Genomic DNA, 144,179 nt, shown 5'->3' with positions numbered 1-144,179 from the left:
TAAGGGCTAAAATTCTAGCTAAACTGTCTAAAATATCTAATGAGTGGTCGCCAATCAATTACAAGCTTTAGCAAGAGTTAGACTTTTAAGCATTTATTAAGGAGAATAAGAATTTGGTAAAGAGAGAGAAAAAGGCCTAGATTCCTATCTATTAAAGGGAGAGCACATTTCTAGCTCCCTTCTCCGCCAGAGTCCAGAGGAAAGAGCGTGAGACCGAGCGCCCGTCTCTTCCTTCCTCCTCCCACTAGTCCGCGTCACTTCCTGAAGCCTGGTCTTGCCCTCAAAGACCTTTGCTTCATGGGCAGAACTCTTCTACAGTAAGTATCCAGCAGGTGGCGTCATTCCAATCGTTACAGTCCCCCCTGTTGTTCCTCAAGAAACAAAATGTTTCCTTGACGGAACAGTAAAAACAATATAATAACTATTGCTAACTAATAATATGTGAACAACAATATAGAAAAGGAAGAGAGGAAAGTTTTGTCCAGAGGGGCGATTTTTTTTTTTTTTGTCCTCATGAACCGACGCTTTGACATTGGTCTTGCAAAGGGAGGGCCTCTGCAGAGAATACATGTTACAGATGGTGTATATTATAACAGAAAGAGAAAAAACACAACAAAAACAACAAATCAAAACTGTTCATTTAAAGTCTCTGAAAGTCTTTTCTCAGATGTCCTCTAGGTGTAGTCGTAGAATGGAAGTCTCTTCAGGGGTTGATGTGTGGATGCTGGTAATCAGCCAGGAAAATTTCCTACAAAATTGAGCTTAACACAACTTTAAAATAGCTTTGTCAATAATCAAATCAAACAATGAAAGTTCTCAAAAACATGTCTAAGGGAATTCAGAATCTTAGTTGTTACACATGAAACATATAATAAAACAAAAATTGAACCATTCTTTAAAATTATAATATTACTATAGTCCCCCCTTATGGAGGGTATTTGAGAAGACAATTGCTGCGATATTAATTTTTAAAAATAATTTTTATCTTTGTTTCATCACTTTTTGCATCATCTGCCTAATTATCCTCATGCCATTATGAGAAATTAGAAAATCTAATATAATTAGTAACAGATGTCAAGGCCAAATTCAACACTGTTATTTATCATGACACCTGAGATAATTATGGGGGTTACCATAAAAGAACAGAGAAATGATGGGATATGAGCATTCCCACACTTGAGCAATATGTACTGCCCATACAGTATGCCAGGCTTAAAATAGGTGGATGGAATATACGTCCATGCCACCGAACATATTGGAGGAAACTGAGTCAGACTTAATCAGATGCATGGGATTGAGATGTCCATGGCATCAGGCATATAGGAGGGAGCATAGAAGCCAGGTGTAGAAGTGAGATGGGTGGGATGAATACTTCCAGCCATCTGTACAATATTGTGGGGAAAAATAAAATAAAATATTAAACCAAGAGAATCCAACCTCAACATTTGTCAAAAGCCGTTCTCTCGGCCATACCTTGACTTCATGCATGTCTCCCCTCATGTGACAGTTCAGTGTCTGCTCTTGCATGTATTCCTCTTGTGATTGGATGGCACCTTGGCCAACTGGCATCTGATAACTCAGAATAAAGGTAATTAGTGTCTTAAATGATAAGTTCCCATAATCCAAGTCTCATATGGATTTAAAAATTGAGGATAATAAATGATTGCAAAAAATGCGAATACATCTTGACTCAGAACACAATATATAATTATGCAACAATTTCAAATAATACCTTTTTTTTTACTTAGTATACAATTACTTTTGTGAAAAATCAGAACATATTTAAATACAAGTTAAAGCACAACAGAATCTCAAAGAAAACTTTTTTTTTAAAAAGAAAACTTTTACAAATGTTCCCCTCTTTTTTTTTTTTTTTTTGGAATATGCTTATCAAAAATAATACTTCTAGAATCAATTTACACTTGCCATGGCAACCAATTTGCCAGGGAAATGCTTTAAAGAGTTTGATCAAATAATCAGTTGAGGAAAAAAAAAATAACAAAAACAAACAACTCAGAATATGGGAGCACAATACTCCTAGAATTAACATTGTATTATGAAATCAAAACCATGTTTCAAAATTAGATAGATGAATGAATAGAAGAAAATACACGTGGAATAATAAAAGACAATGAAATTCAAACTAGGGAAATCTAAATGAATATGAATTTAATATTAATAAGAGTACTATAAAATATAAACTTGATCACATGACTATAAAAAGCTTTTACAAATACTCTCCTTGTTTTAAAAACTAAGTATAAGACACAATCTCAAAAGCATGAAAATCTCTATGAAAATAAACCCATACCATTAATTTCAAAATGTATATATAATAGCATAGAAATCCTATGTAACCTCTGAACTGACATTAATACTCTGAGTGAATTCAGAACACTTTTGATTCCGATATCTAAAATCCCCAACACTCATATCAATACCTTGCTGCTTACTTCTACATTTCTCTAAAATATATACCCTTCCATGGCAAAAGAAGCAGAGTCTTGAACTATGTTGATGGTTGTCATTCTTATTCAGCTTAAGTTTTTCTTCTTTAACCCCTCTATATTGTCTGTCAGTCTTTTCACCATACAAATGCTTTATAAGATTACTAATTAAAGACAAAAGCAGGTTAGCAAAATTATGAACAAAACGAGCATATCTGGAATTTAAAGGGCTTTCTAAGGTTGTCTCAGAAGCACAGCCAGGCTGGGGAAGGGCTGAGCCTGAAGCTGCAAATGTAGTTAGAGAAAGTTGAGCATGCGCATTAGATCTTTGGACTTCCCGGGCAGGGGAAGCAATGGGCTTGGCCATAGGAGGAGTAGAGGGTGGGGTCTGGAGAGGAGGGGAGGGACCAGAGCAATTTGAATCAGACTTGATTTTGAACTCAGGCCTGGATTCCTCTTCCCCCACTTTGCCTCCAGGTGCTAGGGGATTAAAAGCTTCTAGAGGGTGGGTCATTGCCTCCAGGCATGCAAAATTAGAGCAACAATTAGTGTTAGAACTGGGAAAAGCTGCGGGAATCTCTTCAGGTTTCTCTGAAAAAGCATGGTTGGGAGAGGGAGAGATATTTCCTTGTGTGAGTAAGTTGCTGGCTCTTTTAACAAAAATAAAAAGAAAAATAGAAAATCCACAAAAACAAAGCATTAACATGATCTTATCTCCCATTTGTCTGGTTAAACAGACCAAAATCAAAAATAGGATAATTAGGGAGTTTAAAAGGTCCATTCGAAAAAATTCAAAGGAAAAATACAGCCAGTACGCCAGTACTTAGCAGTTAAAGGGAGAGGGAGGGGAAATTTCTTACCCAACCAGAAGATCAGAAGAAGACTGAAGGCTAGCTTTCCTCTTCGTGGTCAGCCATCTGTTAAGGGCTAAAATTCTAGCTAAACTGTCTAAAATATCTAATGAGTGGTCGCCAATCAATTACAAGCTTTAGCAAGAGTTAGACTTTTAAGCATTTATTAAGGAGAATAAGAATTTGGTAAAGAGAGAGAAAAAGGCCTAGATTCCTATCTATTAAAGGGAGAGCACATTTCTAGCTCCCTTCTCCGCCAGAGTCCAGAGGAAAGAGCGTGAGACCGAGCGCCCGTCTCTTCCTTCCTCCTCCCACTAGTCCGCGTCACTTCCTGAAGCCTGGTCTTGCCCTCAAAGACCTTTGCTTCATGGGCAGAACTCTTCTACAGTAAGTATCCAGCAGGTGGCGTCATTCCAATCGTTACACAACCAACTGAGCAAACTTTCTGGGATAGGACCCAAACAATCAAGCAGTATTGGGGAAGGGAAGAAGGGAGGGGTGCATAAATGCTTGGGTGGAATTCTCCCATTGGTCAAATTTGATATTTAAATGTTACAAACAAAACAGCCCCAAGCTATGGATAATAAACATTGAGTACATCTCTAACCCCATTACTTTATCAACAACTTATTGTTGTTGTTCAGTCATTTTAGTTATGCCCAACTCTTCATAACCCCATTTTGGGAATTTTCTTGGCCAAGATACTGGAGTGGTTTGCCATTTCCTTTTCCAGTTCATTTTACAGATGATGAAGCTGAGGCAAACAGGGTTAAGTGACTTGTCTAGGGTCACCTGGCTAATAAGTATTTGAGGCTGGTTTTAAACTCAGGTATTCCTTACTCCAGGCCTGGAAGGCAGCTAGGTGACCCAGTGAATAAAGCACTGGCCCTTGAGTCAGGAGGACCTGAGTTCAAATCTCACCTCAGACACTTGTTAGCTGTGTGATCCTGGGCAAGTCACTTAACCCCAATTGCATTAAACATCCAAGGCCATCCTCAGTTGTCCCAATGAACATCTTGCCACTGGACCCAGATGGCTCTGGAGGAGAGATTGAGGTTGGTGACTTTGCACAGCCCTCCCTCACTTAAATACAATTCAGTGCAAGTCATGACCCCGAAGTCATGGTCCTCTTCAAGAACAAAGGACAAACAACAACTCCAGGCCTGGCACTCTACAAACTGCTCAACCTAGCTGTCTAAGAGTCTATTATCATGGGGCAGCTCTATCTGCATAGAGGTGATAATAAAAACCATAGAAATGGAAGAGATTGGGTAGAGCAGGCAGGGAATGGAGCTTTTTATCAAAACCCAGGAAAACACCCCCATTTAAGGCTGCAGGAACACAATGAAGACTGCCAGCAAAGAGGTCAGAGAAAGAGCAAGTGGAGAGGTAAGAGAAGAGACATTAGAATATCATGGTAGGGGACAGCTAGATGGCACAGTGGTAAAGCACCGACCCTGGATTCAGGAGTACCTGAGTTCAAATCTGGCCTCAGACACTTGACACTTACTAGCTGTGTGACCCTGGGCAAGTCACTTAACCCTCATTGCCCTGCAAAAAACAAAACAAAACAAAACAAAAAGAATATCATGGTATCAGGTATCATAGAGGCCAAGAGAGGGGAGGTTATTAAGAAAGAGACAGTGATAAAAAACCATAGAGAAGGGCAGCTAGGTGGCACTAGTAGATAAAGCACCAGCCCTGGATTCAGGAGGACCTGAGTTCAAATCAGGCCTCAGACACTTGGCTCTGTCATGGGGCGCAGAGCACCCCAGAATTTCTCTGGGGCACACCGAGGAATCTTCTCCTTGAGAAACTAAACCAGAGGACAGATAACGCCTAGAGGAACCAAATAGGACTGAGCTAGCTTGGGATTCCTACCCTTCATTCCGGTCTCCCTTATCCTGGGGAGATAAGTTTGGGTGTGGCTTCGGCCTTTGTGTCCTGAAGAGGGATCCATAGCCACCCCTCACCCAATTCCTTTAGTCACTACCAGTGGGGGATGGTCCTCCACTGCTCACCCAATTCCCCAGCTACCACCAGTGGGGGATGGTAGAGGGATCCATAGCCACCCCTCACCCAATTCCTTTAGTCACTACCAGTGGGGGATGGTCCTCCACTGCTCACCCAATTCCCCAGCTACCACCAGTGGGGGATGGTCCTCTCTCACTAAAGGAACTTTCCACAGGCAGATGGTCCACCCCCATCAGTCATCTATAAAAGTACCTTCCGGTCTCCTGTTCAAGGAGATTTGGTACCTCTGAGCCATGTGCCTTATGCCAAATCTCCCCATGAAAAGTCTAAGGATTTCTTTCATGGTTTCCCTCCCCCCACCCTTCCCTTCCCTTGCTCCTAAATAAACTATCACCTTGTTCTAACTAAGTTTTGTGTGCAAGAGGGTGTAATTCTTTAAAGAGGAATTCCCAAGAACCCCAACCCCAACCCATACCCCATTTCCCACTATATCATCTGGCGCCCAACGTGGGGCTGTGGGATTTTCCTCTTTCCTCTTAGCACATAAAACTGGGGGGTGGGAACCTCCCTTCTGGGTTTCCTTTCTCCCTCTCCCGCCTGACTCAACCTCCCATTTGAGTCACAGAGAGGTAGAGAGAGGGTCAGCTTTCGCACGCGACAGTGGAGGGCAGCCTGAGTCTCCCTCCCTCGCCAAAAGCTCAAACAGACGTCTGGACCACGCTTGGCACAGAACCTGGAGGTAAGACCCTACCTTCTGGGTTTCTCTTCTCCCTCTCCCACCGGACTCAACCCGTTTGAGTCACAGAGAGGTAGAGACGGTCGGCGTCTGCACGACAGCAGAGAGCAGCCTGGGACTCCTAGATGTCCGAACCACGCTCGGACTCTCAGACTACACGTTTCTGGGTAAGAACATTTATGCTTATGTGTCTATCCCTTACCAGCTCTCTGCTCTTGGTTCAGACTATTCTCCTTAGACAGTAGTTATGGGACAGAAAGGGAGTGTTCCGAAAAATTCACCTCTGGGGTGCATTCTAAGAGATTGGACTAGACTGGAACTTAAAAACCTGAGAAAGAGATGTATGATACATTTTTGTAACAATTTATGGCCACATTATCCTCTAGGAAGTGAAGGAAATTGGCCTGTACACGGCACCCTTAATTATAATACCATCTTGCAATTGGACAAGTTTTGCAAGCGTGAAGGGAGATGGACAGAAATTCCATACATATCGGCTTTTATGAGTTTGAGCCAGAAGTCAAAGGGAAAGGATGAGGTCCCCTTGCCGGTTGAGAATCACCAAAAGCCCAAGCAATTCGCTAACCCTTCGGGCACCTACTCTGAGACCTCAGCCTCCCCTCCTCCTCAAACTCATTCCCTACCTGTTTCTCGTTCCACTCCTTCTCCGCCTGCTTCCATACCTATGGGTCACAGTCATATCACTCTATGACTGAGACCTCTCCTTGCCCACCGGCTGATCTCAGAACCAATTCCCTGTGCCACACGGGGAGTGGATATCAGTCTCCTTCTATCCTGCTCTACCCCATTTACAATCGGGGGGAACTCCAATATGTTCCCATTTCTTCTGTTTTTTCCATTCAGCCGACCCCATCTGCTTTACCTAATCTGCAGTTACCTACGGCTATCTCCCTTTCCCCATCTCCACCCATGCTGCAGCCAAAGACTGTTTCCCCTCCCCCACCTACTCCACAGCCAAAGGCTGTCACCCCTCCCCCACTGGGCCCTGCGCCCAATCCTCTGTCTCCACCTGAGCTATCTCCTCAACCCAGGTCTTTACCAGTGTCTCCCACTACTTCCCTGCTTCCATTAAGGGAATTTCTCATTGGGAAGGGCACAACATTAAGGCGTGCCCCTTTTTCTATAAGCAGGTTATCTCAGATTAAAGAGAAATTGGGGAGCTACTCAGAGAACCCCACAAAGTTCATAGATGGCTTTAAGTCTGTGACACTGGAGTTTGACCTTTCCTGGACTGATTTGCAAATTATTCTTGCCAGCTGTTGTACCCCTGATGAGAAAAAACAGATTTGGGACCTGGCTGTACAAGTTGGGGATGAACACTCGCAGGTTGGAAATTGGGTTGGGGTCCCTGGTTTTACAGCTGTCCCGGTCATAGAACCGAGATGGAACTATGATAACAGGGAAGACAGAGCTCGTAGAAATCACATGATCACCTGCCTAGTTGAGGGAATGAGAAGGGGGGTTAAGAAACAAGTCAATTATGGAAAGGTGAGGGAGATAACACAGGGGTCTGACGAAAATCCTGCTGTCTTCATGAGCCGCTTAGTGGACTCTCTGAAGAAATATACCAACCTAGACCCCCAAAGAGATGTAGGAATTACTGTCCTCAATATTCATTTTATCAGCCAGTCTGCTCCTGACATTAGGAGAGAGCTCCAGAAGTTAGACTGGGGTCCCCAGATCCCATCCTCACAACTCCTTGACATTGCTTTTAAGATTTTTAATAACAGGGACCTTGCAGTAGCCAAAGAGAGAGAAAAGATGGCTCGTGCCCGCTCCATAGACCAAGCTTCTATAATAGCAGCCGCCATCACCACATCTGCTACCAGCAGAACTCCGGCTGGCCGAGATTCTGGCAGCTGCAGTAAACCGGGACACAGAAGTGGGGGACGCCGCACGAAGGTGAGGTCAGCTCTCCTACCTCTTTGTCCCCAGGGCAGCACCCAAGAGATCGGCTCTGCAGCTTGCTCTCCTGACCAGCATCGTGTCGGGCCTATGGCCAAGCTGGACATAGGAGGCAAGCCTAGGAATGGTTTTGGGGCGACCTCTGTCTTACTCTCTGGTTCAGGTCCTAGCATGCAATCAAGGCACAAAGTAGGGATGGGATAAAAGGGACCCTTAATGTAGACAGACACTGCCTATCACAGAATTAGGCTAGAACTCCCTCCTGTAAAGCAGGCCACACCCTGTCCTGCAAAAAGGTCCCACTTGACTCCTGATCTGATAAAGTCCCTTTTCCCTTTTGCTCTGGTCAGTTTTAATTTTTTTGTTTAAGTCTGTTCCATCTAGGCTCAAGGATTCGTGACACTGTGCCTATGTGTTGCCTCTGGACTCTCTGGGCCCCTCACAACTCCGAGCATTCCAGGCCTTCTCCACTTCTCTCCTCTCCCCCTCCCTTGCGCCGTGATTCTTCGACCCCCGGTCAGCAGGAAGCAGTTTCAGAAGAATCTTCGTCCCCTTTCCTTATATATAGAGAAGTGGGGAATGTCATGGGGCGCAGAGCACCCCAGAATTTCTCTGGGGCACACCAAGGAATCTTCTCCTTGAGAAACTAAACCAGAGAACAGATAACGCCTAAAGAGATAAGCTGAACCAAACCGGACTGAGCTAGCTTCGGATTCCTACCCTTCATTCTGGTCTCCCTTACTCTGGAGAGATAAGTTTGGGTGTGGCTTCGGCCTTTGTGTCCTGAAGAGGGATCCGTAGCCACCCCTCACCCAATTCCTTTAGTCACTACCAGTGGGGGATGGTTCTCCACTGCTCACCCAATTCCCCCAGCTACCACCAGTGGGGGATGGTCCTCTCTCACTAAAGGAACTTTTCACGGGCAGATGGTCCACCCCCATCAGTCCTCTATAAAAGTACCTTCCGGTCTCCTGTTCGAGGAGATTTGGTACCTCTGAGCCATGTGCTTTATGCCAAATCTCCCCATGAAAAGTCCAAGGATTTCTTTCATGGTTTCCCTCCCCCCACCCTTCCCTTCCCTTGCTCCTAAATAAACTATCACCTTGTTCTAACTAAGTTTTGTGTGCAAGAGGGTGTAATTCTTTAAAGAGGAATTCCCAAGAACCCCAACCCCAACCTGTACCCCATTTTCCCACTATATCAGCTCTTACTAGCTGTGTGACCTTGGGCAAGTCACTTAACCCTCGTTGCCCTGCAAAAAAAAAAAAAAAAGCAAATGTTTAAAAATTGTTTTAACATATATACATACATACACACACATGTGTGTATTGCTATGTATGTTCTCCGAGAACAGAAGGAAGGCAAACACTTTTATAGAGGATAGATGGGGTGACCACCTGAAAATGGAAAGTTCTGTTTTGGGGGTGGGGTAGGGAAAGCCTGGTTGCTTGTCCTGAGAGTTGAGAGGGATTTTTTTAAATGATGGTCCTGATCTTTGGGGTTATCTCTGTCTCCTAGCTCCAGTCAGGTAGCAGCCACACTTGATAGACTGACTTTCCTGCTATAGACTTTTATCTCCCCTTACTTATTAGGTGTGTCTGTCCTGATATCTAGTTGGTCAATTTAAACTTTAATTGTCCCTTGATTCCTTGATGTGTCTGTCCCATTATCTGGTTATCTTTGGTTTGCTTCTCACAGGAAAAGCTTCTGATTTATCCCAAGCCCCATGTCATTGTCCTCTACATTTTAACCAAATTGGACTAGGCTCCCATGGCCCCCTTTCTTGTCATGTCCTCACCCATTTCTACCATTTTGCTCATGCCCTATACCATATCCTGAATAGATTCCCCACCCCAATCTCTATCTATTGAAGTCCCTCATGTGTCTTTTCCAGAAAGTCTTCCAGAATCTTCCAGATGAAAGCTTGCTTGCTCTCTCCCTCCCTTCTCCCTACCTTCCTCCTTCTCTCTCTCTCTCTCTCTCTCTCTCTCTCTCTCTCTCTCTTCCTCATCCACATCATAGCTACTTGTATACATGTGATTTCCCTCCCATTACATGATAAAATCCTTCAGAGCAGAATCCATGCCCTAACCCTCTTCCTGGGCAAATAGCAGGTACCTTAATCAATGTTTGTTGAATTGAATAGAAATTACTTATCTGTTTCCTGCATGTAGGCACTGTCCTCCAACTATACCATAATATCCCAAAGAATAGGGGCCATGCCATATAGCCTCTGTATCCTCTGCAGTGCCCAGCACAAGACCAGTGTTCAATAAGACTTGCTGAATGACTATTGGAAAATGTACACAGCCTGCAAATAAATCTGCAGCAAAAGCTGTGTTCCCTGGCACTCACCCAACATGAAAGCTCTGGGAGTGGGCATTGCAGCTCTCCCCTACAAATCATTAAATACAATCATTGAAATTCATCCAGAGCACCAAAGGTTCCAAAAGAGGCCTGATAAAAATGCAAAAGTCAGGCTGGCTTGGCTGGCCCCAGCTAAGCAGAATAAGCCTAGAGGGAAAAACAAACCTTTCTCCCAAACTTCCCATAGGTAGAAAGCCAGAAGGTTTCAGAAGTCCAGGAGAAATGATGGAGTTGCTTTTAAGAAATGTATTTATTTTAGTTTAATTAGAATATGTAAGAAGCAATAGGTAGTTCTGAAAAAATAATGGGGCAATAGGGAAGCAGAGGTTAAAGTCACCAGGCTTAGTGAGGCCTGCGTAGAAATGCAAATCAGGATCACTTAGCTAAGTGGAATAAACCTAGAGGCTGAATCAATGTTTTTCCCTCAGATCAAAACTATCATTTTCTACAGGGTGAGAACAGAAAGTTAGAAAAGAGAAAGCTTCTCAAGTAAAAGGTAAATAGATGAAAAGTTCGTGTGTTTTTAACTCCTCCTTCCCTGGCCTCTTCCCAGGAGGGCTATTGTTCGACCTCCCCTCATCCTATCACTCCCACCCTGGGCTCAGCTTTGGCCTAGGGTCCTGGTGAGGATAACAGAGAATCATGATGTTGATGATGCTTCTGGTGACGGTAATGATGGGTGAGGCTGATGATGTATCATTTCCAGAATTTTTACTTTAGCTGCAAATGTCTGTCTGCACATACTCTCTGGAGTGATAACATGGATATTATTATTATTTTTTAAATTTTAACTTCATTTTTAAAATTCAAAACTTAAATTTTTCCTGCCCACAGCAAAATACAAAAAGAGGGCTGTGAAGCTGAGAATCTTCATTTAATACTATTTGTGGTTTTTGGTTTTTGGTTTTTTTTAACTTTGGGGGGCAGCTAGGTGGCGTAGTGGATAAAGCACCGGCCCTGGATTCAGGAGTACCTGAGTTCAAATCCGGCCTCAGACACTTGACACTTACTAGCTGTGTGACCCTGGGCAAGTCACTTAACCTCCTTTGCCCCGCAAAAAAAACAAAAAACAAAAAACAAAACAAAACAAAAAAACCTTTGTTTTGGGACAGCTAAGTGTGCAGTGGATAGAGAACTGGCCCTGGATTCAGGAGGACCTGAGTTCAAATCAGGCCTCAGACACTTGACACTTACTAGCTGTGTGACCCTGGACCCTCATTGTCCTGCAAAAAACCAAACAAACAAAAATACTTTGTTTTTTTAAAAATGTTTAATAAATTCCATGCTGTTTTCAAAATTGTCTTGCTTCTCTGCGCTTTCTGATGAACTTCCGTCTTTTCTTTCTGTGAATTTTTATAAGAATGTTTTCTTGGCCCTTTATTCTGATATCAGTACTACTAAACTTCCCCGCACTCCCAAATAAGAATGAAGAGAAGTGCCCCTTCACCACCACCTCACCCCCAGTTCCTTGTACCAAATAAGCATAGCCAAGGAAAAGGAATGCACCCAAGAAAGAGCTCTGCTCAGAATATCTTTTCATTTCCCACCTGGCTATACTGCTTTGGGATTTTTCTGACTTCTCCTCCATGTCCCTACATCCAGCACCTTCCTCCCCTGCCCTCCCCACTTTGCAGCTTCCTTTCATATGTTGTCTTCTCCCATTAGACCTTTAAGGGCAGGGAAAGTCTTTTTTGTTTGTGTATTTTTATCCTCAGCATTTAGCACAGTGCTTGGTGCATAGTAGGTGCTAATTAAATGGTTATTGACTGACCACTGACAATGGCCATGTATATCCCTTTCTGCCCCTTGAGTCACATCCTCAAAAGTCCCTTTCAAAATGCTTTTTTTTTTCTTTTACCTGAGCAGGTAACATATTAATCCTGTAGTACCTTACTGTTAGTCTATTGAAAGCAGAGACCTCAGAAGAGATACAAAACAGCAAGGAAAACTTAGAGTGATAGTCGTACCTTACAAGGTAAGACTGAGGGGGAAGTCCCCTCCCCCAGCCTTTGATTTCCTCATTAGATATTTATTCCTTTGGATCTCAAAAGTCTTTTGATCTTCCTAAGTCAATTCAATTCAACAAACATTTATTAAGCAGGACCTGCTATGTTCAAGACACTCTGTTAGGTGTGGAGACTTCAAAGATGAAAATACACTCCTGGGACTTAGACACTCTGCTAGGTGCCCAGGTTTCACAGATGAAGATCACAGACCTAGAATTTAAAGAGTTTTCAATTAATTTATTAAGGAAGATAAGTAGGGCAGGAAGGGGCTACAGTGGATAGAGCACCAGACCTGGAGTTAGGAAGGCCTGAGTTCAAATACAGCCTCAGGCATTTACTATCTGTGTAACCCTTGGCAAGTCACTTCACCCTGTTTGCCTCAGTTTCCTTATCTGTAAAATGAGCTGAAGAAAGGGGCAACTAGGTGGAGCAGTGGATAAAGCACCAGCCTTGGATTCAGGAGGACCTGAGTTCAAATATGACCTCAGACACTTGAAACTTACTAGCTGTGTGTCCCTGGGCAAGTCACTTAACCCTCATTGCCCAGCCCCCCTCCCCCCAAAAGAAGTAAATGGCAAACCACTCCAAGCATCTCAGTCAAGAAAACTCTAAATGGGGTCACAAAGAATTAGACGTGATTGAAACAACTGAACAACAGGAACAAAGTGTTGGGAGAGAGAGAAAAGATTCTCTAAGAGGGGATCGGGGACAGGGAGAGACCTTCAGAGATGTCTCTTGAGTAGAGCTTTGAAGAAAAAAGCAAGATTTTAACAGAGAAGAAAGGGGAGTACATTCTAGGGCTAGGGGAGGTTCTATATGAAATCGTGAAGTCAAGAGAGAGCAGGTCAACATCAGACACGAGTAGCAAATCAGTTTTCTTTTGAATAAGTGGTGTACAGTGAAGTATAAGCCAGATCTTGAAGGACCTTCAATACCAGTCTTACGTTTTTATTTTATCGCATAGACAATATAATGACATAAAGTTTTTTGTGCAGGGAAATGACATGGCAAAAACTGTGCCCTAAAAAGATGATTTTGGCAATTGTATTCGAAATGCATTGGAAAGAAAAGAGATTGGATACTGAGGCAAGGAGAGCAGTTAGGAGCTACATCACAAAGACCCAGACAAGAAGTGATAAAGGGCTGACGTAAGGCAGTGTCGATATGAGTTAGACAAGAGACAGATGCTGGTGATATGGTGGGAAAACCACAGGGCTTCTTCGGTAACTAATGGGATACAAGAAGTGAGGGAAAGGAAAGAGTAAAAAATTATTCCGATTTTGAGCCTAGATGACTGGGACATAGTAATACTACCAATAGAAATAGGGAAGTTGAGAAAGCAGGTAGGTTTAAGAGAAGAAATAATGAGTTAATTTGGGGCATAACAACTTAAAGGTGGCATAGTAGATAGAGAACTGACTTTGAAGCTGGAAAGACCTGGGTCCAAGTCCTATCTCTTATACAAATTAGACCCCGGACAAGCCACTTGAAGAGCCACCTCATGCCTTTCATGTTCTCTCTTATATACAATATGGCTTGTTGGGTCATTCTGTCCCCAGAGAAGAAGACAGCCATGCCTGGGGAAGACCTGAACCTAAACTTAGTTTAACCAATGATCCTGGAGAAAGGTCAGCATTCAAAAATAATAATAATAATAATTTTTTTTTAATTTTAAAAGAAAGAAAGGTCAGCATTCTACCCAAAGGGATGATGGAAGAATCATTGATATTGGCCTGATCACTAACATGTCAGTTATGACTGAAGAGGACAAGGATGTTAAGAGGAACTGAGCTCTTTCCTTCATTGATCCCTCACTGGCCTGAGTCAAGAAGCTCAAGTTAAGGGAATGAAAAACAATGCTCAAGCTATCCCTGCCATCTCCAGTGTGCTGGACTGATGGGCCTGCAGGTTGTCTGGGAAAATAAAGTGTTGCATGAGTGGTAGAATACAGCATATGTAGGATCTTACTGGCATACAGATTTTAAAAATTAGTAGTTGAGGGGGCAGCTAGATGGCGCAGTGGATAGAGCACCGGCCCTGGATTCAAGAGTTCAAATCCGGTCTCAGACACTTAACACTTACTAGCTGTGTGACCCTGGGCAAGTCACTTAACCCCAATTGCCTTACTAAAAAAAAAAAAATGAGTAGTTGCCTTTGTATGTCCTGGGTGGGGAAGCCTTTCAGTGACTCCAGGCAGCTAACATTATACATGATAAAGCAGGTTCTGATTTAGTTAGTACAACAATAATAGCTGGCATCTACACGGGACTTTAAGGTTTGCAAAGCACTTTTCAGATATCTTATTTTATACTCATAACAACTCTTGAGGTAGGTGCTATTATCCCTAGTTTGCAAAAGAGGAAGTCGAGGCAGATAGAGGTTAAGTTGTTTGAGTCTAGATTTTAATTCAGGTCCTCTTGATTACAGGCCCAGGTCTCTATCATAGATACATATATAGATACATACATACATACATACATAGATGCATAGATAGATAGAGACAGAAATAGAGATAGATAGGTAGATATATACATACATACATACATAGATTCATAGATAGATACAGAAATATAGATAGATAGATACATACATACATAGATTCATAGATAGATAGAGACAGAAATATAGATACATACATACATATATAGATTCATAGATAGAGACAGAAAGATAGATAGATAGATAGATAGATAGATAGATAGATAGATAGATAGATAGATAGATAGATAGATAGATAGATAGAGATAGAGACAGAGATAGAAATGGATGGAGATGGAGATGGAGATAGATCACCTTGCTGCCTTTGTAGAGGGAGTTCTGCATCTAGATGAACTTCCATGTCTGGTCAAAATGTTTTAAAAATTTGAGCTGCTGCGGCTACATGATGGTGGAAATGTCTAGCAGGCAGTTAGAGATGTAGGCTACATGTAAACATCTAGGAGTTATCCGCATAGACATGTTCATTAAACTCATGTGAGTAGATGAGAACATCAAATGAGATAATCCATAGAAGGACAAAAAGAAAGTCTAGGACAGAGTCTTAGGCGGGGTGTAAGGAGGACAACCATCATTGAAGGCAATCAATAAAGAATATTGATGTGCAAAGGAAAGAATGTGGTACACAGAAACCAAGGTAGGAGACACTGTTCAGGAGGAATGGGAATCAGCAGTAGCAAATGCTGCAGAAAGATTAAGAAAGAAAATGTCTAAGACTGAATTATTAGATTTATTAATTAGGATGTTATTGATAAACTTTAAGACAGAACTTTGAATACAGTGGTAGGGTCACAAACACAGTTTTAAAGGTTTAAGAAGATGACACTGAAAGTGAATTTGGAATGTTGTTCTCCCCCAAGACATAAGCTGTCAAAAATCCTGAGGACCAAGAAGGCAGTGTTCAGAGTGTCTACAGTTAAAATATAAGAAAACACAATAATCTTCCACCTTCCAGAAAGTCAACAGCTTGGTTTTAACAGTAGCCCAAGGAACCTTAGGAAAGAGAACCTGGGAGGAACTAAGGGGAACTAAAGAACTAGATTTAGAAAGTACTGTGCAGGTAAATGTTTAACAATGAGCTCTCTGAGGAAGAAATGTATGCACTACAGACTTTAAAACTTAATCCTCATTATTAGCATTCTCTCCATCACTTTAAGTCTAAACAATCAACCCTGGATTTGTAGTTTGCTGACTCCTGAGGTAAATGTTCATGCTGAAAAATTAATAATTGGGAGCTAGTATGAGCTGGTTCCAACACAGCCTTGCATTGAGGTGAAGAAAACGTTTTCTGATAAGCAAGAAGACATTGGAAATGACTCTGTGGATGAGATTCAGGGGCTGAATGCCACCGTGGATCAGGTCAGACTTAAGGGAGCTCAGAAGCACTTGTATAACGGCTAGCTCAGGTAGCCACTTGACCTTGCTCCCACTCCTGAGGGAATGGTATGGAAAGCTGCAAGCTTTCTGATAAAGTCGTCAAAAGTCTCAAGCACAAATTTGCTTCCTCTCTTGTATCCATCTCTTTGACAAATATATACACAGCAGCTGAGACAAGAAAAATTCCAATCTCTGCTTGTTTGAACTCCCATCTCTCTCTCTCTCTCTCTCCACAACAGCCCCCACCCCTGGATGTTAATACAATATTTATTAAGGCTTAAATAGTACCCTAAGTGCACATGTTGATTTAGAGTGATGAAGTGTCTCAAAGTAAAGAACACAAACTCAACCTTAAAGTAGAGACCCCCCTCCCCCCAAGGACAAATAGATACATCACTGGCTAAAGACCAAAGCTAGCTAATGTTTCCAGCAGGCAAGAACAATTTATTCATTAGGGTCCTTTTTACACATCTATTGTCAAGGCCTATTATTCATTTGTTTTAAGGGAGATATTCTAGTCCTTTAAATTCATCAGTGAACATGAGTTAATGAACATATTTTTAAATTTCTTCAACAATGTTTTCTTGTGAAGGGAACTTGTGATCTAGGCACTTAGTTATATAAGGAATTTTTAAAATGGAAATACAAATAAGCCCAAAGTTATGAATTTGCCCATTTTTTCTGTAGCTGTCTTTAGGTTGAGCACTTATATTAAATATGTAAAGGTACTACCAATCTTGTTCTTCATAGGTTTAAAAAGAGCACTTGTAGTGAAGGAATCGATATTTTTGTCACCTGTTTTTCTCATCTTATAGTAAAATGAGTTGAGATTGGGAATGGAAACCTAGGTTCTAGTCCTAACTTTATCACTAATGAATGAGCTCTGTGACCCTAAGTGAGACATACTCTTGTATGTCTTAATTTCTTTATTTAAAAATGGAAATAACATAGAATTGAGTTAATAAGATTATATTAAAGTAAAATTAGTAATTTAATAAATTAATAAAGACAATTTGAAGACAATAATAATAATAAATTTAAATGGGAATAATATTTCCTGGCTGACTTCATAAGGTTCTTAGGGAGATGAAATAGGATAATGTATATCACAAGTGTTTTGAAAATTAGAAAGCACCTAGTTGTCATAATATAGTGAGCCAGGAAAATTTAACTTCAGATTCTGCCTTAGATCTTTATTAACTATAACCCCTAGCAAATCATTTAACCTCACTCATCCTAATTTTTGTCATCTATAAAATGTTTATAGGTCATTGTGAGAATCAAATGACATAATGTATTTAAAATGTCTTAGAAATCATAAAGTGCTATCTTGATGTTTGTTGAATATTTTCAGTCATGTCTGACTTTTTATGAACCCCTTTCCTGACAAGAGTACTGAAGTAGTTTGCCATTTCCTTCTCCAGCCCATTTTACAAATGAGGAACTGAGGCAAACAGGGTCACACAGCTAGTAAGTGTCTGAGACCAAATTTTAACTCAGGAATATGAATCTTCCTAATTCTAAACCCAGTGTTCTATCCACTGCACCACCTAGCTGCCCCATCTTGATGATAGTTGTTGTTATTATTATTATTATTATTATTACTATTATATACATGCCAGATACTCTCAATACCTACAACTGCATTATAATCTTTAAAAAATAAGTAATATATAACTAGTTCCTGATTAGTGTGAATAATGAATCCCATGAATTGGCCACATTATTTGAATTCACACTGAAAATTTCCATTGGGCTGGAAGCAACGACCACATTCTACTACATAATTATAACTTTGAATGGTACAAATGTGAATATATGTGACTGCTTTGTGGGATTTGTTATTCTCACTAATGGGGACTTAGCTATACCTCCTGATCTCAATTATTTCAGTACCTGACACATAGCAGAAAATTAATATTTGTAGGTTTTTGAACAGAGAAGTAAGGCTGTTGGTTATAGCAGACAGTGAATTTGACAAAGGTCGAACATGAGACTAGAACCGGGGAGAACACAACTAAGAATTAGGTTGCTGCAGCAAGCCACAAGGTAGGTGGCAAGAGCTCGGACCAGAGTGATTACAGAGTAATGAAAAAAATGAAAGCCAACTGATAACTGCGGATAGAAAGTAAGAGAAACAAAAATGTCTGAAAGGACTAAAATTTCAAACCAGAGTTTTGGGGAGAATGGGGGTACCATTGACAAAACCCCAGAATTTGAGGTGAGAGAGAAGCCTGGGGTTAAGATGATGAGGTCAGTTTGGGACAGATTGGGTTTGCAATGAACGTAAAAAGTTGAAGTAAAAACATCTTACCCGTAGTTGATGACAACATCCACAACGTGTTTTATATCTCTTTCTCTCTACTCAAACAACTGCTGCTTCATTTCAGGCACTTATCACTTCTCACCTGGTCTTTTACAATAACTGCGTGATTGGTCACCCTTGTTCTAGGCTCTCCCATTCCCTATTTCACCCATTCTCCATATAGATGCCAAGGTGATTTTTTTAAAGCATAGGTCTGTGTCACTCCATAAGCTTCAGTGACTTTCTCTTACCCCTTAGAATCAAATAAACAATCCTGCCTGGCAAAGCCCTTTACAATCTGCTCCAACTTGCCTTTCCAGGCTCATCCTCATTATTTACTTTCATGTACCCTGTGGTGCATGCACACCTAGCTGCCCTAAACAACCCTATGGTCCAACCAAAGTGGCATTCTTGCAATTTGTCATATAGTACATTAAATGTCTTATGTCCATGCCTTTGCATTAGTTGTCCCCTATACCTAAAATATACTTCCTCCTCACCTTTACCTCTTAGCACAGTGGATAGAGCACCAGCCCTGGAGTCAGGAGGACCTGAGTTCAAATCCGGCCTCAGACACTTGACCCTTACTAGCTGTGTGACCCTGGGCAAGTCACTTAACCCTCATTGCCCTGCAAAACAAAAAAACAACAAAAACAAAAAACCTCAGTTTTTTTACCTCAGTTAAGTGACTTGCCCAGGGTCACATAGCTAGTAAGTGTCAAGTGTCTGAGGTCAGGTTTGAACTCAGGTCCTCTTGAATCCAAGGCCGGTGCTTTCTCCACTGTGCTGCCTAGCTGCCCCATTTTCAAGAAATTGTAAGACTTTTGACTAAGCAAGTTTTCCATGAAAGCAAAAACACTTCTTTCTAATACTAGTAAAGTGTTGCTATATAGTAGCAAGATATGAAATACAACTACCTCAGAAGAACTAAAAATGAGTATCATCAGAGGGCAAGAGAGCTACAGGAAATAGCTACTGAAGGCCTCTAAAAAAGAGGAATAGTATGATAGAAAGAGAAAGTGGGTAAGTTAGATGTCAAGAACTAGGGTTGACAGCCAGGGTGTTGCACTGGTACCCTTACAATGTAAGGAGAAGGGGCAGTTAGGTGGCCCAGTGGATAAAGCACCAACCCTGGATTCAGGAGGACCTGAGTTCAAACCTGACCTCAGAGACTTGACACTTACTAGCTGTGTGACCCTGGGCAAGTCACTTAACACTCATTGCCCCACAAAAAAAAAGGAAAAAAAGGAAAACACGTAAGGAGAAAGCAAGGAAGGCCTCTAGCACATTTCCATGGGACATATTTATGGGAGGATATGACCAAGAGTTGCATAAGACTGGTAGGCAGTGCTAAGCACTGGTGATACAAAAAGAGGGAAAAGCCAGCCCCTTGTCCTCAAGGAGCTTACAATCTAATAGGGGAGATAACATACAAACAAATATATAGAATGCAACTTATATATAGGATAAATAGGAGATAATTAAAAAAGGGAAAGCACTAGAATTAAGAAGGCTTCCTGGGGCAGCTAGGTGGTGCAGTGGATAGAGCACCAGCCCTGGAGTTGGGAGTACCTGAGTTCAAATCCAGCCTCAGACACTTAACACTTACTAGCTGTGTGACCCTGGGCAAGTCACTTAACCCCAATTGCCTCACTAAAAAACAAAAACAAAAACAACAAAAAAAGAAGGCTTCCTGTAGAAGGTGGGATTTTAGTTGAAATTTAAAGAAATCTAGGGAGGTCAGTAGTCAGAGTGGAAGAGGGAGAACATTTGAGGCATGGGGGGAGGGGCAGGGGGATGGGGGGGACAGCCAGAGAAATGCCCAGATCTGAAAGATGGATTGTCTTGTCCAAAAGGACAGTGTCACCAGATCAAAAAGTAAGTGTTTCACTTAACCCCAATTGCCTCACAAAAAAAAAAAGAAAAGAAAAAGTAAGTGTTGAGAAATAAGGTGTAAAAAGACTGGAAAGGTAGTAGGAGAGTAGATTATGAAGGACTATGGATAATAAGCAGATCATTTTGTATTTGATCCTGGAGATAATAGGAAGCCCCTGGAGTTTCTTGAGTAGAGGGTGATATGATTGGACCTGCCTTTGAGAAAAATCACTTTAGTGACTGAATGGAAAATGGATTATAGTTGGGAGAGACTTGAGGCAAGCAGACTTACCAGCAGGCTACTGCAGTAATCAAGGTGTGAAGCAATGAGGGTCTGCACCAGAGCGGTGGTAGTGTATGCGAGTGACATCAATGACAGGAGATCCCAAATCAATGAGATCATAAATACCTTTGAATATTGAGTAAATTTTATATATACCTATATGTGTGTGTGTGTGTGTGTGTGTGTGTGTTATTTCCCCCACAGAATATAGACTTCTCAAGGACAAGGGATATTTCATTTTTTGTCTTTGCCTTCCCTGGGTATAACTTAAGTTTAGTGCCTTGAACATAACAGTTGCTTAATAAATGCTTAGTGATTGATTTGATTGATTAACCAGAATTTAAGTGAGAGACTAGAAATGGTTCTATTAATTCAAAAATCCTAAGGAGAAAGCTGACATAAATATAGTGAGGAGAGTGGCAACAGTGTGAAGTCATTCATTCAACAAACATTTCAGCATTTATTCTGTTAGATGTATAGATATGCAATAAATATTTGTTAAATGAATTCATTATACTATTGTTTTACCTGCATTTATGTCATCCAGTAACAGACTAATCAAGATGGTCTATAAAATATATTCCAAATTCCTAACATTCAAGGCTTTCTACAACCTGACCCCATTCTACTACTTTTCTATTTTAACTAATCCCAAATGTTTTTGAAGATTTCTACTTTATATACTTTGAGGTATAGAAGGACTACTTCCCCTTTCATTTCTCCTTTTTAAAAAATTATTTCTCTTGATAATCTATATCTTTTTCCAAATGATTTTATCATTCTATCAAATTCTATAAATTATCTATTTGATAATTTGACTGACATAACACTAAAATGATCAATTAACTTTGGTAGTATTGTTGTTTTTATTATACTGAAACAGCCTAGCCATGAACACTGAAAGATATTTACAGTAAGGGTCAGCTAGGTGGCGCAGTAGATAAAGCACCAGCCCTGGATTCAAGAGGACCTGAGTTCAAATCCGACCTTGCACACTTGACACTTACTAGCTGTGTGACCCTGGGCAAGTCACTTAACCCCCATTGCCCTGGGGGGAAAAAAAGATATTTAAAGTATTCCTTATTTCTTTAAGGAGCACTTTGTAATCTAATTTATAAGTATTTTGTATGTTTTGGTATATTGATTCCCCCATTTTTTAATTTTGTAGTTATTTGGAATATAATTTCCCTTTCTATTGTTCTACTTGGATTTTGTTATTTTTATGTAGATATTCTATTGGTCTTTTAAAATATTTCTTTCTTTTTTTTTTTTTGCTACATTGAGTTCCAAACTGTTTTCCTCCCTCTTCCCAAACCCACACTAGAGAAAGCAAACATTTGACACAGATACAAATGTGAAACCATACAATACATACATAGTTCTATATATCAGTTCTTTTTCTGAAGGTGGATAAACTCTTCCTTCATAGATCCTTTGTAGTTGATTTGAGTCATTCACATTTACTCTTCTAACAATATTGCTGTTACTGTATACAATGTTCTCTTGGTTCTGCTCATTTCACTCATCATTATTTCATGCAAGTCTTTCCATGCTTTCCTAAAAACAACATCATTTCTTACAGCATAGTAGTATTTCATCACAATCATATGTCACAACTCATTCAACCATTCCCAATTGATGGGCATTCCTACAATTTCCAGTTCTCTGCTACTACAAAGAAAGCTGCTATAAATATTTTAAAACATAGAGTTTCTTATCCTTTTTCACTGATCACTTTGGGAAACAGACCTAACAGTAGTATTTTTAGGTCAAAGGATATACATAGTTTTATAACTCTTTTGAGCATAATTTCTGATTGTTCTCCAAAGTGGTTGGATCAGTTCACAGTTCCCCAAATGGTGTATTAGTGTCCTATTTTCCCACATCCCCTCCAACATTTGTCATTTTCCCCTTCTATCATTTAGCCAATGTAATAGATGTGAGATGGTATCTCAAAGCTGTTTTAATTTGCATTTCTCTAGTCAATAATGATTTAGAGCTTTTTTTTTTTTTTTAGTGAGGCAATTGGGGTTAAGTGACTTGCCCAGGGTCACACAGCCAGTAAGTGTTAAGTGTCTGAGGCTGGATTTGAACTCAGGTACTCCTGACTCCAGGTCTGGTGCTCTATCCACTGCGCCACCTAGCTGCCCCTAGAGCTTTTTTTATATGATTATATATAGCTTTAATTTCTTCCTCCAAAAACTGCTTGTTCATATCCTTTTATCATCTATCTGTTATGGGAGTATTATGGGCCCTGGTTACCCTAGAAGTTGTCTGGGGAGGTCATGGAACTTTTTCCTTGAAATCCCAGGAGTTTTCCATAGAGATCGAGGAACCTTCTCCTTGAGCTCAACCAAAGGACAGACACACCCAAAGAGATAAGCAGCACAGGATCTGAACTGAGTAAACTAGAGGACCACCACCCTGCATTCCAGTCCTCCTCACCACCTCAATGAGGTCATCCTGTTAGGCATGGCTGCATCAGAAGGGGACACAGAAACCAACCACCAGCAGACTGCTTGCAAATGACCAAGATAGAGTTAACACCCATCACCAGATTGCCCACAACCCATCATCAAACTACCCCAACCCACTGCCAGACGACTTCCAACCCATCACACAATAAGGGAAATTTTTTACCCACGCCATCTTAGACCTATAAAAGGGCGCTCCCCAGGCTAGTCAGGGAAGAAAGTGTTTTTAAACCTTCCTCCTGGACAGTTTCTTTTGTACCCCAATAAATCTGTTCTTTTATTCCTAAATAGGATGTTTGGGACAAAAATGCCTCAGTTTACCCCAAATAATTCGAGGAGACCACCAAGTCAAGCAGAGGCAGATTCATTCTCATGAGAATGGGCGACCCCATGCAAGGGATGAGGAGCACACTAATGGGCTCATGAGTTGGGTTTTTATGGAAGTTTTGAGGGGGGCATCCTCTCGTGCACAGGGTGAGCTCACAATCTAACATCTAATCCTGTCTTACCAAGTTTGCATGTTCAGCTCATGATCAGGGTATGGGTACATGTTCCAAAAGCAAGGGGAAAAGGGGAGGGGGAAAGGTCAAATCATGGGAGGAGGAAAGGGTGAAACCACTCCACCCATGTAAGGAGGGACAAGGGGAAAGAGGGGAGCAATGGTACCAGGAGCTGGTACCAGGAGGGGCTTAGGAATGCAAAAAAGGAGAGGCAGTTACTGGGTGGGGTCCATACTAGCAGGAAACATCTTTCCTGCCTGGTCATAGAACAAGGGGAGGAGTAAAAGGTGTGTTGTAGCAACAGCATAACTAACCCATAACAAGAACTGGGGGTTTGGAATGTAGGCAAGTGGGGGGAAATGGATGGTATCAGGGTACATCAGGTTCAGTAAGGCAAGATACATGATTTCTATTATAATCTATGGAATAAAACATGAACAGAATAATCTAACAATAACAGGGACTGGGGGCTGGGTACTTTCCAGACCCCATCCTCAGAATCTGAACTGACTCAAGTCCACCTATCCCACACATAGGACTTGCACAAGAGTGTAATTCTTTACAGAGGAATCCTAAGGACCCACATGCTTTCCCCCCATATCATATCAATTGAGGAATGACTATCCTTATACATTTGACAAAGTTCTCTATATATTTGAGATATAAAGCTTTTATCTGAGAAATTACCTATAACTCCTTGCCCCCAAAGGGCAAGGGAAGGAGTCTAATTAATGAAAGGGCCTGTCAAATATCTTAAAAGAAGAATGGAGAGGGAGGGGAAGAGGAATATATTTGAGGGAAATGAGAAAATTAAGTGTAGGGGAAATTATATAAAATAATCGGGATGTAAAATATAAGCAAAGTGCCTCCCTATTTCTCCTGGGACAAAACATAGAATCTTCTGCTTCAGATTTGTGAGAAAAATAACTCCTACTCAATAATTCTCTGGAACTCAGTAGCGATGTGACAAAGGCTTGTTTATTCTCATTCTCACGAGAATGGGCAGCCAAATGTGCAGTTGGTGGGTGCCAAAAATAGAGGCTCGAAGGTCTCCTTTTATCTCCTAGTTCCTAACAGGAATGGCCCCTCCCCTTTTTCATCAGTGCTCCGATTTCTCAAAGGTTACAATTTATGCACAAAAACTAGCTAATCAGAATGCAGTATTCCTAACCCTCTTCCTTCACTTTCCCAGGGGAAATTTCTCTATCTGAATTAACCCTCATCTGTGAATATTAGCATTAGAATATTTGCTCTACTTTCCCCAGGGAAGTTTCAATTAGCCTCTGAATTACTCCTCATTGAGAAGAGACAATTACCCATTCCTCACAAGTTTTAAACCCTTTCATAACTTGATCCCTTGCTACCTTTTGAGTCTTCCTATGCCTTTCTCCCCTTGACATAATGTAAGATCCAGTAACTTTGGCCTCCTTGCTATTCATTGAACATAACAGTCCATCTCCTGACCCTAAGCATATTCACTGGCTGACCCCAAACACCTGACACATTCTCTCCTCTCATCTCCACCTCTTCCTAGCTTCTCTGACTTCCTTCAAGGCTTAACTAAAGACCCACCTTCTTCAAGAAACCTTCCCAGTCCTTAATCTTGTAACGATTGGAATAATGCCACCTGCTGGATACTTACTGTAGAAGAGTTCTGCCCATGAAGGGAAGGTCTTTGAGGGCAAGACCAGGAGTCTTTTCTTCAGGATTCAGGAAGTGACGCGGACTAGTGGGAGGAGGAAGGAAGAGACTGGCGCTCAGTCTGGGGCTCTTTCCTCTGGACTCGGGTGGAGAGCGGAGCTAGAAATGTGCTCTCCCTTTAATAGATAGGAATCTAGGCCTTTCTCTCTCTTTACTAAATTCTTATTCTCCTTAATAAATGCTTAAAAGTCTAACTCTTGCTAAAGCTTATAATTTATTGGCGACCACTCATTAGATATTTTAGACAGTTTAGCTAGAATTTTAACCCTTAACAGATGGCTGACCACGAAGAGGAAAGCTGAACCTCACTTCTGATCTTCCGGTTGGGTAAGAAATTTTCCCTACCCTAACCCTTTAAATCTTAAGTACTGCTGAATTGCCTGGTGTTTTCCCTTTAAATTTTTTCAAATGGACCTTTTAAACTCCCTAATTATCCTATTTTTGATTTTAGTCTGTTTAACCAGACAAATGGGAGATAAGATCATGTTAATGCTTTGTTTTTGTGGATTTTCTATTTTTCTTTTTATTTTTGTTAGAAGAGCCAGCAACTTACTCACACAAGGAAATATCTCTCCCTCTCCCAACCATGCTTTTTCAGAGAAACCTGAAGAGATTCCTGCAGCTTTTCCCAGTTCTAACAGTAATTGTTGCTCTAATTTTGCATGCCTGGAGGCAATGACCCACCCTCTAGAAGCTTTTAATCCCCTAGCACCTGGAGGCAAAGTGGGGGAAGAGGAATCCAGGCCTGAGTTCAAAATCAAGTCTGATTCAAATTGCTCTGGTCCCTCCCCTCCTCTCCAGACCCCACCCTCTACTCCTCCTATGGCCAAGCCCATTGCTTCCCCTGCCTGGGAAGTCCAGAGATCTGATGCGCATGCTCAACTTTTTCTACCTGCATTTGCAGCTTCAGGCTCAGCCCTTCCCCGGCCTGGCTGTGCTTTTGAGACAATCTTAGAAAACTCTTTAAATTCCAGATATGCTTGTTTTGTTCATAATTTTGCTAACCTGCTTTTGTCTTTAATTAGTAATCTTATAAAGCATTTGTATGGTGAAAAGACTGACAGACAATATAAAGGGGTTAAAGAAGAAAAACTTAAGCTGAATAAGAATGACAACCATCAACATAGTTCAAGACTCTGCTTCTTTTGCCATGGAAGGGTATATATTTTAGAGAAATGTAAAAGTAAGGGGCAAGGTATTGATATGAGTGTTGGGGATTTTAGATATCGGAATCAAAAGTGTTCTAAATTCACTCAGATTATTAATAGTATCAGTTCAGAGGTTACATAGGATTTCTATGCTATTACATATACATTTTGAAATTAATGGTATGGGTTTATTTTCATAGAGATTTTAATGCTTTTGAGATTGTGTCTTATACTTAGTTTCTAAAACAAGGAGAATATTTGTAAAAGCTTTTTATAGACATGTGATCAAGTTTATATTTTATAATACTCTTATTGATATTAAGTTCATATTCATTTAGATTTCCTTAGTTTGAATTTCACTGTATTTTATTGTTCCATGTGTATTTTCTTCTATTCATTTGTCTATCTAATTTTGAAACATTGCAAGATGGTTTTGATTTTATTATACAATGTTAATTCTAGGAGTATTGTGCTCCCATATTCTGAGTTGTTTGTTTTTGTTATTTTTTCTCAACTGATTATTTGATCAAACTCTTTAAAGCATTTCCCTGGCAAATTGTTTGCCATGGCAAGTGTAAATTGATTCTAGAAGTATTATTTTTGATAAGCATATTCCAAAAAAAAAAAAAAGAGGGGAACATTTGTAAAAGTTTTCTTTTCAAAAAAAAAAGTTTTCTTTGAGATTCTGTTGTGCTTTAACTTGTATTTAAATATGTTCAGATTTTTCACAAAAGTAATTGTATACTAAGTAAAAAAAAATGGGTATTATTTGAAATTGTTGCGTAATTATATATTGTGTTCTGAGTCAAGATGTATTCACATTTTTTGCAATCATTTATTATCCTCAATTTTAAATCCATATGAGACTTGGATTATGGGAACTTATCATTTAAGACATTAATTGCCTTTATTCTGAGTTATCAGATGCCAGTTGGCCAAGATGCCATCCAATCACAAGAGGAATACATGCAAGAGCAGACACTGAACTGTCACATGAGGGGAGACATGCATGAAGTCAAGGTATGGCCGAGGGAACGGCTTTTGACTAATGTTGAGGTTGGATTCTCTTGGTTTAATATTTTATTTTATTTTTCCCCACAATATTGTACAGATGGCTGGAAGTATTGATCTCACCCATCTCACTTCTACACCTGGCTTCTATGCTCCCTCCTATATGCCTGATGCCATGGACATCTCAATCCCATGCATCTGATTAAGTTTGACTCAGTTTCCTCCAATATGTTCGGTGGCATGGACATATATTCCATCCATCTATTTTAAGCCTGGCATACTGTATGGGCAGTACATATTGCTCAAGTGTGGGAATGCTCATATCCCATCATTTCTCTGTTCTTTTATGGTAACCCCCATAATTATCTCAGGTGTCATGATAAATAACAGTGTTGAATTTGGCCTTGACATCTGTTACTAATTATATTAGATTTTAAAATTTCTCATAATGGCATGAGGATAATTAGGCAGATGATGCAAAAAGTGATGAAACAAAGATAAAAATTACTTTTAATAATTAATATTGCAGCAATTGTCTTCTCAATTACCCTCCATAAGGGGGACTATAGTAATATTATAATTTTAAAGAATGTTTCAATTTTTGTTTTATTATATGTTTCATGTGTAACAACCAAGATTCTGAATTCCCTTAGACATGTTTTTGAGAACTTTCATTGTTTGATTTGATTATTGACAAAGCTATTTTAAAGTTGTGTTAAGCTCAATTTTGTAGGAAATTTTCCTGGCTGATTACCAGCATCCACACATCAACCCCTGAAAAGACTTCCATTCCAGGACTACACCTAGAGGACATCTGAGAAAAGACTTTCAGAGACTTTAAATGAACAGTTTTGATTTGTTGTTTTTGTTGTTTTTTTTTTCTCTTTCTGTTATAATATACACCATCTGTAACATGTATTCTCTGCAGAGGCCCTCCCTTTGCAAGACTAATGTCAAAGCGTCGGTTCATGAGGACAAAAAAAAAAAAAATCGCCCCTCTGAACAAAACTTTCCTCTCTTCCTTTTCTATATTGTTGTTCACATATTATTAGTTAGCAATAGTTATTATATTCTTTTTACTGTTCCGTCAAGGAAACATTTTGTTTCTTGAGGAACAACAGGGGGGACTGTAACGATTGGAATAATGCCACCTGCTGGATACTTACTGTAGAAGAGTTCTGCCCATGAAGGGAAGGTCTTTGAGGGCAAGACCAGGAGTCTTTTCTTCAGGATTCAGGAAGTGACGCGGACTAGTGGGAGGAGGAAGGAAGAGACTGGCGCTCAGTCTGGGGCTCTTTCCTCTGGACTCGGGTGGAGAGCGGAGCTAGAAATGTGCTCTCCCTTTAATAGATAGGAATCTAGGCCTTTCTCTCTCTTTACTAAATTCTTATTCTCCTTAATAAATGCTTAAAAGTCTAACTCTTGCTAAAGCTTATAATTTATTGGCGACCACTCATTAGATATTTTAGACAGTTTAGCTAGAATTTTAACCCTTAACAATCTTATCACCTTACCTCTGATACTTCTCCCAGGTGTACTGTGTACACATCTGGTTTGTAACTAGTTGTTTGCATATTGTCTCCCACATTAGACTGTGAGCTCCTGGTGATTAGAGACTATTTTTTCCCTCCTTTCTTTGTATCCCCAGTATTTAGCACAGTGCTGGGCACATGTAGGTCCTTAATTAATACTAGCTGATTGACTGACTCCACAACCTAAAGTCTTAGATAATTGCTTGGGGGCCTTGAAAATTTAAGTGACTTGCTCAGGGTCATAGAACCAGTATTGTTTGAATCAGGACTTGAACCCAGGTCTCCAAGACAAGTTATCTCTTTCTTACATCATGCTGTCTCTCTTGGTAGGGTAAGTCATGTTCAAAATGTTATCGGGGAAAATGGGGTACAGGGTTTGGGTTAGGAGTTCTTAGGAATTCCTCTTTAAATAATTACACCCTCTTGCACACAAAAGCAGTTAGAATAAGATGGTAGTTTATTTAGGGGCAAGGGAAGGGAAGGGAAGGGAAACCAAGAGAAATCCTTGGACTTCTCTTGGGGAGAAAGGCACAAAGCACGTGGCTCTGAGGTACCAATCTCCTCAAGTAGGAGACTGGCAGGTACTTTTATAGAGGACTGATGGGGGAAGGGGTGACCATTTGACTGTGGAAAGTTCCTTTAGTGAGGGAGGACCATCCCCCACTGGTAGTGACTAGAGGAATTGGGTGAGGGATGGCTATGGATCTCTCAAGCCATCTCTCTCTTCAGGACTCAAAGGCCGCAGCCACACCCAAAGTTATCTCCCCATGGGTAAGGGAGATCAGAATGAAAGGTGGAGGTCCCAAAGCTAGCTCAGTCCGATTTGGTTCCACTTATCTCTCTAGGTGTGCCTATCCTCTGGTTTAGTTTCTCAAGGAGAAAATTCCTCAATGTGCCCCAGAGAACGTCTGGGGAACTTTGGGCCCACAACAAAAAGGAGAGCAGCATTTATTAAGTGCTTACCATGTAGGAGGCACTGTGCTAGGTGCTTTACAAATATTATCTCATTTTGATGTAGGAGGCAAAAAAGGGTTAATAGAAAAACCCAAGACCCAAGCTCTAATACAGATATTACCTCTAAAAGGAAGTCAGATCCCAGTTAATGGGTAACTTATGTTAGGTTCTCATACTCATAGTGATCAACATCCATAACGGACCAAAACGGGTCAGGTCAAAATAACAATAAAGGAAAAAAACAGCCTACAGAAATTCTAATGAAAAATGATTATATTTTGAAACTAGCCATGGGAATCAGAAGGAGACATGCACAGAAAAGGCCAAATTTGTCCCCAGATTCACCTTATGACGTGTAAACCCCCAAAACACACCTCCACTGAAAAAGGTACCCACCTCGGGGGTTGGCTTAGGACCCCCAAGAAGGACAGTTCCTCCCCTGTACCTCCCCAAGGTGGAAATTATTATAATGAGACTGATAATCAATTTATCCATACTATAAATATAACTGTCTTTCCTTTCCTTATTTGAGAGATACCTTTCCAATATTCTGGTTCTCTCCTTGTGGTCACCCACAGTATTGCGATAAAACTTAGGAAACTGAATCACTGAGTCTTGTAATTCTTTTGGGATGACTCACGATCAATTTGACCCCAAATTCCATCCCATATCAATTTGATCCTTACAATAACCCTAAGGAGTAGGTGCTATTATTATCCCTGGGGTATGTAGGGTGTTCAGGGAGGACTAGCACCTTTGGTGTGAGGGCTGCTGAGCCCTTTTCAGGGCTGTTCATCCACCTTTGGTGTCCACCTTTACCCAACTCTGACCTGTGGCTCCAAGAAGCTACAGCATTCACAGCAGCCACACCCAATGAGCTGGACCAGGTCGAGGGTAACTAAGGAACTTAGAACCCATTGGTGAATTAGGGAGATGTTTATCCCAAGCATGTGAAGACTTTCCCTGATAGAATGGGTTGCAGAGAACAATTTGTTCCAATGGCCATGAAGGCAGCTGACATAGGCCCTATGAAGGGATTAGAGCTTGGCAGGCCCATCATCAGTCATCTTGATTTTTGCCCTGTCACTGGACTTCAATGATTCAGGAAGAGAGAGCAAGGCTAGGGGCAGCTAGGTGGCACAGTGGATAAAGCACCAGCCCTGGATTCAGGAGGACCTGAGTTCAAATCCAGCCTCAAACACTTAACACTAGCTGTGTGACCCTGGGCAAGTCACTTAACCCTCATTGCCCTGGAAAAAAAAAAGAGAGAGAGAGAGAGCAAGGCTGACTGCTTTGTGAAACTCTGCCTCTCTTAAATCTAATTCACATGCAAATCAAGACATCACCCCATGATGTCAACTGATCCTCTTCTGAAGGAAGGACAACTAACAACCACTCTATCTCGGGTTCCTCCTATGTAAAATGAGGGTAATAATAGCAGTTACCTTACAATGTTGTTATGATGATCAAACGAGATAACACAAGGAAAGTGATTCACAAACCTTAAAGCCCTAAATACATGGTAGCTATTATTAGTAAATTTTCATGTTAAGCTTTGCCTCAGTGAGTTGGCTATGGCAAACACCTAGTTGTATGAAGAAGTAATCCAAATCTTGTGTAACCTCCTGCCTCATGCACCAGTAGCTTCTGGAGTAACTTCTGGAGTGGCTTCAGGATTTTGTTCCCATAGACCTACAGTGGTGCATGTTGGATGATGGTCAATCACAGCCAGAATGTATAGAGAGGATGAAAAGAAAGGGCTAGGGAGAGGTCATAGGCAAAGGAATGAGTGACAGAGCTGGAAGGAACTTAAAGATCATGGAGGCCAGGAGTCCTGGAGTCCTATGTACTTTTTTCTTTTCTCTTCTTTTTTTTTTTTTTTTGGTGGGGCAATGGGGGTTAAGTGACTTGCCCAGGGTCACACAGCTAGTAAGTTTCAAGTGTCTGAGGCCGGGTTTGAACTCAGGTACTCCTGAATCCAGGACCGGTGCTTTATCCACTGTGCCACCTAGCAGCCCTTTTTTTTTCTATGTACTTTTTTTTTTAGTGAGGCAATTGGGGTTAAGTGACTTGCCCAGGGTCACACGGCTAGTAAGTGTCAAGTGTCTGAGGTCGGATTTGAACTCAGGTACTCCTGACTCCAGGGCTGGTGCTCTATCCACTGTGCCACCTAGCTGCCCTCTATGTACTTTTAAAAACATTTTGGTTTGAAAACTTTATTTCAATATAATTGGTCCTTGGTAAGCCTGTTTATTTGAAGCATTTAAAAAAGCATTATTCCTCCATACACTTCACCAGACGGCCAAAAAAGTCCATACATCACACACACACACACACACACACACACACACACACACACACACACACACAGGATTAAGAACCTAACCTAGATCAACCCTTCATTTTACAAATGAGGAAAATGAGGCTCAGAGGGGAGAAAAGGCATACCTAAGATCGCAGTGCAATTCCCTGGTAGAGCCAGGACTATAGTTTTATTGGCTCCTGGACAGTTTTCTTTCTGTCTTCCGATCTGTCTTCGCATGAGGGTTGGTTTGAGTGACCGGTCTTAGTAATCAGGTGAAGGGAGAAGTTGTTTTTGGAGAAATGGGGGAGTGGTCACCCCTCAGCACTTTTAAATAGCACCTTAGGGAGATCAAACAAACAAAAACAATTATAAACTACTGCCAAAATAGCCCAAGGGTATTGGTGACCTAGTGTGCATGTAGCGGGCACTAGCTATGAATTATGTTGCCAGAGACCTTACTAGTAAATTAGTCCAGTCCCCAGTCTATAGGCAGGGTACCGTTAAACCCTCCTGCATATTTTGCCCTCCTTCATCACTGAACATTCAGTAGAGATTCCCCACTCTAGACCTAGTGTTTATTTTTTGTTTTGTTTTGTTTGGGTTTGGGTGAGGCAATTGGGGTTAAATGACTTGCCCAGGGTCACACAGCTAGTAAGTGTTAAGTGTCTGAGCTAGATTTGAACTCAGGTCCTCCTGACTCCAGGGCTGGTGCTCTATCCACTGCGCCACCTAGCTGCCCCCCTAGTGTTTATTTTAACAAGGAAGGGCTATACTCCATGTGACAACTTTCTCAGCATCCAGGGTCCTATCTTGTCCCAGCACCAAATTCCCTGGAAGAAATTTGCCCACCCTTATAACCAAAGGCCCAAAGTGTCCTGGCCGTTCCTCTCCTGCAGCTTTCTCCAAAGACTCTAGGGCCCAACTGAGAGAAGTGTGATGTCAGGAAGCCATAATATATTAAAACAGTAAATTAAAACAAACAAGAGCATTTTGGATCAGATTACATATCATTTTCCTAGTGTCTGACAACAGGAAAAAAAAAGCAAAGGCGATAAAAGACAATCGTAGACCATAATGGCTTAATAATTTGGTGATAAAAGTACTTGTGGGAGTAGCCAGGTCCTAGCCTAGCCCAGCATGCAGGATACAAAGCTCTTCTTAAAATCTGCAGTGGCATACTCAGGAGCATTACTGCTTAAGTGCTAGTTTAATACTTCCTCTAAAATGCAGCATGCTCACTGGAGAATCATAATTAGGCCTCAATTGTGGGTGATGTTCACACATTGTGGATCATCCTTAAAGATGACAGGGGAAAAAATTAGCCAGGGCTGGGGCAGCTAGATGGCGAAGTGGATAGAGCACTGGCCCTGGAGTCAGGAGTACCTGAGTTCAAATCCGGCCTCAAACACTTAACACTTACTAGCTGTGTGACCCTGGGCAAGTCACTTAACCCCAATTGCCTCACTAAAAAAAAAAAAAAAATTAGCCAGGGCTGTGCAGTGGATATATGCTGGGGTGGCCGGTGAGGTGTAGCAGGTGAGAGAGGAAGGAGGTGGCAGGAGAAGATTTCTGCTTAATAATATCAGAGCACAGAATTTTGTTGTATTCTTCCCTTTGTTTGGAAAAAGAGAGGGAATAGCATTTGGATTTCCAGACCACAGCTTAAAATTGAGGAATGAATGACAGGTTCCTGAGCAGTGATAGAATACAGATAACAGAGGCTCTTATCTTGCAAATAAAATAAAAAGGACTTTCAATTAAAAGGACAGTCATCTCACCATCAAGCTAGATTCTGAGAGCAGACCTACTATGTAGGAAAGAGAATAGTTTAAATAACTAGAAGGTCAAGGGAAATAAAATCTAGGAACAGAGCAAGGTGGAAAATCAAATGCATTATTTAAATTGTCTATATATAAATGCACAAAGTTTGGTCAAGTGATATGGACTAGACATCCTAATTTCAGGAGGAAAAGCTGACCTCATAGGTCAAATCTCGCCCATAAATGTCTTTGTATTTATTTTGTATGTGTAATAGATCTATATCTATATACATAGATATATTTGTGTATAAACACATATATATCTATACATGTATATGTATAGATGTGTGTATATATACACGTATATGTACATGCGTGTGTCACACATACTTATTTGTGCATATGTTGTTCCTGTTGTCTCCCCTAATTAAATGCAAGCTTTTTGAAACAGGGATGGATGACTTCGCTTTTTCTTTGTATCTACAGGAACTAGCATGGCACATAGTAGGCATTTATTAGTAAGACTGATGGGATGACACTCATGACTAGAACAAGGTTCACTGGATGGGTACACTGCATTCAAAAGAAATAGGCCAGGGGCAGCTAGGTGGCGCAGTGATAGAGCACTGGCCCTGGATTCAGGAAGACCTGAGTTCAAATCTATCCTCAGACACTTGGCACTTACTAGCTGTGTGATCCTGGGCAAGTCACTTAACCCCAATTGCTCACAGAACAAAACAAAACAAAACAAAACAAAAGAAATAGGCCAGGGAAAAGGATAAGAGAGAATAGCAATGCACCTTAAGAAAGTAAATTTGTCAGCCCTGGAGTCAGGAGTACCTGAGTTCAAATCTGGCCTCAGACACTTAACATTTACTAGCTGTGTGACCCTGGGCAAGTCACTTAACCCCAATTACCTCACTAAAAAACAAAAAAAGAAAAAAAAAGAAAGTAAATTTGTGTGAGGAAATACAGAAAAAAAAATAGGTGGGTTACATGATGAAGAATATGTGGATGAAGATAAATGGAGGAAAAAATAAACAATTTTGTCATCAGAATATACTAAGGACCACCTGAACAGAAAGAAGAAAAATCTGTACCATTTAAGAAACAGATCACAAGTAAATCACACAAACATCATATACTAGTAATCAGGGGCTTTGATATCCAGACAACTACTGATGCTCTCTCTCCTTCCAAAAGAATATCTAATAAATTCCTGATGTGCCTAATTTTATCTTTCAAAAGATGGAGGAAATTCTACAGTGGATCTGATCCCTACAAACAGGAAGAAACTGGTTGCTGGGAATAGAAATCAAGGAAATCTTTGAGGAAAGGATTATTGCCTAGAGTTTGTGAAAGAAGAGAGAAAAACTTGGCATAGACTGGCCCAAACCCTCAATTTGAGTACAGAAGATTTCAAAGGGATGAGAGGAAGCATAGGTAAGTCCTGTACACTAAAATTTGACAGTGAAGGATGAGAATTAGAAATCCTCAAGAGGGGCAGCTAGGTGGCACAGTGGATAAACCACTGGCTCTGGATTCAGGAGGACCTAAGTTCAAATCAGACCTCAGACACTTGACACTTACTAGCTGTGTGACTCTGGGCAAGTCACTTAACCATCATTGCCCCGTGGGAAAAAAAAAGAAATCCTCAAGAGAAGGAAGTATGGGAAGCTCCAGATAATGAAATTGTAAAAACACAAAGAAAAACAATTCTGAGAAAAAGGAAAAATTAGATTCTTTTCTGAAAAGGTTGACGCTGAAACTCAAAGAATTCACCAGCCACCTTAAATTTTTATAAAGTTCACAGAAGATGATAGCAAGGGTAGCTAATGGGATGAATACAAAAGTCTGGCACCATCCTGTAAGAATACCTCAAAGAAGAGATAAGGCTATGGCTCAAAGTGCCTGGGATGATGACTTACAACAAAGAAATGGCAGGGCTGCTTAATTATTACTTTGCTTTTGTTTTCTCTCTAGGAGAATTAGCTTTGGACAGAACAAAAGTTTGATATACAGTATAAATAAGGAAATAGCAAGAGAGCATCTTAATGGCCTTGAGGAATTCAGCTGTCCTGACCCAGATGAACCACATCCTCAGATACCGGACAAGAAAAGAAAAGAAAAAACAACCTGGTCAGATGTTATTGTTGAGCCAATGCCAATGATATTTGAAAGTCTGGATAATGGGAGAGGTACCACAGGGTTGGAGAATGGCAAATATTGTTCTGATTTTCACAACTGGGAAAAGAATAGAGCCTACCACCTAGAGGCCAATGAGTTTGATGAGTTCCAGGAAGAATTCTAGTAGATACTATTAGAGAGATTGTCAGGGGAAATGCTTGTCACAAAGAGCTAGCATGACTTTGTTGATGAGAGATGTGGCAAACTAATCTTAGTTTTCTTATTGCACAAGCTTACTAACCTGGTGGGCTAAACTGGTGATAGGTCTCTGGGCCTGGAATCAGAAAGACTTGAGTTCAAATATAGACACAGACACTTAGCTAACTGTGTGACCCTGGGCAAGTTACTTAACCCTGTTTGCCTCAATTTTCTCTTCTGTAAAATAAGCTGGAAAAGGAAATGGCAAACCACTCCAATATCTCGGCCAAGAAAACCCCAAGAGGGGTTGTGAAGAGTTGAATACAACTGAAATGACTCAACAACAGTGACACTAAACTGGTAGATTCAAGGAATGCTCTAGACTGTGTTCACCTAGGTTTGATGAAGTAATGCTATTCTTAAGGAGGACTGATAAATTAAACATACATTTAAAAGTTAGGAAGGCAACAAAAATTTTTAAAAGCAAAAAATAGAAGATATTAAAAATTAGAGGAGAAATAGATAAATTGGAAATAGAAAAAACTATAGAAATTATAAATCAAACTAAAAGCTGGTTCTTTGCTGGATCTGATTACAAAGAAGGCAGAAAATTAAACGAACAAAATCACAAACAAAGTAAAATCACAATAAAACTAGAAGAAATAAAAAGAATAATTACACCCTTCTATGGGCAGTTATATGCCCATAGAGAAGCCAAAAGAAGTAGAGAAATATATATATATATATATACACATACATACATATATATATATATATATATATATATATATATATATAGAGAGAGAGAGAGAGAGAGAGAGAGAGAGAGAGAGAGAGAGAGAGAGAGAGAACTATAGTCCTAATACCTAAACCAGGGAATTATAAAGCATGGAAGAAAAGCTATAGATGAATATCATTAATGAATATCAATTTTAAAATGTTAAACAAAATCTTATCAAATAATACAGTGATTCATCCAAGAAATAATTTATCATGACCAAGATGGATTTAAAACAGGATGAAAGGATAGTTCAACATTAGAAAAGCAATCAACAAAATTAACAAATTAATATCAACAATAATTAATCAATAAATTAATAATCAACAAAATTAATAAATATCCAACAATCACTTGGTTGTCTCAATAGTTTATTGAACAATGGGTTATTGAGTTCCATTATTTCTGATTCTCCCTTATTTCATTGACCTATCTATTTTTTAAATCAATATCAGATGGTTTGGATGACTGTTGCTTTAGAATATAATTTGAGGTCTAGCAGTCCTATTACTCCTCTCTTCTCCCAACCTGTTTTCATTATTTCCCCTGTTATTCTAGATTTTTTATTTTTCCAAATGAATTTTATTATTTTATTGAGTTTTGTAGAGTATCTAGTCATTCAACAAGCATTTATTAAGTACTTTCTGTGTGCCGCTCACTGAGCCAAGCACTAGAAACACAAATACAAGCAAAAAGAAAAACTGTTCTTACCCTCAATGAGCCTACATTCTAGTGAGGGAAGACAACTCATTTAAAAAAAAAAGTATAGGGTAGAGAGTAGAGAGGAATATTTACCTCCAGGGGCATAATGGAAGAGTCAGAATTGTAACCTCATTAGAGATGAAGAGATAGCTAGATTACTGTATGTATGTATGTATGTATGTATGTATGTATGTATGTATTTATGTATATATGTATATATGTGTGTGTGTACACATATATCTATATGTATAGATTATATGTGTATATGTGTGTGTTGTTCAGTCATTTTTCACTTATGTCCAACTCTTTGTGATCTCATTTGAGGTTTTCTTGGCAGAGATACTAGAGTGGTTTGCCATTTCCTTCTCCAGCTCATTTTACAGATAAGGAAACTGAGGCAAACAAGGTTAAGAGACATGCCCAGGGTGAGACAACTAATAAGTATCTGAGGTTGTATTTGAACCCAGGTCTTCCTGACTCTAGGCCAAACACTCTATCCACTTCACTACCTAGCTAACAACATACACACATCTGATTGTTGTGTGCAAACTATTAAAAACCATATGAAAAAATGTTCCAAATCACTAATAAGATAAATGCAAATCAAAACAACCCTGAGAAAAAATAAAATTTTAAAAACCCCTGAGGTTTAATATCACATCCTAAAAATTGGCAAAAATGACAAAATATGGAAATAATCAATGTTGGAGGGATTGCAGGGGTTGAGACACACTAGTTCTTTTTTGGTAGAATTATGACTCAGTTTAACCATTTTGCAAAGCAATGTGGAATAGTGTAAGTAACAGAACTAAAACATCCATACTCTTTGACCCAGAGATTCGCTTACTAAATATACACCAAGAAAGCCATTGGTAAAAGTAAAGTTCACATAGACATCAGAATATTTATGGCAGCATGTTTTGTGATAGCAAAGAATTGGAAACAAAGTAAATGCCCATTGACTGGGGAATAGCTAATCAAATTGAGGCACATGAATATAGTAGAATATTATTGTGATGGATACAAAAACTCATGGAAAGATCTACATGAATTAATGTAGAGTGAAGTTAAAAAAAAGAGTCAAGAAACAATATCCCCAATGACAATAAGAATCTAAATGGAAAGAACAACCATGGGGGGGGGGGCGGGATTAAGTCAATGTTTCAAAATTATTAAGAACAATCACAGTTTGAAGGAAGAAATAGGAGAAGGCACAACTTCCTGCACCTTTTGCAGAGGTGGAAGGTCCACAAATATTGAACACTGCATATATTTTCAGACTTTTTCAATGTATTCATCAGTTCTGCTGATTTTTTTTCTTTTCTTTTTCTTTTTTTTTCTTAATATGGGATGGTTCCCTGGGAGATGCAGGGGGTAGAAGATCTGGGAGACATTATGGCAATATTAAAAAAGACAGCAACAAAAACTTTTTTTTGAAAATTTTTAAAAGAGGCCATTGACTTTTTTTTTTGGAGGGGGGGGGGGTCTGGGCAATGAGGGTTAAGTGACTTGCCCAGGGTCACACAGCTAGTAAGTGTCAAGTGCCTGAGGTCATATTTGAACTCAGGTCCTCCTGAATCAAGGGCTGGTGCTTTATCCACTGTGCCACCTAGCTGCCCCAGCCATTGTCTTTTAAGATAAGAGCCTGAACTAGAGTCTAGATATGTGAGGGAAGAAAAGGGCACACATGCAGGAGACATTGTAGAGGGAGAAATGGCAAGACTGGATATGTGGGGTGAGGGAGAATGAGGAGTTGAAGTAGGTGCTGAGATTGGAACCTGGGTCACTAGAAGGACAGTGGTACCCTCAACAGCAACAAAAAAACTCAGAAGAGAAGTGGATTGGGGAGGATAGATAATGTCATCGCCTCTGAGATGCAGATTACAACCTATTCTTGCCTACCTATCCTGTGTTACTCACTTTTTCCCATCACAAAACAAAAATTGTGTGGACTGGTCTTACCAGCCTAGAGTGTAGCACCTGCCCTTTGAGGAGCCCCTGCAGCAGCCACACGGGAAGGTAGATGAAAGCTTGGGGTGGAGTGGAATTTTGCCTGTTTAGCTGCTTCATATGCTTGGATCTTGATTAGGTTATTACTGTCATGGAGGAAAGAGGTGGTAGGGGTCCTTAGGTATTCCTCTGTAAATAATTACACTCTCACACACAGTCCAATTAGAATTAAAATGGTCTTTTGTTTGGGCACTAGAGAAAGTGACCAAGAGGGAAATTGAAAACTTAGCATTGAGGGGAGGATAGATGGGGTGACCACCTGAAAATGGAAAGTTCCTCTTGGGGGTGGAGTGGGAAAAGATTTCTGAGAGTCGGGGATTTTTTTTTGTTGTTTTTTGGAATGATAGTCCTGACCCCTGGAATTATGTCTGTCTCCTAGCTCAGGTAGTAGCCACACGTAATTGATTTTCCTGCTATAGAATTTTATCTCCCCTTACTTCTTAGGTGCATCTGTCCTGATATTTAGTTGGCCAAAATAAACTTCAATAGTCCCTTAATTTCTTGACATGTCTGTCCTATTATCTGGTCACCTTTGGTTTTGCTTCTCACAGCAAACTTCTTCTGACCTATCCTAAGCCCATGTCATTACCATCTTGAAGAGCTCATGTCCAGCCAGCCAGGAAGTGGGTGGAATGAGTGAGTATTGAACTATAATTGGATGAAGGAGCTGATATAATTGTAGGAGAGACAAGACCATGACTGGGTACTGCAAGGAGGATAGATTATAATCTATCTTCCCCAATCTTCAATTGGTTGAACAACATACCCCTTAAGGGAGGCCAGGTTTTCATTTTTGAGACCACTCAGCTAGAAGATAGCACAATTAGATCTATTTGGATCTGGCTGAATGACCATTCTCAAAAAAGTCAAGAAGAACGGGGTTTCCCCTTGTTGTAGATCTTCAAGCAGACACTGGATGACCAATTGTCCATATGTTGTAGTGGATATTATTGTGTGAATATGAGTTAGACCAGATAGCTACTGAGATTCCCCCCCCCCCTCTGAAATCCTGTGATTCTGTTACTCTTTTCAGGTTAGGGGAGAAAGGCAGCATATCTTTATGTATTTATTTTCTCCATTTTTAAGCACTAAGACCAGTTTGGAACAGCTAGGTAGCACAGTAGATAGAACACCAGCCCTAGAATCAGGAAAACCTGAGTTCAAATCCAGCCTCAGACACTGACAAGCTATGTAACCTTGGGCAAATCACTTAACCCTGTTTGCCTCAGTTTCCTCATCAGTAAAATGAGCTGGAGAAGGAAATGGCAAACCACTCTAGGAACTTTACCAAGAAAACCCCAAATGGGCTCACCAAGAGTCGAACATGACTGAACAAAAAACTAGTTTGCACATTTCTACAACTTAATCATATATGACCTTGATTGTTTCCTAATTGTTTCATAGATAAATGTCTGAGTCAATGTTTTAGGCATCTTCTTTTTGTCGTTGTTGTCCTCTAGCACAATGTGGTCTAATGGTCCTGGTTTCAGATTCAAAGTCTGTCATTTATTAGCCATGTGACCTTAGTCAAGTATATTCTGTGTTTCCACTTTCTGTGTATAAAATGAGAGGGCTGAACTAAAATGCTTCTATGAATTGAATACAATGACCTCTCAGCTCTCTGTGGAAATGGGAGGCCACAGACAACAGCCTGAGTAATGGGAATCCACCAGGAATTCCTATACCTCATTTTAGCTGATAATTTCAACCGGTTCTATTATCTAATCTCTGTAAAAGCTAAGAGGGGCAGCTAGATGGCGCAGTGGATAGAGCACCGGCCCTGGAGTCAGGAGTACCTGAGTTCAAATCCGGCCTCAGACACTTAACACTTACTAGCTGTGTGACTCTGGGCAAGTCACTTAACCCCAATTGCCTCACTAAAAAAAAAAAAAAAAAAAAAAAAAAAAAGCTAAGAACAAATTGCCTGATTTTGTGCTTTACCTTTCTCTTTCTCTAGTATAAATAAGGCAGGAAATAAAAAAGGAAAGGAAAAACAAAGAGCCTGAACAATATACAGCATTAAGAGGTTATTTTTAAAAAACATACATAGGGGCGGCTAGGTGGCGCAGTGGATAGAGCACCAGCCCTGGATTCAGGAGTACCTGAGTTCAAATCTGGCCTCAGACACTTAACACTTACTAGCTATGTGACCCTGGGCAAGTCACTTAACCCCAATTGCCTCACACACACACAAAAAGACATACATGTATGCATTCATATAAATACATGTGTTGGATATTGCTATAGTATATATTATAAATACATATTCTATATATACACTATACAAACACATACTATAATATATAGCATATATTCATCTAATATATACAGCTGCATATAGACATGTGTGTTTGTATGTATGTGTATATACTTACATATAGACACACATATAATACATATATTGAATATATGCTATAGTACATATAAATACATATTCTATAAATACACTATACATTCATATACTACAACACATCATTTTTCATCCACATATGTGTGTGTCTATTTGACACTGGGATTCCCTATCTTAGTGTGGTAAAAATTATTTGTGGTAAAGATATAGAGAATCTAGCTTATTGGAAGTTTTAGCTGAATCATTTGAGAGATTGCACATGCTACTGAAGAGGCTTTTGAAGGACCTCCTTTTTTGGGGAGGAGAACACGAGGAACTTCTGGTACATGGACTTAAAAGTGAGGGCAGGAACAGAAGTTGGCGTTCTCTGGCTGTTAAATTTAGCCATGGTGGTGAGAGGATTTCAGAAACATGTGGTTGGTGTTCGGCTTTGGGTGTGCTGGTTCTAGGCCTGGCGGGTAGTTTGGGATTTGGTGAATTTTATAAAGGAAAATAGACTAAGTTTAGATCTAAGGTCATTTATCTGTATTTCTACTTCCCTATTTCCCTAATTGGTATCACCTTTTGTTGTCTAATTAATTCCCAAGCAATAAAAACTAATCCCTCACAGATTAAAACTCAGAGGCTTCTTTTTCTTAGTGGTTTGGGATATATATGTATATATATATAATTTTTAATTAAAATTATTATATATAATTATATATTCTATAATAGATATAATATATAATAATTAATAAAAATTATATATAAATATATATATAAAAATTAAAAGGGAGAGTTTAATGTTCCGTATATCCAATTTAGAATCTCACATTAGCCAGACTGGAAGTGCAGTCAGTAGTCACTCCTGGGTCTAATCACACTACTCAGTGTTATGAAAGCTTTGATCTGTTCCATTTCCAGCGTAGGCTAGTTCACACCTCCTGGCTCTATACTCCTAGGGGCTTGCCATATTGGTGCTGTACTAAGTGAAGCCACCCAATGCATTTGAGCCTGACTTTAGCTCAAGAGATCCACTAATCTCAATCTCCAGCTCCTCTTCCAGATAATCTAGCAGTGGCTTGTGTATGATCACCATTTGTAAAGTACTTTAAGGCTCCACAATGAACTTTGCTCATGACAACCCTGTGATGTAGGTAATGCAGATATTATTTCTTTATATATTCATTGGTCTAAAGCCATGATTTCACTTACTACCTGTATGATGTTAGGTTAATCACTTATGCCGCTTGGGCCTCAGCTTCCTCATTTGTAAAATGAGGGGATTGGACTAGATCATCTCTAGGATCTGTCTGCCTATAAATCTTTAGGCCTGTGATTGGAAACTCTCTCTACCAGGCAACTTTGCCATTTCTCTGTAATTTAGAGCCTCAGAGAATTTTCTGGGGCAATGGGAGGTTGAATGCCTGGTATAGAGGACTCGTCATAGAGTCAGGAGTTCAAATGCTATTATTGCCTTTATACATATATGAACACAGGCTGGCAAAAGGGAAAGTAACTGGTTTTAAGATCACATAGCAGGGGCAGCTAGGTGGCCCAGTGGATAGAGCGCCAGCCCTGGAGTCAGGAGTACCTGAGTTCAAATCCGGCCTCAGACATTTGACACTTACTAGCTGTGTTACCCTGGGCAAGTCACTTAACCCCAATTGCCGCACTTAAAAAAAAAAAAAAGATCACATAGCTTTTAACTGGTAGATTTGAGCCTTGAATCCAGGTCTCCTGAGGCCAAGTTCAGCTTTCTAGTGATTTACACTGAAGTATGAATAGTAGGCTTATCCATCCTATAGGGTAGTTGTTTTTTGTTTTGTTTTGTTTTTGTTTTTGTTTGGCGGGGCAATGAGGGTTAAGTGATTTGCCCAGGGTCACACAGCTAGTAAGTGCCAAGTGTCTGAGGCCATATTTGATCTCAGGTCCTCCTCACTCCAGGGCTGGTGCTCTATCCACTGCTGCCCCAGGGTAGTTATTTGTTGTTATCGTTGTTGTTGTTGTTGTTTTTGCAGGGCAATGAGGGTTAAGTGACTTGCCCAGGGTCACACAGCTAGTAAGGGTAGTTTGTTTTTTTTTTTGAGGGGCAATTGGGGTTAAGTGACTTGCCCAGGGTCACACAGCTAGTAAGTGTCAAGTGTCTGAGGCCGGATTTGAACTCAGGTACTCCTGGATCCAGGGCCGGTGCTTGATCCACTGCGCCACCTAGCTGCCCCGGGTAGTTATTTTTTAAAAGAGGGTTTGGCTCACCCAAATGCATCTCCAACTAGGGGCATGTATGTGGGAAATTTTCTTGAGTGGCGTCCCTTCCTGTTACCCTTGGCAATTCCACTCCTCTGCCTTCCCCACCCCCAGCACACATATACACACACACATACAAAAACAACAAAAAATAGGGGTCAGCAGTTTAGCATCTACCACTGAAAGGCTGCCAACGCCATTTCAAAATGAACTAAGTCCTGGGTCTTTTTTTCATGTCTCAGGCCAATTGACATAACCCTGTTCATCTCCACAGATTGTCAAATTTTCTTGCCTGGCCTTCTCTGGTGACCTTTATTTTTGCTTGGGTCATGGCTGAAAACAGTGGCTGAACTGGATCGATTAAAATTTTACCCCTGTCTTGTCTTTAATTCAGGAACTGAACTAAGCATTTAAATGAATCCTTCACAATACTGTTCTTTCTGGGTTTTGAAATCTAGTTAGCCTTTTTCCCTCAGCAGCATTAGGCCTTATTATTACTGGTCTGTCACCTGGTCAGCTTCCGGGGATGGGTGATACACACAATCTGTTAAAAATGGCATCCTTAGTGCTTGTGAGAGTAGATTAATGTTCACTTAGATCCATCCATCCATCACTGGAGATCTGAGCTTCATTAATTGTGCCCCAGTCAACATTTCCCTCCTTTCCCCACAATTCATTGGCAGGTTCTAATGAACTTGAGCAAAGTTTGTCAGGTTCCCCTGGTTACCACTGTGGGGGGATCGCTGCTCTCCAGTCAAGCATCTAGCTGCAGGGAAGGGGGCTGGGAGGGGGTACGGGAATGACACATGAACCCCACGAGGGAGAGGCTCCCACCTTCCGCAGAAGGAAGATTGTGTTTGTGCATTCTCTTCAGGGACCCAGATCTATTTTTCAAGGAGTCACCTGACATGTCCTTTCTATTATTCCACTGTAATTGCAAGGTGTCCACCTTATACTAGATGAGGGAACGTGCAGGAAGACGACTGGGCATTCATCACATGGGGTTGGATGGCTGGGGCAGACTCTGCCTGAATCATGGGCTTATTTATATCCCAGGGGCCTCAGCAGCATCCCAAGAGGGCCTCCTTCAGACTAGGCTGAGAAATAGTCTGAGCTTACTTTGCTCCTGGATTCTTTTGCTTTCTAGTCCAAACTACTGAAATTTGTACAAGGTTCTAAAACCTTCTCTGTAGTGATTGGTCAGCCCCTTGGCAGAACTGAAAAGGAGGAAAAATATGTCTCTAGCACAATCCTACACAACACACAACCATGTTTCTTCCCTCCCCGGTAGGAGGTCCACTCATCTCTCTGAAAGTTCTCCCTACCCTCATTTCTTGATGAGACAAATGATCTACCTCTATGTCAACATCAGCATAAATACATTAGGATTTTAGAGGACTGATAAGGGTTTGATATCCAAGATATATAAACAATCAATAAATATATATACATAAGAGTAATATCCATTTCCCAAGAGATAAATGGTCAAAGAACATAAACAATTCTCAAAAAGAACTGCAAATTATTTACAATCACATGGAGAAATGCTCCAGGTGGCAGCTAGGTGGCAGAGTGGATAAAGCACCAGCCCTGGATTCAAGAGTTTAAATCCAGCCGAAGGCACTTGACCCTTATTAACTGTGTGACCCTGGGCAAATCACTTAACCCTCATTGCCCCACCCCCACTCCCCCAAATGTTCCAAATCACTAATAATAAGAAAAAGGCAAATCAATAACTCCAAGTTTTCACCCCATACCCTGCAAATTGGCAAAAAATGAACAAAAATTGGCAATATTCAATGTTGGAGGAGCTGCAGAAAGATAAGTATACTTTCAATGTTGGAGGAGCTATAAAATGGTGCAACCATTTTGGAAAGCAATTTAGAATTATGTAAATAAAGTGACTAAAATGTCCATATGCTTTGAACCAGGGATTTCATTCGTAATGAGATTATGCCCCAAGGACACAATTGATAAGAAAAAAGTCCCCATACACTCCAAAAATATTTGTAGCTGAACTTTTTTATGATAGCTAAGAATTAGAAACAAAGTGGATGCCATCAATTGAGGAATGGATAAACAAATCATGATACATTATTGTAATGGAATATTACTATGCTGTAAGAAATTACATGCATGATGAATACAGAGAAGCATGGGAAAAATCTATATCAGCTGACATAGATTGTAGTAAGCAGAGCCAAGAAAACAACATACACAGAAACTACAATGTAAATGGAAAGAAAAATGACACACCAAAAAAAGCAAAAGTAAATCTAACAAAATTATAAAGATCAATAGAACTCAAATAAAGAGATATAAGAAGATATCCCCGACCTTCCCCTTTGTGGAGATGGGAGGTCCACAGATGTCACACACCTGTAATAATCAGTAGTGCTAACTTTTTTTCCTCTCTTAAAAAATTCTATTTGTCATATTTCCTATTTAACCTATATATAGTTTGTACATCTTTGTATGCTTGTTGTCTCTCCCATTAGATTGTGAGCTCCTTATGATAGATTGGTTTTTGCCTTTCTTTGTATCCCCAAAACTTAGTACAATGTCTGCCACTTAGTAGACACTTGATCAAAGCTCAATGACCCACTGACTGTCTGCCACAAGTATTAGAAAGCTCAGTAACCTTTGGGGGATTTTTTTGTTTTGTTTTGTTTTTTTTGCGGGGCAATGAGGGTTAAGTGACTTGCCCAGGGTCACACAGCTAGTAAGTGTTAAGTGTCTGAGGCCGGATTTGAACTCGGGTCCTCCTGAATCCAGGGCCGGTGCTTTAACCACTGCGCCACCTAGCTGCCCCCAGTAACCTTTGATTTGGTTTATTTGAGAGAGAGAGAGAGAGAGAGAGAGGGAGGGAGGGAGAATATTCATCAAGTGTTTACCATGTGTTAGGCATGGTATTAAGTATTAGGGATAGAAATACAAGCAAACCAGATGGTCTCAAGTCTCAAGGAACTTACATGATGAGGACTTCCAGGGTGGAGCCAAGATGGCGGAGGAAAGGCAGTGAGCTCTCGAACTCATGACAGGATCACTCCAAAAAACATCCAAATAAAGCCATAGGACAATTCCTGGAACAGCAAAATCCATAGAAGAATGTGCTGAAATCATCTTCCAACCAAGGACGGCTTGGAAGGTCAGAAGGAGGGAGCTGCTGTGCTGAGACAGGAGTAGAGTCCAACCCAACAGTCACCTGACAGAGATCCAGTCCCAGGAAGGCCTCACCAGAGAAAGAGACGCCCCCCCCCCCCCAGAGGCTCTGAATCAGCTGCAGCGCCAGTGTCATCTGGAACTAAGATCACAGTCTGGTGAGAGAGCTGAGCCCTGGGCAGGGGGGAGATTGCAGGGGCCTCTGCTGGTGCTAAGGCAGAACTTGGGTTTTTCACCCCTTCTGGGAACCAGGAGGTAGGCTTGAGTAGCAGTGGCCCAGGTGGGGGAGGGGTACAGGCTCATCGGAGCTGACAACCACAACACACAAAGCTTGCTGATTAGCAAGTTGGTCTGGGGTCATCTACTGACCAGGAAACAGGCCAGGTGAGTGGAGAACCTTCTCCTCCTTAAATCATACCACCTGGGACCTTCTGAAGCTTGGGATAGTACAGCCTGGAAACAGTGCCCCACTTTAAGGAGCTAAAAGTAAAGTAAAAGAAAGGCAAGATGAGCAGACAGAGAAAGATGAGGACCATAGAAAGTTTCTTTAGTGACAAGGAAGATGGAGGTGCACCCTCAGAGGAAGATGTCAAATCCAGGGCCCCTATATCTAAAGCTTCCAAGAAAAATATGAATTGGTCTCAGGCCATAGAGGTGCTCAAAAAGGACTTTGAAGATAAAGTTAGAGAGGTAGAGAAAAAAAGGAAAGGAACTTATATGGTAATAGAGGAAGACAAACATTTTAATTTCAATTTTTAAAAAAGAGCTGGAAAGGGGGAAGGGAAGCACAATGAGGGAGGCTAAAAATGGAGTGAGCAGTTATAGCTGGGGTTTCTCAAGAAACAGTGATCCTGGGGGCAGCTAGGTAGTGCAGTGGATAAAGCACCAGCCCTGGATTCAGAAGTATCTGAGTTCAAATCCAGCCTCAGACACTTGACACTTACTAGCTGTGTGACCCTGGGCAAGTCACTTAACCCTCATTGCCCTGCAAAAAAAAAAAAAAAAGAAAGAAAGAAACAGTGATCCTGGGTAAGGATTCATCTGCAAAATGTGAAGGCTGGACCAGGCCTTCAAGGTCCTGTGCTGCCCAAGGCTACCATGAGCAAAGAGAGATTCCAGAATGAGCAAGCCCTGTTGAGGGAATAGAAGAACAGTGTGGCCTGCGCATACACCACAGAAAGGAACCATTCCCTTCCCTGATCTCATTCTCAGCTCTGAGTGACCCCCCACCTCTCCTACCCGCCCTGAGTAACAGGCCTCGAATGCTATACTAAATTGTCTTCTCATTACCCTTAGTGAAGCCTCAGGTCTTGCTTTACCCCTAGGGCCAGTGTGGCTTCAATCCCTTTGGGAATGGAAGGGGGAAGATGAGGGAAGGTTGCGGGGGGAGGTAGAGAGAACTGAACCAGAGAAATTCTGAGGCTTAAATTACAATTCAAAGGCAGCTTAAGGACTCAGGTGGAGCCCTCTGACCCCCACTGGACAGAAATGACAGGGAGGCTGTCAGGGAGAAAAGGAGGGTGATTAGAGGAGCAGGAAGAGCTCTCACCCCAGGGCAGATCCTCCCTTTCCAAAGGCACACATTAAAAGGGTCAAAACTGGTCCAAGAAATCATCCTGTAGCAGTTTAATTCACATTAAAACCCTCGACTTTTAACTGTTCCGGGGTCTCCACCATCAAAGTAACACTTGGAGAACTTGAAAACAGACAAAAGCTTCCCTGCAGCTGCTCAGATCTCCTCAGTGCCTAATCCCCGAGAAGCCAAGGGCTGAAGCAGTTCTAAAAGCTGTAATATCTCTCCGGGAAAAAAAAAAATGCCTCTCAGTTTCTGGTTCTGTACTTTGCAAATCCCCTTCTCTGCCCCACATTTGGGAAAGCAGCACCTCCCCTGGACCATCTCCAGGTTACATTCACTCAGAGGTCCAGCCTTCCTCCTTCCTTCCTTTCCCCCCCTCCCCCCATCCCTAACCACCCACTCATCTAAGATGCAGCCTTCTTGCTTCCCAGTATGCCCGGTGATTCTCTCAAGGATCTGCCTGCACTTTCTCGTGCCTTCAAACCCACAAGCCCCTCTTCTGTTTCCAGTTCGGTTCTCTGTCCTTTCCTTGCCCTTAGGCAAAGGGCTCAGATTACCACTCTTCATTTGTCCTTCAAAAGGAGAGTTTGGCTTCTAAGTTTGAGTCTGGCTGCTGGAGCAAAGATCTCCCACCAGCTTATCCCTCCAAGTGCCTTCAGAGTACTCCTCTGAGAACACAATTTGGGGACAGATGTCTCCAAATTGTGTCCCTTCTCTGGGCCTCAGTCTTCCCCTCTCTAAAATGAAAGGGTAGGACTAGATGAACCCCAAGGTCCCTTTCAGCTCTGGATTCCTATCATTCTATTTATGGGGCTTTTTTCAGAGGCAGGATCTATTTGTGGCTATTTGCTCTCAGCCCTACTCTGTTTCTATTTTCCTTTTCTGTGGCTCTGGAACATTTTCCATACCACCAGGGAGTGTAAATGCCTCCTCCCATGCATTTTTGAAAGACCTTGCAGACCTTTGCATAAATCAGGAGAAGTTCATTTATGATTTTAGAATATTCTGGATAATTTATTTTGTGTCAAGATTCAGTGCCAGAGTCCCCTTTCCAAGGGCTGGCATTACAAGAGCCTGCCTGCCTATGAACTCTCTCTGTCTCTGTCTCTCTTTCTTTGTGTGTCTCTCTGTCTGTGTGTGTGTCTCTCTCTCTATCTGTCTCTCTGTCTTTTTGTCTCTATCTCTCTGTCTTTCTGTCTTTGTTTCTCTCTCTCTCTCTCTCTGTGTCTCTCTATCTCTGTCTTTCTCTCTCTGTCTCTGTCTCTGTCTTTCTGTCTCTGTCTCTCTCTGTCTCTGTGTGTCTCTCTCTCTGTCTTTCTCTGGCTCCGTGTCTCTGTCTCTCTCTCCTCTCTCTCTCTCTCTCTCTCTCTCTCTCTCTCTCTCTCTCTCTCTCTCTCTCTCTCTCTCTCTCTCTCTTCTCTCTCTCTCTCTCTCTCTCTCTCTCTCTCTCACACACACACACACACACACACACACTTTTTACCTTTTGTGTTTATGTTGCCCTGCCCTGTAATACTAGCCAGCCACAAGAAGACCTTTGTCATTATTCCAAATAGATTTTTCTCCTTCCTAATGACATACTATTTGGAGGTTTGAATCCAGGCCAGAGCTTCTTCCACTTTAAAAACAAAACAAAGCCCAACAACTGATAGAATGCTCCCCCCGCCCCCTCCCGCCAAGGGGAAGCTCCCTTACCTCTCCAGCTTCAGTGTTTCCTTTCCTTGTCCTTCACTAGAGAGTGCTGCTATGAGGGCATCTCTCCTCCTTGGGATACTTCCCCTCTTGTGATGCTGACTTAGGGAGAGGCAGCCTGCAGGAAGAGGGTCCTGCCTTCTTATACCACTGTGAAAAGTTGTACCAAATCATCCTTTGCTGTCTGTCATTCAGGCAAGTTGGTGAATTCTATTTGGGAGAATGGTCCTAGGGGAAAGGAGAGTGCTGGGGGTGAGGGGGTTGTGGTCATGCCCGGGACCACTACAGAAAAAGAGAGCTATCATTTTTAGTGGTTTGGACAGCGCCAACACCCAGAAGGTATTGTGCACACTATTCAAATTTTCTGTGTGTAATTTGGACATGGCAGCTTCCTGAGCCTTCTCGTTTCCACTCCCAGCATTACCTCTTTGGTGACTCATGTGATCAAGCCTTAAACTCCTGTCCTCTGAGAATAATAAGAGTGACACCTTTAGTGTTTTTGCCTTATTTTATGGCCTGCTGATCCCCTGGCCTTGGAGTTCAAATGTCACATCAGGCAGCAGGCAGGGAGGTTTTTGATGTAACCTCTGAACTCTGGAGGACAAAAGGGTATGAGGCCCAGAGAGACAATCCATCTCAAGATGTTCAAAGAAGGAATGTCAGTCAATCAAGCAAACATGCAAATCACCTGCCACTTTCACAGGGTTCCCTGCTAAATCGAAAGAGAGGGGAAAGAAGGAAGAACTCTCTCTGCTCCTATCCCAGTACTTAAATGAAACCTCCTAGTGCAACAAGCGAAGGAGGGAGGTAGAATCTGGGGAGAAGGGAAGGACTTGCAAGCCATGATTTATAAATTGGTCACTCTGTTCAATTCAACAAATATTTATTAAGCACTTACACATCACTAAATGTTTATTGAGTCAAATTACATTTAAGGCTATGCCATCATTTGAAAATCAGGGCTTTCCAAAGGTTGAATAATTGCCAGGTCCATGATGGGCAGGTGCCCCTCATCAACCAAGGGCAGAGATGCCTTTCTGCTTGGGCAGGAATATCCTCTCTATGAGCAGGAGATGCTTCTGATTCTCTGAGCTGACTGGGGTGGGGGGAGGTTGGAAGGGTGGGGGGATTGGCAGGGACAAAAGGAGTGGGGAGATTGCATATGTAGGCAGAAACCAAAATATTTATGATTCAGTTCATTATCTGGGTTTCACACACACACACACACACACACACACACACAGTGGAAATGCCCTTCTGAACATACATCCCTTCCAAAATTACTAAGATTATTCCTCAAAAGACATCATTACCAGGAACACATGGTGTGCCTAGGGCAAAGTTCAGACTAATTTCTTAATTGACTGGAATACTCATGACTCTTGAAACTTCTTGTTTTGTTTTTGTTTTTTTCTTCTAATTTTTTTTTTTGGGTGAGGCAGTTGGGGTTAAGTGACTTGCCCAGGGTCACACAGCTGGTAAGTGTCAAGGGTCTGAGGCCGGATTTCAACTCAGGTCCTCCTGAATCCAGGGCTGGTGCTCTATCCACTGCGCCACCTAGCTGCCCCTCTTCTAAATTTTTAAGGTGAATGTGCCCATCTTTACTTACATGCTGATGCTGGGAAATATTTGCTTGTATGTGGATCCTGGCACTAGCAATTGGTGGGGCATCAGGAAAGGTTTTATGTAAAAAATGGTGCTTGAGAATCATCTTAAAGGAAAGGAATGCTTCTATGAGGCTAAGCTGAGGAGAGAGTGGATTCCGAGCATGAGGGACAGCTCATGTAAAGGGAAAGAGACAACATGCAGAGGGCTATGGGAGGAGTATGGAGAAGGCCAGTTTAGCTGAACCATAGAGTTCAGAAAGGGGAAGAATGAATCCGACTTAAAACCCAAAGAGAGGAATTTGTATTTTATCCCAGAAACAATAGGGAGCCACTGGAGTTTGTCACATAGATGTGCACTTGAAGAAAATCACTTTGGCTGCAGTGTGAAGCATAGATTAAGAAGGGACTGGAGGCAGGGAGACCAAATAATAAGCTATTGCAATAGTTTTGGACAGAAGTGTGGAGGGCCTGAACTAGGCATAGGGAGTTTAAATGGCTTTCCCAAAGCTAGTATTAAGGTCAATATTGTTGTTCATTTGTTTCAGTCCTGTCTGACTCTTCATGACCCTATTTGGAGTTTTTTTTTTGGCAGATTGGCCATTTCCTTCTCCAGCTCATTTTACAGATGAGGACACTGAGGCAAAGGGTGACTTGCTCAGTGCCACACAGCTAGTAAGTGTCTGAAGGCTGGATTTGAACTCAGATCTTCCTGCACTCCAGGCCCTGTGCCACCTAGCTTCCCTTATTGTAACTATGACCCCAAAGTAATTAAACTTTTTAAAAATTAAGCCTTTTGCCACAGGAATTTAATTATGAAGCCTACATCTCACAGAGATCACAGAGAAAAAGGACCCATATATACTAAAATATTTATAGCAATTCTTTTTCTGGTAGCAAAGAACTGGAAACTGAGGGGATGCCTATAATTTGGAGAATGGCTAAACAAGTTACAGTATGTGAACACGAGAGAAACCTGGGAAGACTTGTATGAACTGATGCAGAGGGAAGTGAGAAGAAACAGAACAATTCGTTCAATAATGACAATGTTGTAAAGACAAACAAATTTAAAAGATTTAGGAACTCTGATCAATATAATGACCAGGATTCCAGAGAACTTATGATGAAACATGCTACCCACTTCCCAACAGACATAATATAATGAGTGTAAATTGAAATATATATAACCCTAAATATATATAACTGAAACAAATATACATATGACAGAAACAATGAAAGAATTTATCTTGACTCTATACATGTTGGTAACAATGGTTTTGTTTTATTCTTTCTTCAATGTGGGTGAGGTGTGGAAGGGAGATAAAGGCAATCTTCATTTGAAAAGCAATTTTAAAGAAGGTTAAGAAAATAATATGTAGACTATAATTTCTTTAACAGAAAACAGTATGAAATGGAGAATCAGGGTTTCATAAACAGTTCTCTTGTGTTCAGCATATATGGAAATGTTCTTTGGTTTCATTTATTTATTTGTTTACTTGGTGTTTAAGTTCAGAATAAAAAATAATTTCCTAAAAATCACTTTTTTAAAATTAAAGAAACTCTTTCTGGGTGTATTTCTTATTACAGGATTCAAGAAACAAGAGAATTCCATCATGGTTCTCTTTCCATGTAGAAACTTGTTTTCATGTGTCCACCAACCTCTTGCCTTTCAACTACAAGCACATATGCCCATGTACGCCTGTAAATACACACACACACACACACACACACACACACACACACACTGCACCAAGAAAAGTAGGGAGAAAAAGAGATCAGTAATGAGAGAGCCCACTAATGGATTGGCTCAAGTATAGAACAACATCCCATCACTGTTCTCCAAACTAATCAATCATGCACTTAATTTTAAACATAAAAGTAAGCTGCCAGGAGACTGTTAATAGATAACCAAATAAATTAACAGTTGTAGGTGGGATTTGAAACCAGGTCAAATTTCTCTCTCTACTGAGCTTAGAGCCTGGAGAGTATAAAGGGCTTCTTCAGGTGGGCACTTGATTTCACACTGTCTCAAAGTGGGAAATCTCCTTTCAGCCAATATCACTTCTCAGCAGGATCATCACTTCAGGGAATTGTCCTTTGTTCATCGTCCATAAATTTTATACCATTGCTACTTTAAAATATTGATAGGAAACTTGGCCTTGGCCCAGGTTCTCGATCGGTTAGAGTGGACATGAGCAAGAGAAACAGAAAGGAGCTCATCCCCTGCTGACCCCTCCTTAAAGGAATAATTGTATATAGCTACAGCAAGTACTTAAGCTGGAGGCTACCCCAGCTTTGATAGAGAGAGTTCTGTGCCATCAGGAGGGACTGACCACCAGGGTATTATTCAAGACAGTAAGGCATATAGATGATGACCATATATGTGCAGTCAACTCTCAGTCACCCACAGTAACATAACCTGCAGGGGCAGCAGGGATAAGTAGAACCCACTGATCATCCCCAAACCCACTTAAATCTATAATCTCAACCCTGATACAATCACAACCTCTTACCAAATTTACTTGTAAGTAGAGGATAATCTATCTGAGCCTGTTTCCTCACACTTTACCTGTTCATCCTCTGTCAAGGTAGTAATTAGCCTTCTACATTGCAGGCCCTTAATAAATGTTTGGTGAATTAAAAGAGACAGTAAAGAGAAAAAGGGAAGGTAAAATAAAAGGCCTGGGTGAATCACAAACTGAATCACCAGACCACAAACCACAAAACTCTCATCATTAATTTCCTAGAAACCTAATTTGATATAGAGAGTGTTCTATGAGCTTTCTCTGAGCCTTCAGATTCATTCAGTGATCTGTGTAGACTCCCTGAGGGCAGGAACTGCCTTGCTTTTGTATTTTTATCCCCAGTAGCCTGGCACTTGCCTGGCACATATTAGGAGCTGAATAAAGCTTCTTAATAGATCACCTCCAATATTTAACCAATTTCTCCCAGTCTATAATAAGAACTTCCTAGGATGTAGTCAATTCTTCCAAGGACTGCTTGGGGGAAGGGAAAAAGAGAAGGGGAAAGGGATAGGGGTAAGGTAAAAGGGAAGGGGAAAGGGAAGAGAGAAGGGAAGGGGAAGGGAAGGAAAAAGGGGGAAGGGAAGAGGGAAGGGAAGAAGTAAAGGGATGGGGGAAGGGAAGGAAGAATTGGGAATGGAAGGAGAAGGGAGGGGGAAGGGAAGGAAAGGAAAAGGAAGGGGGAAGTGAAGGAATAAGGGGGAAGGGAAGAGGGAAGGGAGAATGGAAGGGGGAAGGGAGAGGGGGAGGGAAAGGGGAAGGGAAGGGAAAATGCTTTTTTTCCTCAATATTACAGGTCCCCATCTTGCTCAGGCTGGAAGTACAGGGGTTACTCTTGGGTCATTTCCAAGCTGGATAGGCTTGTCCTTCCCATGACAACCCAGCAGCCCTCTGCTTCCAGAGGCCCACCATATTGCTGCCATATTTATTGTCTATAAGGAGAGATAACATGCAAATAAGTCTGTACAAACCAAACAGATATAGGATAAATTGGAGAGAACCTCAGGGGAAAGTCATCAGCATCAGGACAATTAGGAAAGGCTTTCTGCAGAAGGTGGGATCTTAACTTAGACTTGAAGGAAGCTAAGAGATGGAGATGAGGAGGGAGAGTGCTGGTCATGGGGGACAGACAATGAAAATACCCAGAACTGGGACATGGAATGTTAAGTGCATGGGACAGCAAGGATGTTAGTGCCAATGGACACACCCTGCCTCCTCTCACTATACTGAATCTCTCCATGTAGAAAGCTGCACCATATTAGGCTTCAGGACCCTGATATTGCAGCTGTAGGCCACTGGCACAGAAAGAAATAGCACTGGTGCCTCTAAAGTCTCAGTCTACCAGCCATAACTTCTTCTTCTTCTTTTTTTGGTGAGGCAATTGGGGTTAAGTGACTTGCCCAGGGTCACACAGCTAGTGTCAAGTGTCTGAGGGCAGATTTAAACTCAGGTCCTTCTGAATCCAAGGCCGTGCTCTATCCACTGAGCCACCTAGCTGCCCCCAGCCATAACTTCTTTAGATGTTCTTGGAAATACGCCAGACTTTCCAAGTCTTGATTGTCTTGCTTTATTTAAATATGGAGAAGAAAAAGTATGAATATGAGAGTGAAGCTCCTGGGTTCTGGGCTCTCTGTTGGATATGCTTCTTGCAGATGTTCAGAGTCTTGTACACACAAGCACCTCAATAGTCACTGATTACACAAGAGTAACAACATGGTGAGAAATGTGAGAATAGAGATTGGAGACTGCAAATTCCAAAGTAGTGCCTATTAAGAAGATTCTTAAGCATTGGATTTGAGCCTCTGGGAAGTGAGAGGAAGGGGGAAGAAATATGATAGGATTATAGATTTATAGTTGGAAAAGGACCTTAGAGATCATCAAGCCTAACCTCATTATTTACAGATGAGGAAACTGAGGTAGAGATATTTTTTAAGTGACTTGCCCTGGGTCACACACCTAGTGTCTGAGGCAGAATTTGAATTAAGATCATTCTGATCCCAAGTCCAGCGGTCTGTTCTTTATGCCACCATCCACTTCTGCCATAAACACCTATAGGGCAGCACCTACCTCTCTTGAAATCCAAGCAAGAAGTCTGGTAAGAGGTTGAGATTGTATCAAGGAAGAGGTTGAAATTATAGATTTAAGTGAGTTCAGGGATGATCAGTGGATTCTACTTATCCCTGCTGCCTCTGCAGGTTATGTTACTATGGGTGACTGAGAGTTGACTGCACATATATGGTCACCATCTATATGCCTTACTGTCCTGAATAATACCCTGGTGGTCAGTCCCTCCCAATGGCACAGAACTCTCTCTACAAAATCTGGGGTATCCTCACTTCTCACATGAAGATAAGACCAGTTGGGGCAAAATAAGCTACATTCTGAGACCCATTCTTTGTTGAGCAATCTGAAGCTTCACTGTGAACACATTGGCAATACAGGGCACATGCTTCTCAGGAGGAAGGTCTGCCCTGGCTATGCAACAGACATTTATCCCAAGACCTTTATTTCCATGGTTGAAGAGATGTAGCTCCAACTAATCACTCTGCTGACTAAATCTGAGAAGTAACTTGCCTCATTTCTTTTTTAGCTTTTTCTCCGTAACAGTAACTTGTTTCCCTTGCATAATACACTTCCCAGGTCAGGAAAAGAAGTGAACTCTCCCCATACTGTAAGGTAGAGAATCAGTTTTAATAATACCCCTTAAAGTCAATCTGTCCAACACCCTGTCTCAGGAATAATTACACCTATACAACTTAAGATGGGTTATCCATCCTGGTTTGTATGTTTGTTTGCTTTTTCAATAATCTACAGGAAACTAAAACCCCACCGCATACCACAGAAACTTGATCCAGTTTTTATGAGTCCTTTTAATATCATTAAGATGTAAAATTGGATCGACTTTTTTTTAAAAAGGTCAACTTGTTCCCAATACACATTATTACCATTTGAACATAATTCCTCTTTCTCCGTAGTCTTAAAAGATCAAAATTATTCTCAATACTTTTGCTTTAAAGAAACAAATTCAGTGGCTACAAATACAAAAAAGAATGGAGATCATACATTCCAGTCCCTTGAACCCCCCAAACTTTTTACTTTGGTAAATCCAGTAACTCAGGTGTTTTAGTCACCTCAGGTGCTAGTAGCCCTGTCAGATGCCCTGGAACAATTTCCTCTCCTAAAGCATAATTCACTAATGTGAACCTCTATCTAAGAGTCTCTTTGCCACCGAAGTCATGAGGCCTCCTCCACAGGATTGCTGTTATCTCCTTGAGCCTAATCTCTGCTTCTTACTGCATTGATGGCAAACCAGTCAGCTGTCTGTGAAACCTGATCTAGGAATAATTTGGTCCAGATGGTGCTAATGCAGACAGAAATTACAGTTAGAAGCCTTCAAATGAGCATATCCTTAGAGTGGGGCATCCATTTATTTTTTTTTAAACAATGCGGCAGTAACCAAGCTTTCGTATAGCTTTGAGATGCTACAGTGTATGCTACACAGGTTCAACAAGATGTCTTTGATGCTCCCAAAGAGACAGCCTGCTCTAAAGTATGTAATGTTGGTCTAGCCCCTTTTATTGGATACCACCATGGCTCAACCTGGTACTTGCCCTTTAGGGGATATAGAAAGGATCATGCTTAAAGCCCTAAAGATATTTGTAGCTCCTGAGGATCAAGGGATTGTAGCAAAGGATAATGCTGTGACTTTGGAACAAAGGAAAAAGCTATAGAAACACTGACTCGAATAGAGGAATAATATGGAAAACAGAAAGGGATCTTGGGGTCTAAAAGGAGTTGGAAGTAGCTGCAAAAGTGTTTCTGTATTTTGATGAATATACAACATGGGGAATGAAGCTGGGGTATGTGCTGGAAATATATCTAAACCTGTTTTAGGCAAGAACTTCCTTTTCCACCATCCAACTGACATGAAAGAGGCACCAATAAAAGAGAATGTTTATCTCTATGGACAGCAGCCTTGAGGGAAAAAAAATTGCTTTGCTTCAGGAAAAACAGAAACCATGAAATGGGAGACCATGGGGTATGATGGAGCCAATGGGGTGTGATGAAACCATTCTGATGAGAAAGGAGCTGTGATAGGACAATGAGCTGTATTCAGGAATGAGCTGAAGTTCTGTAGCCCTGGATAGTTCTGGGCCTCCCTTCCCCTTGCAATCATATCAAATCACAAGATTTGCCTTTGCCAACGTTGTCTCTGTGGAAGTGGCACCAATAAGGGGGTATGGAGAGTGGTACTTTGTGGGTTTGGGGGAGAAGAGGGCCACCTCCAAAGGGACTTATACGGTGATATCCTCCCATGTTAAAATTCCCAAAGTGAGAGAGAGAAAGGGGAAGGGACTCCTATTTTCCAGGCCCTGCCTGCAAACAAAATGTAGTGGGAGATAGTGGTGAGATTTTCTTTTCAGGGATTCCTAACAGATTTAAGTGGTACTCAAGTTAAGACTTTATGTATTTGGGCAGCTAGGTGGCACAGTGGATAAAGCACCAGCGCTGGATTCAGGAGTACCTGAGTTCAAATCCGGCCTCAGACACTTGACACTTGCTAGCTGTGGGACCCTGGGCAAGTCACTTAACCCCCATCGCCCCACCAAAAAAAAAAAAAAAAGACTTTATGTATTACTAAATGCTTTGGGGTAAGGGGTGAAACAAATGACCGTATGGTGCTTGTCTTCCAGCTTGTATTCTAACCGGGACAATGAGACATCTAGACTTATTCTATATATCTTACTCTTCAAAGAGATATCATTTAAATGTACATATATAAATGTATATATAATTTCATTGATGTGTGTGCCCCCTCTACCAATATAGGCCACAATCCCTCCATATTTCAGTATATGGTCTTGTGAGTTGCTATCCCTCTCTGCCTCACCCCACTCCAATAACCATATGGCGGCCAATCCTCTGATGATGAGCCTCTCCAAACTGGGCTGGGCTGGGCTGGGCTGGGCTGGCCTCAGCCTCAGCCTCAGCCCATACATACAGACCATTTCTAGGTCTGTACTAAGTGCTTCCCTTTTGGCAAGACCTATCACAGCTATTCACCAGCACCAAGAGATTCCAAGAACCCAGAGCAACCTCTCCATTGCAATGGGTCACTAAGGGAAGTACTTTGAAAATATATAGGGGGCAGCTAGGTGGCGCAGTGGATAAAGCACCAGCCCTGGATTCAGGAGTACCTGGGTTCAAATCCAGCCTCAGACACTTGACACTTACTAGCTGTGTAACCCTGGGCAAGTCACTTAACCCCCATTGCCCGAAAAAAAAAGAAAATATATATACTTCTGAAAATTAAACAAGATAATATGAAATCAAGAGGTAGATTGTGTAAACACACACTGATCATCAGGACTACAGGAATCCTTAAAATATCTGATTGATTGAACCCAAGGAAAGGAGAGGTAAAACCTTGGAACATTTCACAAGTCTAGTCCTTCTAGACTTGAATGTCATGAAAGTAGAGCTCCTTTCCCCACACATCACTTGAATGTCTAGGATAGGGAGGATTCTATGTAAGATTCTTTGTCCTCAGATCATAAAGTACTCTGGGTCAGGTTCTGTGTATTTGGAAAAGAAAACCTCAAATGGCAACTGGATGCAGCCTCCCTATACAAGATTTAAAAAAAAAAACAACAAAAAACAAATGTCTCAGACCAGACATGAGTTTATTTGTTTTTCCCCCAAAAAATGTTTTTAATTCCAACATCCATCTCAGTGGCAACTGATATAATTCATTTAGCCAACATTACATCAAAATGGAGACCAATGATTCTAGATAAAAACAATCACAATATTTTCAAAGACATCTTAAGAAAAGCAACATTTAAAGCAATCAAATAGGAAACAAATTGTTATAGTACATATGCTTTTACATGTACATATGCCAGAGGAACCTAACAAATATTTTTTTTTAAAAGCTGTTGGGAGGGGCAGCTAGGTGGCGCAGTGGATAGAGCACCGGCCCTGGATTCAGGAGGACCTGAGTTCAATTCCGGCCTCAGACACTTAACACTTACTAGCTGTGTGACCCTGGGCAAGTCACTTAACCCCAATTGCCTCACCAAAAAAAAAAAGGAAAAGCTGTTGGGAGAGGGCAGCTAGATGCTGCAGTGGTAAAGCACCAGCCCTGGATTCAGGAGTACCTCAGTTCAAATCTAGCCTCAGACACTTGACACTTACTAGCTGTGTGACCCTGGGCAAGTCACTTAACCCTCATTGCCCTGCAAAAAAACCCCAAAACAACAACAACAACAAAAAGCTGTTGGGGGGCAGCTAGGTGGCACAGCGGATAAAGCACCAACCCTGGATTCAGGAGGACCTGGGTTCAAATCTGACCTCAAACTCTTGACACCTAATAGCTGTGTGACCCTGGGCAAGTCACTTAACCCTCATTGTCCCGAGGGGAGAAAAAAAAAAGCTGTTGGGTACAATTGTTTCATTTAACTAGCAATACTCAATAATAACATTAAAGTTCAACATTAATAATACAATATTAATTAGGTTTTAGATCCTATTTATTTTTTTAAAAGATTAATGGCATTGGCTAAAGCAGAACTCTGGCTCATGGCAAAATCTGTCTCCTTAAACTTATTTTATGAAATAAAATTGAAATATGTACACAGAACCTCACTTAGAACACTATTTCCTAGACTGGAATTTTGGAATAGTGGGAAAAGCACTAGAGTAGAAGACAGGAGAACTCTACTCTAGGGTCTAATTCTGGTTCTGCTACTAATTTGTCACATAACCTCAGGCAAGTCACTTAATTTCTATGGGCCTTGGTTTAAACATATAAAGTTGGGGACAGCTAGGTGGTGGAGTGGATAAAGCACTGGCCCTGGATTCAGGAGTACCTGAGTTCAAATCTGGCCTCAGACACTTGGCACTTACTGGCTGTGTGACCCTGGGCAAGTCACTTAACCCTCATTGCCCCCCCCCCAAAAAAATATATATATATAGTCAAGTGCTTGATGATCACTAAAGTTTTTTCACCTACAGTAAAGTTCTAGAGTTGTGTTTTCAAAGAGTCCTAAAGCAGATAGTGTGTTTAAAATTATCTTTTAAATTTGCAGGTGTCATATGAATAAATAACAGAAAATAAACTATTGTTTAATAGTTCAAAATGTCCTCAAGAGTCCATGTCTTTCTGATGAGAACCAAGAAATTAATTTCCATTGAGGGGTCTGAATCCAGCACTAAATCTAAATTCTGTTTCCAGACTCTTAAAATCAGTTGAATTATTTTCCCCAATCACCATCATGCATCTTTAGGGTCGGACCTTTTCAGGAAACACTTTTAAAGAAAAATTAGTTGAATACAAGAACCAGTGAAACAATGATGTCAAATTGATCCTGTCTTTGAATGCTTCCAACAATCTACTAAGGGATGAGGATGAAGGCTCTTGGAGGATTCTCCTGACATGAACATGCATGTGCACACACATACAGATATTTTGATTGTTAAGACTACCAGATGTCCTCAATTTTAAGGTACAGCTCCTAATTTTTCCCTGTCCCCAGCTGCAGCTTATCCCTAGCAATCTGGCTTTCTGCCAAAGCAACTACCCTTGGGAGGAGAGAGGATCGCAACTCTGGGGTGGGTGAGGGTCTTACCCTGCCCCTACTCACTGGTATTCATTCTGATCTTACTACCCTCTTGGTTGAATAATTCCTCACACTTTAAAAAATGTGTCAGGTCCTAAATATCTGATCTGAATACATCTGCAGCTAGGTGCACAAACCATCTAACTTACCTATTTCAATTATGGCTTCTTCAATAATGCAAATTCGTAAAACATCTCTGTCTATCTGTGTGTATGTGTGTGTATCAGAGTGACCCCATATTGCCTAGACCATGGTTCTCAAACTTTTTGGTCTCAAGACCACTTTACAGTCTTAAAAATGATTGAGCACCCTCACCCCCAAAGAACTTTTGCTTTAGGTAGGTTATATCTATTGATATTTACCATATTAGAAACTAAAATTTAGCACGATAATGAAAATAGTTTTGACTTTGGGTTCCTGCACCACACTTTGAAAATCACTGGTCTAGCTCTGCCCCTTCCTCCTCAAAAAAAAAAAATGGTAGCCTTGTTCTATATGACTTATCTCACATTAAACAAGAAAATTTCTTCAGAAAAAGAAGAGAAGGAAAATCTGTATTTGGGAGCCAAATGAAAACCTACATGAACCACTATCTCCTCCTTTTCATTATGTATCAATGACTTCTATGGATAACAAAAGAAAATATGGTTATTGGGGTGCTTTATGCACCTGGTGTCTGCTCTGAGCCAAAGCTCTGGCAACATGGTACCAAACATTCTATTTTTTCCTTGTACTTTCACCATTACAATCACACAGTTAAGAACCACTGTACAGGGGCAGCTAGGTGGCACAGTGGATAGAGCACTGGCCCTGGAGTCAGGAGTACCTGAGTTCAAATCCGGCATCAGACACATAACACTTACAAGCTGTGTGACCTTGGCCAAGTCACTTAACCCCAACTGCCTCATTAAAAAAAAAACACCACTGTATAGAAGACATATGGAAAAGGGACAGAGCACAATGTGATTCTGAGAATGAGTAAAGTTTCTAGCTCGATTTAATGCTATACACTAGTAACAGGTTGAGGAAGAGTTGTACCACCAAGAAATTTATTGTTATTAATTAACTACTTAATGAACCCCAACAGTGTGCTAGAGGGCAGCTGGATTTAGCAAACTCTTTGGCAAAGTAAAAAGCATAAAAGGTTTTCAAAGCTGAGTTTCTCTCAAATGTTACAAAGTGAGTTTACTTTCAATACAAGAACTAATAAACAGGTCAATGGTGGCAGTGAAACTGTATAATCTTTAAATGGTTACATCCCTAAGGGATTGTATTTAAGGAGGTTCTGTCCCTTACACTAATCTTGGCAAGCCAAATTACCTAATAATCACAGCTCTTTCAAACCTTATAAGAAGTTGCTTCATCAATTTCAAGTCAGTACTACACAGGAACTCAGTTTGGGGAGAGCTGGTGATATTTTAGCACTAATTACGCAGAGTAGACATTTGTAATCCTGAAGTTGACAAGTAAGCAAACACTCTTCTCAAAGACTACCTAATAGTCCAAAATAGATCTATCAATAATTTGGTCCTACCAAACACTAGACCTATCAAGCAGTAATTAAATAGCAGTCAAGGTTAACATGTAAAAGTACCCGATACCATGGGCAAAGATCCAAATAAATGTCACCTCAATGCCTTAATACTGGAAGCTGGCCTGCTTCTAAATCAGCACCAAGACTCTTGATCCAGACTAATTTCCAAGGTTCCTTGATCAACTGACTAGGTGTGGGATAAAAGGGAGGCAGGGTGGCAGAGCACAGACCGGTCTTTTCTGCAGGGATTTTAAGGATGTGGCTCTGCTTCAATCCTGAGGGTCTGAAGTGCTACTAACCTGGATTGCCTCAATCATTCTTTAAATTTTCTAACCAAGGATATCTAAGAGCTAGGCAACACTAATAGACTAAAAAAAGAGTTGGACTATAGTTTCTTGCAGTAAATGAGTGAAATACTACTCATTCTTTATGATATGAAACTCAAATCAAAGCTCAAGAAGTTGTTCTAAGCCAGCAATAATCAGTTCTGTATGAATGACATCCTACAATTAGGGCCTAACCACGTGCTTTTTACTCAGAACCAAGTTAAGCTACAGAAAAGTCCATTTCTTTTCTTTTTCACCAAATGATTGATATTCAGCTGTTCCTTTTATTCTGTCTTTCTTTCTTTTTCCCGTATCACATAGGACTCTAAGTTGTGGAGAGGACAACTACGGGGACAACAAAAGTGGGAGGCAATTTTTCATGTGCCTTGAGGTACATTAATTTCCTTCTATTAAATCATTTTGATTTTAGACAACATGAATTAAATTGGTTCAGTATCATCTATGTATCTCCAAAGAAACCTTACTCATGTCATAATATTTATTAACACAGCAAATCCTAAATACAGAAGAGCTATAAATCCTCTGATGATTACTACTTTCTAAACTTTTTTAAAAAAATATCAAACAGAGAAAATCTCTTTTGAAGAACATGAAGTGTTGGGTTTGGAAAAAGAAGGAAAATAGTGATCATTATAAATTCTACTGTGTATGTGGCTGATGATGAATTTTAATCCATTTAAGTCAGAACATAGGAGATCTGATTATCTGGCATCATTGCTGCATGAGGGGGTAAGAGCTCATAATTAGGAGGCAGCTAGGTGGTGCAGTAGATAAAGTATTCAGGAGGACCTGAGTTCAAATCTGACCCTAGACACTTGACACTTACTAGCTATGTGACCCTAGGCAAGTCACTTAACCCTCATTGCCCCGCCAAAAAAAAAGAAGAAGAAGAGCACTTGATTATAAAACATATTTGCCATTCAAAAAATAATTTTCAAAATAGACCTATGCAGAATAAAAAACCTCATCTCAGAAGAAAATTTGCATGGAGGTGCTCCCTGGGATTCTGGGAGAAAAATTAAAAATCAAGGCATCATCAAAATTTCTCAGTAACATCATCCTCAAGAAAATAAATTTACCTCCAGAGGCCAGAAGGAAAGACCATGAGCCATGGTCTTATAATAATGTAAATCTCCATAAAGTTATGCATGATAGACAATATATTTTTAGGCTGAGAGCAACCCTGAGGCTTTATCCAAAGGGATCTCAGAATCTCAGGAGATTTAAAAATCAACACATTTCACTATTACCAATGAAAACAGTAATATGCAAAGACAACCAGCTTCACTGGCAAACTTCTGGTAAATCATTGGTGAACTTGGGCATCCCAATGACACACTGCTACTGCTAGGACACAGAAAGAACACAGAGTAGTCTTCTTTTCAAGTTAGGTTTTTCAGAGATACATTTTTTGATGAATCAGAAAGGAAAACAGATGAAGGAAATGTAAACAAGTCTCAATCATCCCTATAGTCCAATGGGATAGCTACATCTGTAAAATGTCTTTGGTGATGAAACCAAAATCTATTATTTAAAATGTGTCTCGGGGCAGCTAGGTGGCGCAGTGGATAGAGCACCGGCTCTGGAGTCAGGAGGACCTGAGTTCAAATGCAGCCTCAGACACTTGACACATACTAGCTGTGTGATCCTGGGCAAGTCACTTAACCCCAATTGCCACACACACACACCCAAAATAAAATAAAATAAAATAAAATGTGTCTCCAGAATCCAAAAAGACCAAAAAGTCTTTAAAATACATCTGTTTATTATTTAAATGAAACAGCCAACTGGCCATTATGCTACCACTACTTAAAGAATGCCAGTATATTTAAAAGAATAAAATGTGAATGCTCACAATATATTAAGTACATAAAAATAGAATTCCTTCTACAGGGATCTTAAGAATCACTACCTACATAATATCAAGCAAAACGTACCAAAGGATTTGTCAACATTGAAATGTAATTTCATTCCTTTACTTCTAAACATTTTCCCCCCAAATGAGTGGTCTTTGGGATGTTTGTGGGGTCACCCCAGGAAGTTCTTCTCCTGACTAATCCAACTGGCTTCGCAGACCATGTGTCACAGCTGTTGATTAGTGAAGAAGGATTTTGTCTCCCTGCAGACAGGATTTACACAGAGTGGGCAGCTTAGAGTTAACTGCTTGGAGCACATTTCATTTGATTTGATATGTGAATGAACCAAATCAGCCAGTGCCTGAAAAACAGATGATAAGAAACAAAGATTAGCTAGAACTAAAAAAAGTGTATTTCATACTCAGTTTATTTTTCCTTTTGTGTTTGCCCTCAACATCACCACAGTGCTTTTGGTTTGGGGTTTTCTTTTAAAGTTCATTCATAAATCCTATCAACTAAAGACTACAAAGCTTTTTTTTTCCTGGGAAACCTCAGCTCAAAGAAGGTTAAGACAAGGGTTTTTGGAAATTAATTACTCTCACCAATGCCCCAAAATAATTGTTTTTTGAAAAGCAGATTTTACATTAATCTTAACTGCACAGAGACACAAATAGGAAAATTGGGGATAAAGGGGAAAAAAATTAAGTATAGGGAATTCGATTTTTATTTTTTGTAATTAATTGGAACTCAAAATGTTTTAATATGTGAGAAAACCAATATTCTGTTCGAGTTTCTCAGAGGACTGCTCTACTATATGTTCTACTAAGACAGCAGCAGCATTGTGGATACCTTGGAGAACAATGGATTTCCATTAAGAGATTCTGCTCTTCTGATGTTTTCAACTCCACACTGAATCAAATGAGAAGGGGGAAAAACACACAAACACATTTTTATTTCTTATAGTTCTTTTTTTAAATCTGCTACAACCAAAACCAAGCAAACAAAACAAAACCGCAACCCACGGAATTGGTTCAAAAGTGTCTACAGGCATCTGTTAATTGAAAATATTGGACCTAGGCTATAAGGTAATGTTCATCTCTGTTATTTAAATGCTTCTTCAATTTCTAAGTGCTATTCTTATTCCTCCCAAGCATTTTATGTTTCTAATCCATTTTAAAGTTATCCTTAGAATATAACTCTTTCTTCATTTAAATCTGTGCTTCATTCTTTTTCCTCCAGAAAACAACAAATCAGACATAGATTCTAACACACAATTTCAATAGCATCTCACTAGTAGCATGTCATTCTTTATGTCTATCTTCATCCCCTTCATGAAATCCACATTCAGTACCACAGTTCTTGTTAAAATATTCATTTAATTCTCAAACAATGATAATGGTTTGGGGGTCTACTTCATTTCTAAATATTTATAAAAATAACTAATGCAGCTCTTGCCAACTTGTAGATGAGTTTAAATCCCCCCCCTTAACAAGAGATAAAATAATCAAGTGTATAAAGATTATATCATGAGTGATAGGGGATAAGAAAAGGACTTGAGATTTCAGTGGCATAGGAAATTCCATGTTTAGAATATCCAGGTTAATGCCTTCTCTAAAATTTAAAGTCTTGGAGAGTTGCATAAAGCAATGAGAGGTTAAGTGACTTGCCCAGAGTTAATATATGTCAATGGTAAGACTTAAACCCAGGGGCAGCTAGGTGGTGCAGTGGATAGAGCACTGGCCCTGGAGTCAGGAGTACCTGAGTTCAAATCCAACCTCAAACACTTAACACTTACTAGCTATGTGACCCTGGGCAAGTCACTTAACCCCAACTGCCTCACTTTGAAAAAAAAAAAAAAAGACTTAAACCCAGGCCTTCTTGGTTTTGAAGCTGGCTGTCTAGTCACTATATTTTACTGCCTCAAGTCCTGTAAGAGGCCTGTAAGCCAATCATTTTTTCCCCTGGGATAGGTATGAAAGGATATACTACAATTGAAAAAGAAGAAACATTACCAAAAGAATAGAAAGAATTCTGAAAATATTTACAAGTCAGAAAAAAGGAACTTATTGCAGTTTCCATTTTGGTTTCCAATGTCAACTAACCTGCTTCCCTTTTCCAAAAAAGGCAAGCATCATACTGTGATATTCAGCAGCACCCAGAAAAGTGAATTCTCATAGCAAATATAAAGTATAATTTTCAGTAATGATAGGCTATGGTTCCCAAGCTGTGTCTCTTTCATATTAATCTCTTTCATATTAATTCCAGATTGCCCATTTCTGACTCACAGTCATAACAAACAGAACCACCAAGTAAGTTCTTTTGACTAAAAGTAATTATAAATGTCATAAAACTGAGTATCACCAATTTAGACTGAAGTGTTTTTTTCTCTAAAATATAAGAATGAAAAAGCAAATTTACTAATTAAATAGTGAGCATTTTTCTAGAACTAGATCTAACACAATTCAGAGTTGAGTTCTGTGTACATATTCTTGTGTAATGAAGGTACCTATATAATATTTGACAAATTTGGTTGATTTACCATAAGAACAACAGTACAGTGACTGCTGTTTATTTGGAAGTTAATTATCCAATTTATAAAAGATCTAGGCCACCTGAATCTCTTTCTCCCTTTGGTTACCTACCTTTCTATCACCATTAATTAAGTCTAGTATCAGTAAGTTGGAAGGGTGTGGGGGGTGCTTTTTTTTTGGGGGGGGGGGATTTGCTAAAAGTCAAATCAGTTAATGCTACAGATAGTCCTTAATTTAGAGAGAGGTTATGTTCTTAAAAATTCATTTTTCAGTTGCCTGAAGCTGATAACACATATGACCATATAAACAATGTTATAAATGGTTATGAGATGGTTTCTTTGTTCCCTTTTATGTATTGATTTAATTAGCCATTTGCCAGTGATGTGATCAATCTGATTGTTGAAATAACAAATACCAATGTAAGATGGATGTGAAATATCACTCAATATGGAAAAAAAAATCCCTAACAAATTACTGCATCAGTAACAATGGGATAGGGATGGTATAATTTTCTACAAACCTCATTTTATCTAATTACAACTTTTTGGGAGAGCTAGGTGGTGCAGTGGATAAAGCACTGGCCTTGGATTCAGGAGGACCTGAGTTCAAATTCGGCCTCAGACACTTGACACATATTAGCTGTGTGACCCTGGGCAAATCACTTAACTCTCATTGCCCTGCCCCCCCCCCAAATAAAAATAACAACAACAAAACCTAATTACAACCTTTGTATTTAGCCATCTAACATAGCTACTAACAAACTATCCTAGAACTCTTCATCATATGACTATTCTGTACAGATTAGTAGTTGTCCCACAACACAATACCAGGAACTGGCTTCCCATGTGAAATTCCTCGAGTGGAGTAAGAAGGATTCTCTGAACCACTGTGTTCCCCTCTCACTATGCAATGAATGCCTAATGGCCAGTGGCAGGAGGCCTATGTATTTCCATCATTATATTCCCCTCTCTCCATAAATGCAGAATGCATTTTCCCATAGGCTAAATGTTATAAATGGTGGTTAGGTTTCTCCAACTAGCCCACAAAAGATTATTTAACCCATAACATAGCTGAACTATAGTTTTTCTCCACAGTGAATGACAATTCACATCCATCTTACATTACAAGATGCTAACGATGGTATTTGTTATTTCAATAATCAGATTGATCACAACACAGCGGCAAACACCTAATTAAGTCAGTACATAAAAGAAGTCAAGAAAATTACTAAGGACATGATTCTGTATTTATTGCCATACTTGTAACACATAATAGAAAAATAATTTTTTTATACAAGTCCCAAATTAAATGGCAGTATCAAGGAAGAAAAGGAATTATAGTACAATAAAACCAGACTTATTCAGATTAATGGAAAGATGCCTGACAGGATTAATGAAAAGTTTGAAGTACTGACTTTTTAAAAACAGTGCAGTTTTCATATAGTATATAGATTATTCAAACTAAGTTAAAAAGTATTGTCTAGGGGCAGCTAGGTGGCACAGTGGATAGAGCACTGGCCCTGGAGTCAGGAGGACCTGAATTCAAATACGACCTCAGACACTTAACACTTACTAGCTGTGTGACCCTGTGCAAGTCACTTAACCCCAATTGCCTCATCAAAAAAAAAAAGTATTATCTAAGAGTTATCATTAGGCCACTTGCTTTAATGAATGTTTTCCATTTGCTAATATGATTCCAAATTATACTTTAAAATATTCTTAATTATTTGGGGGAGGGGATGGGGCAATGAGGGTTAAGCGATGTGCCCAGGGTCTCACAGATAGTAAGTGTCAAGTGTGAGGCCGGGTTTGAACTCAGGTCCTCCTGAATCCAGGGTCAATGCTTTATCTACTGCACCTCCTAGATGCCCCCCCCTTTTTTTTAGAAACCATCTAGTTTAGCCCTCTCTCTTTCTTTTTTTTTTTTTGGCAAGACAATTGGGGTTAAGTGACTTGCCCAGGGTCACACAGCTAGTATGTGTTAAGTGTCTGAGGCCAGATTTGAACTCAGGTCCTCCTGACTCCAGGGCCAGTGCTCTATCCACTGCACCACCTAGCTGCTCCTTTCTTAATTATTTTAAAGCATTTCAATATTTTTATACTATTAAATTACTACATAAAGAAAGGACTTTGTGAAGAACATCAACTTCATGAAGATACCGACTCAATCCCAGTCAAAATCACTATAAATTCTGAATTAGTGGGATTCAGATAGTATCATGGCATCTTAGACTTAGAAGGAGTCTCCAGAGGTCATTGGAGGTCATCCAGTTTGACAATCTCTAACTGAATCATGAGTAATTTCTGTGGGCTAGTTTTGGGGCAACTAGGTGGTACAATGGTTAGAATACAGGACCTGGAGTCAGGAATATTCCCATCTTTGTGAGTTCAAATCTGCCCTCAAAGACTTACTAGCAGTGTGACCCTGGGCACACTCTGTTAGAGGTAACTCTGCCTCCATTTCTTCATTTCTAAAATGAGCTAGAGAAGGAAATGGCAAACTACTCCAGAATCTCTGCCAAGAAAACTCCAAATGAGTCACAACAAGTTGGACAAGACAGAAACAACAACAACATACTAAATCATGGATTCCCTCTAAAACCTCTCTAACAAGAGGTCACAGCACTTCTGCTTGAATACCTTCCATAAAGGGGAACTCACTCTCTATTAAGACAGCTCATTTAATTTTTTCTTTTTGTTTTTTTTTTTAGTGAGGCAATTGGGGTTAAGTGACTTGCCCAGGGTCACACAGCTAGTAAGTGTTAAGTGTCTGAGGTCAGATTTGAACTCAGGTACTCCTGACTTCAGAGCCGGTGCTCTATCCTCTGTGCCACCTAGCTGCCCCTCATTTAATTTTTTAACCCCTAAGTCATTTTTTCCTCCCAGTAGATTCTAGTTCTGCTTTCTGGGAATCAAGAAAAACAAGTTCACTCTAACTTTTACATAAAAATCATAGAAGTCCCTGAAGATGGTGATCTTTTTTATATGAACTAATGCATAATCACACTTAGAAAATCAGAAATAGAGATACACAAAGCAACATTCCTTAGTCATAAAAGTTAAAAGGAAACTTACCTCATTTGCTAATTTTTGAGAGTACTCGATATCTAGTTCATACAAGGTTTCGATATGATCACTGGTAAATGCTATAGGTACTAAAAGGATATTCTTTCTGCCCCTCTCACAAAGTCCTTTGATAGTTTTATCTGTATGTGGCCCCAACCATGGCATTGGACCAACCTATGAAAAGGAAATATTAGTGACAACATAAACACACTCTGATGTGACTTACACAGAACTGATCATTTTGAAATCTGAATATTCACCATGGAGACACCAAGGGAAAGGAGGAAGTGAAAACAAGGAACTAATGAACTAAAAAACAGTCATTTAAGGATTTGTTTTTCTTTTATATGAAAATCCAATTCAACAAGCCTTTATTAAGTACCATTAATTAGACCTCATAATATTCAAAGGACTATGTTAAATGATAAGAAGAAAAAATAAGAAGAAAATAGTAATAGAACTTGTAATTAGGTATGTTACAGCCCAGCTGAACTACCAACTATTGCCTAAACTTCATATGCCACCTCTCACCTCCATATATTCAAAAAAGCTCTCTCTGCCCCTCCCCCAATGCTGAATGATCTCCCTCCTCATCTCCACCTCTCAAAATCCTTATCTTCCTTCAAGATTCAGCTCAATGACAACCTCATTCCTGGAAACATTCACCTAGTACAGTGAAAAGAGCACTTGGGTTCAAATTCCACATCTGATACTTACTACTTGTGTGAATCAAAAAAGGGAAGGCAACAAGCATTTATTAAGTATTTACTACATTCAAGGTACTGTGCTACAAAGAGATTTAAAAGTATTTCTTCTGATCCTCACAAAAACTCTGCGAAGTAGATGCTATCACTGTTTCCATTTTATAGAAGTAGAGAGAAAGGTTAGGTGACTTACCCAAGGTCACACAGCTAGTATGTGTCTGAGGCCAAATCTGAACCCTCATCTCCTGACTCTTGGCCCAGTGCTCTGTGCACTCTAGTGCCACGAGCTGCCTCGGTTTTCTACTCAATAAGATTAGACTCAATGGCCTCTGAGGCCCCATTTCAGCTCTAAGTCTAGGATCCTATGCTCCCACCATGTCTTCATGCTCTTCCTCCTACATGTGTTATCTCCTCCCCATCAGAACATAAATTTCTTGAGAGCAGGCACTGTCTTACTATTTGTATCTGCAGCACTTAGATTAGTGTTTGGCATATATAGTAAGTGCTTAACAAATGCCTTTCCATTTACTCATTCATTCATTTTTTCCTCAAATTCTATTTACTTCCTGCATACATCCTCTTCGGCCAAAAAATATAAGATCACTGAGGGCAGAGACCATTTTTTCCCTAAGAATCCTTGCATAGTACCTTTCCTATAATAGGTATTTAGTACGTGTTTGTTGAATCAAATTTTTGTCACAATAACAAATCCCTATAAATCCACAACCATGTTATTTTTAGATCACTCTCTTTTCTCCTCCCTCTTACTTGCTTCCAGTTATTTGTGTTTCCATGGTGAGTATCCAGATTTCAAAATGCTCAAGCCTATGTAAGTGCTGATATATGTGTCGTGATCAATAATTTTAGCACTTAATTAGTGCATTGACTGTCTCTAAAGGTTGATGAACTAAAAAGGTAAAAGAAATTACAGAAGATTACACTACTAAGTTATTAGATTCTGACACATACCTTAGACTGCCAGACAAGTCTATAAGGGTTGGAGTATCCCAGCTTCTCCATTACTTTTTGGACTGTAGCTCCTACCTCTTGAGGATAAGGATCACCTCGATTGACTACCTGTGGTTAAGAAAGATTATGCTTTCAGGCTCAAATCATACATAAAGAACAGTCAAGCAAGATGCTCGTGGGTGGCCTCCAAAGTACAATTAAGGAAAGACTGGATCTGGTCTCTTTCCTCTAAAATTACAAAAATGTCCTAATAATCAAGATTCTACTATTATCAGAATTATTATGAAATGCATTTGTTGTCCATGCAAAAAATAGTATATTGTATAGAAAAGAATGATGGAAAGGGTCCATCTGGTGTAGAAGTGCATGAATGTCCATCAAATATCTTTTAGAACCATATGATGCAAAAAAAAAAAAAAAAAAGAATCCTATGATGCAAGAAGGGGCTTGGAAGAAGAGAGGTAGATTATTAAATGAGAATGAAAGTCCTAATTTATTTATGGTGGTACAGAAAATGCCTTAGAGCTGATAGGGACAAGGTGAATAAAAGATGATGCAATACAAAAACATTACAAACATTTTTAGATTATAACTTAAGAACAAGGACTATCTTATAATTGTGTTTTAAACATTTACATGGAGCTGTTCACAAAATATGTCTGGCTGACAAAGTAGTTCAGAAATGTTGAATTCAGGTTTTCTTTTTAACTGCTTCAGTGATGGTCTCATACCAATAATCCATTCTGTAAAATTCAGAAATCTCAAAGCTACCCAGAGAGTCACAGGAAGTAGGTAAATAAGGGATCACTAGGCCAACAACTTTCATCTTCACTCTCTTTCCTTCTCCTTAAGGTTGTTGCATCCAGTGACTCCACTGTCCTTTCTCTACTACTACACCAGGTTTTCAGGTTTCACTTCCATTAACTTGTTTTCCCCACAGGCAACAATCCTCTCCGACCCCAACTTGCTCAACCCCTTAGGGAAACAGAAGGAAATGAAGTTTGAGGGTTAGAAGAGGGAAGACCTAACATTATTCAGTTTAAAAAAAAAAATCTGAATTGAAGACCTAGCATACAGATGGGGGGAAAAGTGAGCTGAGAACCTGTGTCCCTATGGCAGAATAAGTTTGGGGCTCTTACGTACTGTCCTCACCCCTCTGCTTCCAAAAAAAACATAATGAGCTCCTAACCCTGTGGTTAATTACTGAGGAAACAGACTTTCACATGAGGAGCTTCTCTCCAGGGCCCACTTGCCCTACCTGATCATCAGAACAAGGAAGCAGGACAGGGTTCCTTGCTGATGACCAGCAGGTGGCAGTAAAGACCCACAAAAAGTCACCCCAGGTTCCCAGTGCCCAGTCCCCCTCTCCCCCACTACCATATCAAATCTGACAACTTAAACAACAGCAAAACCACCACAGGGTGGAGGAGTTTATTATGCTTTTGAGAAGAAAAATATGCCATTTTTTAAGCTTCACTGTTCATACTTTTAGGACAGAATGCTCAATTCTGAGCTAGTAAAATGGACTGAAATGCTTTCTATGCATAGTCTTCTTTACATTTAAGTAGTTTTATTCTTTTTGAATCCGTTATATCATATTTTCTGTAATGCCATATGAACCATACTACCAACAAGTCAAGCCAGGGGAAATGCCTCTTCTGCTTCCAGTGGCTACTGCATAGGACTGTTCATCCAAAACCACTTAAAAAATGAAATGCAGGCAATTTTTCTTTTAAGAATGAAATATTTAAAAAAAAAAAAAAAGAAGAATGAAATATGGGGCGGCTAGGTGGCACAGTGGATAGAGCACCAGCCCTGGATTCAGGAGGACCTGAGTTCAAATCCGGCCTCAGACACTTGACACTTACTAGCTGTGTGACCCTGGGCAAGTCACTTAACCCCAACTGCCTCACTAAAAAAAAAAAAAAAGAATGAAATATAACAATTTACTAAGAAGTAAAAAAGGTATTGAGGGGCAGCTAGATGGCGCAGTGGTTAAAGCACTGGCCCTGGATTCAGGAGTACCTGAGTTCAAACCCAGCCTCAGACACTTGACACTTACTAGCTGTGGGACCCTGGGCAAGTCACTTAACCCCTATTGCCTGCAAAAAAAAAAAAAAAAAAAAAAAAAAAAAGAAAGAAAAAGGTATTGAAAGGGTAGCTTGATGGCGCAGTGGTTAAAGCACTGGCCCTGGATTCAGGAGTACCTGAGTTCAAATCCAGCCTCAGACACTTGACACTTACTAGCTGTGGGACCCTGGGCAAGTCACTTAACCCCCATTGCCCTGCCAAAAAAAAAGGTACTGAAAAAAAGACCTTTAGTGCATATCAACAGATTTTTTTAAATCCATCATCTTAATAAAATCCTTGTCAGACCATAAAAATATATTCCAGCTGTTCCCTCTTACCAAACTGATGGCAATGATTCTTTCCAGAGCTAGAAGCATCTAAGACTCATAGAAACAGGAGTGACCTTAGAGAACATCTAATCTAACCCCTTTGTTCTACAAAAGAGGAAACGGAGTCTTAGAAAAATGAAGTGACTTGTTCACGGTCATACATCTAGTTAATGGCAGAGAACATGAGGCTTCTAACTCCCAATCTACTGTTTTTTCTACTGTGCCTCCATCAGTCACTGCTTCAAGAAAAATGACATGACACCAAGGATCAGGACTCTATCTTTACATAGGAGAAATTGAGACAACAAAGAGTTCGGGGAGCACTGGGTTGGGAGTCAGAAAGCCTAGATTCAAATGCTGACTCTGCCATCTAGTACCTGTGTGACATTGGACAAGTGCCCTTGGCCTCCATTTCCACAACTGAAAAATAAGGAGATGATTGGGTGAGATGGCCTCTGAGGTCCCTTCTAGCTCTAAACCTACATTTACCTGCTAATAATTAATTCTAATTAAAAGATCTTGCTTACTTTGGCTCTTGCCTGTTTATTATCATTTTTTTTTAATCAACCTAACTTCCTCAAGGTCAGAGGTCATGTTGATTTGCACGTGTGCTTTAAAGGTTTGGGTTGCTGTGGGGTTTTTTTTCTCCTCTTAGGGAAAAACTATTAGATGTGACATTCCCAGGTAAGAAGTATAGGAGAAAAATATAGAAGAGCACAGAGCAAACTGGTTATATCTTATCACCAGTCACACATGTGAGATAATAAAATTTGTGTTAACTAATCTCTGTGTCAGGTCTTCTTTCCAAAACTGTAGCTTTAACAGCATGAAATTTGCTTGTCATGGATATTTTTATATTGTTCAACTATCTTAATTATTCCATTTGACAAAGAGTTCAAAGTCCCACCCCGACTACATGAATATTGGAATCTTTGGAATCAGAAGGTTTTGCTTTTTAAACAAGAGAGATGTCCTGATAAGCAAATAATCAACTAGAGGACAGGTGTATGATGAAAAGTGTAAGAGAGAGGAAACTTTAAAAGGAAAAGGATGCTAATGACTTTGTGAATAACAAATAGCTCCTTAAGTAAATCTTCAGAGAATGAAGGAAGAGTAATCAAACGGCTTCATTTTTAGACCCCACCATTCAGTTCTGACAAAATCCAGCTGCTGACGGTCTCAGCGTTCTAACCTGAGCCTCAACTGCCTCTCAACAAAGGGTCAAAGGCAATGGAATCTGTTCCTTTTTTCCAGTCTCCTTGACCTATGCTTCTAATTTTCAAAGGATGGTGCTTTTATTATATATGAATACATATTAAGAATATACCTAGTCATGGATGACCAATCTGGTTACCGACAGTAAAAGAGAACTGAATTTAGTACCAACAGATAAGACTGTTTTGGAGATCATTCTCTGCCCATAAACATAGGGGCTATTAGGGATAAGTTGATTTTATAAGTTGATAAAATGGAGGTAATAATTACTGAGCACAAAAAGGAGACAATATGTATAAACTTTTCTTTGAGTTCACAAAATATATTTTTCTATGACTTACAGACATTGGCAGAGAGTGTGCAGAGAATAGAATAACCACCTCACCCCTCTTCTCTGGTGGAAACAGGTCCAGTTCTTTTTGTATGTGGTCTACAAAACACTGTGTGAATACAAAGAAGAAAAAAAGAAAAGGGTAAGAAAGCCAGGAGAAGTGAAGGAAACAAACTTTAGAAATAAATAAGTTATACCAAAATGTTCTCAGGATAACATTAAAACCAAATAAAAGATATTTTTTGACAGCTAAAGGTACAGTCTTTTCCTCCTTTAGTTCATCATCAAAACAGATAACAACAGTTTTAAGGGCCTGGGGAATTTGATGGGAAACTTCTAAAGCTCACTAATGGCTCACTGAAAATGTACGTTCTGTGTCTGCTTCCCCTCGGGAGGTACAGGGCACACTTCCAGATGGAGAGGAAACACATATGGGGAAGAGAAGTTGTTTTAAGATCTCTTTGCTCAGTTAGCAGGAAAACAGCTTACCAGGTCTTTCTAAAACTTCTTTCATTTGGCTTTCAGGCACATCACATTAAACTAAAATACATTAGAAGGAAATAAGAGTAGGAAAAATTAAGAAAACACTCTTCTATTTTTATGACATCTTTCTAGACCAGTCTCCTAATAAGTTAGTGTCAATTCCATCACAAACATCAGAGGAAAACAATGCAGAGAAATCTACTGACTTACCCAAAGTCATTCATTAATCAGTATCAGGACCAAAATATCTGCCTCCTGACTTCAAGTCCAAAGTTTTGTTCATCAATTCAATTTTCAACAAAAAATACAACTTTCTTATTCACTTTTATCATTTATTTGTCCCCTCTTTAAAGTTGAAAGGCCAATTGGCCAAGACCGTGTGCATTTTTGTAATCTATATACCTGTTCATGATTCAATGCTCCATGAATTAAACTCTTAAATACATACTGAGATTTGTGGCCCCCTTTCCAGAACTTCTGAGCATAGTTAGGTAAATTATAGCTTCAATGTGAAAAACAGAGCCCCAAAAGGCTAGAAGAGTTAATGCCCCCCCTTTCAATGCTCATTAATTACCTTCTTTAAAAAGTTTTATCACAAGGTAAGACCTGCCACAGGCAGTGAAACAGAAAACCCCTGCAGTGTTTAGAGATCAGGCAGCCCACATAAGCTGTCTGTGACCAGAAGGGTAAGAAGGGAGTTTTCTGCAAATTCTGTTTAGGAGCCTACAAGTAACATTGATATCACTCACTCCAACAGACTAAGCCATATTATTAGTGAACTTAATAGAATTATTATTTTATTTTGTTATTCCTGAGGTTAAAAAAAAATTAGGTACCTGCAAAACCAGAAAATGAGGTTTAATTTTTTCTGCTTATTGTTTTTTTTTTCTCTTCTGCTGAATGATCTTAACACTAAGAATGAAGTCTGCTATGAACTGGGATTTTAAAATCATCTCCTTTAAACCACTTATGAAATAGCAAGTGATAAATATCACTTTATCATCGTTTAAGATTACCTGTGCCATGCTCAAAATTAAAGAGTAACAGACAAATACAAGGGCTACTCAATCACCTAAAAAATTCCACTGGCAGCATTTTCTATATGCAATCCAACTGCACAAAGAAAGAAAAAAAGCTACTCAGTCTTTAATCACACAGTGGAGTAGGGCAGCTAAATGCCTCTGAAACTCCCTTTCATTTTATAAACAGAGACTTCCTCAGTCAAGAGACCTTTCCATCTTTCTACTTCCCTCCTTTTCAAAGAGCTGAATTTTAATGCAAATCTAATTACTCACTAGATGAGTACGGGCAGGCAGATGCTGTGCAGATCTCTCTTTCAGTAGTTACCACATGTCAGTCTTGACCTAAAACACCCCTACTTGCAGAATCACAAACCTCTCCAGAGCACAGGCAGAGGAGGCAGTCATTGTTGGGCTTCATGTTCAAGCTAAACACAACAGACCCCTCTGCACGTAGTCAAGAAATCAGATATACAAAATAGTCCCTTGTGGCTAAAATCAGTCCCATTCTTTTTACTTCACTTCTTAAAATGGTCATCAAGCCCTAGTTCCTAGATATGAAGTGTTGTTATGTTAACCTATTACATCACCTACAACATGACCTAGAGGGATATAATAGACTCTGTAAGGATCCTGACCCAAACTCACAATGATGCTGAGCACCATCTAGTGGTAATGGATTTTAAATAGGAAAGTCTTAAAACTATATATCTTAAATTGACATTCTTCCAAAAGCTAGTGAACTTTCTAAGAGGCAATAGCCTCCATTTATGGAACAAAGTAGAACGCATTTGTATGGTGTCTGGTAACCATTATCAACAGCAGCATACACAAATACAGTCCAGCAAACTATGCTAACACAAAGGATTCTAAGACACTGGCTTCAATAAGTCTCACTACTGTCAGGTGCATAATCTGTAACACAGAATGAAAACTAGTAAATATTTCTCTGCTACTGAATCACCATCACATATATGCTTTATCATGGTATGTCCTTTAGAAGCAAAATCACTATAATATAATTTTCTAAAGATTCTGTATAAGGGCCTAATGATTTCACATACTTTTTTTTGACCATGGTACTCAGAGATGTTGAAGATCCACACTAAAGAAAATATAGGTGGATCACTGAACAAATTAGTTAATGAACACTTATTTACTAAGCACCTACTATGTGCCCAGTACTATGCTAAGCAACAAAGGCAAAAGAGAGTCCCTGCCCTAAAGGAGCTCACAATCTAGTAAATAAATGAATTTATTTGCAACTTAATTAAGTTTTTAAGATAAAAGTCTAAAGATTTCATTATTTCTATACATTTCCCCAAATAGTAAAACAAAAAACTAAACAAATGGGCAAAAAGTCCAAAACATAATAAGCGGTACAATTAAAACTCAAAAGAGAAGCTTATACAAAGCAAGGAGAAATCAAAAACTTGATTAATATCAGCAACTAAAGCTGCAAACAATGTTAGCAATCTTCTCTTTTACCTCAATGAAAAGAGGATGGGTAGGCCATCTGTCAATAGTACTCCACTTCATCTTTGGTTTCTTCCCAACTTTATTATAATATCGATAAATAGCATTTAAACTACTACCTAAAACATATAGACAGGTAATTAGTAAATGTTTCATAATAAGAATAAATAAGAAGTTTGTAGGGTCAGTAATTATAAGCTCTATGCCAAATTAGCATCATTATAATCATTTAAAAACTTTAAAATGCGCATAAATTAAACTACATAGAAATGAAGATGAATAAATATGCTCAATTACAATAGACTCTCACGCTTGTGGTCTCTCCCAGTGAAGAAGGCTATAGTTAGGACTTAGATATTTTCCGAAAATTGGGAGCATTTTCGGAAAAATCACATTGGTATCTGTGAATAGTCAATTTACTTAAGGGGATAAGGGGGAAGAAACAACAAACTCTGGAGTAAGTCAAAACAGTCCATCTCTTGTACAGGTACCCTAACAAGAAGTTCACAAATTTTCTGTGTTGGTATACATCTGTGTTGGATAACATGAAGCTCCTCTCCCAATCCTCAAATTGTAAGACTCTACCTTAAAATGATTCTCCCTTAGCCCAAGTGAACAGGCAATGGGGACAAAGGTTAAACACATGAGACTGAAGGACTTCAGAATCTCACCCCCAACCCTGACATGATACTTGTGTTGTGACCTTAAGATGTCTCACACCAGCAATCTATTGATTATTCTAAATAAAAGAACTACAAGAAGCGGAATGGCATCCAATTTAAAATGCTAGACATGACTGTCATATTTTAATTAAAATTTACTCAGGCCAGAAAGCAACCTACAAAAAGTGAGTTTAATGCAGGAAAGCAGGGTACAATCGAATAGAATTATCTAATTTAAACTAACAGATCCAGTGTTGGGAGCACTATCTCCTGAAATATTATCTGGCAGTTATTACACAAGTACACTTCCAACAAAATGTACAGGTATGTGTGTTAGCCTGAGCATGAGGAAATAGCTGCATTAGCTCCTTTAGATGAGCCCCATTTAGTGGACTAGATGAACTATGTAAGAAGGTAAAGACATAACTGAAAGGGCTGCTTGTGATCAATACATTAGGAATTAAGACATTATGGTTCTGCCACAACAGTGAATGTTTAAAAGATACCGTGGATGAACAACACCCAAGTGGCCTAAGAGAATTAATGCACCTTCTGAGCATCTCACACCTTAGAAGCACAGGCATGCTTCATGTGATAAATGTTATAAAAATACTGAGTATAAGTTAAATTTTTGTATATGCACTAAAAGACCTATTTATTTAAAGGAAATCTGTAAAAGGAAACCTTTTATAATTTAAATAACTGGCACCTAAATTTACCTGCTTTTGTAAGTTTGGGATTTTTATACACTGAGTTTTCTTAGAGAAATGCTTATCTTCAGTTTGTTTAGTGAAAGAATGTTGTAGAGATTACTCCCCCAGAAGATATAACCTATTTGCCAATGATATTCAATCAGATATTCAGAAAATGTAACTGGAAATTTTCCAATGAAACCATAATTCAACCCATTTGTTCATCTAATATTTGTTTCTGGGGACCCAGATATTTTTGAAAAGAGTGACTAGTGCTTTAGAAAGTTAAAATGTCACAGTAGCTAGAGCCTATTTAAGGCAGAGGGTAAACTTAAGAGTTTTTATGTCCAAAAGCAGTTTAAGAGCAAAAAGCCAACCATCTGACCCCAAGACAACGAAACAAGATGAAAACTTCACTATCCATGTGAGTGATGGCTACGTAAGAGACAAAACTCTCCCATAATTAATGAGTTAGAGACTTCCAAATATGGATTAGTCTCTTTCACCACAGTCACAAGCTTGGGAAACGAAGCAGCACTCATTTCCAAAATTAAGAACAATGACAAATATGTACATCTTTTCCTTGAAAATAGAAATAACTGTGTCTTTTGGAAATTTTGCTAAGTTGAAATAAAAGTGAGGTTTATTATACAACTATAAGAAGTGGTTCAAAGTTCATTACTACTTTATTATAAAGCTGCATTGGAATGCTCTCAGTTACTACTTTCAATTCACCATTTGTAATTCTCAGCAGTCTAAGCAATAACTCACGTGAGAGATGAACCATGAGATTTCAAATAGACTGACCTGAACTCTTGGTGTTTAAAGGAGACAAGCTGGATTTGCCATTCAAATCTTAAGTGATTTATCCTTGCCTTTAGTATTCTGGCTCACAGGTACCTCATATTATTTTGGCTGGGAAATACCGAGTCTCCCATTTTAAAAGAGATGCCCTCACCTGTGGTAGAGCAACTGTACTGTGGATACTGTGTGAAAGCAATAGCCCTTTCAAGTCCATCTTCCTCCATTTCTTCAATTGCTTCTTCTGTTAAAGGATGGACATAGCGAAATCCAATGTAATATTTGTGAGGAGCTATTAAAAAGTACAAAGGGAGAGGAAAGAAGAAAAAAATCATTTTTGTAGGATTTTTTCATATTGATTTGTCCAGAATGCAATTCTCAAAAAAAAAATTTTTTTAAGTGAGGCAATTGGGGTTAAGTGACTTGCCCAGGGTCACACAGCTAGTAAGTGTTAAGTGTCTGAGGCCGGATTTGAACTCAGGTACTCCTGACTCCAGGGCCAGTGCTCTATCCACTGCACCACCTAGCCATCCCAGAAATTCTCATAATTAAAAAAAAAAGATTAATATAATTTCTGTGATGGTTGAAATTTCTAAGGTATTATAATGTTCCCTGGTGCTTAACTGGCTGTTGATTTGTACTTTCTGGGAATAAAGTACAATTTTCATAACAGTTCTTTAAATTCAATTTTTCAATTGCTTACCTGGTATTAACTGGGACAAATTGAAGAGCTCTCTCCTCCCATAAACATATATCAGTTTATATAAATAAGCACAAAAATAAGATGTCAAATTCCAAAGGGTCTTTGGTCAATGTATACTGATAGTGACTAGAATCATTGCAGCAATTTAATAAGCAAAGAAATGTATGCACACTGTGATTAGGTGACATGCCACAGATCAGAGTCTCATTGGTCCTAGTATCAATAACTGTGACATCTGAAGGGAATGTTGTTGGTGTTCTGTTGCTACCTCTTTTTATTCTCTCTCCACCATCTCTTTCTTACCACCTCCTTTTGTCCTGTTCCTCCTCATCCTTTTCTAATGTAATTCAAATAAAGCTTTCTTGGTGCTGATTTTAAGTTTACGTGTGCAAATTTCAAGTAACCAACTATAAAGAAGGTTGTTTTTCAAACAGAAGGAAAAGTATTTTAAAACAAAACATTCAGGAGGACCTGAGTTCAAATCCAGCCTCAGACACTTGACACCTACTAGCTGTGTGACCCTGGGCAAGTCACTTAACCCCAATTGCCTTGCCAAAAAAAAAACCAAAAAACAAAAAACAAAACATAACAAATAATTAGATTGCAACATGGAGCATTAAAGTTAGACACCAGGAAATAACAAAGATCTTGTCCTACTTACACAAAAATCCACTAAAAACCTGGGGATGCATATTGCCAGGAAACAGAATTAGTCACCAATGGAGTGTACAGAGTATCATTCTTTAAAGATTGTTGGGAGGAATTCATTGCATTGAAAGAACCGATCATGACCAATAAAATGTAATAAATCACTTCAAGAGGCCCTAGCCAGTCATACATGTCTCTGACAGGAAATGTGGTATAGCAGAAGAGCTCGAGTTCAAGTCTAGGGCCCTGTTTAGTATGACCAGACCTAAGTCACCTACCCTCTATGAACCTAAGCTCATCTATAAAATAACTAATCATATTTGCATGAGCTACTTCACAAGATAATTGTAAGGATGAAGTGAGAAACTGCAACACACATTATCATCAAGAAATACTATAGTTAACATAATCCACAATAATTTATTTCAGTTAGAAGCCATAGTGAGCTGCCATTCAGTCATACCAGGAGAAACCGCACCGTAAGATGAAATACAAATGAATGATTGTTCTAATACCACGGGGTTAATAAGGAAAGTGCTAACTGTCCTTTAAAAATAACATTAAGTCCCTATTTTTCAGTTACTCCAGATGATTTGAAATGTTACAGCCCAGATTTATGTGGGATTTGCTTTCTAATCTGTTTTGAGACAAGATGACGATCAGTTTGACATTGTAAAGTCTCTGAATGTTGCAGGTCATCAACCATTTGCTAACATTTGCTTTTCACCTGCCAAGCATCTGAAAATTGTAGACCAACTATCTGAGGTCAGGGGAGTTCCCCAAATGATGCAGACTAAATGAGGTGTGGAAGCTGCACTGACAGATAAAGGCAGGGTGGGTAACCACATATTGAAGTTAGAGAGAGCCAAATACACTGGAAAGAATAGATAATGCTTCCTGAACCACCAATTTAAAGAGAACTCATGAAAACCTATTTTAGAGAAAGTAACTGTAAGATCTCCTAGACTGGGCTAGTCTAAGACATTACAGTGAATGCTAATCATATATAATTATGGACCCTGAACAATACAGACTGGCTTAACTTTGTGGATATTACAGAGGGAAATGGGAAGAAAATGTCAGAAAGCTCATGAGTATTAATGAATATAATGACAAAATATAACATCCATTAAGTGACATAAGAGCCAAGTAAAAATTCAACCTTTAAACTATTTGATCATAACTATGACTAAGAAACAAGAAGCAAATAAAGAAAGTGAATTTTTTACACAAAACTATTAATTTAGATTTTAATTTGTAAAATTCTTTGAATAAAAAATTTAAAGTAGTGTAATTTGCTATTTTTATGTTTAACATACACAGTATGCAAAATAAACCAAATGTGCAATAGTAGCTTTTTTTCTTTTGCTAATCAGCACTTTGTTATTTGGACTTTCTATTTTTCTCCTACACTTGAACCAGGAGGGCACCCTGAGAGAGAACCAGAAGGTGGCATGTGCCAGGAAAGTCAAACCATTTTGACCACTACCCCCCCCTCAAACTGATAGAGACAATAGAGGATCCTAAATCCAAGAGTCCTGGGAAAAGCAGTGCCTCACAGACTACTCCCAGCTTCAGGCACAGCCCCTGAAATCATCATCCTATTTAGCAACCCCTATGGAGATGAGACCTCAAAATTGCTTCTGTAAGGGCTAACCTCCCCTCCTAAGCTCACCCCACCCCCGATAACTATAGATACTGAAGATATAGAAAAGAAAGTCCTTGGCATTGTTGAATGGGTCAAAACCAGAAACAAATACATTCTTATCAGTGGAAATGACTTTAGAGAAGGTGCACTGTCATCCGCTTTGCTGGCACTGAAAGCTAAGGACCATTAGACATTTCCATCTGACTTTCAGCTGAAACTATATACACACACCTGTATACATGCATGTATGTGTGCATGCATAACACATATACACATAAGTATGAGTTATATGTTATACATATACATGTGTGTGCATGTGTATATACATAACATTGTCTCAACTAGAAGAATATGAGCTTCTTAAGAGCAGAGGTTATCTGCTTATTTATTTGTATCCCAGCCATTAGCATAGTGCTTTGCCCACAGTAAATACTTAATAAACACTTTTTCATTCATTCATTCATTGAAACACTAATCACACACACACACACACAAACACGCACGCACGCACACGCATTTTATTCCAAAGATTTAGGACAAGTCTGAAAATGTCCATGGAAGCTATCAGCTATACCTGTTTCCCCAAATAGTAGGAATATATTTTTAAAAATACTGGTACCAGGGCAGCTAGGTGGCGCAGTGGATAAAGCATTGGCCCTGGATTCAGGAGGACCTGAGTTCAAATCCAGCCTCAGACACTTGACACTTACTAGCTGTGTGCAAGTCACTTAACCCCCATTGCCCCGCACAAAAAAAAAAAAAAAGTTTTCCCAGTTCTACCAACAACTTGTTATGTGACTAGCCATTCACTTAACAACTTTGTGATTCATTGATACAGTTCTACCCCCATCTACCTCAAAAGGGCTAAATTAAATAAAAAATAAGGAGGAAATACCTTTCCTATTTAGAGATAATAAGTGATATTTTATAGTATTTGTCAAACATCTTTACAGCAATTATTGTGATGATTACACGAATATCTCCTATCAGGGTAAAATTTTCCAAGAAAGAGACAATAATGCTGACTTAATCCTCCCATCTACAAGGTTGTCATTTTTTTCTTTGCAGCAACACAACATGGGTTAAAACGATGAGCTATCCCAGATTAGGTACATTTACTACAGGACATTTCCTGGGACACTGTAATAAAGGACAGAAAACTGAAATCTAAGATTGTCCTGTCTAATCCGGGATGTCTAATCATTTTGTCCCCGTGGTGAGGGAGAAGACCCTTCTCTCCCTCATCTATATTCTAGCCTGACCTCTTTGCTTGTACCTGACAACTCTGTTTGAGACTATTATGGTGATGGGTGCTATAGTAACCCATAAACAGATAAAAATGGCACTTTATGCCTCCACTTTCCTCTGAAGACAGCATAGTAATTGCAGATCTAATTTGTGTTAAACCTTTTATCAGTGATAAACTGTTAATGACTACAGAGTTCATTCCCAATCGAGTAGGTGTGAGTGGAGGTCAGCCAAACCTCCTTCACCCAACATTTAAGAAGATGCATTGTGGCATTTGAAACAGAACTGTGTAAGAAATGCCCTTGAGCTACGGCTAAAGCCAAGAAACACACCTAACATCCAGGAATGCGACTGAACAATTTTCCAAGTGAGTTGATATGCCAGGAGGCTACTGCACCGCACACAAAAGGGAAAAAAGAGCTTCTTAAAGTGTCATACCTGATGAGGCTGACTGAAGTCTTCTCAGCTTGGTCCAAGAAGAGCTGACCTTTTCCCTCAATCCAACCTTGCATGGCTAGAATGTCTCATTATGGAATAATTTTGCCCTCACTTCCTGAAATGCTTTTATCCCTGACCTGCACCTGGTATATTTTCTACCTATTCATGATTTGGTGAAATGTTTATATAGCCTATTGTCCTGTATATATACATCTGTGCCAGTATTAAATGTCTTAGATAAGCAATCACTTGGCACAACAGATCAACATTCTCCTTCCAGTGTCTACTACAGTGGCATGTACAACTATAACTTAATAAATGTTTTTAAAATGATTATGTCACCTAATCCTGGAAGTAGTAGTTCACTAGTGGTCATGGTTTAAATGATGCCAAAATAACTTGGCTATAAACATTAATTTTGTTAGGGGTCTACTCAGAAGGAAAAGGTTGTAGGCTAAATAAGAAAACAACTGTAACACACATCCTATATATTTCTTACAAAGGCAATTTATTGCCCTTACAAAGAATCCTTTATTCATTGAGGCTGGGATTTTCTCCCTTTTTGTTGCTGGTAAGTCATTTTTCAGTCATGTCCAACTCTCCATGACCCCATTTGTGGTTTTCTTGGCAAAGAAAGTGGAGTGGTTTGCCATTTCCTTCTCCTGCTCATTTTACAGATGAGAAACTGAGGCAAACAGGATTAAGTGACTTGTTCAGGGTCACACAGCTAGTAAGTGTCTGAGGCCAGATTTGAACTCCAGAAGATGGGTCTTCCTGACTCCAAGCCAGACACTCTATCCACTACACCATCTAGTTGCCACTGATTCTTCTCTATGATGCAATTTATCTTTATATAGCCTTTGAGTGCCTTCAAAAACCAAGAATCCGGGCATTTAAAAAAAATCTATATTGTAGGAACTCAAAAAGAAGAATATTCACTAAAGTATATGTATTAACTCCATAAATAACAGAGTTCAGGGCTCCCATCCTCCTTCCCCAGCAAAACACACTATAAGATCTGTGTTTATATGTGTGGTAATGCACACACACACACATACACACACACAGAGGCATACACTTATTACATTTTTATGCAATTTTTTAACCTTTCTGAAATATTTTAACATATATTTCATTAACAAGGTACCTGTATGTGGAGAAATCTCATCCAGAAGCTTTATCATGCCTTCTCCTTGCTTGGTAGTCCACTTTTTGATTGGTGAACCACCTCCAATCTTACGGTACTGCTCCTGAATTTTGGGAGTGCGACGCTTGGCGATGAATGGAGCCAGTTTGCTAAATCATTCAATATTCAGGTAAGTTGACTTTACTTCACCCTGGCAGGCTGAGAAACATTTTTCACCCAAGAAAGAAAACAAACCAAAAAAGAAGAGACTGACCAGATAAAGTTGAAAAATCCAATAGCTGGGTCACTGGAAAAAGTTAGTTCTTTTAGCCCAGAGTAGTAGAGCAGAGCCAGACAGTCTGACAATCATCTGCTGCATGGGCCACTCTGGCAACACACCCTGAAATCACACCTGACTGTAGTTCCAGACCAAATGATCAGTTTGGGGGATTGTTGCTCTCTTATTTTGGTTCCTCAATATACCAAAAGCTATAACATGGGAAGTCAAGCTATGCACAAGCCCTCTGTACAAACTTTTGAAAACCTACATATTTGTTTTTGCAGGGCAATGAGGGTTAAGTGACTTGCCCAGGGTCACACAGCTAGTAAGTGTCAAGTGTCTGAGGTCATATTTGAACTCAGGTCCTCCTGAATCCAGGGCCAGTGCTTTATCCACTGCGCCACCTAGCTGCCCCTGAAAACCTACATAATCACAATGAAAGTGAGTGGCAACATCAATTGGGGAATGGCTGGACAAGTTGTGGTATATGAATACAATGGAATACTATTGTGCTATAAGAAACGATGAGTAGGAGGAGTTCAGAGAAACCTGGAGGGTCTTGCGTGGGCTGATGATGAGTGAGATGAGCAGAACTAGAAGAACATTGTACACAGTATCATCAACATTGAGTGTTGATCTACTGTGATGGACTATATTCTTCTCACCAATGCAATGGCACAGAAGATTCCAGGGAACTCATGATGGAAGAGGATCTCCAAATCCAAGAAAAAAAAAAAAAGAACTGCGGAGTATAGATGCTGAATGAACCATACTATTTCTTTTGTTTTTGATGCTGTTGGGTTTTTTTCTATTTTGAGGTTTTTCATCATTGCTCTGATTTTTTCTCTTATAACATGACTAATGCAGAAATAGGATTAATGTTATTAAGTGTATATATATATATATATAACCTATATCAGATTACCTGCTGTCTAGGGGAGGGGGGAGGGAGGGGAGGGAGGGAGAAAAATCTGAAACTGTAAAGTTTGTGTAAACAAAAGTTGAGAACTATCTTTACATGTAATGGAAAAAAATAAAATACTTTATTACTTAAAAAAAAAAGTGAGTGGCAACCACTGCTTTACTAAATATTTAGCTAGGAAGCAGTTTAGTTACAAAGGTATGCCCCACTTAACACTGGTCCAACCAACATTATTTCACAACCTTGTTAAGAAATTCTAACAAAACCCTTTAAAAGAGTATCCATTTGTGAAATTTATAACACTGTTCCTATTAAACAGTTGCTCCCAGTAATGATGTCTTGCCTAATGTGCTTTCACAGAACCAATTAAAGAGGATATGCCTGTGTAAGCACAGTGCTTTGCACATACACTTAATAAATGTTTCTTAAACTGATATGAAGTGAATAACAGATTTATTTATGAGGCAATTTGAATTTGGGTTTCTGGGACTATTTATTTAAACAAGGCAGAGAGGATGCTCTCTGTGGAGGAAAGGGTCAGACAAGAAGATATACCACAATTCATTCTTTTTATGTGGAAATCTTCTCATGTCATTTTCTAACAACTTAAATAATAAAACAGCTCTACTAACATCTCCATCCCCTCCCAAAAGAAAAAAACTGCATTAAAATAGTCATGATAAAAATAATGTGCTTTCCTTAGCAAACATGAATATGCTTAAAAGCCGAGAGAGAGAGAGAGAGAGAGAGAGAGAGAGAGAGAGAGAGAGAAGGTTATAGAGAGATGGATATCTTACTCTTGTACAGGAAGTGACATCAGGTCTCTGTCCAGGAAAAGCCTCAGTAAGAAGTCATGAACATCTCCCAGTGTCTCTGGGCCTCCCATGTTTAGCATTAATACTCCAGTTTTAGGCTTCCTATTTAAAATAAAAGTTGGCATAAAAATGTTATTTTCCTTCAGAACTTAAAATATACTTAAGCTACCTCTATCTCACCAAACTTTAATGGGATATATGAAATCAATTCTTGTATAAAAATATGAATTAATATATAAAGATTCATTTACCACAACTATTTTTTTTGGTCATACAGTACAATCATGTTGAACATATTTCCATATTAGTCATGTTGTGAAAATAAAAATCAGAACAAAGGGGAAAAACCACAAGAAAGAAAAAACAAAAAGCAAAAAAAAAGTGAAAATAGTATGCTTCGATCTGCATTCAGACTCCATAGTTCTTTCCCTGGATGCAGATAGCATTTTCCATTATGAGTTCTTTGAGGTTGTCTTGGATCATTGTATTGCTGAGAAGAGCTAAGTTTATCACAGCTGGTGATCATTACAATATTGCTGTTACTGTGTACAGTGTTCTCTTGGTTCTGCTCACTTGAATCAGCATCAGTTCATTTAAATCTTTCCCAGTATTTCTGAAATCTGCCCACTCATCATTTCTTACAGCACAATAGTATTCCCGTTATATTCATATACCACAACTTGTTTCGTCATTCCCCAACTGATGGGCATTCCCTCGATTTCCAATTCTTTGCTATCACAAATGCGCTGCTATCAATATTTTTGTACATGTAGGTCCTTTTTTCCTTTTTATGATTTCAATGGGATACAGACCTACTAGTGGTATTGCTGGGTCAAAGAGTATTCACAGTTTTATAGCTCTTTGGGCATAACACAATTATTCATGTTAACAAATACACATCAAGGGACAGCTAGGTGGTACACTGGATAAAGCACCAGCCCAGGATTCAGGAGGACCTGAGTTCAAATCAGGCCTCAGACACTTGACTTATTAGCTGTGTGACCTGGGCAAGTCACTTAACTCTCAATGCCCCACAAAACAAATGAACGAACAAATGAACAAACAAACAAACAAATAAAAAAATGCACATCAAGTTTCCATCACTTCCTATCATCAACTTTCCCAACTCTGTACTTTCTTTATCATGAAATCCATTCACTGTAAGGTACTAGCCTTCAGCCCAGGTTGAATATGAAAAATCTTGGATACATACAGAGGTTGAATACAACCAATTCTCCATTGAAACTGAAATGAGGCTCAGTGTGTATTTCAGCCCTTTTGAGGCTGAAAGTCAAGTCAAAAATATAAAATTGGTTAGAAAAAGATACTATGAAGAGATGAATTTATCTTGGGGATTTACTAAGCAATCTTTGTCCTTTCTACAATTCAAGATAACAGCTTCATAATACATGATGATTCAATGAAATCTCAAATTGGCTATTTTTTGCCAAGTCATCATTCTTGCATATGACTCCAGCTATAAAATTTCCTTGTACAAAATATGGTTGCCAGATATTTTACACAGATCACAGAGTAATTAATACCAGTTCCAAGAACCTCTAGTAAATTTACACATGCCTTTTTTATTGTTTTCTCTACTCTTCCATTACATGTTTTTGTCGGGGGGCAGCTAGGTGGCGCAGTGGAATAGAGCACCGGCCCTGGAGTCAGGAGTACCTGAGTTCAAATCTGGCCTCAGACACTTAACACACACTTACTAGCTGTGTGACCCTAAGCAAGTCACTTAACCCCAACTGCCTCACTAAAAAAACAAAAAACCAACATGTTTTTGTTGGCCAATTAATTTTTTTTGTTTTCAAATTTTATTTTTTGAACTTAAACAGCAATGGAAGGAACACAGAGAATATAAAATGACAACTATATAAAACCACAAGTCTCTATTTAAAACTGCCCATTTTTTAAAGTACATAATACTTCTACATGTTACTTTCAAAACTGTCCTGCTTCCCTGTGATTCCTTCTGAATCTCCTTTTATTTTCTTCTGTGCTTTTTAAAAATAATGGTTCAGTGGCCCTCTTTTAGGAGAGGGCATCATATTGCTGACCTTGCCACCCTATCCTACCCTCCCCCAATAAAAAAACTGAAATGGAGAAAAGCAAAGGGAAAAAAACACCCTTATACAAATTAAGTATAATTAAACAAAATGAATCTACACAGTGTCTCTCTCTGTACCTATTATGTAGTCCATCACTTCTAAGATGTTTCAATATTTCCCCTCTGAAGACATGGTTGGTTACTGAATTGGTGAGGTGTTTTACCTTACAATGTCATTGTCCTTGCATAAATTTTTCTCAAGGTTATACTAATTTCACTCTGAATCCTTATTTCCTGATATTCTCTACAATGGTAAACACTGCTTGTTCTTGTTTCTCCTTTGACCTTTTAGTCTCCTTTGCTGAATTCATCATCCTGCTGCCATCTACTAATCCAGAGTTTATTAGGATTCTCTCTCTCTCTTAAGATGATGATGATATCAGCTTTAATGGCTCTAATTAATATGTCTATTCAGGGGGCAGCTAGGTGGCTCAGTGGATAGAGCACCGGCCCTGGAGTCAGGAGGACCTGAGTTCAAATCCGGCCTCAGACACTTAACACTTACTAGCCGTGTGACCCTGGGCAAGTCACTTAACCCCAATTGCCTCACTACAAAAAAAAACAACAACAAAAAAACCAAATATGTCTATGCAGACAGTTCCCAAATCTATATCTCCAGCCCTGAACTCTCTCCTGAGCTTGCGTTCTGCATTATGAAATGTCCCCTAGGCCTCTCTATCTCCTATTGGAACCTCAAACTCAAAGTGTCCAAAATGGATATTGTTATATTTTCCTCAAAACCCTCTCCAAAGTTATCCAATCCTCTTAAGGATACCATCATCCTTCTAGTTATCCAGTTCTCAACCTTGGAGTCATCCCTGAGTCTACCCTCTTCCTTACCCTAAATATACAATCAATTAGCAAATACTGGTAATTTTACAACTTCAACTTCTTTTGGATTTCTCTGTTCCCTTCTCTCTACTTACCCAGCTTATATCCTAGTTCAAAGTTTCATCATTTCTGAAATGGATTATTGCAATAACTTCCTAATTTTCATCTTCCTGCTTTTAGTCTCTCCCCCTCTCCAATCTATCCTACACAGAGTTGTCAAATTCCTAAGACATATCTGACCATATCACTCACTCACCTACTCAAAAATCAGTGGCTTCCTCTTTCATCTAGAAAAAAGTACCAATTCCTCTGTCCAACACCCAAAGCCTATAGCAATCCAACTCCCACTTATCTTTCTAGTCCGATTTCATATTACTTTACTCCATTAGTCAAACTGGCTTATCTGTTGTTTTCCAAATTGAGTATTTCATTTCCCACTATCTGTGGCTTTGCTTTTTTGAAAAATTAAATTTTTTTAAATGACTAAAAATCACTTTTCTGTCTCACATTCTCACCATTGAAAAAGAAAATAAAACCAAAACATTTGTAACAAATATTCATAGTTAAGCAGAACAAACTCCCATACTGATCATGTAAAAAAAAAAATCCATCACATTCAGCATCCTGATTCCATCACTTCTGTCAGAAGGTAAGTAGCAAAACTTCCTCACTGGTCCTATGGTAGCATGGCTGGTCACTGCATTGATTAGTTTTTTCAAAGTTGTTTTTTTTTTTAACTATGTTGTTATTTTGTGAATTGTCCTGGTTCTACTCACATCACTCTGTGTGTTTTTTTTTTTTTGAGATATTTTATTTTTTCCGTTACATGTAAAGATAGTTCTCAACTTTTGTTTATACATGCTTTACAATTTCAGATTTTTCTCCCTCCCTCCCTCCCCTCCCCCCCCCCTCCCCTAGACAGCAGGTAATCTGATATAGGTTATATCTATATATATCTATACATATACATATAGATATATATATATACACACACATATATATACACATAATAACATTAATCCTATTTCTGCATTAATCCTGTTACAAGAGAAAGAATCAGAGCAGTGATGCAAAACCTCAAAATAGAAAAAAAAAACAACAGCACCCAAAACAAAAGAAATAATATGGTTCAATCAGCATCTATACTCCACAGTTCTTTCTTTCTTTTTTTTTCTTGGATTTGGAGATCCTCTTCTATCATGAGTTCCCTGGAACTCTTCTGTACCATTGCATTGGTGAGAAGAATATAGTCCATCACAGTAGGTCAACACTCAATGTTGATGATACTGTGTACAATGTTCTTCTGGTTCTGCTCATCTCACTCATCATCAGCTCACGTAAGACCCTCCAGGTTTCTCTGAACTCTTCCTGCTCATCATTTCTTACAGCACAATAGTATTCCATTGTATTCATATACCACAACTTGTCCAGCCATTCCCCAATTGATGGGCACCCCCTCAACTTCCAATTCCTTGCTACCACGTAAAGAGCAGCTATAAATATTTTTGTACATGTGGGTCCCTTTCCCCCTTCCATGATTTCTTTGGGCAAAAGACCTAAAAGTGGGATTGCTGGGTCAAAGGGTATGCACAGCTTTATCGCCCTTTGGGCATAATTCCAAATTGCTCTCCAGAATGGTTGGATCAGCTCACAGCTCCACCAACAATGCATTAGTGTTCCAATTTTCCCACAGCCTCTCCAACATTTATTATCTTCCTTTTTTGTCATTTTAGCCAATCTGATAGGTGTCAGGTGGTACCTCAGAGTTGTTTTAATTTGCATCTCTCTAATCATTAGAGATTTAGAGCATTTTTTCATATGGGAATAGATAGCTTTGGTTTCTTCATCAGAAAACTGCCTGTTCATATCCTTTGACCATTTCTCAATTGGGGAATGACTTGGATTCTTATAAATTTGATTTAATTCCCTATATATTTTAGAGATGAGGCCTTTATCAGAAGCACTGGCCTCAAAAATTGTTTCCCAGCTTTCTGCCTCCCTTCTAATTTTGGATGCATTGCTTCTGTTTGTACAAAAATTTTTTAATTTAATATAATCAAAATCATCCACTTTGCATTTTATAATATACTCTATCTCATGTTTGGTCAAAAACTGTTCTCCTTTCCAAAGATCTGATAGGTACACTATTCCTTTCTCTCCTAATTTACCTATGGTATCACCTCTTATGTCTAAATCATGTATCCATTTTGACCTTATTTTAGTATAAGGTGTAAGATGTTGGTCTAAGCCTAATTTCTGCCATACTATCTTCCAGTTTTCCCAGCAGTTTTTGTCAAATACTGAGTTCCTATCCCAGAAGCTGGAGTCTTTGGGTTTATCAAACACTACATTACTAGTGTCATTTACTACTGCATTTCCTGAGCCTAGCCTATTCCATTGATCTACCACTCTATTTTTTAGCCAGTACCAGATAGTTTTGATGACTGCCGCTTTATAGTAAAGCTCCAGGTTTGGTACCGCTAACCCACCTTCCTGTGAATTTTTTTTTCATTATTTCCCTGGAGATTCTTGATTTTTTGTTTTTCCAGATGAATTTTGTTATTATTTTTTCTAGCTGTATAAAAGAATTTTTAGGTAGTCTGATTGGTATGGCACTGAATAAGTAAATTAATTTAGGCAGTATTGTCATTTTTACTATATTAGCTCTGCCTATCCATGAGCAATTGATATCTTTCCAATTATTTAGATCTGATTTGATTTGTGTGAAGAGTGTTTGGTAGTTGTGTTCATAGAGTTCCTGGGTTTGTCTTGGCAAGTAGACTCCCAAGTATTTTATATTACCTACCGTTACTTTAAATGGAATTTCTCTTTCTATCTCTTGCTGCTGGACTTTGTTGGTCATGTATAGAAATGCTGATGATTTATGTGGATTTATTTTATATCCTGCTACTTTGCTAAAGTTGTTAATTGTTTCAAGTAATTTTTGACTTGATTCTCGAGGATTCCTTAAGTATACCATCATATCATCTGCAAAGAGTGATAGTTTTGTTTCCTCCTTGCCTATTCTAATTCCTTTAATTCCTTTCTCTTCTCTGATTGCTAAAGCTAACATTTCTAGGACAATATTAAATAATAGGGGTGATAATGGACATCCCTGTTTCACCCCTGATCTTATTGGGAAGGCCTCTAATTTATCTCCATTGCATATAATACTTGCTGATGGCTTTAGGTAGATACTGTTTATTATTCTAAGGAAAGCTCCCCCTATTCCTAAACTCTCTAGTGTTTTTATTAGGAATGGGTGCTGTACTTTGTCAAAAGCTTTCTCTGCATCTATTGAGATAATCATATGATTTTGGTTGGTTTTCTTATTGATGTGGTTGATTATGTTAATAGTTTTCCTAATGTTGAACCAGCCCTGCATTCCTGGTATAAATCCCACCTGGTCATAGTGTATTATCCTGGTGATCACTTGCTGTAATCTCCTTGCTAATATCTTATTTAAGATTTTAGCATCAATATTCATTAGGGAGATTGGTCTATAATTTTCTTTCTCTGTTTTTGCTTTGCCTGGTTTTGGTATCACCACCATATTTGTGTCATAAAACGAATTTGGTAGAACTCCTTCTTCACCTATTTTTCCAAATAATTTGTATAATATTGGAATTAATTGTTCTTTAAATGTTTGGTAAAATTCACCCGTAAACCCATCTGGCCCTGGGGATTTTTTCTTAGGGAGTTCATTAATAGCTTGTTCAATTTCTTTTTCTAATATGGGTTTATTTAAGGATTTTATTTCCTCTTCAGTTAACCTGGGCAGTTTGTATTTTTGTAAATATTCATCCATTTCATTTAGATTGTCAAATTTATTGGCATACAGTTGGGCAAAATATTTCCTAATTATTGCTTTAATTTCCACTTCATTGGTGGTAACATCACCCTTTTCATTTTTGATACTGGTAATTTGGTTTTCTTCTTTCTTTTTTTTAATCAAATTAACCAGTATTTTATCTATTTTATTGGTTTTTTCATAAAACCAGCTCTTAGTTTTATTGATTAGTTCTATAGTTTTTTTGCTTTCAATCTTATTGATTTCTCCTTTAATTTTCAGGATCTCTAATTTAGTGTCTAATTGGGGATTTCTAATTTGTTCTTTTTCTAGCTTTTTAAGTTGCATGCCCAATTCATTAATCTCCTCTTTCTCTTTTTTATTCATGTAAGCATTTAGAGCTATAAATTTTCCCCTAAGCACTGCTTTGGCTGCATCCCATAGATTTTGGTATGTTGTCTCATTATTGTCATTCTCTTGGATAAAGTTATTGATTGTTTCTATGATTTCTTGTTTGGCCCATTCATTCTTTAGAATGAAATTATTTAGTTTCCAATTGATTTTCATTCTACTTTTCCCTGGCTCTTTCTTACATGTAATTTTTATTGCATCATGATCTGAGAAGGATGCATTTACTATTTCTGCCTTTCTACATTTGACTATGATGTTTTTGTGCCCTAATACATGGTCAATTTTTGAAAATGTGCCATGTACTGCTGAGAAAAAGGTATATTCCTTTCTATCCCCATTCAATTTTCTCCAGACATCTACCATGTCTAACTTTTCTAGTAATCTATTCACCTCTTTCACTTCTTTCTTATTTATTTTTTGGCTAGATTTATCTAATTCTGAGAGGGGGAGATTCAGATCCCCCACTAGTATAGTATTACTATCTAATTCCTCTTGTAACTCATTTAACTTCTCCTCTAAGAACTTGGATGCTATACCACTTGGCGCATACATATTCAATATTGATATTACTTCATTATCTATAGTACCTTTAAGTAAGATGTAATTTCCTTCCTTATCTCTTTTAATGAGATCTATTTTTGCCTGCACTTTGTCTGAGATAAGGATTGCTACCCCTGCCTTTTTTACTTTAGCTGAGGCATAATATATTCTGCTCCAGCCTTTTACCTTTACTCTGTGTGTATCTCTCTGCTTCAAATGTGTTTCTTGTAAACAGCATATTGTAGGGTTCTGGTTTTTAATCCACTCTGCAATTCGCATCCGTTTTATAGCAGAGTTCATCCCATTCACATTCACAGTTATTATTACTGACTGTCTATTCCCCTCCATTCTATTTACCCCCTTTGTACTTTTCCCCCCTTCTTTCACCCTATTCCTCCTCACCGACGTTTTACTTCTTACCCCTGCCTCCCCCAATCTGCCCTCCCTTTTTATCACCCCCCTCTCTTTTCTTTACCCTTTTCTCCCTTGCTTTTGTCCTCCCTTCTCAGTCCCCCCCTTTCCCTTCCCCTTTTGTTTCCCTAAAGAGTGAGTTAAGTTTCTTTATCCCAATGAACGTATATGTTATTCCCTCTTTGAGTCAAATCTAATGAGAATAGGGTTGAAACCATGTTCCCCCCTCCTTTCTTTCCCTCTATTATAATAGGTTTTTTTCCACCTCTTCATATGATATAATTCATCCCATTCCACCTCCCCTTTCCTCTCCTCCCCATAGACTCCCTTTTTATCTCCTTAATTCTTTTGTATCATCACATCAAAGACAATTTATATTTATACCCTCTATATAAAGTCCTTCTCTCTGCCCAAATACATTTACAGTTCTTAAGAGTTATGAGTATTATCTTCCTGTGTAGGGATATAAACAGTTTAACCTAATAGGGTAACTTTTTTTTTCCCCCTCTGTTTACCTTTTTAAACTTCTCTTGAGTCTTGTATGTTGAGATCAAATTTTCTATTCAGTTCTGGTCTTTTCACCAGGAAAGATTGAAAGTCCCCAATGTCATTAAATGTCCATCTTTTCCCCTGAAAGAAAATGCACATTTTTGCTGGGTAATAGATTCTCGGCTGCAATCCAATCTCCTTTGCCTTCCGGAATATCATATTCCAAGCCTTGCGGTCCTTTAATGTTGAAGCTGCCAGGTCCTGAGCAATCCTGACTGTGGCTCCATGATATTTAAATTGCTTCTTTCTGGCTGCTTGGAGTATTTTCTCCTTCACCTGATAATTCTGGAATTTGGCTACAATATTCCTTGGAGTTTTCCTTTTGGGGTCTCTTTCAGGAGGTGATCGATGGATTCTTTCAATGATGATTTTATCCTCTGATTCTATGATATCAGGGCAGTTCTCCTTAATAATTTCCTGGAATATGGTATCTAGATTCTTTTTCTGGTCATGGCTTTCAGGCAGTCCAATGATTCTCAAATTGTCTCTCCTCGATCTGTTTTCCAGATCAGTTGTCTTTCCAATGAGGTATTTCACATTTTCTTCTATTTTTTCATTTTTTTTATTCTGCTTGACCGATTCTTGGTGTCTCATGTATTCCTTTTCTTCCAACTGTCCCACTTTAATTTTTAAGGCATTGTTTTCTTCAGTGAGATTATGCACCTTTTTTTCCATTTGGCTAAGTGAATTTTTTAAGGCATTGTTTTCTTCAGTGAGATTATGCACCTTTTTTTCCGTTTGGCTAAGTGAATTTTTTAAGGTATTGTTTTCTTCAGTGAGATTATGCAGCTTTTTTTCCATTTGGCCAAGTGAATTTTTTAAGGCTTTGTTTTCTTCAGCTTCCTTTTCTAAGCTGCTGATTCTTTTTTCATAGTTTTTTTGTGTTGCTTTCATTTCTCTCCCCATTTTTTCTTCTACCTCTTGCAATTGATTTTTAAAATCCTTTTTGAGCTCTTCCAGGAAGGCTTTTTGTTCTTGCGACCAATTCACCTTCCCTTGTGAGGCTTCAGATGTAGACAATTTGAGGCTATTGTCCTCATCTGAGTTTGTGTTGGCTTCTTCCCTATTGATACAGAAACTCTCAATGGAGAGGGCTCTTTTTTGCTTCTTACTCATTATTGCAGCTTATTTATTTATTCTTTAAGTTGAGGTCTGCTCTGGGGGCACCAGGGTCCCTGTTCTGGTCTTCTTGTGCAGGTGTATAGGTGCTGTGTGACCGGGCTTTTACTCTGAGGCCTTTATGGTGTGTGGAGATCCCCTGTCCTGCACTTCCTGTCTGATTGTGCTCGGCCAGCCAGGCGCCAGACCCCGGCGTCTGATCCCGCCGTTCGTGGCCCTCTCGGCCGGTACAGGTAGGTTTTTCCACTGTCCTTCTTGGCCACCAGATTTTTGAACCAGGTTCTGGGAGCCTCAGTTGTTCGGCTGTGGCCCGCAGCTCCTGCTGATTTGCCCCGACCCCCTCGGCGCTGGGTTGCTGCCCTGCGCTGGGCCTCCCTTTTGCCCGAGTCAGACCGACCTTTTCCTGAAGTCTTCTAAATTATCTCTGGTTGGAGGGCTGTGTCTCTCTGTCTCTTTGCAGGTTCTGTAGTTTCAGAATCCGTCCAGAGGCTTGATTTAATGTTCGTTTTGAGGGAACAGAAGGAGAGCTCAGGCAGCTTGCTGCTTCCTCTCCGCCATCTTGGCTCCGCCCCCCCACTCTGTGTTATTCCACAAATAGTATCCCAAGTTTCACTGAAACTATCCCTTTCATCATTTCTTATAATGCTACAGAATTCCATTACATTCATAATTTCATAATTTATTCAGCCATCCCCCCATTTATGGGCACCCCATTAGTTTCCAGTTCTTTGCTACCACAAAAAAAACCCCTACTGTTTTTGTATATGTAAGTTCTTTTCCTCTTTCACTGATGTCTTTAGGGTAAAGAGCTAATAATGGTATTGCTGGATTAAAAAGTATGCATCATTTAGTGATTTAGGAGTCATAGTTTTTTGCTTTCCTAAATGACTGGACCAACTTCACTGTTCTACCTGGTAATTCATTTTAAAAGTGCCAAAATGTTGATTTACTCCTCAGGTGCTAAGTGGGGATTCATCTGCTGGATTTCAATGAGTTCCTTTTGACAATTTAAGAGCTAAATCCACTTAGATATACTGCAAGACAGACCTTTGACTGAGTTCTTCCTTACTCTCTACCCAGTTAATGGTGTTAGAGCAAAATACTTTTTTTTTAAAGTCATTTAGATCATCATTTTAAAAGAAAGTCCCTGTGAAGGCTTTTTAAAAAGGAGATAATAATGTCAAATTTACAAAGGAGAAAGTCTCTCTCCTGAGCAGGTTCACAGCAGGACCAAGCAAGAGTCTCGATTCTCAGCCTTAATTTTAAAATCAAAAATGAACTCCCGCAAAACAGGAAATAGATGGTCAAAGGTCTAGAAGTGGAAGGAACCTCAGAGGCCATCTATTCCATTCCCCTGAGGCCCACAGAGGTTAAATGACTTGCCCAAGAGAGGTGAGATCAGAATCCAGGTCTTTTGACTTTCTGAGCCAGTTTTCTTTCTATTATTAAAGATATATTCCTTCTGTGGCTCATTTTAAGTGTTAATTAAAGAAATTTTCACATTCCCTCTTAAAGGAAAAAGTTACTACCCTCATTTGCTGAACTAAGAAACTAAAATTTAGAGCTTAAGGCAATATTCCATAGGTTCTCTGAACAGTCAAACCAGAAAAATTTGTACCAAAGTCCAGAAAACTAGTAGTTTTCTGTTACCTGAAAATGCAAGATGCTCACATGTGAAATCCCCCTGTTCCTTTAATCTCTCTCCTTCTTCTTTCCTAGTCCCACTGTCCCCCTAGTTTCACTCTCAAAGACTGTGACTAATAATAAATTATAATACACTTTTCCAGGGATGGGTGCCAGTTCATAAATTAGGGGGTTGGAAATACCAAGCCAAACAACTTATGAAAAGCCACAGAGGGTATCAGCATTCAATCTGGATTTAAAACTCTACTTTTCATCTACACCACCTGAGCTCAGAGCAGGCTACTGACCATTAAGGTTTGAATGGGACATTACTCTGCTTTGCTAGCATTTTTGAAAACCCACATTCAATCTTGTACATGAAAGAGAAGTAAGGATTTGAAAATGTTTAAACACCACTGAACTTAATTCCAAATGATGTTGTGAATGATGAATGGTGCATTAGTAACTTCTCACACCACTTTCCTAGCTTTGTGAAGGGTAAAGCTTCCATCAAAGATCACAGTCTTTTCCCCAAGAGAAAAAGATACGATGTCTGTAATTGAAGCCTAAATGGTCAGGTTCCCTTTCTCTAAACACTCATGCACATTAAAAAAAACAATCACGAAAAACATATTACTCAAAAGTTTTCACCCTTGTGTCATTTTCCTCAGTTTTAAAGTTTTCCTTTGATCAGCCTACCTAAAACACATGAAACTTATATAAGCTAGTCTGTGGTCAAAAAGAAAAAAGTAAAATTCTGTTTCATTGTGAATGGTGTATACCAAGAAAAAGCCACACCAATTCTGTATAATCATGACTGTATCAATCTGTGTATTTCTTAATATTTGCAATATCTTGCACGTTCATTGTCTCATAAACTAATAAAGTTTTGGGAACATTATAAATGTTTAATACCATAATAGTTAATAATAAAGTATAGTGTGAGGTACTTTGTAATTAATGACAGTCACAAAAGTTTTGAGAGATTTATACCCTTTCTTCTTCACACACACAAATTTTTTTTTGAGAAATAGCATTGTAAAATGTAAGATGTTAAAACTCTACAGCTTCTCCAACTCCACATTTATACACAGAGTGAGGCCTTATAGTAGATGTCAAATGTGACAAGATAATTTTCCGGAACCAATTTCAACCCCAAATTACTGATAACATTTCCACTTCTGTGTGGCACTCACTGGAGGTCATCCTCCTGCGGCTGTGATGGCTAGGAGAGGGTCAATGGAGGGCACACAAGAGTGGCATTCTGTTTCCACCCTGCGAAGATGAAAAGGCTTGCCGGACCCCTTTTTCTTCCTGATGAGGGAAGGTGTCTTGGAGGCAAGAGAAGGTAGTGACTAGAGCTCACTGGGGAACTTTTTTCTCCTTGATAAAAGTCCTTTGCTTATGTATGTTTCACATAATATATTCCATGGATTCTCACAGAGGTGATGACAAGCCCAAGGGAAAAAACATTCCCAATTAATTGAATCTACATAGCGCCTTCCTTATTGGGAGGCTTATGCTGATATTCACTCACATCAATTAAGAAAAGCCTTCTTTATCTCTAAAACTTCCATTCATACCTCTTCTCTGGCTGATCTTGAGCTTTTGTTCTTTGTGTGTGTGTGGCTGTTCCTGCCGCTGCTCCACCAGACTGACACCTCCACAGTCCATGGATTCTCCCATGACTGCCCCTGCTGCTTTTCACCACTGCAATAAAATTAAAATAAATTTAGTGTGAAATCTGGTTGGAAAGTAATTGCTTTGAAAAGGCGTACTAAGAGCATAGTTCCTGGATTTAGATAAATGTGAAGATTTAGGGAGTCTGAGTTCATTTTCTCACTGTCCTCTTTGCAGGAAACAAAAGGATTTAGAAAGGCATTGAGAACTAGAATATCATTTATTTCAGTTAGTTATCCCATTTCTGCTTATCTGTCAGCCTATGAAAATAAAATAATGGATCTGCTCGACCAGATTGAACTATTGCTCAAGTGCCTTGTATATGTAATATTTTTATATCACTATATCTCAAAAGACAGTTACCCCCTTGGGATTTATAACAAAGTAAAATTTTAAGTCCTATAGCAGGCTCATGGTATGTGTGATGAGTCATGAGGTTCCCTTGGCCTCTTTCTACCTGCCTTCAAGCTGATGAAAGGAAGGTTGGCTCAGTCCCTCCCATTCTAACCTTCCCTTGAGAGTCAGCATCCTCCCCACAATGTGATTATATTAAAAGAAAATGGGTTAAGAACACATTTTAAAATGTGGCTCACCTCTATTATCTAGTACAGAAGCAAGGAAATAACTATTCATACAAAAATAAACTGGCCTCCCAAATTCATTTGTGAGCTTTTGAAAGGCAGGGACCACACCCGTTTGTTTTTGTGACTAAGACATATAAATTATGGGAGAAAGACATCTCTGGGCTATTTAGATCATAAAATCAGACTTTTCTCAGTCCCAAAAGATCCAAAGACATGAGGCTGTATTATATAACCCTCTTTAAATGAGGATGGAAGAATATAAACTGACATGGGCAATTTGAAGTCAGGCCATACTGACTGTCACAATTTTCAGCTCAACTATCAGCTTATTTAGACAAGCACCTTTTAAAGTGTACAAGGTGGTTTAACCAAATTCTCAGTAATGCCAAAACAGTCACAAAGCCCTCTGCATAAATGAATGAAATCTGATTTATACTTAGAGGCACGGCCAGGCTGGTTCGAGGTAAATTTTTTTGGTACTGGATACTTTAACTTGGTACCAAAAGAATATTCTCTCCTTCTAAAAGGCAGGGATCCCCAAACAGATCTCCAAACTGGCTGCTGCCACCCATGCTCTTCTCTCTGCTATAGTCCTTTCTCCATCATAGTTTGCCAATAGTCCCGGCAGGGAAACAGACATAGCATTAGCATCCTTCCGGAATCTGCCCAGGAACTTAATTAGTAACAAGAGCAACTACAGAGTACCTTCCTTACAGTTGCCAAAGTAGGTTTCCTCACAACTCTCAGGTGTCACAAACATTATTATTCCCATTTTAGGGAAGAGGAAAAATGACATAGAAGTCAAGCAACCTGATCATGGTCACATGTAGCCAAAGTAGGTCATTATCCAGGCCTCCAGGCTGCAAGTCCAGCACTATTTCAACTATACCAGGAGTTCTTGAATATGTTTTTTTTTAATATTTTAGGGGGCAGCTAGGTGGCGCAGTGGATAGAGCACTGGCCCTGGAGTCAGGAGTACCTGAGTTCAAATCCGGCCTCAGACACTTAACACTTACTAGCTGTGTGACCCTGGGCAAGTCACTTAACCCCAATTGCCTCACCCCCCCACAAAAAAAAGACAAACAACAACAAAAAATATTTTGATGATAACTATTTCCAATTTAGCGGTTCCTTTTGTGATAAACATTATATTGAGAAGGGTCTTCACCACCAGTCTGGCAAAAGGGTCCACAACATAAAGGAGGTAAAGAACTCCTGCACTGCACCACGAGGCCTCACACTGCACTTCTCAGGAATCTTCCCGTGAGTGAAGGCAACATGGCAGAGTGGAAAGAAAGACGTTTGCAATCAGAGAAGCCAGGTCTGGAATCTATCTCCATGATGATGAGCAACTTAACCACTCTCTGCTACAGGTTCCTATCTGTAAAATGGAATAGTAACCATTACTACCTATCTCACAGAGATTCATGAGAGTTAACTGAAGCACTGGACAGTTTTTAAGTCAAAGAACTTCTGTGAACCTTAGAGTACAATATAAATGTATGTTTTGTTCTGCTTCTTCTACCCAATTATCTCAGGATTTTAGAGAAAACGGGGGCAACTAGGTGGCACAGTGGATAAAGCACTGGCCCTGGATTCAGGAGGACCTGAGTTCAAATCCAGCCTCAGACACTTGACACTTACTAGCTGTGTGACCGTGGGCAAGTCACTTAACCCTCATTGCCCTGCAAATAAATAAATAAATAAAAGAAAATAATGAAAAAGAAAAGTAGCTTCTCCTCACAAAAAGGTCAGAGAAATCAACTAAAAGAGTTTAAGGTAATCTTAACTCATTCAAAACAAATGACAAATTATGTCTTATTAATAATCAGACAAGTGTTAGGTCAAAAAAGTCCAAGGGAATGCACTGTTAAATTTCCTAGCCACTTGACTCACTTGTCAAAGGAACTATAAATCTGATCCTGCTTATGGTATGGAATATGGGTCTGCCTTTGTAAACCTATAAACCATAATGGAAATAAGAGAATAGGATTATGCTGGTGAGAGTGGAGAAAGAAAAGAGCCCTATCGAGCAATTTGGAATTATGCCCAAAGGGCAATAAAGCTGTGCATACCCTTTGACCCAGCAATTCCACTTTTAGGTCTTTTGCCCAAAGAAATCATGGAAGGGGGAAAGGGACCCACATGTACAAAAATATTTATAGCTGCTCTTTACATGGTAGCAAGGAATTGGAAGTTGAGGGGGTGCCCATCAATTGGGGAATGGCTGGACAAGTTGTGGTATATGAACACAATGGAATACTATTGTGCTGTAAGAAATGATGAGCAGGAAGAGTTCAGAGAAACCTGGAGGGTCTTACGTGAGCTGATGATGAGTGAGATGAGCAGAACCAGAAGAACATTGTACACAGTATCATCAACATCGAGTGTTGATCTACTGTGATGGACTATATTCTTCTCACCAATGCAATGGTACAGAAGAGTTCCAGGGAACTCATGATAGAAGAGGATCTCCAAATCCAAGAAAAAAAAAAGAAAGAAAGAACTGTGGAGTATAGATGCTGATTGAACCATATTATTTCTTTTGTTTTGGGTGCTGTTGGGTTTTTTTTTTCTATTTTGAGGTTTTGCATCACTGCTCTGATTTTTTCTCTTGTAACAGGATTAATGCAGAAATAGGATTAATGTTATTATGTGTATATATATGTGTGTGTATATATCTATATCTATATGTATAGAGATATATAGATATAACCTATATCAGATTACCTGCTGTCTAGGGGAGGGGGGAGGGAGGGGAGGGAGGCAGAAAAATCTGAAATTGTAAAGCTTGTATAAACAAAGGTTGAGAACTATCTTTACATGTAACAGAAAAAATAAAATACCTTATACGTTAAAAAAAAAAAAAAAAAGAAAAGAGCCCTATCAGGCCAGGAACTCCCTGATCTCACCAGTGTGTGAATCATTCAACAATATACAAATGACTTAACTTAATGTTGATTCAGTTTCCAAGGGGAAAATCTGCTCATCCATGTGACTATACTAGTTCTACAAATACACAAATAATTTTAATGGTGTAGATATTTGCTTTTCCCCTCCAGGGATGGGAGGGCAGCTGGGGAAGGTAAATACACCCCTCTTGTTCAAATGAGGGCTACTTTTACAAGCCCTCATATGGAATTCACATACCTAACCATCCAAAATTACTATACCAGGTTCAGAATAGTAACAGGAATATGAATGCTATGAAATTGAGTCAACAGCAACAAGAACTTAACATAGAATCACAGAGTTCTAATACGCTTCACAGGCCACCCAGTTCAAGCTGTACTTGAACAAGTATTGTCTCCACAATATCCCTAACAAGTAGTAATCCAGCTTAGCTTGAAGACCTCTACTAAAGGGGAATTCATTATTAGGAAATTTTTTCTTAGGCTAATTTCTTAACCAGAGACCCGTGGGTAAAATGGGGGTAGGCAGTATCTGTACATCTTTATTTTCACCTATTAATTTTACCTATTTTATTTTGTGTATTTATAAACATCATTCTGAAAAAGAGTCCAAAGATTCTGCCAGACTTGCCAGAGGAATCCGTGACACAAGAAAGGTTAAGAAGCCCTCTCTTAGGGTATGTCCATACATCTATCTCTCTATACATTCCATCACTGCTCCAAGTTCTGACTTCTGGGATCCAGTACTTCAAGTCTTATTCTCCTCCCAGATGACAGCCCTTCCAACACAACTATCATTCTCTTCTACAGACTAAATATCCTTCCTTCAGCTGATCTTCACAAGGCATGACCTCTCCTTTTTGAACCGCCACGTCCCACTGCCAATTCATATTGTATTTTTGGTCTTTCAAAAGCCTCACTTCTTTCTCAAATATCACATAAACATATTTCCCCCATTTTATACTCAGGAATTTTTGAACCCATGTGAGTCTTTACAGTTTTCTCTATTTGATTTCAATGAATCAGATTTAGCCCATCAGTCTAAAGTGTCAAGATCTTTTATGCAGTCAATAAGCATTCATTAAGTATCTCTTATGTGCCAGGAATTATGTTAAGTGCTGGATATACAAAAAAAAAAAAAAAGCAAGACAGACCCTGACTTCAAGGAGCTCATAATCTAATGAGGGAGACAAGAAGCAAACAAATATGTTCAAACAAGCCATATGTAGGATAAAGAGGAAATAATCAATAGAGGAAAGGCACTAGAATTAAGAGGGACTGCAAAGGATTCCTACAGGTGAGATTTTAAGCTGGGCCTCTAACAAAGTCAGGAAAGCCAAGAAGCAGAGATGAGGAGGGAGAACCTTCCAGAAACAGAGCACAGCCAGAGAGAGGGCTCAGAGCTGAGACATGGAGTGTTTTGTTCAGGGAAGAAGGCAGCCAATGTCACTGGATCAAAGTGTCACTGAAAACGGAGCAGGGGACTAGGCTACAAAGGGCATGAAGGACAAATAGAAGATTTTTGTATTGGATCCTGAAGGCCATAGCTTTAGGAAAATCATCTTAGCCACTCAATGGAGGATGGACTAGAATGGGGGGTGGGAACAGTGAGTCCAGGATGACACCTAGGTTGTAAACCTATGGGCCTGAGAGAATTATGAGACCCTTGACAGAAACAGTCTGCAGGGGTGAGGTTTTAGGAGGAAAGATAATGAATTCAATTTCGGACATGATGAATTTTAGATCTCTATGGGGCATTCACATGCTCTTGATATTTAATAATTAAAAGATCATGATAAAATTTTGAGAACTTGATTATTTTTCAAATGTTATATATCATACCAAAATGTTCCGACTTCTTTCAAGACTGGTGTTTTTGACACAAAAAAGGATAGCTCCAACGTTTTATTATTTATATAATTTTAAAGAATACGGGGGAATTCTTTCATATCCTTGTGACCAAGTAGGAAAAAATACCCTAAAATGGTAAGGTTTTACATAATTGTATTTGTATAACTCATATCTGATTGTTTACCACCTCAGGGAGGGGTGAGGGGAGGGAAGGAAGGAGAGATAAAAACTGGAACTCAAAACTATAAATAAAAATGTTTATTACTTTAAGAAAAAGAAAAATTAAAAAGTACCGACTGGACTGGGAATCAGAGGCCTTGGATTTAAATCATGGCCCTGCGACCATTCACTCACTGTGTGACCTTGGACAATTCACAGTCTCTTTCTTTTAGTCAGTTTCTTCATCTCTGAAATGAAAGGAACCAACCACATGATCTATAAGCTCCTTTCCAGTTCTAATTCCTATGACCTTTGGCACAAAAGGTTTACTACCTCTATTGTTTTTATTTGTGGATACTTTGTTTTAAGTATGGTGGCCTGCATAAGAGAATTTGAAGTATACTGTATCACTTGAGGGCCTGTAATTTAGAGCTTTTATGATTTTACTTGCAACAGGAAATGTCATTTGGAGGGGAAAAAAAGTTAATTCAATACTACTAACTCTCAACACCATTACTGAATCTTTGTGTCTATCCTTAAAAGAGCATTACTTTATTCCCTAGTGCCCTTTGTTAGGTGATCTATATCTGTAATAGAGAACTGATATACAGGTTTGTGTTTCTATTATCTACCTAAGGAAATAACTATGAATAGAAAAAAAGAGACAATAGTTCCTTCCCAGTTATTCTCTATTGGTGCCATACAGATTGTTTCATTTTTCAGAAGAGTCAGATGGTCATGTTTGTGTGTGAGAGAGACAAAGAGAGGCAAAGAGAAACAGGGAGGAAGAGAATATTAGCCAAAAATATTTATCAAACACTTTCTTGCACATGACATTCTCAGAGGTATGATTCCTGTCCTCTAAGAGAATGTAATCTGAGAGACAACACAGATACAGATCAATAAAAGTAACACCTAAAGAAGCAAAGTATCACATACATGTGTAATTGTCAATCAATCAACTATCATTTGGTGAGAGAAGCAGTAGTGCTGGATTTGGAGTAAAAAATATGTGGGTTCAAATCTCACCTCAAACATTTACTAGATCCTGAATAAATTACTCAGCATCTCTGTGCCTCAGTCTCCTCATCTGTAAAATGAGGAGCTTGGACTCAGTAAGATCCCTTCCTCTATTTATTAAGCACCTACTATGGGCTAGGCAATCTGTTCTTGGGAATACAAGAGAGTCCCTGATCTAAAACGGCATGTCATTCAGTTTAGCAGGTTAAGGATTACTGGTACTTCAATTAAACACAACAAACACTTATTTATCAACTACTGTGTACAAGGCACCGAGCTAGATGATCAGGATAAAAAACAAAAAGGCAGGAACTGTCTCCCCTCTGTATATTCAACACCTGGAGTGGTCCAGTGCTCTTCACAGTAAAGGGTAGTGGGGAGTGAAGGAAGTAATACACCACAGGTCATCCACTTTGGAAAATACAAGTATGACATTTGTAATTTACAATCTTAGTAATGTGCCCATGCTAATAATAATAATTCACATTTATATAATTCTTTAAGACTTGCAAAGCACTTCTCATACATTATTTCACTTGATCCCCATAATAAATGTGTAAGGTATATAGATACTGTGATTAACTTCAGAATACAGATGAAGAAATTAAGGTTCAGAGAGATTCAAACTCAGCTCTTGCTGACTGACTCCCAAACAAACAGAATTCACCACATCATGTGTCTCTTACCTGAGACATAACAGGCACTTAATGTTTCTTGGCTGGAAAAACCATAAAGATGATTGATTAGGTGGTAAAATGGGCGCTTGGTATACTCAAGCAGATCATGCCAGAGGCACCACAACTGTGATTCCCCTAGGAATCACACCAGTAACACTACGACACATAAAGTGTGGAAGCTTCCATGCCTGGCGCACACAGCTGTCAGGAGAAACATTTGCTACACTCATGCAGGCAGTGAAGTTGATTCTCTATAAACTGACTCCATAAACCCTTACTCTCTAGCAGGGCTCCCAAGCTTTTCTTATGCGAGCACTATCAGTAAATACTGTTTCATAACCTATTTACTTCCAGTCCCCCCAAAACCACGGACCTCTCTCCTCCTGCTCACCCCGCAACAGTGGCCTAAGGTGACAAGCCCTCTGTTAGGAGGATCATAAGACCTGGAGTTGGAAGAAACCTCAAAAGCCATCTAATCTAAACCCCCTCCCCACCCCTCCCCCCTCTCCCTATTGTACAGATGAGGAAAATGAGATCCCGGAAAGTTAATAGAACAGTTTGCACAGGCTGGAAGAGTCAGGGGTGTGATGTGACCCAATCTGGAGTCAGTACCCTGCATCACACCGCTTGTGTTTTTCTCTCCCCCTCCTCCCCCAAAGGGCTGAAGAGCATAACTCTACAAGTAGAGCCTCAGTAAACGCCAGGGGCTTCCCAGAAATACGAAGTCTCCTGTTTGAAACTTAAATTACTTCGCAGGTAGCCTCTTTCTATCATTCTGGGTGGCGGTTGTTTTGTTTTTTAACACGTTGCTCCCTTCCTCACGCTAAGATCGTCATACGACAGCCCATCTCCCACCTCCCTGACTTTGTCCCTGCCGTGCCCCCAGCGCTAGATGCGCTTCCTCTTCACCCGCACCTCTGGGATTTCCCCTGCCCTCCCCCGTGACTCAGAGCTAACTCCACGTTCAGTAGGAGGCTTGTCCCGGCCCTCCCAGCGGCTCGTGGCCGTCCCTCAAAGGGGACTCTTGGTCCGCTCCGTAGCTATCTATCTCGTAACTCTTTGGGTATATGTTATTCTTGCTCCTTAGACTGTAAGCTTCAGGAGGACAGGCACCCAGTTTTTGCTCTTCTCTGTTTCGGCAGCGCTCGGTGCAGCCGCAGGTGTTTCATCGATGCCAGTCGGTTGGGGGAAGTCTTGCCGGACTTCGGCTTCACCCGTTTGTCCGTGATGACTGACAGCGCTGTCTGGCAGCATTGCAACACTCCCCTTAGTTAACTGAGGAGAAAACCAGGGCCCCGAAAGAGCAACTGCCTTGCCGGAGATACCATGGGGATTAAGTGACGGAGGCAGAATTTGAACCCAGGACCTGGGACTGCACAGCCCGGCGCCGCGAGGGCTCTCCCGTCTGCATCCTGGATGGGAGCCCCTAAAGCTGGACGACCCCCCAATAACCAATATCCGGAACCCCTGCCCCAAGAGGTGGGGCCGTAGAGGCCTAAGAGCAGCCCGCGGCCCCCTTCCTACGATCGCGGTCCTCGGGGCTCGCGGCGACAGCCACGACCCGAATCGGACTTACAAGGAGCCAGGAGGCGGGCGGCGGCGGCGGCCATGTTGGTGTTAACTAGCAGCTTTCCGTCTTTCCACCGAGGCCGCGGCGCTGCGTTCCCACGGCGGCTCCTGCGCACGCGCGCCCGGTCCTGCCCACCGCCCCGGGTCGTCACAGCCCCAGGCTCTCGCTTGCAACGCGGGACTCGGCACCCCGCTGGGACGACGCCAATCGCTCCGCTGCAGCACCCGCTGGACAACTACGCCTAATCAGACCAGGCTCCGGGAGTGGGGAGGGGCCATGGAGTAGGGGAGGGGCCGGCCCCAAGATCCACCCCCGTCCTCTCTGCCCACTGAGGAGGGGACTACGGCAGGGCTGGCAAAGTAAAGTTCTCTAACCCAGCGCCTTTATTTGCCCCTTGAGGAAAATGAGGATGGGAGAGATTAATTTATCCATCACATAGCCCCTATGCAAGTTTTTGTCGTTGAGTCGTTTTTCTGTCATGACCTCATAAGGGGTTTTCGTGGCAGATACTGGAGTGGTTTGCCATTTCCTTCCACAGTTTATTTTACAGATGAGGAAACTGAGGAAAATGGGGTTAAGTGACTTGCCCAGGGTCACACAGCTAGTGTCTGAGGCCAAATTTGAACTCAGGTCCTCCCGAATCCAAGCATGACACTCTATCCACAGTGCCACCTAGCTACTCCACATATGTGTGTGTATGTGGCTGTATATACACACATGGATGCAGATATAAGCATATGTATATAGTTTGTACAGTTGTTTGAATGTTGCCTGAGGGAAGGGACTGTTTTTGTTTCCATTTCCCTAGTGCCCCGCAGAGTACTTAATAAATGCTTATTGTTGTTAAACACACGTGTAGTATGGCATTCCATACTACATTCCCAGCCCAGGGCCTTCCTTTCCACATACCTGAAATGCTTTCTCTTTACCACCACCTCTTACAACTGCTGGTTGCCTTCAAGCCTCAGATGAATGTGACTGACCTCCTCTCCAAAATCACATTATGTCCCTTTTGCAATTTTCAAACCTACCTATAAATGTATGTTTTGAATAAAAAGCATTCATTGTGTTTATGATGTGAAAACCTGCTAAGCACTCAGTATTAAAAATACAAAAGTGAGACCTGAGTTCAAATGTGGCCTCAGACACTTGACAATAGCTGTGTGACCCTGGGCAAGCCACTTACTCCTCATTGGCCCAAAAAAAAAAAATTATTTAATGGGGGTAGACAAAGTATGCAGTGGATCAGTGGCCATAGCGCCTTGTATGTATGTGTATATATATACAAAGTAGTTTGGCAAATTGAATTGTCTGAGATCAGAAGAGCCAGGCTTATCAACAGAATGGCCACAATATTGCATGAAATAAAAATTAACTTGGTTCTGTACCTGGAAAGTTGAGGTGCTGATCAAATCATTCAGTTTCCTAAAAATGATTATTCCTGTTGCAGTGGGGGCCCCAATTAAAAAACCAGTTATGATCTAAAGGTAAAATCAAATGGGAATTCTATAGGATTGTTGCTGAGAAATGGAGAATGATAGTTTTTTAAAATTCAGTTTTCCTTATATTTCATTACTGAGTCTACATTTGTTCCTTTCAAAGAGTTTTTCTAGTATGAGGGATATACTGTCTTGCCATGAAAAGCCTGAAGCTTTTACCTATTTTTAAATTCAGCATCAGAAGCACTCTAAGGGTGGAGAATTAGAGAGCAAGAGGAAATTAGAAGTCTGAATTCTCTCTTCACTTAGGCACATCTGGAAGACCCTGGATAAGTCAAATACTCTATCTCCTGCTATATTTCACTTTCTGCCAAATGGAGATAATGCTTATCTATTATCTAACACACAGACTCCATAATGACTGGTGAGTCAGCAAAAATTGGGCAAAATTTCATTGAAACTCAATGAGTAGCACGTGGTTTGCTTACATTTTAGTTTTCTTTTTGATAAGGCTCATGAGGGGCCAAAGGTTTACAAATATTATACACTTTTATGGGGGAAGGGGAATCCAGTACATTTAAGAGGAAACTTACGATTTGGGGGGGGGGTTGTTTTTAAAAAATTATTTGTATTGATCTTTTTAAAAATAAATTAATTTCATATTTTTAAATAAATATCAAAAACCTTTAGCTATATTCTTTTAGCATATAAGTTATATTACTCTTCTTGGGTATTTTTATTGATATACTTTCATTTTAATTAATTTTAAATCCAGTTGTTCATCATTTATTCAACAAGGATTTAAATGCCTATTAGGTGCTGGAGATACAAGCACAAAAGCAAAGAAACCCAAACCACTTCCAGCACTTTTGATGTCATTCTACTGGAGGACAAGAGGTACAGAAATAAGCAAAATCAAAACTTACACCAAGAAAAAGCAATGGGAAGGGGAAGTATTAACAGAGTAGCTCAAAAAAAGCAGCTTCCTCCAGTCAGAGGAGGCAAAGAGCTTTCTAGCCTCCCCAAGCTTCAGGCTATACAAAGGTCCAGAAACTGAGAGGGACACAAAGAGGCTGGTCAGGCTGGAACATCGACTAAGATGGGCTTTGCATTCCAAAAGAGATCCTGTATTTTATCCTAGGAGTCATAGACACTGTAGCTTTTCTGCTACAATGACATTGTCAGACCTGGGCTTGAGGAATATCAGCTTAACGACTTTGTCGCTACAAGATAGTCATACTTCTGGTGATCAAGATGTACAAAATGTGATACATTCGTGATGATATGTGACACTTTTGAATGAATTCATTACTCTTCACCTAGAAGAAGTATCTCAATTATCATGGAAATGTGTTTGATGTTACTAGAAGGTAGTAGATAGTGCACTGGGAAGGACATTGGTTTGGAGCTAGAAAAAACCTGCCTGAGGGTCAGTCTCAAACATAGACAAGTTACATAACCAGAGCCTTGTTCCTCATCTGTAAAAGGTCAAGGGACGTAATAATACCTGCAGTACTTACCCCCACAGCATCGTTGTAAGGATCACATGAAATCATGGATGCTTTGCAAACCCTACATAGCATATCAGGCTACCTCAATTGTTGTTCAGTCCCATCCAACTCTTTATGATCCCATTTAAGGTTTTCTTAGCAAAGAGATTGGACTGGTTTGCCATTTCCTTATCCAGCTCATTTTACAGATGAGGAAAGTCAGGCAAACAGGGTGAAGTGACTTGCCCAGGGTCACACAACTAAGAAGTGCCTGAGACCAGATCTGAACTCAGGTCTTCCTGATTCCAGGTTTGGCAGTCTATGCACTATGCTCCTTTATACTTGACTTGTGCAAAATCTGAATGTAACCTATTATCGCTGCTTTTTAAATCTGTATCTACATGCATATTTTTCCTGATATGTCTCATTCTAGGGGCACAAATATAGGAAGATCACACTACCATAAGGACTAATAAGTCAATAAGATAAAAATAATTAAGTGCATACCATGCCGGACACTGTGCTAAGTGCTGGATCAACTTTGTAATATACAACTTTCCATTTCTAAGATCAGTGTCTTTAGAAAACTAACTGCTTTATACTCTACAAATATTGGATAATGATGACATTAAGATCAGCAGAATAGGGGTAGCTAGGTGGTGCAGGGGATAAAGCACCGGCCCTGGATTCAGGAGGACCTGAGTTCAAATCCAGCCTCAGACACTTGACACTTACTAGCTGTGTGACGTTGGGCAAGTCACTTAACCCTCACTGCCCCACCAAAAAAACAAAACACAAACAAAAAAAAGAAAAGAAAAAAGATCAGCAGAATGATGAAAATCTAAAAAAAAAAATTTCTGGAATGTATCAATTCAGAGTTAGACCTAGAATGGACCTTAGACTCAAATGTTTACTAGCTGTGTGATGCTGAACAAGGCACTTAACCCTGTTTGCCTCAGTTTCCTCATCCGTAAAATGAGCTGGAGAAGGAAATGGCAAACCACTCCAGTATCTTTGCCAAGGACATCCCAAATGGGGTCACAGAGTTGGACGTGACTGAACAACAACAGCAAACTGAAGCCCATAGAGTTTAAGTGGCTTGTCCAATGTGAAAACACTCAGTAAACAGGCAGAATAAGAACACCCAGGTCCTCTGATTCCAACACTACACCACAATGCTGCATATCTCCCAATGAGATAATTCCAGGGAAAATAAACTAGAATGCACATTTACAGGGTAAATTTGAAAACAAACCAAAAACTCCAACTCTCTAAGACTCATCCTTCTAAGGCACAGGAAACAACACAGTGAGAATCTTCTTTCTTGGAGTAGATAATTGTTTTATTTCTATTTTCCACATTTGCTAAGAAATAGTTATGCAGAAACATTCGATTTCTACACAGAAATGGATATGAATAAAGGAGCCTCTGGGCGGCCCCAGATAAGCAGCCCGGCAGAGCAAAGGATTTATCTGAGGCTGGGTGACTTAATTAGTGGATAAAGCACTGGCCTGTCACAGATAGGACCCAATGTGTGAGTTTAGCTCAAAGACCTAAATAAAATGAATTTGTTGGTTTCAGCTCAGTGCTTTGGGAGAGGTGGGAAAACCTAAATCATGATTTGTCATGATTGGCACCTCTGAGCTGCACAAACTAAATTTAGATTACTTGGCTGTAGCTCCTCAATCAGAAAAAAAAGGGGTGAATTCGATGCAAAAGAAATTGTAGCCACGCAAACCCAAAGCAATTTGCATGCCCTAGTTATCATCTAATCCACAGTTCTGCCGTGCTATCCATCCTTTGTTTACCACAAGGATGCTACAGTATCCACAGAGTGCTACAGGATCCAAAGAGCGGGCACCTCCTTCCAATACTGAGCAGAAGTTGCATGAAGCCATATTCTTCCTCTTACCCAATTAGCCCAATTACTGAGTTTACCCGACAGCTAGTCTGGATCACAGGTGCAGTCTATAGGTATTTGCCTAAATTCTTGGTCATTTCATAGTGTATCTGGTCCCACCCCACCACCAACTTTCAGTTTTGTATCTAGCCCCACCCCACCACCAATTTTCAGATCATCTACAACATTCTTAGTGAAGGCATTTTTATGTCAGAAAGTTCTTCCTAAATTTTAACAGAATATCTCATATGCTATTATATAGACTTTTAAAAAGTATTAAATTAGAATAATATTAAATAATCAAATAGAATAATAATATAATTTTTTTTTTTTTAGTGAGGCAATTGGGGTTAAGTGACTTGCCCAGGGTCACACAGGTACTCCTGACTCCAAGGCCGGTGCTCTATCCACTGCGCCACCTAGCTGCCCCAATAATAGAATTTTAGAAATATTTCCCACCACACTTCAGTCTTGTCCACAAATTTGAAGTATAACTGTTCAATGCCACTTATACTATACCCAGTAAGGTAAGACAAGTAGTATTATCCCTACTTCACAGATAAGGAAAATTGAAGTTCAGGACTATTCAGTGATTTGGCCTGGATCACACAGCTATTGAGGTGGAAGCAGGATTTAACCATTAGCCTTTCCAAGGACCCCATGCTGCTATAAGATCATTTTATTCAGGTTCTTCTCCAATACACAAATGACAGGTGGTGCTTACACATACAAACTCTCTCCAGATTAAATAACCCAAATCTCATAGTCATTAGATCTTCAGACGATTGGGATCCCTTCTTCAGTTCTTTTAGTCCTTTCCTAGAGCTCTGTGGACCCTATTCAAAATCCTCCTATCTCAGACCTAGGGGTGTCCCCCCCCCATAGTTCTCTATCTCCCCAGTAGCAGGTGTCAAACCATCAGTATCTATTCTCCAGGAGGGGCTATCTAGCCAATGCCTTAAAATGATAAAAGGTACAGATGAGACAAGTCATGGCAAGAGAGAACTAGCATTTTAAACTTGAAAGAGTATTATGACAAAGGCTTGAAGAGCATTAATAAAGTTTGTGACCGTGGGTCCAAATAAACTCAACAGTGCTAACAGCAAAAAGCTCAGCCGCTATAGTTCCACATGCGTATGTTTCATTGATGAAAACTGAACTTCTAATATAGTGCTGAAGTTTCAAAAATTGGGGAGCTCTTCACTGAAGGCTGATGACAGGTGAATGATTTTGACCACAGACCTTAATGCTTGTTTGCTTGTGACTAAGTTGCCTCCTTTTTTAGAATTTTAGAATCCCTTTAGTCATATTAGTAAATTTGGACACAGTAAAGATAAGTTTGGGCAGCTAGGTGGCACAGTGGATAGAATGCTGGGCCTGGATTCACCTTAAACCACTCCAGTCAAGAACCCCCCCCCCCAAATGGGGTCAAAGAGTTGGACATGACTGAAATGACTGAACAAAGATAAGAATTTAGACTAATATAAGGATAACATATTACTCAATTCACCCATTCTCAACAACAAATTAATGTTTGTGCAGTTGCACTGTTCTATCACTGCTTAATTTCATTATACCCTTTCCTCTTCCTGAAATTCTCAAGGGGAAGAATTAGTAATAATAGCTAGCATTTGTATAGTGCTTTAAAGTTTGCAAAAGCACTTTACAAATATTGTCTCATTTTTCCTCCCAACAACCCTGGGAGGTAGTTACTTTTATCCTTATTTTACAGATGAGGAAACTGAGGCAAACAGAGGTTGTGACTTGCCCAGGGTCACAAAGCTAAGTAAATGTCTGAGGCAGGATTTGAACTCAAGTGTTCCTGACTCCAGGTCTAGTGTTCTTCCTCTCCATCACCAAGCTGGTTAGTAGCACTAAAAAAAACCCCCAAAATTTAACAAAATTTTTCTGAACTATTTTTTTTTGTTTATGTCTGAACACTTAAAAAAGTCTGACTTGAGGGGGCAGCTAGGTGGCATAGTGGATAAAGCACCAGCCCTGGATTCAGCAGTACCTGAGTTCAAATCCAGCCTCAGACACTTGACACTTACTAGCTGTGTGACCCTGGGCAAGTCACTTAACCCCCATTGCCCTGAAAAAAAAAAAAGTCTGACTTGAGTCTATCCACACCCATAGAAAGAACTGATAAAAAGAGCACCTGTGGATTGTGTATATATATAACCTGGTTGCTGTCTTGTGGAGAGGGGAAGAAAGGGAGGGAGAAAAATTTGGAACTCTAAATCTTATGAAAATGAATGTTGAAAACTACCCTTACATGTAACTGGAAAAAATAAAATGTTTGTTGCGATACCAAAAAAAAAGGTCTGACTTGTCCCATATCAATGTGAAATAACTAATTGGAAGACCCATTATTAGCATCAAATAGTCAAATATAGTTCATTTTTGCTTCTTTCAGAAGAACCCAGGGATCAACACGTAACCAAATCAACAATGTCCCAGCTAATTTTGTTCCAGGACTACATTCATGGCAAAACACTATAAAATGATGTCATCACCAAAAAAGATTCCAAGCCTTGAACTGACTATGTAACTGTCCAGGGGACTTTGGGGTAGAAAAGGGGAGGGAAGAAGCAGAGAAAGAAGGAAAGTAGAGGGAGGGAAAATAGGATATAGTATAGAAAAATGGATTGGGGGAAATGAGAGAAAGGAAAGAAGGTAAGACAATGAGGAAAGAAGGGTGGGAAAGCAATTTGGTAACTAAGCAAGTGTGCTATTAAAAGAGTGTGAAGCGGGGCAGCTAGATGGCGCAGTAGATAGAGCACCGGCCCAGGAGTCAGGAGTACCTGAGTTCGAATCTGACCTCAGACACTTAACACTTACTAGCTAAGTGACCCTGGGCAAGTCACTTAACCCCAATTGCCTCACTAAAAAACAAAAACAAAAACAAAAACCAAACCAAAAAAAAAAAAGTGTGAAGCACTACTACTGAGCAGTGACCTTTATGGTTAATTCCCTGGCTTGGCTGCCAGGTACCTACTGGTCTCCTCTGCCTTCTGCCTAGTCCCATGGCTTTTACGTCTAGAAAGAGCAACCAAGGCCCCCTTGCTGCCCTGCTCAGATCTTCACTGCCACTGACTTGGTGTTATCTTTTGTACCCATGCCCCACTTACACTGCTCCAAGTAAGGCATTTTTATTGCACCCACTATGTTATCTGGTGTCTTGGGTCCTGTTTTAGCTTCATTCAACAAATTCAATTCAATAAACATTATACCCTTATTCTGTGCTAGATTCATGGTACCCAAAACATTCATAAAATATGCATTTAGTCTATTTGAATCTCACTTCTTCAGGCTAAACATTGCTCAAACAAGTTCCCCTAATTAACTAATATGTGTTAGAACCTATTTATACCCTTAAAAGTATCTCAATTCTTGAACTACAAAAATATTTCATTGGTAACTTTATTTTGAATTGCAAAATTAAATAAAATTTAACTAGTGCCTAAAACACACCAACAAATAAGATCTAAATCAATTCTTCCACAAAAAGAAGCAATTAGGAGCATACTGTTTTAGGTATTACCCTTTTCTAGTCATGCAAATATTGCCAATTTAACACTGTAAATGAAAGTATATCCTCAGAAAAATACCAAAATGCAAGCAGCATGTGGGTAATACAAGAGGTTTTCAGCTGTGAAAAAATTACCCAAGCAAGGTATTTTTACATGTTGTCATTTATTAATTTTCAAGATTACAGTTAACCAAGTATATATGACATGCATTTTTAATTGGCTGAATCTGAACTGGAGTAATTCAATAAGTACAGTGAGAATGAATAAAATAGCTCAGATTAGATCCCAAGACATAAGGAGATTGATACAAATAGTTGTTTGAACTATTATAAATTATTAATCAATATATTAATATCTAGCTTTAAATTCTTTTGGAGCTCATTTATTCTTGATTATTTATGGAAATGCCAGAGAAGAAAAGCTGCCTGACTTCAGAACAATGGAACAGAGACCCTGTATAATATTTAATTACCCCCAAATAGTATTTTTATTGTCTACTTTTTGACCTTTAATAAACACTTTGAAGAATCCTGCAAATTCTTCCATTTCTGTAGTAAACAAAATAGTTTAAATACATTTAAACTCTGGAATGCTTATCAGATAATAACAAAGTGGATATACAACTCAAGAAAATGGTTATTTTTTATTCCAGGATCTACATACAGCTGAATGGCATTTATATGGAAGCAATTAAATCTTTAACATTGTATTAATTAGGTGTCATTTTTATTCCAAGCTTTTGGTTCTTAATTCACCAAAAGAGTAAGATACTACTAATCACAAAACAGAATTGCAGAAGCACAGAAAAGAACATAAAAAATTCAAGTTACTAGGATAAAGTAGAAATACCTGGCATCAGTGGTAAATGGTATGAGACACATAGTCCTGTCTAATCTATAATCAAGAGCTGAAATATATTACTAATTGCACACTAGTTATGCCACAATATCCCTTCCCCAATGTTGGTAACGGCTAAGAACGACAACATAAATATCACTTGAGGTCATTTTATTTCTGGGACATTCCAAATAATTGTGACTATTTTATGGCAATGAGAACAGATAACACAAGCAGAAACACTCTGATGGGACCAAAAAAAAAAAAAAAACAGATGGATCATTTCATTGTGGGAAGTTGTATCTTTCCATTAAGCTGTATGTACCTGTTCCTATTGCTGTCCTTCACTAGACAGTTAGGGTTTACAACGCTGGACGAAACGTGGGTACAGGCACACATCTCGGATATGGTATCTGTTCAAAATCCAAGTTAAGAACCGTTCCAAGCCCAAGCCATACCCTCCGTGAGGGCATGTACCATATTTTCTCTGTCAAAACCAAAATTTTTTAAAAGAGGTTAAATGCCAATTTCCAAGATTCATCGTCTTCAACAAATAGCAGACATTCATTAAAGACTAAGTGCAAGTCAGACATTGTCAGGTACTGTAGGAGATACAAAGACAAATAAGATATGACACCTATGTTCAAAAAACTCATGATCTAGTAGAGAAGAGAAGACACATGCAAATGGTTCTAAGATAACCAAATATTATAAGTGCATAAAAAAATAAGACCATGAGATTTGATAACTGGAAGGAATCTCATCGTATAAATAAGGAAACGGAGGCCCAGAGAAATAAAATGACTTGCCCAAGCTGATACAGCCAGAAAAGGACTGTGCCTAGACTCAAACCCAGTTCTGACTCCAAATCCTATGTTCATTCTGTAGATGCTATGACTGATCATGGGGGGAGCTCACTTCTAGCTTAAGAAACAAGGAAGCTGCAAAGGAAGAAGTGGCATTTGAAATGTGCTTCAAAGGATAGCTAGAATTTCAATAGGTGTTATTGGGGGAAGGAAGATGACCATTTCAGGCATGGGAAACCATGCTGTAAGATGTAAAAGCACCAGTATGTAGTCAAGAATAGTGAGTAGTCTTTGGCTGGATAACAAATGGAGAGAAAAATTAACTAGATATAGAGAACCTCGAATGCCAACCTAAGGAGCTTAGCCCTTGCATTCCGGATGATGGGAAGCCAATGAAAGTTTTTAGCAGTGGAGTGATGTGGTCAGAACCATGCATTAAAATTAAACTAGTAGTGCTGTGAAAGTTTGTTTAGAAGGGGAGGCTAGAGGCAGACAGAACAATTACAAGGACATTAAATTAGTCTCAGGAGGAATAATTTGACCTGGAGTACTATCATACTGGAAATAGCAATAAGAGGACAGATGCAATAGTTATTGCAGAGACAGAATTAATGGAGTTTGGAAACTAACAATAAATGAAAAGAGAATAGGAGAAATCAGATGATGGCTCTGAAGCCTTAAGAATAAGTGATTAGGGGGCAGCTAGGTGGCGCAGTGGATAAAACACTGGCCTTGGACTCAGGAGTACCTGAGTTCAAATCCAGCCTTAGACACTTGACACTAGCTGTGTGACCCTAGGCAAGTCACTTAACCCTCATTGTGTGCCCCCCCCCCCCCCCCCCCCCCGCAAAGAATAAGTGATTAGGAGAATAGTGGTAACATTAAAGACCAGAAAAGCAGCAGGTTTGTGGGCAAAGATGGAGAGTTGAATTTTAGAGTTTGAGGTGGCAGTAGGTTTCCAGTAGGAAATCTAGGTATAGATGTCTGAGAGACAGCTGAAAATTTGTATCTGGAGTTTATAAAGTGGTTGAGATGGGAGATACATAGAGTGAAAGCTAATGTAATGGGAACAGATGGGACCACCAACAGAAAGTTCAAGGCTTTGTGAACTATTTTAAATACCCCAAATTAATGGCTTCAATAATTTTGGGGAAATAATCATCCCATACTGTCATTGTAAAGTTCTAGCCTGAAGATCCCAACAAAGCTGAAATATAAGGTAATAATCTGCTATTATCAATAAAGGAGGTACTAAACCATAAATTAGAAACTAGAAAATGTCAAAGCTAAATTTAAACTCTCCATTTAGTTCAATTTTATAAAATCTGGCAAGAAATGGAATGTTGTTTTTTACTCATGAAGCTGACCAAGTTGTATCAAATATTAAAGCAATTTGTTGTATAGCACTTGTCAAGATACAAAAATAATTTTTTTTAAAAAACTGCACTGGGGCAGCTAGGTGGCACAGTGGTTAGAGCACCGGCCCTGGAGTCAGGAGGACCTGAGTTCAAATCCGGCCTCAGACACTTAATACTTACTAGCTGTGTGACCCTGAGCAAGTCACTTAACCCCAACTGCCTCACCAAAACACACACACACACACACACACACACACACACACACACACACACACACACACACACACACACACACACAACCAAAAAACCCAACTGCACTTACCTGATCAGTATACCAGTAGTAGGGAGTGGGATCAATGCCTTCTCTTTTATATCCCTTTAGCAGTTCTTCATTATCCCAGATACGCATGGAGCCTCCCACAATCTCACCAACATTTGGCATCAACACATCTACCTAAAAAATAATAAATTAAGAGGACAAGATGTTGCATAAGCCTGCTGTTACCAGGCAAGCAAATTAAAATTACTTTCCTAACACTTAAAAAAAATGCTGGCATTATTCTACAGCTTAGCCGAAAGCCAGAACTGTGCTCCTATAAGAAGCACCTTTAAAACTTATTTTGATCATTCATGGACTAAAATTTAACATCTGGTGTGCCCATTGGTAAAAGTACACAATTTCAGAAACAATTTTATAATTTTGTATTGGGAATAAAATATTTGGGGTTTTAAACGATAAGCTACACAACATTCCAAACAGCAATCCCCACCCCCTCAAAAAGAAAGGCTCCTAATACTACTCGAATCACCAACTGACAGATTCAGTAAGCCGGGAATCCTCAGGACATCGCTGCATATAGAAGGACTTGATCTCTACAGGAAATCGACACAGCAAGATCGGTTCATTAATGGTGTCTGTCATCAGTCTCTCAGGGGCTTCTGGGATATCCTGAGGTTAAACAAGACTTCATTAACATTTACAACTAGAAATGCAACAAGACATCAGGAGCTCTCTCCCTCTGCACCAAGCCTTTGTCCTATTGATGCAACATACTAAGACAAGTTGCAAAAAAGTAGGGAGGGGTTAGTCTCACTTTCAAAACAAGCAATTTTAGCATGTTCCAAAATTCTTCAAGAAGTAGCTAAATGAATAGTAAAAAGACATCTGCTTCCATGAATACAATAATGGAATTCAGACACTATAGGTATATATGTGTTTATGTATATGTATGCATAGCCTATTATGAGAGAAACTAGAAACCAGTGAGCTTGGGTATATCAGTTATTACTATAATGACTAATTTTATCTCACTCTGAAGTAAAAGTATTTTATTAGTTCCGTGAGCATTAGGTAATCAGTGAAGGTTTCTGAATATCAATGATCTACATGGAAAGTATATTAATAATAGCCATCTGGGGCAGCTGGGTAGCGCAGTGGATAGAGCACCAGCCCTGGAGTCAGGAGTACCTGAGTTCAGGTCCGGCCTCAGACACTTGACACTTGCTGGCTGTGTGACCCTGGGCAAGTCACTTAACCCCAATTGCCTCACTGAAGAGGAAAAAAAAAAATAATAGCCATCCATAAACACTCACAGTTATTTGTAATTCTTTACCTGCACTGTATATCAGTTATGCTTTGGCTGGCAGTAAAACACATCTAAAAAATAAGTGAGTCTCAGGGAAGCTAGGTGGCAAAGTGGATAAAGCATCGGCCCTGGATTTAGAAGGACCTGAGTTCAAATCCAGCCTTGGACACTTGGTACTTACTAGCTGCGTGACCCTGGGCAAGTCACTTAACCCTCATTGCCCCACCTCCCACCCCCCGAAAAAAAGAGCCAAAATGTCCTATTTACAAGGGAAAAGTGTACATGAAGTACTTAGCTAAAAACATTAGATGATATAACAAATAAATTTGTTTTCACATATGTCCTTGTGTGTCTTGAAGTACATGTTTGAAGTACATCACATATATTCAAGTTATAACAAGAAATTATAGATACCACGTAGATATTATTAGACTCTTTCGCTTTCCCTGGTAACCCATAGTTAACAACCAACAGGAAACCTGTCAGATTGTTAATATTCTAAAACAGGAAACAGTCAACCCTAAAAAGATAACTTATTAGGGGGCAGCTAGGTGGCGCAGTGGATAAAGCACTGGCCCTGGATTCAGGAGTACCTGAGTTCAAATCCGGCTCAGACACTTGACACTTACTAGCTCTGTGACCCTGGGCAAGTCACTTAACCCTCATTGCCCCACAAAACAAAACAAAAACCCTTATTTTAAAGCTAAGTGAGTAACAGAAATGCAACCAGATGAGATGGGGGCTAGAACAGGAATGGCAATTTAAAAATATGCATGAAACTGAGCAGCAGGACCATGACTGATCATAGGTAAAATTGTGCCACTAGGACCCAGTCACATCCACCTCTTTCTTTTCCTCTTCAGGCTTTTCATTTGAAAGGCCCCTGAGGGGCAGCTAGGTGGCACAGTGGATAGAGCACCGGCCTTGGAGTCGGGAGTACCTGAGTTCAAATCCGGCCTCAGACACTTAACACTTACTAGCTGTGTAACCCTGGGCAAGTCACTTAACCCCTCACTAAAAAAATAAAGAAATAAATAAATAAATAAACAAATAAAGAAAGAAAGAAAGAAGAAAGGCCCCTGCTTCTTCTTGCCTCTTATCCATAACCACCTCAGCGCACTGCACCTTTGGTGGCTACCCTATTCATTCCTCCTCATGATTCAGCAAATAAACAAACAAAGATTTGGATAAAATGCTATCACATGAACAAAAAAAATGCTATCACTTGCCCCAGAGAACCATGGTTAGTATTCTCCCAGGAAAATATTGCTGATGTAAAGGAAGAAAAGAATAAGGAAAACTGAAGCATTGATGGAAAATTTAAAAGCTGAAACTCTAATTCCATGCAATGTCCCCCTTGAAAGAAAAACCAAGACTGAAAAACATGTGTTACCTCTCCAAATTCATAATAGGTGCCATCCTCCTTCTTTACATCATGTTCCTTTAGCCACACAATGGCATCTGAGTAGTTCATCCGTTTGAAAGGTCTTTTGGGGGGTGTGAAAGTCTATAATGAAAAAAAAAAGAAAACACATAGTAAGTTTAAAATAGCTTCTAAAAAAATGACTTCTAAAACTACTTCCAGTCACACATAACTACAGTAGGAAGGGCCCTCAGAGATCCTAAAAGAGCAGTGCCTTCATTTTACAGATGATGAAAGCAAAGCCCAGAATGACTTGTCCAGAAGTGAGAAGGATTTATGTTGAACCATCCACACTCAACACTACCATCTCTGTGATCAAGAGTATATCTCTTGGGACAGCTAGGTGGTGCAGTGGATAGAGCACCAGCTCTGGAGTCAGGAGGACCTGAGTTCAAATCCAGCCTCAGACACTTAACACTTACTAGCTGTGTAACCCTGGGCAAGTCACTTAACCCCAACTGCCTCACCAAAAAAACAAAACAAAACAAACAAACAAACAAAAAACTGATTGCCAACATGTTAGGGCAAAATGACATGATCTCCTGTTACAAGTCTGTTGCTAACATTTATCTATGTTTTCTACAAAAAGGGATAGGGATTTCCTACTAATGACAAATAGTACTACCAAAAGTCTCCTGATGAAATACTCAGTGAATCATTTAGGATTAAATGATATTGAATAGGGGGCAGCCAGGTGGCGCAGTGGATAAAGCACTGGTCTCAAACACTTGACACTAGCTGTGTGACCCTGGGCAAGTCACTTAACCCTCATTGCCCCCCCCCCAAAGCTATTGAATGCCTAGGCCCCACTGCCAAAGGGTGTAAAGAACTGCAGTGAAAGCATCTGTGTATCATTTAAGGCCCTTTTTTTAAAAAGCAAAACTATAAAACATTTTATAGCCCAAAGAGTTATAAATATATACCTTCTGTAAATACATAATAGATAAATTATCAAGAACACTTATATAAACCAGACTATTACAAAACTAAAATCCTAAACCAGTCATTTTGGGTCTTAAATTTCTTCAATTATTTGAGCTCATTACACCAATGCGTCTATGTAAGATACCACAAAACATTCTCTTTTTCTACGCAAAGAATTTTGAGTATCATTTCCAGAATGCATACCGGGTTAAGGTCATATAATAAGCTTGCTGCAGGTGATTTCAAGACCCTGTCAACTACATCACAAACCAAGTCTTCCAAACGGTTTAGGAGATCATCAAACGTCAGGAAGGGACACTCGGCTTCAATGTGAGTGTACCTGAGGAAAAAGATGACACCAAGGCATTCATTTCAGGGCCACGAAGCTTTTGACTTTTTTTTTTGTAAACAAAATTTTACTCTAACACAAGGAATTTTAATAATGGAAAAATGTCTAGGAAGGTAACATACCAAAAGCAAAAGCATTACTATTCAGTTCTAATATCGGGATCCCTTAAGCTAGCAATTTCTTGCTTGTTCTTTCTAATAAGAGGGTAAGGTCACAGTGAACAAAGAGATACATTTCTTCTATTCCACTTCTGAGTATAAAAATTGTCATTTGCCTAGGGTAGGCAAGCTTTTATAATTACTATTTAAAATTATACTTTATACATCAAAGTCTTATTACAAAGACATCATGCAAGATGCTTTCCTTGTGACCAGATTAAAAAAAGCAGCAGCAAATGGCATTCCCTTACTCTGCCAAATGTCTTCGTGTCCTGGACTGTTCCGCTCTATATGACTGAGCAATACAAAAGACATCTCCTAAAGCTGGGATGCAAGTCTCCAAATATAACTGTGATGACTGAGTCAAAAATGCCTCTTCTCCAAAATAGTCAAGTTTGAAAAGTGTGGCACCACCTTCCACCTGCGTTTGTACTAATGTTGGAGGAGTGACCTTTAAAAAAAAAAAAAGATTAGCCTATATCATTCTAAAATAGCAAAAACAAAGTTTATGCAACAGAAAAGCATGTAATACTTACTTCATAATATCCCCTATCAAAAAAGTGGTCTCTAAAACATCTGGTGACCATTGAACGTGCTTTCAAAATTTTGGACATGTTCTCTCCTCGGATCATCATGTATCTATTATTAAGCTGGACATCTACATCGGACTCTTCGTTGATCAGGTTATCAGCTCCCCCAGCAGGAGCTAGGCCAATCAATTCCCAATAGTCACAGCTCAGCTCATGGCCTCCTGGTGCCTAAGTGTATTTTGAAAAAAAGAGATATGGGGAACAAAAAGAACTCTAAAACAAAATAGATGTTACACTATTCAACAATCCTTATTTAGGTCATTAGAGAATATACTGCGAATTTTTAATTACAGGGGTTGACTCAAACCTATCATTTCATTAATAAAGGGAATTCCTAGTAAGGAAACTCCCTCTATCAATGTTAACTAGAAATCTTAAGAGTCACCTGACAGCACTGAGAAGTTGAGTTCTTTTTCCCATGGTCATACAGCCAGGATGTAACCGGCAGAATGTGAATCTAAGACTTAATGACTCTGAATTCAGTTTTCTATCCACTGATGACCTATAGTCTTTCATTGTGGCTAATCATTTAAAAAATATTAATATCTGCCAAAACTGAAAAGGATTATTTAAATGCAAATATTTAAATGGTTTTTCTATCTGGAACAAATAATGAAAAATCAGCACACACACACACACACACACACACACACACACACACACACACACACACACCCCTCCCCACTAATCATTTCAGGAAGCAAGTGTTCTCTTGTATAATATGGCTGAACAAAGAATAAGAAAGATAATTTGGAGACAATTAGACAAGAAGATAGTTGTTGGGACAAAAATCCTAGGGCAGCTAGGTGGTTCAGTGGATAGAGCACCAGCCCTGGAGTCAGGAGGACCTGAGTTCAAATCCGGCCTCAGACACTTAGCACTTACTAGCTGTGTGACCCTGGGCAAGTCACTTAACCCCAACTGCCTCACTAAAAACAAAAACAACAACAACAAAAAATCCTAGTGCCTGCTATTTTTCAATCCCATTAGTTGCAAAGAAATTTTACTGCCTTAAATTCAATCTTCCATACAAACACAAGTGCCTCTCTGGAAGTCCTTCTTGCACTATCTATAACTGAGAGCTCCCTCTGGTGGCTAATCAACCACACTTTTCCCCCCCCATAATCTCAAGATTATAAATTTGAGGGTTTTCTTTTATTAAATATTATTGAAGGCATTTTTCAATCATTTCACACACACACACACACACACACATTTCACACTTACCTGCTTGCCTTCTGGTGTAAGATTGAGCGTTCCATACACTGCCACACTACTCTCTGTAGACAAGACCACTCCATTGTAACACTGACACTATAGAAGAAAGAAGGTTATGTTTTTAGCATAATCTTCTACTCTTACTTAATTAGATTACCATATAAAGAATATGGGGGTATTATTTAGGAACAATTTACTTTGTATGAAAGTCTAGTCCTTTCAAATTCTGAACAAAACAAGCCATTGTCTTTACTCTTAATGTTTGGCAAAATTTGTAATGTTAAAGAGAATTTTTTTAAAAGAGGAAATCGAGATGCATCTCTATGATAGGGACTCTGAGTGTATATGACTAGAAACCCATTATTCAAAGAAGAATAGGTTCTTACCAGTAAAGTATTTCTTTCAAATTTGTAGGTTTTTAAAATAATTTACTAAAAAGCTGAAAGCTTTTTCACTAACTGCAAAATAAAATAAAGTACTTGGATATTTAAAAAGATGGGCCATTTTTATAAAAGAGAGAAAAATTAATCTATAGATCTTGAAATTCATAAAACCCAAACTGTCAATGTTAAATTTCTGTGCTAACAGAAAAATTAAAAAAAAAATTACCAGTTCATCTGACAAGACACATTGAAGATATCCTGTACCATCTCTTAATACAAGAAACATTAAATTCTTTCCTAAAAATAAAAAGAAAAGTAATTTTTTTCCTTAGAGATGCTATGAAGATCTTTATAATTTACCTTTTACATAGCAGTTTATACAAACACTATATGAAAGCATAGTTGAGTTCATCAAACTTATCACACTTCTTCAACTTTCCTTTGGAGAAATAAGTGCTCATTTATATCATCACCATAGTGCGTTTAATGTTTTCAAAGCATTTTTACATCTTTTATGTTATGTGATATCCTCATTAAAAACAAAATCATCTCATAATTTAGTATAATTAAGTGGCATAGGAATTATCATTCACAGCTAGCAGATTGATGTATAGAACAGCGTTAAGTAACATGACTAAGGCCACATATCAAGTAAGTTTCACAGAATTCTACAGCTCATGGCGAAAACTCAGGGATTCTAGTCTAGGAGATCTTAACCTTGTGTGCATTGGCAGCCTGGATCTGTTCTCACAGTAGGGTTTTTAAATGAATAAAATAAGAAATTCCATGATTTATGTTGAAATATTCATGGACCCCAGGTAAATGATCTCCTCATTTTATAGGTGAGGAAACTGAAGCTCAAAGAGGCTGTAAATTCACACAGAATCACAGGATCCCAGGACCCTGAAAGTAGGCCTGGAAGAGACCTGTGAGTCCCTCTGAGTGCAGGGGTTTTCAGCCTTCTAAAGTCAGATTCCTGTAGCAGCCTGCTGACACCTGTGTGTCCCTTCTCAGAATATTTTAAATATATAAAATACATCGGCTTGCAAAGAAAACCAATTATACTGAAATATAGCAGGGCAGCTAGGTGGCACAGTAGATAAAGCACCAGCCCTGGATTCAGGAGTACCTGAGTTCAAATCCAGCCTCAGACACTTGACAAGTACTAACTGTGTGACCCTAGGCAAGTCACTTAACCCTCATTTCCCTGCACAAATCTAAAAGGCCTAATCTAGTTCAACATCTGAGGTCCACAGAAGGTAAAGGATCTGCCTGGCCTCATATGGTAAAGAGAAGAGCTGGCAACCTTTTGACTTTGGACCACAAAGGAACTTAGTTCAGCCCAAGGAAGGGGGAATGGAGCCAAAAGGAATTCACCCCTGCCTCTTAGAGAAAAAGAAAAACACATGAAAAACAGAATATTTTCAATTTTTTTTTTTTGGAAGGGGGAGTAGGAGGAGAGGAAGGAAGAAAAGAAGGAAATAAGAAGAGAACATCATCAATGTGGTCTAGAAAAGGCCACTTATCTGAAATGACATTCTGTAACATGGGACAAGCTATGGCACAATGCACTAGGTTTAAGACCATTGTTTATGGTAAATATTGAGATGTTCTTCATCCTGATCTAAGTCTACTAGACTTTAAATTAGAAATAAACGGGGGGGGGGGGGAATCTGTGTGGTACAATGGATAAAGCACTGGCCCTGGATTCAGGACAAGGGAACAAGTCAAGACCTTTTTTAGTGTTCAGACATAAACAAAAAAATAGTTCAGAGAAATTTTGTTGAATATGCATTTTCTTAGTACTACTAACCAGCTAGGTGACAGAGAGGAAGAACACTGGACCTGGATTCAGAAGGAGGACCTGAGTTCAAATACAGCCTCAGATACTTGACACTTACTAGCTGTGACACTAGGCAAGTCACTTAACCCTCATTGCCCCACAAAAAAAAAAAAAAAGAAAAAGAAAAAAGAAATAGATTGGGTACACCAACTTACCTTGCCTGCGTAACCTATGAACCCAGCCAAACACCTTCACTCGTTGGCCTCGATGTGCTTCTAAAGCACAAATCTTTACCTGTCGAGCAAGAATGACAATTTATTAATAAAATTCATCATTTATTACACAACCCAACTTTCCATCAATGATGTGGACAACAGAATCATAAGAACCATAAAAGCCACAGTCCATATAAAATCTTGGGGTGGCTAAGATGGCAGAAAACAGAAGTCACATTCAGAACGACTTCATTAAATTAGAAAATTGATCAGAAAAGGGAGAGAAAGTAGAGAAGAGTAAGCTGAGACACCTAACAATCCTCCAATACCTGCTGGAAGGGAGGTGAAGCAAGTAAGACAGAGAGGCTGTGATCACAAAACACCAGAGCTGAAACCTCAGAAATCTTACATGAGGCTAGAACGACAACTTGGCTCCTGATTTCTAATCCAGAATAAGGAAGACAATCAAAGCCATCTGGGAGTTTCAGCCTTATGGATCACATCTGCAAAAGATCCCCAAACACGGACGTTTCCTCCCTGGATTGACCAGATGATAAAAATGGTTCCCTTCCCTGAAGCTATAAGAGAGGAACTTGCTCACTGAAGCACCTAAGATCTCAACTCCTGGTCAGAATAGCACCCCTTCCTTGACATCACTGAGCTGATCATTATTATAAGTAGATCCTGAGATTTGGGAATGAATTACCTGGGGACAGCTAGGTGGCACAGTGGATAGAGCACCTGCCCTGGAGTCAGGAGGACCTGAGTTCAAATCCAGCCTCAGACACTTAACACTTACTAGCTGTGTGACCCTAGGCAAGTCACTTAACCCCAATTGCCTCACCCCCCCCAAAAAAAAGGGAATGAATGACCCAAGAAAGGGCAGCTAGAACCTTATTTACAAGGGTTGCAGGTAGGGAAAAGGGTAGAGACAAAGTAAATACAAAAGATAAGTGATTCTTAATTTATGAAGTAGAAAGGTAAGGGGGAACAACGCGGGGGGGGGGAGGGCCTACAGGTTACCTCCAAAAGCTAACTAAAGAAAAAAATGAAAATAAATTTATACTCAGTTATACAGATTCTTTCAACCCACCATATAAAACTCAACTCTATAGCAAGCGCAGAGAAATCCAATCAAATTCTGCAAAACACCCACTACATGAAAGGGAATGTAGTAGGAAACAGCAATACCAAGATGAACTTAGGGAAAAAGACATATACACAAGTAGCTAGAATACAAGTGAGACTAACTGACAAGGGCTAACAAATCTAGGTAAAATACTAGAAAAATTTCTGCAGGGAAGCAATCACTTTCAGATTAGAAGGATGGACTAGTCAGAGGAGGCTTCATGCAAAAGAGAAGGCCTTGAAAAAAGGGAGCAACTTCAACAGAGAGAGACCAAAGTGAAGAAAAGAATTTTGAAAGGTATTCAATGCCTGGTATGGAGCATGGCATGAATAAGGGTACAGAGAAAAGAGTCAAGAACAATAAATCCAGTTGGTTTGCAAGACAGGCCAGATTTGAACTCAAACTGAGTCCTCCTGACTCTAGGCCCAGCACTCTTCCATTTCACTACCCAGCTGTCCCAATACATTTAGAAATAAAGTGAAACAGCACTTGAAAAGGTAGGTTAAAGTAGAATGTGGCCAGCCTTAAAGACCAGAATAATCATCAGCAAGCAATGGAAAGCTGGTGAAGAGAACCAGAATAATGGGAGGTTATTATAATAGTTGAGGATGAACAGGAGGGAATGGGAAAGAGGTGAGAAATACTCATCTCCACCTAGATGTCCCATCAATACCTCAAACTCAATGTGTCCAAATGAAACATTAACTTCTTTCTGTCTAGATATCAGTTCTGTTAGGCTATGAGCACCCTTCTAGCCATCTGGGATTCCCACCTCAGAGTTATGCTTGACTCTTCCCCCTCCCAGGAACCCATTATCTCCCACTGGCTGCCACTACTTCCAAAACACGTCTCCCACGCATTTCCTTCTAGTCATTCATGTAGCTACCTCCCCAGGTCAAACCCTCATGACTTCTTACAAAGACACTGCTGCAGCCTCCTTATTGATCTCATCATCTCCAGTCTCTCTGTTCTCCAATTCATTCTTCACACAGCCACCAAAATAATATTCCCAGTCTGATCATGTCAGTCCCCTGCTCAAAATTCTTCGGTGGCTTCTGACTGCTTCTTGGACAAAATGCCAACTCCTAAGATGGGCATTTAAAGCCCCCATAATCAGGCTGTCTGGGCTTATGTTATATTACTCCCCTCCCCATGCTCTCTATGTTCCACCTAAATCAGTCTATTTGCTTTCTCCTGAATTCAGCATTGATTGAAAAGAGATCTTTGGATTTGGCAATAATGAGGTCATTAGCAACACTGGAGAGGGCTGTTTCACTATAAGTAGAACAGAAATAAAGGATTCAAAGCAATTTGATTTAGTGTACCTCCAAATCAGCTATGATTGGTTATTAAATGGTAAAATTTTTTTTAACTTAAAAACTGTCTTTTCCCATGCCTAAAGAGCAAATGAGGAAAAACAGCTTAAAATAGATTCGGGGGTCAGCTAGGTGGCGAAGTGGATAAAGCATTGTCCCTGGATTCAGAAGGACCTGAGTTCAAAGCCAGACACTTGACACTTACTAGCTGTGTGACCCTGGGCAAGTAACTTAACCCTCATTGCCCTGCAAAAAAAAAAACCCCAAAAAAGGAATAGATTCACTAGTGACATGCCCTTCAGGATACTGAACATTTGTTGCAGAAGCTTTCCGTTTGAGCCTAAAAGACATGAAACAATCTGACTTTGCTTACACATTTTGCCTCTGGAAGACTTGGATCCTGTTTAATGGTAATTTTCTTTGCTTCCTCTAGGTTTCTCTCTCGTCTTAAATTGTCTTCTGCCTAATGTTAAAGATAAAGCACCTTGTTAGAAAACTGCTTCTATCTGACAAACTTCAGAAGAAAAAAGAACGTCCCATTCTTTACTTACCTCTCTTTGCTCTCGGGATTCGTTCTTCATTCGTTCCCTGTTCCATATTTTTTTAATGTTCTTCAGCTGGGATTTGGAAATAACATCCCATCTCTAAAGAGATAAGTAAGCGCATTTATTTGCAAGGACTATTTGTAGGCTTAATTATTCCTAAAACAAAAAAGCTGGACAGAATGTTAAGATACTCAACCTCATTTTCTTTCTGTGAATCCACATAAATAGTAGGAAATGGCTCCTTTCCTGCTGTCATCAGAGCCTTAAAAAAGAGAGATCTATATTAGAAATAATATTCATGATATGTCTGTAAGAATTATTAGCAGCTGATATTTATGTAAGGGTTTAAGAATTATAAAATGTTGCATGTACACTATCTCTAGTGATTCTAAAAACCCTATGAAGTTAAGTACTATGGTTACTATTATCCCAAGTTGAAAAACTTCTGGCTTAAAAAGATTAAATGACAATGGATACAGAGGAATTAAAAACCCAAGCATTTCAATCAGTACTCTTTCTGCTCTACCACACTGTTTCACTATTTAGAACTGTATAAACATTTCACTTAAACATGTTTCATCCAGCAACCTCAGTTAACTGAAAGACAGATTTTATTATTTTTGAAAACTCTCAGAATTCTAAAAGTGACCATCAAGTTTCAAAGATTGGTGTGATCTTTGACTTTTTTCCTTTCCCTATTATGTCTAATTTGGTGCCAAGTTCTGTGGAGTTTACTTCCTGTTTTGTTTTTGGTTTTTTTTTGGGGGGGGGGCAGGGCAATGACTTGCCCAGGGTCACACAGCCAATAAGTGTCAAGTGTCTGAGGTCAGATTTGAACTCAGGTCCTCCCAAATCCAGGGTTGGTGCTTTATCCACTGCACCACCTAGGTGCCCCTGGAGTTTACTTAAAAACATCCTTTCTCTCCACCCCCTTGACTCCCTCCTGCCTCCCACAGCAACCACTCTGGTTCTGACTAGTATCCCTCAACTGACCTCTACAACAACCTTCTAATCCTTCTCCCCTTTCTAATCCATCATTCATAAAGCTGCCAATAACTTCTCTGAAGCACAGATCTGACCAGGTCACTCTTCTGCTAAGTGAAGCCTTATTGCTACTAGGATAAAATCAAATTTCCTCAGCCTGATATTTAAAGCTCTCCATAGGGGCAGCTAGGTGGCACAGTGGATAGAACATTGGCCCTGGATTCAGGAGGACCTGAGTTCAAATCTGGCCTCAGACACTTGACACTAGTTGTGTGACCCTGGGCAAGTCACTTAACCCTCATTGCCCCACAAAATAAATGAATGAATGAATGAATGAAGCTCTCCAGAACCTGGCCCAAATTGACCTCACCAGGCATATTCCACATTACCGTCCCTCCTCCCCCAATCCCACCTTTCTGCACAACAAGGTTCCAAACAAGCAGGACCATGAGTTCTTGCCTCAACATGTCACCTCCATGCCTATGTCATTCATCTCTTCCTCCAAAGGTTAAGCTCAGGTGCCAGATTTCCACCTGGCTTTCTTCAATGCCCTCCAAAGCCTCTGACCAGGGATCTCTCTTTGTTTCCATTATTCCCCACCATAGAATGTATTATATACTTTGTGGGGCACAGAGGTAAGTGAGTTGTAGTTATTAGAACAGGCTGCAGAGCCAGGAAGACCTACTTCTGACATATACTGGCTGTGTAACTATGGCCAAGTCATTTAACCATTCAGTGCTCTAAGCAACTGTCTAAGGCTCTAAATTGCAGATAAGATGTCAATCTGTTTTGTTAGAGGCAGTTTCCTCATTAGTACTGCAATATGATGCCCAATGTTCCATGAAATCATATTTCTTATAGGAGAGAGGGGGGTTTTAATTGAATAAAGGCAACACTGCAATTTTAGTCTGGAATCAACAAAAGGCCTAGAAATAGGGGGCAGCTAGGTGGCACCTGTTTTCCAGTTTTAACATTACACCTTTCTTATGAGTCATTTTCTGCTCCTCCTTGTTAACATGTAATCCTTTGTTAGAAATTTCTGGGGCAGCTAGGTGGCACAGTGGATACAGCACCGGCCCTGGATTCAGGAGGACCTGAGTTCAAATCTGGCCTCAGACACTTAACACTTACTAGCTGTGTGACCCTGGGCAAGTCACTTAACGCCAATTGTCTCACCAAAAAAAAAAAAAGGCCTAGAAATACATAAATGAATGAATGAATGCACAGGTGCTCAGACGGACACACAAATATAATCAGAAAAGCTATTATGACAGGAATCTTTCAACTCAACTAGAGATGATTTGAGGAATACTCTCTATCATTTCATTTCTGTACTAAGCATATTATACAAGAACTCAACTTTCCTCACTAATGAGACTGTCCCTGGGACAAAGCAATGCTCAGAAGTCTAGAATTTCTTGAGTAACTATTGGTTGTGGACATGTCACCAATGAGGTGGTCACCTACTAATGAGACCATTTATTTTAGCCTTGGCAACACACAAACTATGAAAAAATTTTTAAATGGCCCTAAGTCCTGTCTGGCACCCTTTCTTTTTCTGTAGTTACAGTGGTAGAGTACAAGGAAAGAGGTAGAGGATGATAAGAATCACATTGACCATCCATTTTCATTTGACTGTTGGTACTCTAACTGCAACGTTTTTGCCAATCACTGATGTGTGGACATATTACTGGAAGAGTTGAATCCTATCAATTTAGACATTCTTGCTATAAATGGAAACAGGAAAGAAGGCCACTGCAGGATGGCTCAGATACTCCTTGGAGATAAAAAGAAAGGGGGCAGCTAGGTGGTGCAATGGATAAAGCACTGGCCCTGGATTCAGGAGGACCTGAGTTCAAATCCGGCCTCAGACACTTGACACTTACTAGCTGTATGACCCTAGGCAAGTAATTTAAACTTCACAGGAGGCATTGGGTCCCTTTTGTTCCTGACCTCCCATGGCAGGTCTGATGATGAGGTCTCTTAGAAATAGTTAGATTTTTACCTTTCTCTCTGATCCTCATGCTTTTTAATAAATAAACACTTAAATACTCTTGCTAAAGCTTATAATTTATTGGCGACCACTCGTTAGATTTTAGATAGCATAGCTAGAATTTTAGCCCCTTACACTACTGAAAGTTTAAAATTTAAATGGCCAACAAAAATGATGTAAACACTGACTATAATAATTTCACTTAAAAGTTAATGCAATGTAAAGTAATTATTACAAGATCTAATGAGTTCAAAAAAGTGTTTTAATCAAAAAATATCTGACTCGGGAGCAGCTAGGTGGCACAGTGGATAAAGCACCAGCCCTGGATTCAGGAGGACCTGAGTTCAAATCCAGCTTCAGACACTTGACACTTACTAGCTGTGTGACCCTGGGCAAGTCACCTAGCCTCCATTGCCCTGAAAAAAAAAAAAACCAAAAACAAACAAAAAAAAGATCTCATTGGGGCTTGTTTGTTGATGATCAAAATTATTTTTTGTTGTTCAGTTGTGACCCCATTTGGGGGTTTCTTGGCAAAGATACTAGAATGGCTTGCCAGTCCTTCTCCAGTTCATCCAGGAAGTGAGGCAAATAGGGTTAAGTGACTTGCCCAAATTCACACACCTAGTTAAGTGTCTGAGGTCAAATTTCAACTCAGGTTTTTCTGACTTCCGGCCTGGCATTCTATCCACTACCTAACTTCCCCAATAAGTTATATAATCAAATACAAATATATCACTTAACTTCTCTAAAATTCAGTTTTCTCATTTGTAAAAATGATATTGGTCTAGATGGCTTCTAAGATTCTTTCAAGATTTAATCAATGATACTTCAATCTTTTTTGGGGGGGCGGGGCAATGAGGGTTAAGTGACTTGCCCAGGGTCACACAGCTAGTGTCAAGTGTCTGAGACCGGATTTGAACTCAGGTCCTCCTGAATCCAGGGCCAGTGCTATATCCACTGTGCCATCTAGCTGCCCCCAAACCTGATTTTTTTTTTAAAGACTGTAGTGGGTAATGTAAGTCAAAAAATCCTTTTATAATCACCATGGACCTACCAATTTGGACTCAAATGATCACATTTCCTTCTATGCTTCATTAGGAAGTGAAAATGGCATTAAATAAAAGCAAGATGGGGAAAAAACAAATGGAGTAGATCAAGCACACAGAAGTTCATGCTGACGGTGACAAAATTCTGAAGGTATTTCGTGAGGGTCTAATTCTTTATATATATCCTCAGTCATTTCACTACTTATATGGTGCCTCAAAGTTTACAAAGTGCTTTACATATATTATTTTATTTGATTCTCAAAACAACCCTGTGAGGTTGAAGTTCAGAGAAATTAAGAGCTTTGGCTGAGGTCATATAACTAGTAAGTACTAGAGGAAGGATTTAAATCCAGATTTCCTGACTTCAGTTCATCACTTCTTCCACTATAATATTCTGTTAGGTATCATTCAATTTTAAGTGAGGAGAGAATACCTTTAGGCCTGTTTTAAAAGGTTTCTCTTTTGTTCCATCACCAGTTGCATCACTCCCCTCTCGATCTGAGACGTAGAGTTCCCCTGTTAATAAAAAAATAAAAGAGAGAAAAGAATTGACAACAGTTTTCTCAGGTACCAGGTACACAAAGCAACTGTATTAAGCTCTTTTTTGTCTTTTTAAATGTAATAGAAGATATGCTACCACGTACAAGTACAGTACTGACTGAAAAATGGAACAGTATTTACTATAACCACCCCATCCTTTAACAAAACCTTTCTATTTTAATGCTACCTGTATCTTGGTATAGTAGAAGGAATACCAGATGTGGAATCAGAGAACTTGGGTTCCAAGTTTGTTTATTTTCCTACTAGTTCTTTGACATAAGGACACAACCTTTCTGGAACTGCTTCCTTAATCTTTAAAATGAAAAACACTTTAAAGAAATGAAAACTAAAGAAGTACCTGCCCATTGGAAAATGGCTGAAAAAAAACAACACCGTATACAATGGGATATTATTGAGGCATGTTCAGGGAAACCTAGGAAGACTTGTATGAATTGATATCGAGTGAAGTGAACAAAACTAGAACAATTTATACAAGTCACAATGTAATGACAAAGAACCTTGAAAGACCTAAGAAGTCCCATCAGTACAATGATCAAACATGATTCCAGAGGATGACTGATGAACTAGGCCACCCATCTCCTAATAAAGGGATTATGTCTCAAAATGGAGAATGAGATATAATATTTTTGGACATGGACTGTGTGGAAATTTGTTTTGCTTAACTATGCATATTTGTTACATGGGCTTTTCTTTTGTTTTTGTTTTTTTCTTTTAAAGAGGCTAACAGGGAAAGATAAAATGCTAGTTTAACTGAAAAAAGAAAGAAAAAACGGAGCTAAATAAGGGGTTCTTAACCTGAAGTCCATGAACTTTGAGCTGTGTTTCAATATAACTTGTTTCCTTTACAATCCTATGTATTTTATTATATGCATTAAAAAAAATTGTTACTCTCAAGGACACAAGAGGACACAAGGTTTCCAAGACAAAGGTACAATGGTGTTTGCCCCAGGTAGATTATTTAGGATTTATTTTGGCTGCTGGAACTCGCTCTGTCTCTTCTAAGCGAGTCCAGGCCATTCAACAACTCTCTGCCCCCACTACTAAGAGGCAGTTGAGAGCCATTCTGGGAGCAGCTGGGTACTGTAGACAATGGATACCCTCTTTTGGTGAAATTACTAAACCTCTCATAGCTCTTACAAAAAGTTCTGTTCCAGACATTTTACAGTTACTCTCAGAAGGGATCCATAGAATTCACCAGATTACCAAAGTTGTCCAGGACACAATAAAGATTAAGGTGGCCTGCACTAGATCTCTGCAGTCCTTCAGATTTAAATCTGGAATCCTATTAACATAAAGGAAACCCCACCACTGTCCTACATTGTGAAAATACATTTCTGCCACAAATCTGGCTATGTTATACACACAAAAACCTTACTAAGACTAAACATTTCAGGTAATAATCACGAGACCACCTGGAGGCCCAGGCTCAATGCATCTTCAATGAAATATTACCTATTTCTAACAGGAAGAGAGATGGGAGGGAGGGGGTGTTAGAGGAAGAATTGTCCGGGGTGGGGGGTGGGGGTGGGGGGAGAGGTTGAGGTTGCATCAAAATGACCCAGGGCAGGTAGCAATGGCCAAGGGCCCCGGGCCTAACATCAGCTAACACCACCGGGGGCGCCCCCAGCCTGGGCCCCACCAGATCCCCGGGTCCCAGGGCTGCGGATGCCCGCGTTGTCCCAGCTTCACCGGAAACTTCGACGGGCAGCTCCGCTTCTCTCGGCCCCGCACTCACCCAGCCCGAGCCCAGCCACCGCGTGGGTCACCTCCAAAGCCATTTCAGCCCAGGCTCGAGCCCAAACCGGCAGCGTGCAGAAAAAGCGGCTGAACCTTTCTGGATTACCCGGTGTCCCATGTGTTGCATCAGACAGGCACCGCCCCGGTCGCCCAGTGACTCATCGCCGAGTCCCAGTTCCATTGGACAAGAGGTGAGGGCAATGGACGCCGAGGCCGCCATGTTAGTTCGGGAAAAGGACACTTCCGAGAACTTCGGAAACGCGGAACCAAGCCCCGCCCCTCTCACTCCCTCTTCCAGGTCGGTAGACCACTTTGGTCCAGCCTCCGGCTCTCCCGGCGCGTAGCGCTTCGGGGCGAGCTAGGAAAAGCTGAAGGATGAAGCCTTCCTGGTGATGTGGGGCCAGTCCAGATGGCCTAGTTCATGAATTGCAGTGGAAGCCTCCGTCCTTCCTCCGCAAGGGAGAGAATCACCCAGACCCAGTCAATCAACCCAGACCCTGAGAACCGAAACCAACAGACACATCTTGGCTGCAAAAGCTGCAGTCGCCTAACAGATTCTCGTCGAATGAACGAATGAAATATTTATTGAACTTCTCCTATGCACAAGGAACCCTGCCGGAGGACGGGGAGAGAGAGCCACATCAAAAAAACACAAACAAAAAACCAGAAGAGACGAAAATAACTTTTTTCTCTCCCTCCCCCCCAAGCACGGTAATTAGTTAGGCTTGACTAAGCATATTCGTAACAAGAAATGTACTTTTTCTTCCCCACCCACCCAAAGGAGTAGTGTGTAGGAGAGATAATCGATTTGGTGGTTTGTTTGTTTTTTCCCCATAAAAAGGAGCGCGCTACAGATATAAAATGTTGTATTCCCTTCCGGATGAATTCACTGTATTAGTTTTACTAAACTGTTTTACTTTGTTATAAAAAGTAACAAAGTCAGAGCAATAACATATTACTACATATTACATTGTAATAAATGCAAATGATATAAAACAAAACACATCAATAAAACTGAAAGTGACAAAAGTAGCAATCGCTCATTTTGTGCCGCGCACTTTGCTTAGAGAAGCAAATTCCAAACCACCGCACCGAGAACTTCGGGGGTGGCGGGAGGGATATACATTTCCTGCGGCACAGCAACCCCATCACCCGGGACTGGCGCAGCTTTCTACACCAGATCTCGTCCCTACACCCTTTAAGTGAAGGGGGCCGGGTTACGCCCTCACTTGCCTGGTATGTAGCACACAACACTTTTGTGACATTTACTACGTCCTCCTTTCTAGTGTCTATTATGTAGACATTATGTCCTGGAGTTGAAAAGATGATGGCTCAAGGCTTTGCTCTAACACAGGTTACTAAATGACCCTGCGCAAGTCACTTATAAACTCTGAACTTGTTTCCTTGTCTATACAACTAGGAAATCATGATACTTATCTCACCGGGCCAGGTGAGGATTGCACAAGATAATACATGCAAAGTGCTTTACTGATCTTAAAGCGCAATAGAAATGTCATTTATTATGGTCCTTTAAGGGACTGTAAAATCCATTTATCTTTATACAGTTCACTGACCCTTGCACACAGTAGGTGCCAGATATATATTGAATGAATGAACTCTTGAAAGAACAGGAGTTATTACCCTCCCAATTTCCCGAACAAAGTCTACTCATAAATTCTCTTCATAAAGATTCCGGTTCCAGCTAAGAATGCCTTCCTCTCAAGGTGCCAGATCCTCCCTCCTCCTTCCTTCCCCCACAAGCTTACCCAACACCATCCTGATCACCTCTAGTGACAGCTGTTCCTGCACCACCACTTTGCTGCATCCGTCCCAGAGTCACCCTCGTTGCATCATGCGAGGCCTAATTCGTCAACGTAGTGGGTCCTAGCCCCCAAACCACAACTCCATTGGCCAGAATGGAAGGGCAAATGACGTCAAGGGTGCCATCTTGAGTGAGGGCTCAAGCCTTTTCTCCAACCGTTCTCTCTACCCTCCCTTAGCCCACCCCCCACGCCCAATTCACTTTAAATATCTTAGAGACACTGGAAAGTGAACACACTCCACAGAAAAGGTAATTTCCTGAAGCTTCAGGGAGTCAGCCTCAAAACCTTTTCAGCCCTACAGTCAAAGAAGCAACTCCAATAAGTTGTCTTCCAGGATCTGTTTAAAGAGCTCTCGTGAGCAAGAATCCACTAATTCCAGAAGCAACCCATTTCATTTTTAATAGCTCGAATTCTTAGGATTTTTTAAAAATCATTTTATTATACTCCTTTCCAAAATTATCTTGGATTCATTTTGTATACATTACACAATGTTTATATATATACATTACATAATATTTATATATACATTACACACACATATAATATTGATAATGTGTAATTTAAGATTCTAAATGTGGATTCTAATCTGTTCCCCCAGTTTTGGGAGAAACTGACTAAAATCACTGATAAAACGAGTTTAGGTTTTTAAGGGTTTATTGGAAAATAGAAAGAAAAAGATTGAGAACAGAATTCCAACAGCC

The 144,179-nt window shown here is 39.6% G+C and overlaps 2 protein-coding genes across 5 annotated transcripts; both read right to left on the bottom strand.

The window, feature by feature from the left end:
* Positions 1 to 66,223: 66,223 nt before the first annotated feature.
* FECH (ferrochelatase) lies at positions 66,224 to 112,610 on the bottom strand. 2 transcript variants are annotated; one of them, XM_043975303.1, is made up of 12 exons: positions 112,359 to 112,610; positions 110,792 to 110,823; positions 103,483 to 103,609; positions 90,492 to 90,611; positions 88,514 to 88,662; positions 82,839 to 82,973; positions 80,539 to 80,645; positions 77,559 to 77,657; positions 73,604 to 73,711; positions 71,940 to 72,104; positions 67,184 to 67,243; positions 66,224 to 66,695 (listed from the first exon to the last, which is right to left on the bottom strand). In XM_043975303.1, exons 4-12 carry the CDS (start codon positions 90,587 to 90,589, stop codon positions 66,561 to 66,563), a joined length of 1,056 nt encoding a protein of 351 aa, XP_043831238.1. In that variant the 5' UTR covers positions 90,590 to 90,611; positions 103,483 to 103,609; positions 110,792 to 110,823; positions 112,359 to 112,610; the 3' UTR covers positions 66,224 to 66,560. The 2 variants fall into 2 exon arrangements, with proteins under 2 accessions (XP_043831238.1, XP_043831237.1); XM_043975302.1 differs by lacking the exon at positions 110,792 to 110,823.
* Positions 112,611 to 121,705: 9,095 nt separating this feature from the next.
* Positions 121,706 to 143,543, bottom strand: NARS1 (asparaginyl-tRNA synthetase 1). Of its 3 annotated transcripts, none has more exons than XM_043976276.1 (15): positions 143,422 to 143,543; positions 139,791 to 139,873; positions 135,531 to 135,596; positions 135,341 to 135,433; positions 135,163 to 135,252; positions 132,345 to 132,423; positions 130,573 to 130,643; positions 129,973 to 130,059; positions 128,692 to 128,913; positions 128,407 to 128,606; positions 127,853 to 127,988; positions 126,695 to 126,808; positions 124,533 to 124,664; positions 124,038 to 124,169; positions 121,706 to 122,038 (listed from the first exon to the last, which is right to left on the bottom strand). In XM_043976276.1, the coding sequence occupies exons 1-15, from the start codon at positions 143,429 to 143,431 to the stop codon at positions 121,907 to 121,909; spliced, it is 1,647 nt and encodes a 548-aa protein (XP_043832211.1). In that variant the 5' UTR covers positions 143,432 to 143,543; the 3' UTR covers positions 121,706 to 121,906. The 3 variants fall into 3 exon arrangements, with proteins under 3 accessions (XP_043832211.1, XP_043832210.1, XP_043832212.1); XM_043976275.1 differs by lacking the exon at positions 143,422 to 143,543 and adding an exon at positions 141,654 to 141,809; XM_043976277.1 differs by lacking the exon at positions 143,422 to 143,543 and adding an exon at positions 141,558 to 141,661.
* Between the last annotated feature and the right edge of the window lie 636 nt (positions 143,544 to 144,179).

The sequence above is a fragment of the Dromiciops gliroides genome, chromosome 1 (assembly GCF_019393635.1).
Source record: "Dromiciops gliroides isolate mDroGli1 chromosome 1, mDroGli1.pri, whole genome shotgun sequence".
In the NCBI taxonomy this organism is placed as follows: Eukaryota; Metazoa; Chordata; class Mammalia; order Microbiotheria; family Microbiotheriidae; genus Dromiciops; species Dromiciops gliroides.
The sequence above is the reverse complement of the archived record's forward strand: the minus strand, read 5'-3'. Positions and strand labels throughout refer to the sequence as shown.

Bases quoted from the DNA above. Each gene is read 5' to 3' on its own strand.
- FECH (XM_043975302.1), bottom strand. From the start codon at position 112,392: ATGGCCGCCGCCGCCGCCCGCCTCCTGGCTCCTT. The intron at 103,610-112,358 runs GTAAGTCCGATT...ATTTTATTGCAG, and splicing joins CGCCCGCCTCCTGGCTCCTT to TGGTGAAAAGCAGCAGGGGC. The intron at 73,712-77,558 runs GTAAGTCATAGA...TCTTAACCACAG, and splicing joins CACACTCTCTGCCAATGTCT to GTAGTCAATCGAGGTGATCC.
- NARS1 (XM_043976275.1), bottom strand. From the start codon at position 141,696: ATGGCTTTGGAGGTGACCCACGCGGTGGCTGGGCTCGGGCTGG. The intron at 130,644-132,344 runs GTAAGTTGGTGT...TTTTATTTTTAG, and splicing joins TCATAGGTTACGCAGGCAAG to GAAAGAATTTAATGTTTCTT. The intron at 124,665-126,694 runs GTAACACATGTT...GTTTAACCTCAG, and splicing joins CCTATTATGAATTTGGAGAG to GATATCCCAGAAGCCCCTGA.